Source organism: Pithys albifrons, chromosome 28, assembly GCF_047495875.1.
Source record: "Pithys albifrons albifrons isolate INPA30051 chromosome 28, PitAlb_v1, whole genome shotgun sequence".
NCBI lineage: Eukaryota > Metazoa > Chordata > Aves > Passeriformes > Thamnophilidae > Pithys > Pithys albifrons.
In genome coordinates, this window is record NC_092485.1 from 4882868 (window position 1) to 4998347 (window position 115480).

General features: G+C 55.3%; 3 protein-coding genes and 1 non-coding gene across 10 annotated transcripts; 3 read left to right on the plus strand and 1 right to left on the minus strand.

Annotated features, from left to right (window-relative positions):
• Positions 1-3463: 3463 nt before the first annotated feature.
• CDK18 (cyclin dependent kinase 18) lies at positions 3464-45826 on the minus strand. Of its 2 annotated transcripts, none has more exons than XM_071578833.1 (16): positions 45661-45826; positions 20062-20216; positions 14100-14245; positions 13665-13790; positions 11561-11617; positions 11306-11420; positions 10707-10801; positions 10547-10609; positions 10035-10158; positions 9837-9957; positions 9445-9542; positions 8884-8989; positions 8677-8719; positions 8124-8214; positions 7754-7831; positions 3464-7450 (listed from the first exon to the last, which is right to left on the minus strand). In XM_071578833.1, the coding sequence occupies exons 2-16, from the start codon at positions 20183-20185 to the stop codon at positions 7416-7418; spliced, it is 1422 nt and encodes a 473-aa protein (XP_071434934.1). In that variant the 5' UTR covers positions 20186-20216; positions 45661-45826; the 3' UTR covers positions 3464-7415. The 2 variants fall into 2 exon arrangements, with proteins under 2 accessions (XP_071434934.1, XP_071434935.1); XM_071578834.1 differs by lacking the exon at positions 45661-45826 and adding an exon at positions 39309-39482.
• Positions 45827-52471: 6645 nt separating this feature from the next.
• BLACAT1 (BLACAT1 overlapping LEMD1 locus) lies at positions 52472-87065 on the plus strand. Of its 4 annotated transcripts, none has more exons than XM_071578843.1 (3): positions 52472-52633; positions 80655-80842; positions 81119-87065. In XM_071578843.1, exon 2 carries the CDS (start codon positions 80694-80696, stop codon positions 80793-80795), a length of 102 nt encoding a protein of 33 aa, XP_071434944.1. In that variant the 5' UTR covers positions 52472-52633; positions 80655-80693; the 3' UTR covers positions 80796-80842; positions 81119-87065. The 4 variants fall into 4 exon arrangements, with proteins under 4 accessions (XP_071434944.1, XP_071434945.1, XP_071434946.1 ...); XM_071578844.1 differs by lacking the exon at positions 52472-52633 and adding an exon at positions 58294-58329; XM_071578845.1 differs by lacking the exon at positions 52472-52633 and adding an exon at positions 62494-62772.
• A 3113-nt stretch (positions 87066-90178) lies between these two features.
• TRNAW-CCA (transfer RNA tryptophan (anticodon CCA)) lies at positions 90179-90250 on the plus strand. Its single transcript has one exon. It is a non-coding gene; the product is annotated as a tRNA-Trp (tRNA).
• Positions 90251-101437: 11187 nt separating this feature from the next.
• On the plus strand, positions 101438-114515 carry KLHDC8A (kelch domain containing 8A). Of its 3 annotated transcripts, none has more exons than XM_071578838.1 (7): positions 101438-101770; positions 108408-108474; positions 108982-109374; positions 110584-110748; positions 111879-112094; positions 112444-112545; positions 112728-114514. In XM_071578838.1, exons 3-7 carry the CDS (start codon positions 108999-109001, stop codon positions 112919-112921), a joined length of 1053 nt encoding a protein of 350 aa, XP_071434939.1. In that variant the 5' UTR covers positions 101438-101770; positions 108408-108474; positions 108982-108998; the 3' UTR covers positions 112922-114514. The 3 variants fall into 3 exon arrangements, with proteins under 3 accessions (XP_071434939.1, XP_071434940.1, XP_071434941.1); XM_071578839.1 differs by lacking the exon at positions 101438-101770 and adding an exon at positions 102818-102859 and having other exon boundaries at positions 112728-114515; XM_071578840.1 differs by lacking the exon at positions 101438-101770 and adding an exon at positions 103956-104196 and having other exon boundaries at positions 112728-114515.
• The last annotated feature ends 965 nt before the right edge of the window (positions 114516-115480 follow it).

The window sequence follows — 115480 nt, forward strand, 5'->3', positions numbered from 1 at the left end:
CTGCTCAGCACCTGCACCTGGAGCCATTAAACAATCAAAGAAGCAGCTGAGCTGCCTGGAGGCTGGAGCAGTGTCCTTATCCTGTTTGACTGATGGGAAAACTGAGGGCCAGAGGGAATGAAGCTCTTTGCTCAGGGACAGGGAGTGAGTCAACGGCAAGGGCGGAAATTGGGTTTCATCATTACGTGATGAACCACCTTCCTAAACAGCCTGGATGGCAGGATGGAGGGAGGCTGGGGCACAGCCTGGCAGCCACAGCCTCAGGCTCTCCCTGCCAGGCAAGGACTAGATTTGAGAGGCCACATGACTGCAAAGTGCCTCAGCTTCTCTTCCCCATCCATAAGCAGGGGGGAACGGAGAAAGGATTGTGACAATAAAGGCCTTTCCATCAAAACACTGCTGGGAAAATCATCTCCTGACCCTCTTTGTCCATACATCTCCTTGTTCATGGAGCCAACTTACTTGATGAAACAGCAGATCCTGATCTTCCACACACCAGGTGCTCTGCCCCAAGAAAAGGGCTGACCTCTGCTTCCCCTGGACCACATTCTTGATGTTGATCTTGGTCTTCCCTTTACTGGACAGGAGGCTGGGAGGCCTGGACTCTGCTCTGGCTTCCACTGCTGCATCTCCATCACTGGAGAGCATCAGCTTCCTGGGGCTTCAATTCTCAACTATACAGTGGCTGAGCTTTCCCCACCTTTGCAGGTTCACTAGATGGAAAAAGCAGCATCCAGACACCAGAGGTGACAAACAGTGGTTACAGCCCCTACCCCAGCTACAACACCTGACCTAACTGCCATCCACTGGCTTCCAGGAATACCAGGCTGTTCTATCAGGGATAGCACAAACCATGCAAGATATGCTTGCAAATAAGAACCGAGGCGTAGGCGGGTTAGTCAGCACAAGAACACACAGATCCTTTCTGGTTCCACATACTGAAATCCAGATCCTGGGAGGGAGCTCATCAAAATGCAAGCCACAGGACTGTGAGTGGATGCAAGACCAGAATTAGCTTCACGAGGAGGCACTTTCGGCTGTTTTCCAAACTGAACTCAATGTTGTACTTGCACTGAATTAAACACCCACAGTTTTGCACTTGCTGCAAACTGCAAAGTGAAACCATGAATGAAGGAAGAGCAGAGCAGAGCAGCATTTCTGCAGCCAGCAGCGTGCCTTGGCGTGCTCCAAAACATCCAACACATCTGAGAAACACCTTTCCTGTGCCCTCCAACGTTCCTGGGACAGCAAGAGGCACAGCAGGGATTTTTCACACTGTATCAGTTCAGTTTTCCAACTTCTTTCTCAACTTTATTGTGCTCGGTCCTGCTTCACCCCAGATTGGTTCTCATTTGCTGCTGTGCTGTTGCCATCACTTCTCTTCACCCAGTCTCAACAGAGTGGGGAATTCCAGCTCCAGTTATAGGTTTTCCAAAGGTTTCCTTGGGGTGGAACCTGCTGAGACCCCCCAGTCAGGCTTGGGACAGGAGGTGCCAGGGACAGGCTCCTCCAAGGCTTTTGCCAGTGTTTGGGTTGGCAGCTTGGCCAAGGCCTGGGGCTGAGATATTGCTGAAGTTTTCCCTGTCCCTCTTTTGCCAAAAACCGCAAAGGGCAAATCTGGGCTGACACCCTCAGAAACCACAGGAGTCATCCCAGCAGTGCCAGTATGGTGGGTCCAAGAGCTACAGGAACATTTGGAGATGGGAACTTCGATGCATCCAAAAAAACCAAACAAGCTTGAGCAGATAAATAACTCCGAATCACTGAACCTTACTGAGATAAAACAGGATGCTTCTTACAACACAGGGTGAACTTCCCCATAGGATGGGCCAAATTATTCTTGGCTGCATGAGATGCTCAGTCATGTTCAACTGTTCAGCCCAGCCTGAATGGGCCCAAGAGGGATCTGTTCACCTCATGTACTTGGGGGTCAAGAGTTTCAAAACACAGTGTGATTTGGAAAGCTTGGCTCCACTTCTAGGTCAAACATTAGCCTGAAATGTTGGCCCAGTGATTACAGATCTCGTAGCACTTGTCTGAAAGGAGGAAGTGCTCACCTACATGTTTTCCTGCCACTCAGCTGAAATAAGCCACACACCCACCAGGACCCAGCTGGAATCCGTGTGCTTCCTCCTCCATGGCACTAAACCCATGGCATTAAAACCATGGCACTAAAAACAGGGCACAGGGGGTGGCTGCAATGAAACAACCCACCTGAGCCTCCCCAGAATGCACCAGTAGGATGATGACACCCAAAGAATCTTGGTGAAGGCAGCAGGTATCACACCAGTGATATCACACCTGTGTGGAGCACCCTGGCAAGGCAGGAGGACTCCCCAAGGGGCTCCTCGGGCTCTTTGGGCAGCTGTGAGTGTCTGGAAGGCAGGAGGGGGATGTGGGCTGGGGGTGCTGGGCAGCAATCCCCTGGCACAGCACCGGCAGCTGCGACAGTGCAGGAATGAGAGCAGCAGATGGAGGAACTGGTTTGGCAAACAGGTTGTTACTGGGGATGTGCCCACAGCAGCACTGGGCATGACTCAGGCTGGGTGTGCTGGAGGTGCAGCCCAGGGAGGGGGTGAAGGGCACTATCCCCTTCCCTAAACCAGCTCAGCATCCCCGGGCTCTGCTCCCACAGACCCCACACTGTCCCCCAGCTCTGGCTCTTCCCACAGTCCTGGGAACTGGGGGCTGTGGATTCCCTGCAGAACCCACAGCCAGAGAGCAGGAATATGGAAAGGGGGCTGTGGAGCTGGAGGACTCTGATCCCAGGGGGGTTTTAGCTGCTGGATCTGTGGGCAAAAGGGCTCCCCTGTCCCTTCCCCACTGTGCCCTCTGGTTGTTTTGCAGCCCCGGGCTGGGCATGGCAGCCTTGGGCTTTATTTGCCTGATAGACTTATGGCAATATTGATTTAGGGCCTCAGGACCCAGGCAAGGACCAGAGAAACATTTCCCTGTTACGCACAACTCTCCCAGGTCTTGTGTTTCAACCCCCTGCAAAGGTCAGGGGCTGGGAAAACTCCTTTTGTGCTCATGGGGAGTTTACACAACCAGCCAAAATGTGCCCTGGAAGCAGGAAAGGTGTCCTAGAGCTGCAGGGGAAGCTGTGGGAATGATCCTGTGGGAAGGAACAAGGATGGCATGGAATGGATGGAATGGCACAGCTGCCCTCCCTGAACACCCACCATGGAGCAACTCACACCTGGGATAACCCACATTCCTTCAGTCCTACCCACCCAAAACCCAAACCCAAAGTGGATCCTTCTCCTACCAAAAAAAAAAAAAAGAGAAAAATTATATCCTGTACAAACCCCTCCCATATTCCCACAAAGTTTATTGTCCAATCTTGGCTTTGGGGCATCCACAATACAACTGCAGTATCAGCCTTAGCACAGCCACAAAATAGTCCATGTCACATCTGAAATACAAAAATTGAAATATTCTTATAAAACATCGAGACACAAGATAGATGGATACAATCTTTTATTCTTTTTATATTTTTTGTGCCTTTCCATTTATTCCAGAAAAACTTTCTATAAAAAAGAAAAAAACAACAACAGCATTGCTTCTTTTGGAATAAATCTTTAAAATCATTTCTTTTAAAATGCATCTTCCATTTGTGCAACACTAGTTAAATATATTACTGGTATTCTGCAAATGAATCACACCAGAGAACATTCACAGTTTGTGCATTCTGGCCACTTGCATCCATTTTTCCTGCTGGAGGACGAGGACGATGCTGAGGATGGAAGAGGCAATGAAGGAACCAGAGAGTGGGTTTCGGTGTCTGTGCCCAGACATCACCCTCAGGGACAGCCAAAATCATCCCCTACAAGACTTGAGTGTGCAGAGACAGGGCAGATGTGCAGCACAGCTGGAGCAGCACCATCAGACAGAGCCACAGCCTTTGGCAGGCGAGATCAGGTGAAAAAAAAACCCAAACAAAACATTTGAGAACCCTGGGAAAATGCCCTTTAATTAGTGGGAGTTTGTCCTCGTGTGTGAGGGGGGGAAAAACCCACTTATTTTGTCCTTAGTCTCCAAGACACAATGTAGTTTTGTTATTTAAAATCTTACCATAGATCTGGCAGAGGGTTGGGCCAGGAAAGGCGAGAGCACGTGGGAAAGGAGATGAAATGCAACAGCTCAAGTGTGACTGTTGTCCCAAACACAGACCCTGCTTTGCTCATTACTTACATTCCTTTGCCCAGCTATCAGCTGGAGAACTCAGCTCTTCCTGAGGGCACAGCCAAAGCTCCCACTCTCCATCAGAAATGGTAAAAAAATAGAAAAAACATCCAAGAAACATGTGTGGAAGACAAAGCAACAGTTTCCTTTTGTCAGGACTCCCCCTCTGCCAGGAGTGGCAGCTGCTGCACAACGGGGTCGATGGAGAATCCATAAAGTGAGGAAAAAATGCTGGAGAGCCACAGAAATTCCCAGCATTTTCATTAAAAATCCAACTTGGGAGCTGGCTGATTCCCCAAAGCTCATCCTGCCAGGGATGAGCTGCTGGGGCTGGCGCAGAGGAGGGAGGCACTGCCCTATGGATGGGGCATCCAAGAGATCCTTCTCCTCCTAAATCAGCTTATGGAGACGGGAATGCTGGCTCAGAGAAGGGGGATGTGGCTCTGGGCGCTGATCTCTGCCAACCTGCAGCTCCTTTTCTTTCCAGCTGTGGAGATCAAAGGCTCGGGGCTCTGCCAGCCCGACGGGAGGTCGGACATCAAACCCTGCTCAGCGGGGCACCAAATATTTACCCACTCTATCACCCTCCTCAATGGGCAGCAAATACCCACTAAATCAGCGGAACAAAAGGGGTTATCTTAAATTGGGGCTGTTAGTGGCACTCGGGGCTAAGAATGTCTCCTTCAGGGAGGATTTGTAGGAAAGCTAAAGGCTTGGAAAGAAAAAACAGGAGCTACCAGGCCATTTGTCCTTGCTGTCTGATCCTGGGAATGCCTCCGGGCTACACGGTCACTGCTGAGCCTTTTCCCCAGAGGTTCCTGTAGGTGACTTTTACCTTCAGCAGGAATATCTGTCTTATGGGGGAGAGCTGAAATCAGAGAGATCTGGAGGTCTGGTGTGTTGTCTCCATCCTCCCAGTGGGAATGTGGGAAGGCTCAGCTGGGTATCCAATGCCCCAGGAAGTTTATTCCCGAGGCAATCTCAGTGCACGGGGACGGTAACACCAAGCAAGACAACTGCACAAAGACAGGTCAAACGTGTCCTGAATGGGCTTCCCAAGGGTGACTGGAGGGGATTCCTGCTTTCCTTGGTCTGATCCAGGCTCTGCTCCCCTGGGCACACCAGCTCTCCTCACCCCATCTACCTGAAGGTGCTGCTGCATCCATGAGCTGTCCTGCTGAATTCCTGGGGGGAGCCCTGGGAAGTGCAATCTGCCCCACAGATCCCTGCCATGCCAGGGAAATTCCTTTGTGAAAGCAGAGATGGCAGTGTGAGGGCTCAGCCCGGCTCCAGCTCCCTGGGGACAGTCCCAGCAGCAGGAGCCGGAGTGGGGACCAGCAAAGCCACGAGGCTGAAATGCGTCACTGGGGCTGGTGGCTGTCCATGCTCTTCCCTATCAAATGGAAGCAATTAATGAGCTATTCAGCCTGCTGGAAGCTGGACACAGAGCAAGGAACAGAGCAGGGATGGGCAGACCTCAAACAATGCAGACGTCTGGATGCTTGTCTGGGACAAACCTCAATGAACAGCTTTGCTCGATGGGGAAGCTCCCAGGGAGCACCGAGCACTGGCACGGGGAGGAGACATCCCAGGGGCTCTGGGGAGCTCTGGGGGGATCCACATTTATCCTCCTGCTGCGTGTTTTCCAAGGATCCCAGAAGAAATGACGCAGAGCAAAGCAGAAACCCGCCCTCACTCCCTGCTCCGTGGGGAAACAGCAGCATGGGGAGCTGCCACCCCCAGCAATGCATCCCACTGCACCAGCATGCCCTGCCAGTGCCACTCCCAGGTGACAGCCACACCACTGGCCAAGTCCAGGGTCTCCTGGCCACATCCAGGGGCTGCAGGACTGGTGGGTGAGAGGGTCAGTCATCCAGGGCAGCCAAGGAAATGATAAGAATAATGTACAGTAGAGACTTCTCACAATGCTCACACACTTGCAGTCGTTTCAGGCTGCTTGCAGGCTGTGGGGGAGAGGTGCAGCAAGGCTGCTCTGCCCAGGATGGATCTGGCATCTTCCTGAGGTGTATGGAGGGGCAAACACCCCCAGCCAGCACAGCACACTCACATCTCACACACAGCACTGTCCCCAGCACCGACCTGAGCCAGGGTTGGGACAATCCACACACAGAGGCCAGGCAAGGAGGCTCGAGGGATGGTTTGCTTCTCTCCAGCTCTATTTCTGGTGCCCACAGCTGAGCTGTGGGAGGTTTGGCACCTCTCCCCCTTCCTCTGGGTAGAAATGCACTGAGGTGGGTGTGTGCAAGGCTTTGGTGTGCAGGGACTCGGGCTCTGCCTTGTGGAGTGGGGGCTCAGCCATGGGAGGGGGAGATGTGACCCTGAGACACCATCTGGGCCCCCCATCCTGCCCCCTGGGACGATGGCACAGAGGGTGGTGGCTGTGGGGGGTGAGGAAGGGGCTGCTCCATCAGTGCCTGGGAAGGGCTTGGCACAGCCCCAGGGGACAGCACAGAGTCACTGCTCCCCTGGCCCCACCCCTGCACAGCCCCACCTGCAGGCACCTGCACCCCCTGGGACAGCCCCTGCTCTCAGCTCAGGACATCAAACTGGCTGAATTGGGGCACACAGTGATGGCAAGGAGGGGGGAATGCAGGGGGCAGCAATGGGAAGCTCTCTCCTTCAGCTGCTCTGTCTTTGTCAGGATTCAGGGACCAAAGATGGGGAGAGAAAAAGGGGTTCCTCAGGCAGAAGCAAGGGGGGGCTGCCCTGGTTTCTGTGCTCCAGATGGAGCCTCCCAGTGCCAACCTGGGTCATGTCCATGACTCGTGATGTGGCTGCAAAGTGTCTCCCCAAGAAACTGGAGGTGCAGAGCAGGTGGTCTGAGCAAAGGCAGATGTTCAGAAATGCCTGTCTGGGCCAAACACCACAGCTTTGGAGACACCACCCTGTGCCCACAAAAGCTCCCTGTGCCCAGCCCAGCCCCAGGGCAGGGCCAGCACATGGTCCTGCAGCTCCTCCCTGGAGCACCTGCACAGGGGTGGCAGCTCACATCTGGTGGGGACAACATGAAAACAAGAGGGGGAACAAGGCCACAGGTCCATCAACGGCAGCTCCAGGGGGTTGGGGACAGGCAGGGGACAGCCTGAGGCCAAGGGCACTCCAGCATTGTCCTGCCCCTGTCGGGATTCCTGCGGCGGGGCGGGAGCGTTGCCGTCTCCTTTCTCAGTGCTTCGATCTCCATGGTGACAAGGGGAACACGAGATCCGGGTTTAAAATATACTCTGCCTCCTGTTCTTCCCTCGGGCTGAGGAAGAGAGAGAGGGAGATGGGTCAGGGAGGTCAGACAATGACTGCAGAGCAGCCGACTGCTCTGGGTTGGGAGATTCTGAGCCCTCGGCATTCATGGAGGGGGGACCTGTGCCTCAGGACACAGATGTGACTTTAGTAGCTTGGCAGGTGACAAGCAAGGATGTCCCGGGGTAATTTGTGGACTAAAGAAGGTTATAAGGAGCTTTTTCCTATGTGGGAGCCACTGGGAGTAACTCCAGTGCCAGCACAGTTGGTGGCACCACCTGGGAGAGGCCAGTGGGCTTTTCCCCAGTCCTACCTGACTGCTGGAAGGCTGAGCCTCGGTATCCAGGGTCCTTTTGAAGCTGGATCTCCTTCAGGGAGAAGATGGAGGCATCTAGGCAGGGGGGGCAGAGAGAGGGGTCAGCCCAGCTGGCTGAGACACCAGCAGTCTGCAAACCCGAGAGGGACAGCAGTGCCCACGTGTGGCACCTCCTCAGAGCTCTTTTCTCTCCTCCTCCCCATCCTCCCTAAACTATTTGTTGCTTTCACAGCCACCAAGCTCCCACCCCACCCTCCAGCAGGAGCACCTCTGAGCGAGCAAAGACAAGAGGCACTGGCTGCAAACCACTCCCTGGGGCCACCCAGGAACCCTTCCTGCTTCCCCCGAGGGGACAGGCAGCACTCACTGTCAGGCAGGAGGTGCACCCTCTCTCCCAGGCTCTTGAAGTAGGGGTGCTGCAGGGCTGCCTCTGCTGAGATCCGGCCCTTGGCCCTGTACTGCACAAAGCCCCAGAGAAAGCACATTACAGACAGCCCACACCTGTGCCACGGCGTTCAGTGGGCACAGAGGCCAGATGTGTGCACATCTGGGCACCTCTGCACATCCAGGAGCCCCAGCAGTGTCACCTGCTGGGTGACAGACACAGCGTGGGGGTGTGCAGGCCATTCCCAGTGCCACTTGTGCCAGCCCAGGGCACAGCACACGCTGTGGGAGCACAGGAGTGCACTGACCGTGCTGTGCCTTACGGGTCAGCAGGTTTGTGGCCTCTCCCTTGTGTGGGAGAGGACACAGGGGAAAGGATCCACTGTTCCTGTGGGAGGTGGTTTGGGACAGCTGTGGGGCCACGGCTGATTGTGCAGCCACAGCCTCTGTGGCTCCAGGGCCAGTGGGAGGGCAGGCAGAGCACATACCCTGGAGACAAACCCTTTGCCATCCCCCTGGGCTGCTCTGCCACTCACCAGAAGGAGGTTTGTCAGCAAGTCGATGCCTTCTGAGTCCAGCCTGAGAGAGAGGAAATAAAAACAGGAGAGAGTGCAACAGTCAAAGAATTACACCCAGGGACAGGTGGCACTGCAGCCTCCAGCACCACAAGGGGAAAATGAGACTGGTTTCCCCAGGCTCCCTGTTAACACCCCCCTGGCTTGAGTCCCTGCCCCAGGAGGTACCTTGGGGCGTGATTTATTAACGGCTGTGCTCGGTACTGTGTGAAATGGTAAGCCTTGAACTCCTCGTTGGATGTTATCCCAGGCCAGGTGTCTTCTGTTGGGGTACCTGGGAGGGGAGAGAGGCAAACCTGCCATGGTCATTTGGCACAGCACAAAAAGCCTCCTGAGCGTGGGTCTCCTGCCTCCATGAGTGTGCCCAGTGGGCTGGCACTCCAGCAAGGACCATATCACACCTCTGCCAGCCTGGAGGGGGGCTGTGGGCAGCCAGACCACCCCTGCCCACAGCAGATCATCGCTGCTCAGGCCATGCTACCCCATGCCTGCCCAGCCCACTCACCCCTGGCCCCACTAGTCCCCCCTAGCAAACCCTGCTCATGCCATCCCACCTCTGTCTACCCCTGCCCACCCTCTCGCAGCCTCTCCCACCCCATCCCAGCCACTCCCACCCCATCCCAGCCTGTCGCAGCCCGTCCCGCCGTGCCCATCCCCGGCTCGGCGCCGCTCCCGCAGGCAGGCACTGCCCTCGCGTGGGGACGCGGGCACAGCACAGCCCTCGCTCACCCAGCAGCCTGAAGATGAGGTGCAGCTCCTCCTTCACGGTGGAGCCGGGGAACATGGGCCTGCCCGTCACCATCTCGTAGTGGATGCACCCGACGCCCCTGCAGCGCAGGAGGCACCTGGATTAGGGAGGGGACAACCCCTGCGGACCCCCCACCGCCCCCTGGCCAGGGATGAGGCTCCTGGAGCAGGGAAATGATCTCCAGGAGCTCTGTCCTTTCTATTCACCACTCACCCCCATGGGGACAGCACACTCTGAGGACCTGGAAAACAGCTCTGGGAGAGCCCCCCACCCTCTGGCATAACCAGGACTGGATGGAAATTCCTCCTGGCTGGAAATACCCAACCCTCCATCTCAGAGAGCCCAGGGAGCTCCATTTGGAGCTGTGACTCACCACATGTCGATGGGGGTGGAATATTCCGTGGATCCCAGCAGGACGTCGGGGGGTCGGTACCACAGCGTGACCACCTCGTTGGAATATGTTTTTGTAGGCACTGACTTGGCTCTGGCCAGTCCTGAGGATGGAAGGGATGGGCATCAAGTTGCTGCACCCCCTTCTGATGCTGCATCACCCCTGGAGAGGTTCACCTACCAAAATCAGCCAGTTTGAGCTCCCCCCTCTCGTTGATGAGCAGGTTCTGGGGTTTGAGGTCTCGGTGCAGGATCTTTCTGCCGTGGCAATAAGCCAGACCACGCAGCAGCTGGAACATGAAGATCTACAGGGGGAGAAGGGCTTTGTCTTTAGCAAGGGGATGTGGGCCCTGAAAATGAACCTGCCTCAAGGCATCTCAGCCTCCTGGCCAGGACAGACCCCTCCAGGCTGGCCTGGGGTGGGACATGCTGTGTGTTCAGGCCCATCACAGAGACACAGAACAGGGGGTGAATACAGCCTGATTTACACACACTGATCTTATTGAGGGAGGCAGAGACCAGAGAAATACCAGGGGAGCATCAGAACAGGCTGGAAGAAGTCAAAGCGGAGTAACAAGACTGAACTGAAGGAGGAAGGGGTCTCCAGACACCCCTGGCAATGCCCCTCACTCAGGGTGAGCCCCCCACATGCAGGGAGAGGCAGGGGCAGGGGGTCCCAGGCACAGCCCTTACCTTCACATTGTGCACACTCATCAGGTTCCCACAGTTATCCAGGTACTGCTTGAGGTCGCTGTCCTGCAGCAGGAAACAGGTCAGTCTGTCCTTCCCTTGGCCCCATCACCCACCCACGGGAAGGCACCATCCCCCCTTCCCACAGAGCCCCCAGACCCACCAGGTACTCGAAGACGAGGGTGAGGGAGCGCTCGGTGTGGATGATGTCGTGGAGGGTCACGATGTTGGCGTGTTTCAGGTTCTTCAGCAGTGACACTGCAGGGAGAGGGGAGCAGAGGGAGGGTCAGCAGGACCTGGGACTGACCATGGGTACCACCTGTACCACCCTCCCCAAATCCATCTGGGGCTGACCATGGGCACCACCTGCACCACCCACCCCAAATCCATCTGGGGCTGACCATGGGCACCACCTGTACCAATCACCCCAAATCCATCTGGGGCTGACCATGGGCACCACCTGTACCACCCTCCCCAAATCCACCTGGGGCTGACCATGGGCACCACCTGTACCAATCACCCCAAATCCATCTGGGGCTGACCATGGGCACCACCTGTACCACCCTCCCCAAATCCATCTGGGACTGACCATGGGTACCACCTGTACCACCCACCCCAAATCCATCTGGGGCTGACCATGGGCACCACCTGTACCACCCTCCCCAAATCCACCTGGGACTGACCATGGGTACCACCTGTACCACCCACCCCAAATCCACCTGGACAAGGGTTGGGATGGACAGAAGCCCCTCCCACCCTCACCTTCCCTTATGGCTGTGCAAGGAGCTCCCTCCTCGTGCTCCAGGCGGATTTCCTTGAGGGCCACAAGGTTTTCTGTCAGTTTGCTGCGCCCCTTGAAGACGGTGGCATAGGTGCCCTGGGAGGGGAGAGGGAACAACAAGCCATGGCCTAAACATTTCTGGATATTGAAGAAATTTGGCCACATCTGCCCTTTGCATTTCAAGCCACCATTTGAACTTCATTTAATTCCTTACAGGGGTTTCACAGGGTACTCACCTCCCCCAGTTTGTCCAGTTTAACGTAGGTTTCCAGCTTCCCAAACCCAATATCTGACTGTAAGAGAGAAAGGAAAACATCACTGGGGAGAGGGAGAAAGGAAAACATCACTGGGGAGAGGGAGAAAGGAAAACATCACTGGGGAGAGGGAGAAAGGAAAACATCACTGGGGAGAGGGAGAAAGGAAAATATCACTGGGGAGAGGGAGAAAGGAAAATATCACTGGGGAGAGGGAGAAAGGAAAATATCACTGGGCAGAGGAGAAAGGAAAATATCACTGGGGAGAGGGAGAAGAAAATATCACTGGGGAGAGGGATTTCAGCCTCCAGGGGGGAAGGTCAGGGACACTGGGCAGTGATAGCTCTGGGGTAATCACTCAAGGCAGGTGTTTGCCACGTCAAGTCCATTAATTTCCTAGAGAAGCTGTGCAGGCAATTCATCAGGAAACCTTCCAAACCAACTGACTTGCTTAAGTGGAATGGATGGCACCTGAATGGATGGCACCTGAATGGATGGCACTGCATCCACACCCTTCCCCTGCCACCCCTTGTCCCCTTCCCCACCCACCAGCAGCAGGGGAACAGGAGCTGTGATTGGTAAAATGCCCTTTCTGTGGGAAGATGCTTCCCCACATCTGTGACTGTTCATTCCTCTCTGTGTTGTGTGACAGGGACATTTTCCCATTTGGGACAGCGACTCTTCAATGCATTGCTGAGACCTGTTCTTGTGATAGCAGCACAACCCCTGTAAATCCATGGATTTAGGTGGCACCCACAGACCTCTGAAACTGCAATTCTCTGTGTGGACAGAGACACCTCCTCGGAGACTTTGGATCATGTGTGTGCCAGGGAAAAGGAGGATTCCCAGCAGAACAGGATCCAGGGTACAGGGCAAATAAAATGCTGCCATTTTCCCCCAAAATACAGTTCCCTCGGTGCAATCCCAGGCCAGCAGCTCTGCCTCCAGCCCACCTGGAGAACCCCCAGCCCTGATCCAAGGGCTCATGCCATGCTGCTCACCAGCAGATGGAGCTGGATGGACAGCTGTCAATCAGCAGGCAGGGAAAGGGCCCCTGGGTGGGCTCTGAATGGGCTCCCCCCACACTGTGCCCAGGCAGAACCAGCAGCCCCAGCTCTGGGGTGCTCCTGCCCCCCAGATCTGCCCCTCGGGAGCCCACCAAGCTCTCCCAAACTGGGAAGCCGCTTTCTTGCTCACTCAGGATGGATTTGAACCAGCAAATCCCAGAGTTAACAGTGGGATTTTTACTCCATTTACTCCCCAAACCCTCTGACTGGCCTGGGAAGGGACGTGTCCCAAGCAGGGACATGAAGTGGCTGCTGCAATCCGAGGTGCTGCACAACCCCAGAGCCACATTCCTTATTCATGGAGGGACCATGAATATTAATGCCACAGCCCTCTGGCTGTGTCTATTTTATCGATTAGCCAGCACAGGCAGGTAAATGCAAACTCTCCTGCCCTCCTCCTCCCCCTGAACAGGAATGTTGGATCCAAAAGTGCCTCCTGAGACTTTGCAGTGGTACCAGTCCAGCACTGGGCACTGCTGGGCAGCAGGACAGGGGCCTGCACAGCTCCACACAGGGCAGAGAGTTCCTGCTCCCACTTTATGCTGCTGCTCTGCAGCAAAAGAAACTGAAATGCCAGCACTAATGCAAAGGGTAATTCATTATTTATCCACATTTGCATTTCAACGAGCAGAGGCTCCAGCACTTGCCAAACTGCAGGAGGGTTTCCACCTCCTCCCACTGGGAAGGAGCCAGGCCAAGGGGACAGTCAGGTGTGTGCCCAGGTGAGTGAAGGAATGTGCAGCAGCACAGAGGTGTGAACGGGGAAGGGCTGCAGAGCTCAGTGTCACAGGGTCACTGAGGCTGGAAGATCCATCCAGGATCTCTGAGTCCACCCTGTGCCTGATCCCCACCCTGTCCCCCAGCCCAGAGCACTGAGTGCCACATCCAGTCCTTCCTTTGACTCCAAACCTCCCTGGGCAGCCCCTTCCAATGCCTGGCAGCCCTTTCCATGGAGCAATTCCTCCTGATGTCCCACCTGCCCCTCCCCTGGCACAACCTGAGTGCAGAGTGAGACTTACAAGGGAAGCCCTTCGGGACATCCTGCTGAGGGGCTTGGGGCACTCCGGGCTCTCCATCTGCAGCTTCTGCAGGAACTCGGGGGGCAGGCGGATGTCCATGGGCAGGGAGAGGCGTTTGCTGACATCCTGCAGAGAGGGTGGAGGAATGAAGGGGTGAGGAAGGGAGGACTGCACAGACATTCACAGGGAGGAGCTGTCTAAGCAGAGCTGGTGTGGATGGTGAAGTGATGGGGCAGCAGCTGGGGGACCCTCAGGCAGAGGAAAAGGGAATGGGGGGGGGGGGTGTCCGGGGATGTGCCCAGGGCTTGGGAGGTACATCAGGAGTCACACCGAGTACATCCAAGGGCTCGTGTCTGAGACTGCCAGGTCCCCATGAACCCAAGAGCAGGGAGGTGACACCAGAGGTCCCCATGTCCCCCCTGCAGCAGCACTTGCCTCCACGGAGAAGCGGCGCTGGGCGTTGCTGCGGTAGCGCACCGGCACCGGGGACTGCCCCTCCAGCTCCGGCGGGGACAGCGGGCTGCTGTTGGCACGGAGCTCCCTGCCCAGCTGGCCCAGCTGCAGCTGCCCCTGAGCCAGGTCTGAGGACAGAAAGAAAGCAGAGTGAGCTGCTGGAGGGCTGGCAGAAGTGCCAAGGAACGTAGTTTGAAGGAAAGGGAGTGAGAGCAGCACAGGGATGTGCAGAGATATTCCTGGCCATGGGAATATCTTCTTCCTTCTCCATGTCCAGGAGGCAGAGGGAGCTCCTGCTGGTTTTGCTCCACACCACCCACAGGGCTCTGCTCTCCCAAAGCACCCTGTGCATCCTCCTGCCACAAAAGTCTCTTTGACAGATGGGGAGGGGGATGCAGAGGGGGAACTGCCTCACACCCAAGGCCACCCAGACCTCCTCATCCCACCCCAGGGCTCCTCCCTTCTGCAGCAGCACCACGGGGTTTGGCAAGGGTGAGTATTCACTTGTACTTCCCAGCTTTATGTTCCCAAATGCCACACTGGACAAAACAGCACCTGCACTTCAGGAATGCTGCGGTGCCTGTCTGTGGCTCTGCAAACCTCCAGGCTGGGTTGCTACAAAAGCAGAACAGAAAGAGGGCCCTGTCTCTGTGGAGTTCACAGACACACAGACACAGCTCAGCTGCCCTGGGAACCACCACACCCAACAGGCATCAGGGCACTTTTCTCCAAGGATGTGACTGTTTCTCGGAAGGTGTTTGGGATTAAAGGCTGCAGAGTCACTCATTGCAAAAACAAACCACTCCAGGCTTTCCTGCCCCAACCTGCTGCCCTGAGCCAGGCACGGCCTGAGAAGAAAAGAGCTCTCTTGAAAACCAAAACAGCTGAGAAAAGTAACCCTTCTCTCGGGACTCCAGGTGTGAAGCCTCACTGAGCCCAAGAAACCCTGAAAGGAGCGAGAAATCAGAACAAAATAAGCCATTGAGCTCCTTCTGGTGCCCAGTTTGAGGTTTGCACTTAAAGCTCCTCACTCTCTAATTAACAGCTGGTCGGTAAGAACATTCTGGCACTCACAGACCCAGACAGAGGCACAGCCAAACCCTGATGGGTTCAGTGCAGGTCACCTGGACCCCAGAGAAGTGCATTCCTGTGATTCACATGGATGCTGCTTCCAAGGGGCTGTTCAGGAGCAGGAAACTGGATGTGCTGGGAGGGGGGAGAACCACCTCCCCAAGGCAGGGATGCTTTTCCCTCTGAAAAGGTGTGGGGCCAAGCAGGAAGGACCAGCCCATCCCCTTCTAACTCTGCAGCCACGCTCCAAATTACACCTCGAGGGTCCAAGGGCACTGCCCAAAAGCACCGGTGCGTTCAGGTGCCCCGCAGACATTCCCCCGGAGCAAGGAGGGACATTGCAGGAGGGAAACTCCCCAGGGAGGAGCCGCTGCCCCAGGCTGAGCCCTGCCCACTGCCAAGCCCTCTGCCCGGGCTGCACAGACACAATGCCCCGCTCTGCCCAAAGTGCTCAGGCGCCAGCGATGATCTCATTGCTGAGGACCGGAGAGGGAGGGCTGCTTTTGCCGGGGTGCCAGCAGGGCGGGGGCCTGGCTGCACTCTGCTCCTCTGACGGATGAGAGGTGGCAGGCAAGTGACCTGGCAAAAGCTGTGGGTTTGTGCCATGGTCACTGGGGAACCAGGGAACCTGAGGGGTGCCCTGGGTACACAGCCCACACCGAAGGGATGGGCTCAGCCCGTGCCACTGGGCTTGAGGGGATCTCAAACAGTGCCAGGAGGTTGTGGGCAGACAGGCAAGAACAAGGGACAGTCACCCCTTCTCTGGTCCCTTCCCTTTGCATCCATCTGTTTGCACACAAACAATTAGGAAACATCCTGAATGAACCACTGGTGTGGAAGTGAAGTGGGTCAGTTAAACTAGAGCAAATCTTTTTAACTTGCTTAGTTCCTAAGCAAATTATCTGCAAAAAAAAACCCCAAAGCCATTTAAAATTGGACTGAATGGAGACCAACTAATCCACCTTAAATGATGTTTGGGGTGAATTTGTGCTTATTCCCACAGGTAAAAAAGCCCAGAGCTTGGTAAAAGATGCAGCCTGTCCTGAAAGCTGTAAACCAGCAGCACCATCTCTCTGAACTGATAACCCACCAGCAGATCAGTGCCAATCTCCTCATCTACATGGATGTTAGATGTAAAGTCAGAGGCAAATCAATAACCTGAGTGCACCCAAAGGGGATGCAAAAAGCAGGTAAAAAGACACAGGAGACTTGCAGAGATGAGGGGAAAGGTGTTTGGGCTGCCCTGGGGCCAGAGTGGGCAGGGGGATGTGCCAGCCCAGCACACCCTGGGCTGTCACAAGGTGCACCCAGAGATTCCCTGACCCACAGAGAAGGGCTGGAGCTGCCCCAGGGCTGCAGGACCCCGGTGGGTGCTCCCAGGAGGGAGATGCAAAGCTGTGCAGGGCCTGTTTGATTCTGCTCAGCATCTCCTGTGGATCAGGGGCAGCCCTGGCACTGTGCAGATAATGAGGCTGCCTGGATATCAAAGTGAATTAAAGTGAGAGCCCAGACACAGCGGCTGCCTCCGCCTTTTTCATAAATATATTTAAACACAGCTCTGCCAAAACAAGCTTTGATCTCCCAAGGAAAGGGGCCAGAACCTCCACTGCCTGCCTGACTTATAACTCCTAATTACTTTGCTAAGTGTGAACGCTCCTCTCAAGGCTCTGCCGCACTCAGACCTTGGATTATTCATCCTCCTTCCTCCCCCTCACCGTCACTTCTGTGGGGCCTTGTGCTCCCAAGGCCACATCTGTCCCTGGTTTATGCCAGTGTTTTATGTAGCCCTCAACCTCATCTGGCCTGGGAGCAAAGCCTTGGCACAGGTAGGAGCTGTTGCTGGGTGCCATCAGCTTTTACCAAAGGAAATGGGAGACACCAGGACCTGACACCTCTGAAAAAATGGAGTGTGCATTGTCAGGCTGCACCAAGGTGACATTGCTGGTGATGGGATGTGTCCAGGCTGGAAAAGCAAACAGCTTTCCAGCCTGGGAAAAAAAAAAGAAAAAGTCTATTTATCAGCCTCTGTGAGTGAGGTCATGAGAATTATGGGATGGAGAGGACAGAGCCGGGGATTTCTCACCACACACCCAACACAGGCAGGTTTGTCCCCAGGAGGAGGTCCTGCCTTGTCCCCTTGCATGAGCCAGAGCAGCTCTGCAGATGCTCTTGAGCAACCTGGGCTAGTGGGAGGTGTCCCTGCCCATGGCAGGGGGTTGGAACAAGACCTTTAAGGTGCCTTCCAACCCAAACCAATCTGGGATTCTCTGATTCTTGGGGCACCTCTGGCCCCTGCATCTCCCTCCTGCCCGAGGATGGGCACAGGCATTCACAGCCACCCAGGTGTGGGATGTGCAGACTGCCATACCCTGGGAGTGCTGCTACCCCCGATTTCTGGTGCTGGAGGGAAAGTAAAAACTGTGAGCAATTCCCTGAGGAGCTGCACGAGGTGAGGAAAGAAAAAAGGATGTGCTGATCTGTGCTGTGATTAGCACTTGTCTCCGGAGTGAGTGATCACAGAGTCTGAGCTGTCACTGGTTGTCACCAGGAGAGACAGGATCGCTGCAGGCGGGTCTGGAGCCACGGGGGGTGGCAGAGACTGCCCAGGGGCAGCCCCAGAGATATGACCAGGGAAGGTGAAACCTGCAGTGAAGCTGCTCATGGGCAAGAGAAGCAGCACAGGAGCTACTGCCATGAATTCAGGCTCAGCTGGAGCAGAGTTATTTTTTCCTTCTGCACTTTGATTCTCCATCTGTAAAATGGGTACCAACACCTCAGAGAGAACTGAACTCAGAGCCCTCTCCAGGCCAGGCAGCTCCCAGGAGGTGCAAACCTGACCACAAACCCTCTTGGTGCAGAACCCCCTTCTCTTCGGTGCCCCCTCCAGCTGCCCCCTGTGGAGCCCCCTGGCCCGGGGCTGTGGGTGATGAGTTCCCAGCCAGGAGGTTCAGTGTCGGTCAAGAAATGCCTCAGACAAATGTGCCTGTCAGGGCCCTCCATAAACAACCCAGAGAGGAGATTAAGGGCACTGTGGAGGTGACTCCTCTGGGTTGTTTACAATCCCCACAGGAAACTTAACCACGGGATCTTGGGCAGAAGAGAGCGGGTTCAGGGTGGTGGGTACAGCCTGGGCTGGGAGGGAGAGGGATGGGGTCCAAACTGGGAACTGGGCAAGCAGGGGGTGGGGGGGCACCAGGGAGGGAAAGCTGGGGAGGAGGCCAGGATGTGTTGCAACCATGTGGGGAGGGGGCACTGATCTGTGGGGCTGGCACTGGGACAGCCCAAAGCAGCACAGCAGGAGCTGTGCCCCCAGAGTGCTGTTGGCACATCTGAGCCCCTGATGCTTGCCCAGGTCCAGGCAGGAGGATCACTTGATGTACCTCATCGTGGACTAGGAGTGGTCCAAGCAGGAGGATCTCCTGTACCACATCACAGTCCTGTACAGGACCAGCCTCTACCCTCAGTCCTGCCCCCAGGCTCAGACTTTGCTCTTATTGTCCCTTGGCTACCTCAGGAGCACCCCCAAAAGCCCAGACAGGGACCTGATTCCAAGTGCAGGTGCTGCTTGGACCAGGTTGCCATCCAAGGGCACAAGAAGAGCTTGACCAACACTTCATTAAACAGAGGAAAGGGAAATCACCTCTCTGGTTTGCAGGGCACAGACAGGAGCTCAGGCTCCCACATCCCAGGGCACAGGGTCCCCAGGGAGGGTGACAGCAGGAGCAGCTCTCAACACCCAGGGCTTTCTTAGCCTTGCCCCATTTTATCCCCACAGCTTCTGCACATCTAATTACGGGCTCAAGTCTAATTATAGCCCTCGCTGCTTGCTGGGGTGTGAGGGAGGGGTGTGGGAGCAGGGAGGGAGGCTGGAGGGGATGCTGCTCAGGGCAGCCCGGGTGTCTGCAGAGATAAAGGAGCCTCAGGGGCTGCAGGAGAGAGGAAAGCCGGCTCTAAATTAGGTTACTGCATGTCTCCTTTGGAGCAGGTTGGCTGGCAGAGAGAGGGCCCTCCCCACTGGGGCAGGAGCTGGTGCCAGGCAATGACATCACAGCTCAGCCCCGGCTTGCAGGGGCAGTTTCAGCAATTGTGGCTGCAGGGGGAGGGCAAAAAGAGCTCCAGGTGAGCTGAGGGCAGTGACTCCTGAGGGAGCTGGGCTGTGCCAGGAGGCAGTGATGGCAAGAGGGCATGGCCAGGGGCGGGTCAGCAGCAAATTCACCCCTGGATGAGCCAAGCCTGACTTTAGCAGGCTGAGCTGCTCCCATCCCACTCTGTGCCTCCAGTGCTGCCTCTCCCTGGCTCTGCCCCAGCCCAGCCTGCCCCAGCCTGCACCGAGGGCTGCTCTGTTTGCTCAGGGGATGTGCCCCTGCAGCTCAGGGTGCTGTTAACCCTGCACCTCCCTGGGACCCTCAGAACTGCCTCCCAGGAGAAGGTTGTGGGCCCAGGAGCAAGGGATGGCTCAGTGAGCCCCAGGTGCTGCCCAGAACAGAGAGAACAGCCCCTCTGGCTTGGAGGAAGCATCAGCCTGTGGCCCTGGAGAGGCTCACACCCTGCTCTTGGGCAGGCAGCAGATCCCACGCTCTCCCACTCTCAGCCTTAACCACGGACGTGTCATTCCTCCCCATTCTGTGCAAATACCTTTCCCTCCCATAAGGCTTTCCTCATGCAAGTGTAAATCTCTCTTCAGGTTTAATGACAAGGTGTTATTAATCCTGATGGATAGATGAGGAAAGCAACACAGACAAAGGGGCAAAACTTTCCACACCCCCCACAGAGAGCGGCCTGGGGGCTGGAGACGAGATCCCTGCTGGCAGCACCCACCCCAGATGCTCCTGACCAGCCCCAGCACCACTTCAGGGGCCCGAGGGCTCTTTACCTTCATTCCTCTGGTTGTTGAGCTGGTTGAACTGCTCCGTGAACTCTGTCAGTGACTCCTCAATGGTCTCTGTTCGCGGAACCGAGAGCGAAAACCTCCTCTTGAAGTTCTTCATCTTGTTCATTTTCCCTCGTGGTGTGAGGGATGGCAGAGCCCTGTGGGGAAGGGAGAGCAGGCTCAGAGGGCTGGGCAGCACATGGCATGGCCCCACAGCCCCTGCTCTTTGGGGCTGGCAGCATCCCCACCCAAATCTCCCCATCTGGGCACCTGCAGGGGACCCCTGGGACATCCTCAGCTCTGAGGCACCTCTGAGTCAGAGCAGGTGAGGGAAATTGGGTTCCTCAGTTTATAAGAGCTGGCTGTAGTCAGGAGGTGCAGGGGGCTTTTTTCTGAGCCCAGGACAGGCCTGTGCAATCCAAAGTTGCACCTTATGCATCCTTGGAAACTCCAGGAATGCCTGGAACGGGGAAGAGCAGGGGAGAAATACAAGGAAGGCAAGAAAGGGTAAACAGTGATGGAGAAGACTCAATACCACACTCCTTCCTGTACAAGGAGTCCCCTCTCCCCTGGCACTCTGGGCTCTGCTTTGCCCTTGTGAGAAAGACTTCCTGAGCCAGCAGCAAAATGCTGAGTGGAGCCAGTGTGGGCCGGGGGGATCCCCCAGAGTCACAGCACAGGGAGAAGCTTTGACCTCTCAGTTTGCTCATAAGCTCTTGAGTGACTGAGATCTGATTAAAGCAATAAACCCCTTAAATGAAGAAAACCCTCCAGGGGCACATGGCAAAGTGTGCTGGGGCTGAGCAGGCTGGGGGAGCTCCCTCTGGGCACTGCTTTGGCTCTCCTGCTTTGGTTCTTCCCAGGCTCAGCAGCACGGATGGGATCAGGCTGGAAGTGCTGTCTGGACAGGGTTTGGGGTCCAGCCCCAGCCCCACTGCACTCTGGGGCTGTTCCTCCTGCCCAGCACAGCCCCAGTACAACCCCAGCACAGCCCCAGCACAGCCCCAGCACACAGCCTGCTGTCCTGACAGCCCCCTGCTGTCCTGGAATTGTTTGTGTTGGAAGGGACCTTAAAGCTCATCTCATTCCACCCCTTCCACCAGCCCAGGTTGCTCTAAGCCCTGTCCAGCCTGGCCTTGGACACTTCCAGGGATGGGACATCATTGTCTCACTCCCCACCAGCCACAGCTCTGTCCCTTCCAATCCCAAACTCGAGATTTGGGTCTGCCCCTTTCCCCATCCCAATCCCATGAGTGTAAGGATGCTCCTTTGTCATCTCTAACCTGCCTGGCAGGGGATTTTCCATTAACAGCTCTCGTGCTGCTCTCACCCACCAATCCAATCAGGATCTTAAGGGGCAAATCAACCCTTTGTACCAAACAGGCACCAAAACTACACAGAGAGGTTCCTTCCCACTCAGAGAGGCTCTTTCCAGCACCGACACACACCCCCCACTCCTTCTGCAGCCCTGGAGCAGTCGGTCCCCTCCTCCTGGGTGTCCCTGCTCTCCCCTGGCTGTCCCACTGCCCCCAGCCCCCTCCAGGCTCAGCAGCACAACCAAACGGTGCTCGCATTCCAGACTGATGCGATCAGACCCAGCATCCGGGAGCTGCTGCATCCCCGTCGCCAGGACAACGGGAACACTGGGCTGACATGCCTGCATCTGAAAGCTTAAAAGATTATCCGTCAGCAACACAAACACTCTGTTTGGGTGCCTGCCAGGCTCTGCGGTGAGGCACGGCACCCTGCAGCGGGTGAATCCCCCGAAAATCCCTGGGATTCACCTGAATCCCTGCGACTCACATGCCTCAGCCACCCCCACTCATCTCCCACCTTCAGTGCTGCAAACACCCCAAGTGGAGGCTCAGTCCTGCCAGGAATCAGGGCTGGGGGGGTTGCTGGGGGTGGGAAGGGAGGCTGGAGGCTGCCTGGAGCTGGGAAGGGAGGCAGGAGGATGACAGACACATCCACTTCAGGTTTCAGACACTGAAATGTTTCCTCAGTACTACGACAATAAAGATGTGGCACCAGTGATGCTGCATTAACAAAGTCTCCGTGCTGGTGCTTTCCTCGTGGTCCAAATAAAATCTCCAAGCAGTTGCTTTCGCTTTGGAAGGAAAGGCAGAGCTCAACACTCGCTTTGGAGACCTTTTTCCCAGCCCATGGCTCCAGTCTGACTCCCAGCTGGCCACCTGAGCGAGTTGGAACGAGGGCCCTGCTGGCCTGTGGAAATGCTGCCAGTGTTGCAGGTACCCAAGGAGCTGAATCGACCTGGAGGGCTTTGCTCCTGACACTGCTGAAGTGGCACTGAGGCTCCTGTGCCCGTGTTCTCATGTCAGCCTCACACTGACAGCAAACTCTGCTCCACAACTCCAAATCCTTCCCCCGCTGTGCTTCCTGCAGGAATGGCAGCAGCTACAGCCTGCTAAATATAAACCTGCTCACAGAGGAACTGGGGTGGGGGTAAAAATAGCACTGGGATCACTCCCTGCCTCTCCTGCCTTTCCCGAGCTGCCCATGCCCATTCCATGCCCATTATCCTCATGACTATGGGCACCTGGGGTTGATTCTTCCAGCTACACCTGGACCTCCTTGGCATCTCGTGATGGAGTTCACATTAAGGCATTTGCCAGCTGGAGTTCCTGGGACTGTTCCTGTCCTGAGCCCTCCAGCCCTCCCCGAGAGGAATTCACCCTGTCCCAAGTGGCCATAAGGTGCCAGGTGTCCTAAAACTGGGATTTGCTCCGTTCCTGGAAGCAAAGCATCCACAGTGGCCATACCAGAAGGCTGTAGGAGTAATTAAGGTTAGGCTGGGACAGATAATGAGGGGTCCCTGGGTGTGAGGGGCTTCATCCACTCTCCATCTGAATTCCTCCCGGGAGAAGGAATCCCCTTTAGAGCTGATCGGAGCAGCCCAGCCCTTCCCCCAGCATGGACTTCAAAGGAAGAATTCCCAGCGATTGCCCCTCGGGGTGTTTTTCCCCACCTTTACTGTCCTAAAGGAAGTGAAGGCATTTATTGACTTCCCGAGAGAAAGTGGCGCTCACAAAGCAGTGACATCCCTTGTTTTACAGCCCGGCGGGAGCCGCAGCCGCGCCTGGCACCGAGGGATGGAGGGAGCGGATGGTTCATGCCAGGCACGAACATGACGTGGCATGGTCGGACACGAAGGAGAGGAGCGGTTTAAATCGGCAACGAGGAGTTTAGGCATCAACAGGCAAAAATCAGCCGGGCTGGAGGGTGGCCAAGGAGCAGGGATTAAAGCCAGCAGTGTGAGTGATCTGCATTTACTGTAAGACAGTCGGGGAGTAAATACACGGCGAAAACACTTCAAAGAGCCCAAAGCTGAATGCCACCAGGAAAGCTCCTCGCAGGATCAAGACAAGTTAACGATCCTTTAAACGCTGCATTCAAGGCAGTAACCACACTCACTGTTCCCCAGGGAACTGTTCCCACAGGGCTGGGACTGTCCACGTGAATTTCCCTTGTATTGGTGCACCAAAACCTGCTGGTTCCCTGCCCTGGAGTTCATGGCACGGGTATTTTAGGCACCAGCAGAGTATGGAACAGTCTCCTTTCTCCTCCAGCCTCTTGCAGGGCTTTGGAAGCAAAGCTGCCAAGCACTAACTACTTTATTGCTTTTCACCAATGATAAGTGGCTCCATTTTTCCCTACCATTTTATCAGCCTCCTGCCCCCATTTCCCTGTGGAAAGAGTGGAAAGCTTGGAGGGAAGAGTTTGCTTCTTGTAAGCCTTTTTTTTTTTTAATCCCCAGAGAGATTAACAGTTGTGTTTACAAGGCAAAATGAACAGTCCTATTCAGCAGTTACAGCTCCTGCTTGCAGCTATTAGGGAGCATTGATTCACTCCTGCAAGGATCAGAGAAATGGGGAATTCTGCTCACAGAGCCCTGTTTGCTCAGCAAACGCAGCTCTCATGGAATGCTGCATGAGGCTGAACAAGCAACCCACCCACCCCGCTGGGGCTGTGCCCCTCCTCACATGGCAAGGCATGGAGACACAGCCAGACCCCAGGACAGCTCAGCAGCACTGCCCCTGTGCCAGGCAGCCCTTTCCTGGGCTGTTCTGGCCTGCTGAGGTTCTCCCTCCCAAGCTCCAGCACAGAGGAGGAGCAGGGAAAGGCTGCAGGAGCTGCCAAGAGGTCTGAGCACAGGCGATGGGAGAGATTTCAGCCCCTCTGTGCTGCACATTCCTGTGCAAACAGGAGCTCAGCACAACCCAAATGCCTCCTCCCCTCCGAATTTCCTCTGCAAGGCCATATTCAGGTCCTTAGAAATGTCTGGAAGGGGCCTGGGAGTGACTCGAGGCTGCTCTGGGCAGTCAGAGAGACACAACTCAAACATACACCAGAAAGATGCTGAATGTTCTGTGGCAGCTGGGAATCCTCCCAGGGCAAGGTCAGAGGGGCAGGGAGGGACAGCAGCCCCTGAGCACCAAGGGAACCTCTCCCTGGCCACTCAGCTGCCAGTCTAAAATCCCCCCTGGGGTAACAAGCTCCCAGCCCAGGACAGATGCAGAGCTCAGCCTGAGATGATCAGTCCTGCAGTGAGGACCAGCCTGGCCCTGCAGAGCTGGGGCCACATCCTGCCCAGTGCTGGGGTGAGTCCTGCTCCCTGCCCACCAGGCAGAGCAGTTTGCAGGAATTACTCTCCCCACAAGGTGAGTGATGAGGGGGGAGAGCAAGGCCAGCTCTCCTTCCCCCACATTTGCCTCCCACTGCTCAGCACTCCCATTGCAGGGCCTGACATGTCCCCCTGCCAGGAGGTCAAGATCCTGCAGGGAAAGGAGCACAATCAATTCCTATTAATCTCCAGGAGTCCTGCAGCAAACAGCAAGGCCAGGCAGGGCATGATTCAAAAGGGATCTTGGCATCCCCAGGGAGTCAGTCCATCCTCACACTGCAATTCCTTCTCCTCCCTGCATTCTGCCTTCCATGATTACAATGAATGAAGTGCACCAGGAATGTGATTATGGCAGCCAGGAGATCACTGTCCCTCCCTTAGGAGGACAAAAGATCCTGTGGCAAATGCCTAAGACTGGCTCCCACTCCAGCTCTGACCCCCTTGGAATGCCTTGGCTTCCCCAGGGATAAACCAAGAATGACAGCACTTCCTTCCTCCCAGTTGGTTTGCATTCCCTTCCTCCCTCCCAGTTGCTTTGCATTCCCCTGGGATGTGATGCCCTGCCCAGCACCTGGCACAGCTGTGTTCCCACCCCTCATTTGCAGAATTCCAACTGCTCCTTGGTAAGCTGCTGTTTAGAGACCAGGACACAGGCAAAGCCCCAGGGAGCACACAGAGGTCTCTGAGACAGACACAGGGACAGCATGGGAAGGGTGGATGCTGTGGAAAACCTCCTGCCAGCCCAGCCTTGGGACACTCTGTAGAATCAGAGAATCCCAGAGTGGTTTGGGTTGGAAGGGACCTTAAAGCTCATCCCATTCTACCCCTGGTGGAATCCCATTCCATGCCATGGTTATTGGCATGGTTCCCCTCCATGCCAATAGCCCAGGTTGCTCCAAACCTCATCCAGCCTGGCCTGGGACACTTCCAGAGCTGGGATTGTAACCTGTTCTGGCTGCAGGGGTGGGAGGGGAAGGAGAGCCCTTTGCTGGATGCCCATCTCCACTGCCATTTGTGCCAGTGCTGACAATGAGCCCAGTAAGAGGAGCACACAAAGGAGGTTTGTTCTGCCTTTGTGTGTTCTCCTTTCTCTGTGCCCACAGCCCTGTGTGGTGCAGTCAGCAGCTCTCCCTTGGCTCTTCCCTGCCCAGCTCCTGGTGAGATCAGGGCAGCTCCCAGGAAGGCATTAAAATGACAGTCATTATTCCAGCAGCCTCCAAACACTGGGCACTTATTTCCCTAACCTGAGAGAAGTGTCCAGTGTTCAGCTGGGACAACAATAGACTGGATCCCTCCAGTGTGGCCACCCCAGTGCCAGGGGGAGCTCAGGGCTCTCATTGTCCCTGCCCTCCCAGTGGTGGTGTCAGTGTTCCCATGGTACATTCAGCCTCCTCAGGGAGGAGCAGCCTGGATTCACAGCCACTGTGGAGCAGCAGATTCTCTGCTCCAGCCCACCCACCACTGCTGGTTTGCTCCAGAGGGGCAGGCACTGGGAAATGAGTCTCAGCACAAGCTTTTCCCCTCTGGGACAGACACTCCCTTCCATACCCAATATTGCTACAGCAATTAAGTTATTGAGACTTAATTTAGGGCCACTTGGGAGCTCAGAGCACGTGCCCCACCGTGATCCTACAGCAGTGTGAGAGCATAACCCAAGAGAGCTGGGCTGGCACTGTGGGAGCAGCAGCACTCCCCAGCTCCTGCAGGTGCTCCTGGAGGTGCTGCTGCTGGGCTGTGGGATGTTCAGCATCCTCCTCCATGGCTCCCTGTCACCTCTCAGCCTTTATCACACGTCCCTCCCAGCTCTGTGCACGCTGAGCACAGCGAGGAGCTGCTGCAATACCAAGTAATTACTGAGGAGCAACTCGACCAGCAAAAACCAGCCTGGGCCTTGCTTTTATGACACTCAACTGATCACTCAACAATTAACTAACCCAATCCAGGCTGCACCCCAGGAAGGCTGGCTCCAGCCTGCCTGCTCCTCTCACGAGCCCCTGGAGACCTGATGGCCTGTGCTGGCCTCTCCCAGTGTCACCTCCTGCCATGTCACACCCACAGAGGGTCCTGAATATCCACAGACATCCCACAAAGTGGTCGTGGATCCTGCTGAATGAAAGACACTCCCAGAAAGACAACCCAAGCCCTGCCAGCCCAGCAGTTGGCACTCACCATTCCCAGGTGGCTGGAGGAGGTGCCAGAGAGAAGAAGGTGCCAAACTTCCAATTGCCAAAGAGTCATTCTCAGAAACATAAAGCCTCTTATTTTCTCTCCCAGGAGTGTTTCACCTGTGGCTGAGTCTGTCAGCACCTGCCCTTCCTTTTCTGCTGCATGGCAAGGTGAATTCACTTTATGGGAGAAGATTCCTGGTGCAGGAGAGCCCAATTTCCCCTGAGCCTTTCCCCCAGGAACATTCCCAGCACACCTGCAGCTCCATCCCTCTGGATGAACCTGAGCAACACCCTCACACACAGGTTATGTGGGGTCTGCTGCCTTCCTAACTGCTGTTTTCATTGCTCCTTTTCCTTTTTCCCCCTTTGTTAATTAGAGCTTTCACTCTTTCCCAGCCCACACAGAGCTCCCAGAGCTGCAGGCTCGGCTGTGAGTGCAGACAAGCTCATGGAAAGCCTGGAGTCGCTTCCCTGCAGTGGTCACGAGGAGCCAGGAGGGGTTGTCTGCTCTGTCTTCAGCAGAAAACACTGGAATTTTCCTCCTGTACCCCACGATTTCATCTTGCACTCAAAGCCTCTCTTTCTGGCACGTGAGAACAAGGCTGAGAGGAAGGTGGTGGTGCAAAATGAGCACTAGGGGTAACGAATCCCTCCAGCTGCCAAGTGGGAGCAGCTCCAGGAGCTGCTCTGCCCTGGTGCCCAGGGGTGTGAGCACAGCCCAGCTGGCACTGCAGGCACAGCTGAGCAGAGCATCCCCCAGCCCTGCTGCCTGGGTGCCCTTCCTGAGAGCATTCCTGGGGAGGGGTGTAAAGAGACAGGAATTACATCCTGCACACCCGAGAGCCCCGTGGAATCTGAGAAATGCAGCTACCTCTGGTGCAAGGAGGAGGAGGGGGGGGACAACAGCCAAGGCACAACCAAAGGGCTCTGGAGAGGAGAAATGGAAGCCAGATCCTTGGGAAAAGCCTTCCCAGAGGGATCCTGGTGTCAAAGGATCTTGACAGGATTGAACTGCCTCAGAAAAATGGGAAACAGGTTTTGTATAAACAGAAGCACAACATTTCTCTGGAGCAGCAGCAGCACCAGCACTCGCAGCAATTAAGAGCTCGGCTCCTTGCCATGGATTTTCTAGGAGACTAGAAAGGCTTGCCTTGCTCTGCCCTGACAAAAGGGCTTAGGAAAAGGCTCAAACCTCTGCCTGTTATGCTCTGCAATCCACCTGGATTTCCATGCCCCCCAGCCCTGGCAGTGGGAGGAGGAGCTGGAGAGACTGTACAAACATCTTCACATGGAATTAATGCTTCTCCCTCCCCAACAAGCTCCCAGTTGGGATCCAGGAGCTCCTTGGAGGTGACACTGCTCCTAATCCAGCCTCCCACCACCCTTGGACTGATCTTTCTGCAGCAGGAGGGAAAACATCAAAGGGGATGGTGCTCCTGACCTCCTTGTCCCCATTTCAGCACCTCCCAGCTACAGGTTTCCCCCAGCACGAAGCTCTGGAGCAGCAGTGCCACTGGTTGGCATTAGGCACACAAAGCCCTTTGCAGCAGGGTTCAAATCTGTTTTATTTAAAGCTCTGCACCAGTCACATGGAAGGAAGGCAGTGAGCAAACACTGCGAGGCTCCTTCCCTGCCAAGGATTGCACTAATCGGCTGTTTAATCTTCAACCAGTTGTGCCCCATCCTTGGAGGGCTCTGTGGTTCCCCCTCAGCTGTGAGGGGAAAGCAAACACACAGGCAGGGACTGTGGGGAGCCAATGCTTGAGGAATCAGAGGATTTCCAAGCCCAGCAGAAACTGGAATTTCTTTGGGATCCCTCTCCCCCACAGTGAGGAAAGCAAAGCTGCAACATCTCTTGTCCTGACCCTTCCTCATCATCCTCAGAGCCCCAGGCAAGGTGAGAAGTGCAGGTGGGCACCTGTGTGATCCCTCCTGGCTCTGCTCCCCAGATCCAGAGCCCCACCAGGAGAGAAGGGATTGCCCCTGCTCTTGCTCCAGCTGCTGATCAGGGACTTCTGTCCCACTGAGCTGCAGGAGGAAGGCAGGAGAGTTGAAAGAGCCAAGAGGTGACTGCCAGGGATGCCAGGGGGTAACAGCACCGTTCTGAGGCAGCAGATTTGGCAAGAGGTCCACGTTGCTGCCAAGATGCCAGGCTTTGGGACACCCCTCACCTGAGCATGAACAGCTCCAGGGATGGTTCTCCCTTGTGCTTAAACCATTTTCCTCAAGCCCAGGGCTGTTACAGGAGCCTGTGGGATGCCCAAGGGCCCTGAGAGGGCCTGGGTGGTGAGAGCTGTCCAGGATGCCAGGCTGAGGAGATGCTGCAGGGCATCCTCAGGCTCCTGGCACTGCCTGTTGGGGACAGTCCCCTCCCTGAAATGCTCCCTCCACCACAGCCAAGCACCACCAGGACATCTTCATGTTAAACCACACATGGCCATGGCTGGATGCAGAACAGAGAGATCCCGGGTGCAACATGTACAAGCAGATTAAACATGCCCCAGTGCCTGCAAACCTCTGCCCACTTCCCCATGGAGGGCAACATTTCCTGCATATCTGGGAGCTCGGTGAGCACACACTGTTTAGATAAACCTTGTTCCTTGTTAAACTGTAAATAACATCTGGCTCACCAAGCCAAACCAAGCCCCAGCTGAGTGTCCTCAAAGCTGCTGTGTCAGTCCTGGCAATGGCAGACAGGTCAAGTGCATTGGGGGGGGGCTAAAATAATGATTTCTTTTTTAAGATGATTTTTCCACTTCACTCCCAACTCACCTCCCCCCTGTAGTTTAAAAACTCTCCCAACCTTCACTGAATGCTGGTGGAGTCTCCCACAGCTCCAGAGTCCTTGACAAGCAAGACTGGTTTCTGCAGGAGCCTTGGAAACAGGGGGAGATAACAGAGCCCAGAGGGAGATAAACAGAGTGGAAGAGAGAACTCTCCCTGCAAAACACGTGCCTGGGCTCCCAAGTCCTTGGACACTGTTAGGAAGAGAGAGGTGCTGGGCTGAGCACGTGCTGACCTGTGGCCTGCAGTCTGCTGTGCTTTTGTGAGGCATCAGAAGCATAAAATAAAGGAAATAAATTAAAATATAGTGCTTCCCCCCCCCCCCTCAGTCAAAACACAGAGTTATTTCCACGTGGTTTTCACAGGAGTCAAGGAGACTCCAAGCTCCAAAATGAGATGAAAAGGGATGACACCGAGCAGGGCTGTTCAAAGCTCACTTGGGTGTATTCAATTCTCCTCTCCTGCCTCACCAGCTGATAAATTGCTGCTTCACAGGAAATGCTCGAGATAAGGAGGGATTATAATCCTGAGGCTCACAGAGAGAGCTCTGGCCTGTGCTCACACACAGAGCAGCAGTGCCCCCCTGTCCCCCTGCACCAGCTCTTTCTTATCTGCTGGAGCACTGCTGGGCTTGGTTGTACACACTGCAGCTGAGTGTGCTTGCCATGCTATGATAGTGCAATTAGTTGCACAATTAATCGTTAATGAGAAGGGATTGAAGGGGATTAAGTACTTAAACAGAACACATGCTGCTCACGGTGATTTATAAAAGTACTCCTTCTCCCCCAGATATTGTGCCATGTTTTCCTGGAATTAAAGTGACTCAACTGGACCTTTTCTCTGCACCTTCTGCACTGAGGAAAGAACTGTTTCCATCTCTGTGTGGCTGCACTGGAGTCTGAGGGGATCCAGCAGCACCATGGGCACCTCTGGGCATTCCAGGTTTGGCTCCCTGGGGACAGGCCATCAGCAGGAGTGATGGGAGAGATCCTGCTGCTCCTGCTCCTTCCAGGGGCTCTGGGAGTCCTTGCTAAAGCAGGAGGATGTGGAAGGGAGGGATGTGAGGGAGGTGTGGGGGTGTTGTGCTGGTTTGTTGATGGAGGGGGCACTCTGTGGACACAGAGACACTCTGGCATTTTAATTTGGATGAGACACGAAACCATCTCTGGCTATAAGCAAAAAGAGCAGTAAACCCACCAGTTGTGCCTCCTCCTCAGACTCCCCAGGCACACAGCGTTGTTTGTCTGGCCCCCACACACCAATTTACATTGCAAATGGTGTTTCCAAATTCCTGCCTAAACCCCAGGAAGTCAGGAGGCTGCCCAGGTGCTGCCACACCATGCACAGCCTTTTAGGGACCCTCCCAAAGGGCTGGGACAGCTCTGAGGTGCCTGCTCAGCACAAGGAGACCCACAGCAGAACTTTCCAGCCTTGACTCAAACACCAAACCAGCAGCAAAACAAGCCCCTTGGCTGCTTGGCTGAGCAGCACATCCCTCAGGGGCTTCTTGCCTCGACCACACGAGCCCACAGTGGCCCTGCAGAGGTTTCCTCTACACTGGGCAGCAGTTCAGGATCCAGCTCTTCCTCAAACAAGAAAATATTCCATCTGATGGACTCAGGCACTGTGCAAGTTCTTGCCCTGCTCTGTCTGAGGTGGCTGTGAGGGGTGGCACAGGCTCTGCACTGTCCCCAGGTCCCATGGACCCCCCAAAACAAGCAGTATCCTCAGCACATCCACCCCAGAGGGCCATGGGGACCAACTCCATTGCATCCCATCCCATCCCAAATGGGCCATGGGACTGAATCCATGGCATCCCATCCCAGTGGGACATGGGACTGAATCCATGGCATCCCATCCCAGTGGGACATGGGACTGAATCCATGGCATCCCATCCCAGTGGGACATGGGACTGAATCCATGACATCCCATCCCAGTGGGACATGGGACTGAATCCATGACATCCCATCCCAGTGGGACATGGAACTGAATCCATGGCATCCCATCCCAGTGGGACATGGGACTGAACCCATGACATCCCATCCCAGTGGGACATGGGACAGAACCCTGACATCCCACCCCAGTGGGACATGGGGACCAACTCCATCACATCCCACACAGAGGGTCCCACAGTACCACTGGCAAAGCTGCTTCCTGTCTGTGCCAAACCTGCTCCTGGGATTAACAGTGGCTTTCAGTCCCAGCTGCTAATTCCCCTCCTCTGGGCAGTGCCATGCCCAGGAAATACCCAGGATCAATGCCTGCTCTGTAGGGAGGCTTGGGAATGCTCAGCCCTGGCTGTGGTGACCTCCAGGCAGGATGGGGAGCGCTGTCAGACAAGCACAGGGATCCTCCTCACAGCCACACTCTGGGATGTGGCTGCTCCCTGCTCAGGACCAACACTGGCCCTTCAGTGCCCGAACTGCAAACACGAAAAGCAAACAGTGTGCAGAGAATTCCAGGCACAGGGAGGCTCCTTGTGCCCTGTGAGAGGGGCAGGGCTCAGCCAGACACCAACAGGGGCAAACCCAACGGGACACAGAAGGGAGGGCTGGGATTTGAGACACACAGCTCGTTCCCACTGCCCGTACTTCCTGTATCCTGTGGCACAGTAATTAGTTAATAATTACAAGCTGCTCAGCCCACAGGAGTATCTGCAGCAGGAGGAGAGATCTGAGCTCCAGCCTGGATGCAGATTTTCCACGTTGCTTTGCCTTGCACTGAAATCACTGCTGGGAGCAGAGCACGGAGAGCAGTTGCTGGGAAGGTTGTTATGCCCAAGGAACTTGGGAACAGCTCCTTGCCCTTCTGTGGTCACTGCTCCTCCAAGGAAAGGCAGGCAGGTCACTAATTAGCTGCACTCCAGCCCAGTCAGAGTTGGGGTGTTTCCCCCCCTTGCAACAGAGACAGGAAAATCAGAAATCTGGAGATGGGATGGGGTTCATCTGAAGTCAAATAGCAAGTCAGTGGCACAGCCAGGAAAAGGATCTTACCTTAAACCCTTGAATCCCACCTCCAAAACCTGGATCCTGCCTCCAAGCTCTAGATCCTTCCTCTGCCCTGGATCCCACCTCCAAGCCCTGGATCCTTCCTCTGTCCTGGATCCCACCTCCAAGCCCTGGATCCTGCCTCCAAGCCCTGGATCCTGCCTCCAAGCCCTGGATCCTGCATCCAAGTCCTAGATCCTTCCTCTGCTCTGGATCCCACCTCCAAGCCCTGGATCCTTCCTCTGCCCTGGATCCTTCCTCTGCCCTGGATCCCACTTCCAAGCCCTGGATCCTTCCTCTGCCCTGGATCCCACCTCCAAGCCCTGGATCCTTCCTCTGCCCTGGATCCCACCTCCAAGCCCTGGATCCTTCCTCTGCCCTGGATCCCACCTCCAAACCCCTCCTGCAGCACCATTTCCTTTGCTCTGTTGTTTATGGGTCACTGCAGCACAGATCTACTGGAGCAGGACTTGGATCTCACATTCTGGGATCTCTTGAAGGTCCCTGCACATCCCTGGCTGCATCTTTGGGTATCCACAGACCAGCATTTGCTCCAGCACAGCCTTGGAACAGAAGCTGCCAGTCTAAAAGGTTTTCCAGCAAATAATTCAAGTCACAGAAGGCTCAAATCCAAGCTCCAGGTGATATTCCACACTGGAATACAGAAAAAAGCCCAAACTGATGGATTTATATGCGTGTGCATGTTCCCAAGTGCAGAATTGAGGCTCCTGTTCACAAACCTTGCCAGATTTAGCAACTAAAAAAAGATGTGGCTTCGAGAGTGGGAATTGCTGGGATGAACTGGAGTGAGGGAAAAGCGAGGGCTGGGGGGGTTGGTTTGAGGATAAATCCAAACTGGAATGAGGAATCCCAAGCCCTGAGTGACCAGCATATTAACACAGCAAATAATTAAATAGGCTGAGTACAAACAAACTATTTCAACCAAAATAGAGAACTAGCAGAAATAAATGGAATGTTGGGAATGTTTGACTTTTTCAGAGGTTTCAGTGCTTATGGTTGGCTTCAACAGCCTCTCCTTTTTAATTGATTCAATTAAACAGCAGCAGCATCCCATGAAACTGGTCAAATCCATCTCCTGCCCCACTCCACAGTCCCTGGCTGGGAAAATTTGGGTTGTTTTATAGGAAACAGTGGAGCATTTCAGAGACTGGGGGAGAAAGAGAGGGAGGGGGAGAGAGGGCTCATGTGGAATCCTCAGTAATAAAAACGTTACTGCAAGAGCAAAGGGAAAGGGTGCCCAAAACCCAAACAAAACTCATGTCAGCCCAGAGCACAGAGGGAGAGGGGCTGGTTAATACAGGCCAACACATCAGAGAGAGGTTTAGACCTCTGGTTTGAGATCCATCAGTGAAGGGACTTTTTAACATGAGGAATATTCTCCTTGTTTCAGTTTTCCATCTGATAAATTATAATGGCAGAACTCAAAGGTGGTGTGAAGGTGGATTGTTTGGGTGTAATTAATCAAATTAGTAAGTAACAAAATAAAAAAATAACAAAACAATTGGATTGAATGCATCATTAATTGGAGGGTCTTCACTGACACTGCCCTTCCTTTGAGGTACACACAGAATCTTCCCCTTCCCAGACACTAAGGAAAGGGCATAAATCCAACAACACTAAATCCAGGGCTCCATCCTGTTTGCTTCCTCCTCTCTGCATCCCAGCAGCAGCTCTGCTGATCCCCACGCCCCTGCAGTGCTGGCAGAGGTGACAGGTTAGTCACTGACAGCTCTGGGTTAAAAATTTGCCACTCAAATGATGTATAATCTTTGCCATGGCAGTGCCTGCTGGCCCCGGGGATGGAGGGTTTGCTGTGGAAAAGACACGTGAGGAATTGTCCCTGCTGCAAAATGCCCCTGATTTAAACCCCCAAGGGAAGACAAGAGGGAAGCAAACACAGGTCAGCCCAAGGCTGGCTGTGCCCAGCTGAGTTCTCTGGAATGCTCCACCTGAGCTGTTGCAGACCCGGCTCCTGAAAGGCAATGGGAGCATCAATCCTTGGAAACAGCAGCTCAAACAGTGTGAGAGTTGTTTATCCTCCCAGTACCCTGGTGTGGCTGGGGATGGTACCTGATGGAAGCACAGAAAAGCCACAAACAAACCCAGAAGAGCTGGTGCTGGCAGGGGGTCATAGAATCAACTGGGTTGGAAAAGACCTCCGGGATCATCAAGTCCAACCTTTGATCCAACCCCACTGTGATCACCAGCCCAGGGAACGGAGTGATCACAGTGGGGTTGGATCAAGACATGGTGGATTCTCCCTCAGTGCCACATCCACAGAATCATAGAATAGATTGAGTTGGAAAAGACCTCTGAGATCATCAAGTCCAACCCTTGGGCCAACTCCAGTCCCTTTACCAGATCATGGCATGTCCAAGCTCAGTTTAAAAACCTCCAGGGATGGTGAATCCACCCCCTCTCTGGGCAGCCCATTCCAATCCCTGAGCACTCTCTCTGCAAAGAAGTTTTTCCTGATCTTCAACTTCAATTTCCCCTGGCAGAGCTTGAGCCCATCGTGCCCCCTTGTCCTATTGCTGAGTCCTGAGAGAAGAGACCAACCCCCACCTGGCCAGAACTTCCCTTCAGGCAGTTCCAGACAGTGCTGAGGTCACCTCTGAGCCTCCTCTTCTCCAGGCTGAACACCCCCAGCTCCCTCAGCCTCTCCCCACAGCACTTGTGCTCCAGTCCCTTCTCCAGCCTCGTTGCTCTTCTCAGTTGGGTTGGAAAAGACCTCCCAGATCATCAAGTCCAACCCTTGATCCAACCCCACTGTGATCACCAGATCATGGCACTCAGTGCCACGTCCAGTGTCTCCTCCAGGGATGGGGAATCCACCCCCTCTCCGGGCAGCCCATTCCAATGCCTGAGCACTCTCTCTGCAAAGAATTTTTTTCTGATCTCCAACTTCAATTTCCCCTGGCAGAGCTTGAGCCCATCGTGCCCCCTTGTCCTATTGCTGAGTGCCTGGGAGAAGAGACCAACCCCCACCTGGCCAGAACTTCCCTTCAGGGAGTTCCAGACAGGGATGAGATCCAAGTGCCCCAAAGGCTGGAGCATCCCGAGCTGCATTCCCGCGGGTCCTGCGATCCACACTGTGCCTTCAGACAGGGCAGAGCTCTCCCCAAGCGCAGCTGCTGCTCAGGTGCGAAAGGGAACGCCGGGATTTTGGGCAGGGATCAGCCCAGTGGGCAGGAACGCTGCGCCGGGAGAGATGTGGATATTTCCCAGCGGGAATGTGGCGTGCCTGCAAAAATCCAGCCTTAATAATTGTGGCGGCTTGGAGCTCATCCCCGCGGCAGCGAGGAAAGCCAGAGGGCAAGAGGATACGGGGCTCGAGTCTGGAGACACGGCTGGAATGAGGCGAAGGAGGGAGGTAAAGAAAGGACGGGACAGATGCGAGGTGGTGGCAGCGGCGACAGGAGCGCGACAGGAGCCCCGACAGCTCCCCCGGCTCCCCCGCTCTGCTCTCTCTGCCTCGGAAATAATTGCCCAGCAGTTTCTTTTGCAGCCGAGACAAAGATACCAGCCGAGATTGGGAGCGACTGAGCAAACAAGCCGCGGATGAGCAGCACTGGCTGCAGGCAAAATGCTACCTGAAAAGAAACCCTGATTAGAAATGTAAAGAGAGAGCAAAAGATGCTCCGGCTGATTAGGGATCGACTCTGCAAAGTTAATTGTTCACCAGATTGTAATCTGGGCTTTTGCATCTACATTAATCAACAGGTTGCCTTTTGCTATCAGTTTTCCCTTTGCAAACAGCAGAAACAAGTGAATTTAGAGAAGAGCAAACCCAGCAGGTCAAACCTCTGCGTGGATGGAGTTTGCTGAAAGCAATCAAAGGGCCTTTTTTAAATAGAGACCTTTTATTGTTTTCCTACCTGTAAAAAAGTAAGCCAAGACCAGGCCAGAAAGCAGAGCTGACCTTTCCGGGTGTCAGGACACGAATTCCACCGAGCAGAACTCACTCCAGGCTGGGCTGGGATCTCCTCTGAACTGGCCCCAGAGCCAAGACCCCAGTCCTGTTGCCTGGAGAAGCTGCTTTAACTTTGCCTCAATTTCCCTGAGCATGGAAGGAGAATTTGGGAGGTTCTTATTGAGTATAAACCCTCTTGGAAACTCTTACTATTATTGGACATGACTCCAAACACACATCCCAGATTCCTTTTTTTTTTCTGGAGATTCTCAAACCTCCTGGCCTAAACCTCAGGTCTGTATGGAAGCCAGAGGAATGTCCCAGGGTTTACAAGGATTGACCAAACATTCATTTCTCTGCAGAAGGCCAGAGCAATGGGATGGTCTCAGTGGAAACTGCAACGTGGATATTTTAATGCATTCCTGGTACATGGGAAGTACAGACACAGGTTTGTGTGGGACCAGGTGACAGGGTGCAGGACACAGAGAGAACAGAGGGATCTCATGGATTTGGGAGATCAAAACTCAGCTCCCTGTGCTCCCACAGGCTCCTTGTAATACCTTGGCCATTTCCCTTCTCTATTTTACCACATGCAAAATGCAGCTGCCTCCCTCTACCTTGTCTGGATCCAGTGCCAGCAACAGAAGGCAAAACCTGTCCCCTCCAGCCCCTGTGCCTGGGGCTGTCCCCTGACAAACACACCAGTGACACTGGCAATGAATGCACATGAAAGGCAGCAGATAAAAGCAGATAAAGCTGAAGATTTAGAGCAGCTCGTTTGGAAGGCACTAAAAAAAATCAGCCAAGCGCATCCAGCTGCATTTCAGTCACCTGTAACCCCCGAGTATGTGACACCAGCACTTGGCTCTGTCACTGGCAAAGCCTGTCTGAAGGGTCCATTCAGGGGCCACAAAGAGCTTGTTCAGTGAAAGGGGCCTGCACGCATTGAGAGGAGGATTTTAGTGCTTCAACACCCGTCCCTGCCAGCAGCCCAGAGCCCCACAGAGCTCAGGGAGCAAACCTCGCACAACAAAGCAAGGTCAAGTGTCAGGAGATGGGGGGACTCAGCCAGGGGGATACGGTGCTGACGTGTCCAAGGTCAGGCAGAATCCCTGGCAAGGCCATGGACACATCTCCAGAGTCCTGTTTAGTTACAGATTTTTCTCTCTTTCCCTCTATCTAAGTAGGATAAGAGAGGGGGAACTCCCAGCTAATGCTGGCAAGGTTGTTCCACTACTCATTTATTAACTGCTCTCATTTAGACTTGGTACCAATATTTTCCAGTGTGGGTGAGCAAACCTGAGTACTTGGAAACAAATCTGCAAGACCTGCCACCAAAAGTGGTCCTGTCTGGAGAATGGACACCAAAACTTGCTCAGAACTTGCTCAGGAGTCTAAAAATCACTGAACTGTGAGCTGGGTGCCTCACAGCTACACACAGAAATGAAGTTTCATGCATGAGGTGCCAGCTGGGGAACCAAGTGCCCTCCTATTCCTGCCTCTGTTCCTCCTGTGCATCTGCTCTTTGGTCGACTCCCATGGATGTATCTCCTTCAGGGAGCAGAGGATGCTCCACACTCCAAATGCACTTGGAGATCTCAGTGTGCCCCCACTGATGTGCTCCTGCTGGCACAACCTGACCAGCTCTCTGATGGTAAACTGTTTGCACCAAGGGAATCTTTTCAGGCTCATGGGAACTGGTTTTCATGAACTCTCCCCAGGTGGGGTGACCCAGATGCCCTGTCAAAGCCTCCTGAGGCTGGGAAACAAGACTCAGCTTGCATTTATCACGTTTCAGTGTGTGATCTGCACATGCTGCAGATCTCTGTGCTGCCCCATTACCACTGAGGAGGAAATGAATCCTGTTTCCTTGCAGGGTCCTGTCCAAAGGCACTTGCCCTTTCACTAATCTCATCCAGAGGTTTTAACTTTCTGCCTGATGCTTGTTCCAAGCTCTTCCCCTTCAGGCACCTTCTCCAACCCTGACACACACATCACATCACACTGTTCATGTGCTTGATGCACAGCACAAAACCCAACGCCAGCAGCCCCAGGCCTGACCCTGATGTTTCTTCTTTTCAGAGCTAATGCCACTATTGTGCCAACACGCTCATTCCAGGTTGTTTTCACGGAGAGATGAGCCAGTCTATCAAAGCCTGACCTTTCAGGAGGCAGGGCTGGCACGGCAGGGAGAGAGCAGCTCTCAACGGGCTGTCTTGTCTGGGGGTGGGGAGGGGGACAGGCGTTCTGGGGCAAGTTCTCCCACATCCCCAGGAACTTGTCAGAGCAACAGGCGTGTTGGGGAGATGCTGCTGATTCCGACAGCCCCAAAAAACCGCAGCGCAAGGGGAATGCCTGGCAGGGCTCCTGCCCGAGCCGGGGAACCAGCACACACCCCCGGGGTGTCACCCACCCCCCGGGGACCCGCACACTGGAAGGGTCCCCCAGGACCTTCCCAGCGGGACCGATGCCAGGGCTGTGTGCCAAAGCTGGTAATGAGCGAAGCGTCGACCAGGGCTCTCTAAACCAGGTTTAGGACCAAAACACGCGCAGGAATCTCCTGCAGCAGGGCACAGACAGGTATAAATCCTGGCTGCGCTCGGTATCGAGCTGAACTCTTCCTCCCTCCCCTCCAACTTCAGCTCTTCCTTCCCACCAGTCCCAAAGGCAGCGGCGCTGCGGGGGCGGGCAGGGACCCCCAGTCGGGTCCCCCAGCCCGCCGCGGGGTCACTCACCGGCCGCCGAGCAGGTCGCTGTCCCTCCTGCCGTGTCCCTTCCTCCTTCCTGCCCCCGGCACGGCGGGGCCGGAGAGCGGCGGGGGCGGCGCTGCGGGAGCCGCACCGGGAGCGGGCCGGGAGCGGAGCGGGAGCGGAGCGGGAGCGCTGCCGATGCCGGAGCTGGAGCAGGAGGCGGATCAGAAGCGATGTTGGAGCAGCAGAGGGTTGGAGCGCTGCCGGTACCGGATCAGAAGCGGTGCTGGAGCAGCAGAGGGTTGGAGCGGTGCCGGTGGCGGATCAGCCGCGGTGCCGGAGCAGGAGGGAGTTGAAGCGGTGCCGGAGCCGGTGCGGGCGCGGTGTGGGACCCGGCGCGGTGCGGGAGCGCTGCCGGCGCTCGGCTCGGCTCGGCTCGGAGCGGCGCTGGCTCCTCCCCGCCCAGCCCCGGGATAAGGAGCCCGCTCGGCCCCGGGAGCGCTGCGGGCAGGAGCCGCACACGGACACACGGACAGCGGACACACGGACAGGCGGACACACAAACACAAACCCCCCGAGCGCAGCCTCGCACCCAGGTCAGGAGAGTTCCCTCTTGGAGCTCTTCCTACTCGTCCTTGGGGCTCTGGGCTGATGTGCCTGAGCGGGGGCAGCCCGTGAAACCCGGACCTGCGGGGGTTTCACCTCTGTCACTCTGCCCGTGGGGTTATGCATTTAGCAGCAGCTTCACCATCCATTCCAGCTACTTGTTGTCTTATATTTAAACATGCTCAGTTTGCCAGAAATAGAGCAGCCATGGAAATAAATCAGCCTGACTGGAGGTGCCAACATTGTCTGTCTCAAACTAATTAATTTCTTATATCTCCAGCTATATTAGTCCTTGCCTTCCCTCTACAGACCAGCCGGTCTGTCAGCAGAGTTTCTGTAATTAGTGGGTATTGTGCCTAAATCTGAGGGATGTGCAGGAGGTTCACTGTGGTGGGGGAAGGTAGAGAGATGCCAGCAGGACCCCTGGGCAGGGAAGGAACAAAATCCATCTGGAAAGTGGGAATGCAGAGGGCACAGCAGAGCTGGTGAGGGGGAGGAAAAGAGCCACAAGTTCTCTGCGGGAAAATCCTACTGGAGGGACTCTATAGGGTCTTCTTTCCAGGTGTCTGTGATTCTACAAGGAAAACTGTCCAAAAGACAAAAATTTGGGCTTTCTGCTGCTGACAGAACTCCTTTTTCCCTTTTGCTTTTGGAACGTGGGAGTCTCGGTGGACTTGCTGACTCTCATTTCCTATATTAGAACCATCAAACGCTGGGAGACACTTCGAGGAACAGGGAAGTGGTTCACAGATGGTGTGGCAGAAGCATAAAAGCTGAACCCCCACTGAGGAAAGGGATGTTTTACCAGGATCCATTTTGTTTGTTCACTTTAGCCTGTCCCATGGCAACACCCAGCCAAGACCTGAGGCCCTCGGTAATGCTTTGTCTGCTCTGTGAGTGGGGTAAAACATTCAACATCAGCTCTTCAGTCAAGCCCCTTGATGGGTATGTGAGCTGAGCACACAGCTCGGGGAGGAGCAGCAGAGGGGCAGAGCCAGAGGGGTGATGTGCAGCTGCCTCTGGGCCCGTGGGGACGCCTGCCCTCCTCTCACCCCTGGTCAATGAGTACCTGGTCATGTGGGCTGCACACTCAGCTCAGGGTGAGTTGGCCCTCAAGCTCCGTTCGTGCCCCTGGCTGCAGAATTGGGCAGCTTTGCTGCAGCCCAGTGTCCAGCCAGGCTCTCTATTTAAAGCAGAGATGTCACCCCAGGGAGGGGGAGATGTCTCGGACACTTACGTGCCTTTCCCAGCACAGCACACAACAACTGCTGCCACACCCCCAGACCACAGCTCTGACCCTCTATTTGGAACCAGAAATCAAGGGAGATCCCCACAAAAACTCTGGCAAATAAGGAAAAGAAACCCCCAAAGTGGAGCTGGACAGAGAAAGAAGCTCAATGAGAAAACGACAATGCGAAGGGCAAGAATGTTACAAGCAATTAGTGGAGAGGGACATGAGCTCAGTGGTTGTGTCACACGAGCTGCTTATTGGTGCATAACATTCCTCCTAAATATAAATTACAATAATCAACATGCCAGGGATTGCTGTAAGCCTGACAGGGATGGCTGTGGAGGAGGATGTGGAGAGGGAAAGCACCCAGCTGGTGCAGCCAGCAGGGATCCCTGGCTGTGCTGTTCAAAGGCTGGAGGGGAGGGGAGGCATCAGGGGGTGATGGATGTTCCCCAGCATGTGGGACAGGAACACAGCACAGCTGCCTGGCAGACTGATGTGGGACCAACGAGACCCTGAAGGTTTCATGGGGCTGGGGCTGCTCCAACGGTAACAGCCCAAAGCAAAGTGTCCCTTAACGTGTGCCCTGTGAAGGGCTGAGGCTGCTGGTGTTGAACTTGGCACCCACCTGAGATGTCTCTGCAATCCCAGCAGTGTATTTGCAAGGCAGAGCCTCGGGGCATTTTCCAAACATGCCAGTGTAATGGCTGAGCAAAAGGCAGACAAAAGTGCTTGGGGTTTGTGTGAGTTTTTCTAAAATGACTTTGGACTCTGGGGCTGGTTTTTTCCCCTTTGTGTTGTGGCAGTGGAATCAGCCTCACAGAGACCACGGGGCAATCAAGTGGGAAAATGGGCTCGTAGCTGGGAGCGTTTCATAAAAATCCTGAGTCTGTGGTTGGGAGTGTTTCATAAAAAAGTGGATCTGGCTGGGAAACTACAAGACTTTGTGTAGCTCCACGTCTGTGATCACCTCAGCTCCTGCTGCTCAGCAAATCCTTCTCCTCCTCCCGGTGTATTCCACACGAGGAATAGTTATGCAATTCCTAGTGTGTCCCTTGCCTGGGGCAGCCAGAGGAGTGCTGGGTTTCATCCCACAGCTGTTCTCCCTTTGGATATAAATTGCATCCTTTGAAGATCCACGGGCTGTGGTTCCTCCCGCTGTCACCCTCCTGCAAACAGCACCTCTGCCCAGCTGGGTGGGGATGGAGAGGGCAGAGAGGGGGGAGGTGGGAAGGACAGAAGGCTGCAGCAGGCAGGGAGGCCTGACACACACCTGGATGCTCCTGTCTTTATCCCAAGGGGAATGGCTGCCACATCCAGGCAGGTTTGTGACGCACATAACCCCCAGTGATGGCTCTGGGCTGTTCCTGCCCTTGGCACAGTCTCAGGATTCCCTCTGGGTAGCAGCAATCCTGTTCCTGCTGCACACCAGATCACTCACTCTCTTTCCCCCCTCTGAAAAGCCACTCCCAGACAAACACCAGCCTGAGCTGCCGAGATGAGCTCCTGCCCCAAGCCAGGGGAAAGTGGGACCTGTGTGTTCCATGGGCTGCAGGTGGGAGCGACTGCCAGGAGCAACAGGGAACGCTGCAGCATCCTGAGCAGCATTCCAATCACAGAGCCCAGGGCTTTGCTGGGGCTGCTCCTCTCCAGAACCTTCCCTGTCAGCAAACAGCACTGCAGGGCTGTGAGAGGGACCGTGGGATGCTGAGGAGCCAGCACAGCCTTGGGGACACAGGGAGGGCAGTCCCAGCCCCAGTTTCACATCATGAAGGCAAACACAGGGTGCAAGACTCAGCTGGGCACCTCTTGCCCGTGTCCAAACCAGTCCAGAGGCTGGGATATGGGAATGCTGCATGGACTGGGATGGAGCTGGAGCCCAGGCAGTGCCTGCCTTGTAAAACTGTGCCTGCCCCAGGCGTGGCTCCTGGCCAGACACATTAAATCCTCTGCTTCTCCCTCACATGGTGAGGCCCCGGTGGGGACACTCCATCCAGTGCTGGGAGCTGGCCTTGGGAGAGAGGAGGGAGAGAGCCCAGGGCAGCCTGGGGAGGGGGGACAGCCAGAGAGCTCCAAACCTGCCTTAGGGGGAGCCCAAGGCAGTTCAGGCTGAGCAGAGGTGACAGCAGTGGAAGGGAACAGCCCACCCTCTGTCACAGCCATGCAAAGTGCTCGTTGGTATAAGAACACCCAATTTTGGGTGTAAGAACACCTAATTTTTACTCTAAGCTGCTCACCCCCATTTAATCCTCATCCCCAGAGTAGGGAGCAAAGCCCACCACTTGTCCACAGCACATGCAGAGAGGCAGGAACTCACCTACAGAATCCCCAGCCTGGAGGGAAGGTGTCAAACACACTCAGCAGTGACACAGCAGGCCCAGTAAGAACCAGTCAAGAAAGATACAACCTCCTACCAGTGCTGTGCCCAGCAGGCATCCCTGTCTGCCTGGAGAGAGGGCCAGAGCTCCAGTCTGCAGCCCAGCACTCTCACATACGAGTCCTGGCAATCCCAGCAAATGGGAGGTGAATTAAACCCGACAGCTCAGACTGAAGCATCAGAGGAGTGGCAGCGACATGAATGTGCCTGACTTCTCCAGGCAGGCAGGGCAGCTCCAGGGGGGTTTCACCTGGTTCCCTTCTGCAGCTCCCCAGCCTCACCCCCTGGCACCCCAGCAGTGGCTGAGCTGCAGAGCCCTCCCCAGCCCCAGCAGCTCAGGGGCACGTTTTCTCCCCTGCCAAACTCACATGGCCATGCATGTGTGCTGCTCCGAGGCCAGCAGCTCCCTGGAGGTCTGCAGGGAATATTTTACAGTCACTGCATCCAGGCAGCAGTTCCCTTCCCTTCCCCACTGCCCTGACATTCAATAGGCACCGAGTCATGGAAAGAAAATGTGTTCAATGCCTCCCTGGCCTGGCCCTCTCTGCCTTGTGCACGGGCAGGCATGTGGAAATCATTGCCCAGTGCTGCATTTTGGCAGCACTCACAGGGCTGCAGTTTAGAGCTGGCTGCTAAGTCGAGGAAAACTGGCAAATGGGCCCCATGCTCCACTGCCCAGCCTGGCACGGCAGGATCTGCTCCTGCCGAGGGCTGGAAGTGCCAAACTGCCCCACTGGTGTCACTGGGAGGGTGGGTGGTGCTGCTGGGTCCTGCCCTGTGCCTGTGCATGGGGCTAACAGGGGCTGTGGACCACCCTTATTTAACAACAGCCCCCCCAGTTCCAGCCCTGGTGGGCATTGCAACTCCACAGAGTGAGAACATGCAAATCATAAAATCACAGAATGGTTTGGGTTGGAAGGGACCTTAAAAATGTTCTTGTTCCACCCCCTGCCATGGGCAGGGACACCTTCCACAGCCCAGGTTGCTCCAAGCCCTGTCCAACCTGGCCTTGGACACTTCCAGGGACACTTTCAGGGATGGGGCAGCTTCTGGGTACCCTGTGCCAGGGCCTGCCCACCCTCACAGGGAAAAATTCCTTCCTGATATCCAATCCAAACTATTCTCTGTCAGTTTGAAGCCATTCCCCCTTGTCCTGTCCCTCCAAAAATGGGCAAAAGGAATATTGTTATTCCCATTTTACAGGCAAGTGAATTGAGGAGCAGGAAAATGGAGACAAGTTCAGATCTCCTGGTTAACACAGTCTTGTCCCAGAGCTGAGGGACTTCCTCAGGCTCTGCAAATCTCCATCAACATTCCTAACTGAGCCCAGATTTCTGCAGGCTGCTGTTGTCCCACACAGGAATTGGATCCCTGTGAGCCCAAATCAGCCTGAGAGCACACTCAGTGTGAGTCACTGTGTGACCTGAGACACTCCATTCCCTGTGACACAAAGTCACCGTCCCCAGGGTGGCCACAGCCCTGCTGACCATGGCAACCACGGGGCCAATTGCAGACCCCAGAATCCAGCAGCATCTCCTCCTAATTTTGTCCATGGAGCATCACCATAACAACAGCTCCACCAATCCACACCAGAGATTCAGACACTTAGCAACCAGGAGCTGCCAAATTGCAAAACAAAGTGAAAAATATGCCCAAAGTATTTCCTCCACCATCCTACTGTGGCTGGCAGAGCTCCAGCCCTGATGGGCAAGGCCAGAAAAACGCACAGAGTACGACAGATACCCAAACTTCTCCCCCAGGAAGCAGCTCTGGAGCCAAAGCATCCTTTGCCCTGCCTGTGGCACCACTGGAAGGAGAGTTTGGCCTTTGGTTTTGGCTTTTCAGCACAGCAAGGAGAGGAAGGCTCAGTGCAAAGCTAGTGCTGGCACTCAGCACCCTGCCAGCACTGAGTGCCACCCAGCCAGGGCACCTGCAGTGCCTGAGCAGGATGGCTCTGCCTGAAGGTCTCCAGGTGTTTAGCAGCTGTTTCTCAGGGGTTAAATCGCCTCAGCCCAGGGCACAGTTCAGTTCAAAAGGAGCCGCCGCCGCCAGCCCCAAAGGAGTTTGCTCCTGGGAGCGGACCTTGTCCCTTGTCACCTTTGTGAAGCAAGTGAGGGGAGGAGATAAGTTGTTTTTTCAGAGAACAATCCATCTCCCTCCCACTGACTCACTGACAAACTTACCGTCCCCAGGCAGTTCTCGGGGTGAGCTGGAGGCTGAACACTCAGTCCTGGCTGCAGCAAAGGGCTGAGGAAGTGCCCCAGGGGCTCCAAGCTGTTCCTCAGGGGATCCAGGAGCACCAGGGTTAAAGCTCTGGGGGGAAATTGTGCCTGAGCAAACCCAGCAGATGCTTCTCCCTGCCAGTGTGCACCAGACACAGCAGCAAAGTGGCTGGTGCTTTCCTGCTGACAGAAAGTGGGAGTCCCTGCTGGGACTGGCACCAGCTGTGTGGAAATACCCATGGCCACAACATCCCAGGGGCTTTTCCAGTCCAAACCAGTCACACCCCAGTTAGCAGGATGCAATCCTGTGGCCTAGGCAGTGCAGGAGGCCTGGCTGGAGGAAAAGGACTTTTCTGAGCCTTTGGCCACAGGGATACATGGATGGGTGGATGGAGCAGGAGGAGCCATGGCAGGGCTGGCAATATTCACCAAGAACAGCTTGGGTGGCACCAGAAAAAGGGACTCCCTCACTGCTGGCTCTGACAGCCTCAGGATGGTAAGCCAGGATTTGCTGCTTGCCTCACAGTCTGTTAGCTATTTTCAGCCCAAATGAGGAATCCAGCCCAGCTCTGGCTTCCCAAAACATTGATTCAGGCATAAACTTCAGTGGGCATTAGAGGGATGATAAATGTGAGAGCCTTTCCAAAAAAGGGAGCTAAGAACAGGCTGGCACTGCAGTGCTAGACACATGCACAGAGCAAAGCAGCCCTGAGAGGGCAGGAATGCCAGGGATGTGCCCAAGGAAGATGCTTGGCTTAGCTGGGAGTGCAGTGGGTGCAGTCCCACCCTCACACATGTGCTGGTGCCTGTGCCAGCCTGGCTCGTGGTGTCTGGGAGCCTCTCCAGCCCACAGAGTCTGTCGAGGTTGCTGGAGCTGATGTTCACCCCACTCTGCCTCCTATCCAGTCTGACATCCCCCACCTCTGCTGTCACAATTAGGGAACTGGAGCAGATGGCAGCAGAGTGAGCTGAAAACAGCAGAATCTCCTCCCCAGCTGCCGCTCGCTGTGTGCGAGTCCTTCCCTCTGAGGCAAGCTGGGCTGACAGCTCCTGTGAGCACAGGGGAGGCTGCTGGGGCTGGGGGCAGCAACACCAGCCCCCAAAGACTCTCAGCTGGGGGCTGGGGCTTGGGGGAAGTTGCCAGGAGCACCGTGGGCACAGGGGGTGACCCACAGCATGGTCAGAGATCAGACACTGGTGGCACCGCAGGGACCCCCTGGGCTCCCCTTTCCCTGCTGCCCCCGAGGGGCTGTGGGAGCTCCTGAGCTCCTGAAGGTCTGTGCACCTCGGTGTCAGCTCCTGTTTCCATCCCAGCAGACTTCAGGGAAACCTGCACTGGAATAAAACACTGCTCTGCTTTTCCCCCTCCCCAGTAAACACTCCTTGCTGCTCTGTGCTGCTTCTCCCAGGGCACAAACAGAACTGGCTGGTGCAGGCAGGGCAGACAAGGACCTTGCCCCCTCCCTCCCTGCCAGCAAACATCGTGTGTCAGCAGCAAAGGGCAGAGAGAAATTCTTGGAGGTAAGACCTGGCAAGGCCTCGCAGGACTGGCTGCATCCCAGGGCAAACCCTTGGAATTCCAGGGACAGCACAGGTCCTGCTGTGCAGGGCAGGGCAGAGGGGTTTTCAGGGGGCCCAGAACTGCTGCTGAGGCATCTGCCAAGGAGAAAACCACCAGTGCCCAGTGGGCAGCTCCCTGCAAGGCAGTCTCTGGGGAGAACCTCCAGCAGAAGCCTCTTCCCTGCTGAATGTTCCTATTAGTTCATTAGTGCTGTGATGCCCCAGTCAATAAATGCTCTAAAGGCATGTTGGGTTTTTCCTGCTCAGCCCTTCAAACCTGCTGTCCTGACAGTCTGAGCCCTCTTCCCTGCCAGGCTGCAGAGGAACTTTCCTGCTTTCTGGCTGGAAGAGCCTCAAGATTCCTTCTGAGAGATGCTGAGTGCTCGGGGGACACTCCACTGCTCTCAGCCTGGTCCTGCCCTCGGCTGGTCCAGTTCCCTGAGAGCTGAACCCCCACAGCACAGTGAAAGCCTTGGGAGCCAGAGCTCCTCAGCTCAGCATCCCACCCACAGCACCCCAGGAAGGCTCCAGGGCTGTGGATGTCACCCAAGGGCTCCAGGGCTGTTGATGCTCTGCCTGTTACTGCAGGGCAATGCTGCCTTTGCACTGATTTCTAGCTCTGGGGTAAAGCATGAGGTTGTTCCCTTCCTGTGTACCAAATAACTTGACCAGAAGCTTTTCCAAATCCCAAAGCTCAGGAAAACAGGTCTGGAGGCTCCTCCAGTCGTGGTGCCTCACACAAAGCAGAGGCTCTGCCCCAGAGCAGGATGCCCTGGGACTGGAGGCTGCACTTGGCCATTTCAGCCCTTCCATCCAGGCAGGGACCACCCCTCCCATTCAGGCAGGGACCATCCCTCCCATTCAGGCAGGGACCATCCCTCACATCCAGGCAGGGACCACCCTCCCATGCAGGCAGAGACCACCCCTCCCATTCAGGCAGGGACCACCCTCCCATCCAGGCAGAGACCACCCCTCCCATCCAGGCAGGGACCACCCTCCCATCCAGGCAGAGACCACCTCTCCCATCCAGGCAGGGACCACCTCTCCCATGCAGGCAGAGACCACCTCTCCCATCCAGGCAGGGACCATCCCTCCCATGCAGGCAGAGACCACCCTCCCCAGGCTCCAGCAGCACCCAAGGGGCCTCAGAGCAGGACTTCAAAGGGTTCCACACCTCCTGTGCCAGGTGGAGTGGGTTGGAAGGGGTGGATGGGGTGGCACACGTGTGACCCCAGCAGGGCACAGAGCCAGTGCAGCCCCTGGGAGGATTCAGAGATCAGAGCACCCCCAGTGCTGAGCTGTGCCCTCCCCTCCCCTGGGCCTTGGAGGCATCCAGCACTGCCCCACCATCTGCCAGCACTGGCATTCCTGCAGCCCAGCCACTGATGCCACTAGTTTCGACTAAGTAAGGCAGTTCCAGGAAAAAAAATTACATTGGAATACAGGTTTAAGACAGGACTGTTCTGGATAAATCTGCTCTCTTGTTGTCTCACAGATTTAATCAATTAGCACTACAGAAGAGATCTGCAGATGCTGAGCCTGACTCTCCTTGTGCTCATGCTGCTTCCAGTCAGAAATAAAGTGCATAAAGATGAAAATACCAGTTCTGTTGCCCAGCACAGAACCTTCACTCGCTGGGGTTAGAGCTCCTCAAAAGCCCCTTGGGAATAAGCAACTTATTTATAGCTGTTTACTGACTAAACACACACAAGGGAAGGGGAAATGTCAAGGCAGTTCTGCAAACTGAGCTGGGCCCTGCATTCAGTCTGTGCCACCCCCAGGGATGTTGGACCTGCTCAGGAGTTGGGCATGGGGCAGAGCCAGCCAGGGAAGGTGGGACCTCCCTGGAAAATGCTGCTGCTCCTGGGAACCCCCACCCCAAAACCTCTGGAAGCCCAGCACCTCCTGAGTGTGGGATCAGCAGTCACAGCAATGCAGTCCCCATTTATCTGCCTGTATAGACTCTCCTCCCTGGTTTTTAACATTTTTAATGCCTCCACACCAGGAGATAACAAGGAAATGTCCAACTCAGAGGTCACACACAGAGAAGAGGTGAAGGGACTCATCCAAGGCCGGTGGGAATGTGTTTCCAGAGCACTGAATGGACCCCAACACAAAGGAGGCAAATCCCAGGGCTGTTCCACTGCTGCCAAGTCCTGTATCCCTCCCAGGCCTCCCCTAGGGAATATTCCAGGGAAATGTGTGCTGCCAGCACAGGCACTGAGGTCCTGCAGGAGAGCAGAGCACCCTCACCAAGGGTGAGGACCACAAGGAATGATATCACAGGGGCTTTGTCCCCCTCCTGCTTTGGGCCAGACTCATGATGGTGGTTGGGAAAAGCCCCAGTTGGCATCTCCCATGAGCTGAGACACCCTCCAGGCTGGGTGGAGCCTGGATCCAGCAGCGTGCCAGTGATCCCTGCCCTGCTGGGAGGGCTGGGCAGGATGGAGCAGTGGCAGCTCCTCAGGATGGGTAAGGCCCAGCTGATCAGCCCTGACTCAGCACCACCTGCAATCTGTGCCGTGTGGGGCATGAGGAACGAGGGCTGGCTCTGTGCCAAGGGGCAAACCCTGCTCCTGGCTGGTCCCTGCCCACTGCCAAGCCCACAGGAAGCACAGATGCTGCCAAGCAGGCACAGGCAGGTCCTGCCAGGCTCACAGCCCGAGGCTCTGGTTGGTCTTGCTGGCTGTGAGCAGCAGGACATGGTCCAGGATGGGCACCTGGGTACCTGTGTTGGTCCTCTTGTGAAAGGGGCTGCCCAGACCTGCCACAATCCCAGTGTCCAGGAGTTCTGTCCACAGGAGGAAAAAGAGGAGACCCATCATCTAAAGCTGTGTCAGGGAGGGGTGGGCTGGATGTCAGGAAAAGGTCCTTCCCCCAGAGGGTGGTGGGCACTGACCAGGCTCCCCAGGGCAGTGGGCACGGCCCTGAGGCTGCCAGAGCTCCAGGAGGGTTTGTACAACACCCTCAAGGACAGGGTGGGATTGTTGGGGTGTCTGTGCAGGGCCAGGAGTTGGGCTGTGGATGATCCTCGTGGGTCCTGCTTAGGATATTCTACAGTTTTAAGATCTCTCTGGGATGTTTGGGCTCAACATCTGGGGCCCAGAAGTGACACAAAATCACACTGGGCAGTCCCCCTGCACAGAGCAGGCCTGGGGGTCCAGAGCAGCCTCTGCTCCTGCATTCCTGCTCTGGGGAGCAGGACACAAGACATTTTTCCCTGGGTAACAGTTAACATCATGGATAATTGCAGGAGCCTTTTCCTGGAGAAGGGGCTTTTCCCCTTGTGATCTGTGTCCCTCTTGATCCCTTGCCAGCTCTTTCCTCCACCCCTCGGCTCCTCGGCTGTCCTGGACCCCCCTCCAGGCACAGGCAGGTTGTCCCCAGGTTCCGAAAGGGATCGCAGAGTTTTTGGAAAATGCTTCCACCTTGTGGTCCTCTGGAGAAACGACTGCCTGGGAAATGCCGGGCTGCTCCTTTGAAACGGAGAGAGACACGAACCCCACTCCTGCCACCCTTTCTGCTCGCTCTGCTGCCAGGCTGAACTGGGTGCCAGTGCCTCTGCTCAGCCCTGGCACTGCCCGGGTGCTGCTGCATCCTGACCCGCCCCACAAGAGCAGCATCAGAAATCCCTGTTTCTCAGCAGTTCTGCATGTTCTTGGGGGTTTGTCTCTTGCCAGCAGGTCTTTAACTGCAGCCAGCAGTGTCCCAGATCCAGAGGCTGCCGAAATCTTCATCCTGTGCATCAAATAGCAAAGTCTTTGGTTCCCACACAGATAATGGGATGGTTTTGCAGACTTGGAATAAAATAAATAGAAGGAATTCCCTGATGCCATCTGCTGTCCCAAGGATCACCCCTCTGCCCAAACAGAGGTGAATGGCTGTTTGCTGGGCATGAGGAAGACTCAGCTTCGTTTTGGAACAGTGGCAGAGTAAAGTGAATATGTTTTTAATAGTTTTTGCTTTTATTAAAGAACAAAGTCCGAGAGGATGGCAAATCAATTTGCCATGCTCCTTATATGCCAAACGTACCAGGATTGTTCCCTCTAATGCCAGGGAGGGGAGCAGAGTGCCATGGCAAGGCTGCAGTGGGATGGCAGAGCGGGATCAGAGGTGGGAAGTGCCCACACGTCCTCGCTGAGGCAGCAGCTGCTTCTCCACAGCCAGGAAAGGGGCTCCCTGATCCTGTGAAGCCCCTGCACAGAAGTGACATCCCTGCTGTCACAGCCAACACAACACACACAGCAGAAACCCTTCAGAAGACACAAGCAGGCTGCTCGTTGCCCATTTGTGCTCACACAATCCCCGACCCAGCCTCGGCTTGAACAGCCTGCAGAGTGAAAGCTATTCCCGTGAGGAAATGGGAATTAATGCAGAAGAGTGAACAAACCTGCAAGCACAATATGTGGTTGGAAATGGTGGTACCCAAGAGACTCAGCGTGGCTCTGGGAATCACACAGGGAGCTGTCGAAGGGCTGGGCCAATTTCTCATGTTATTTTGCACAGAAACTGCTTTTGATTGCAGTGCAATCTTTCCCAGCAGGACCCGAGGGACACTCAGCGACTCCACTTGTGCTTGCAGAGAGCCTGGGAGAGCAGCCCTGCACAAAAGCTGGAGAGTCCCGTTGCCCCTGGTTTAAACATTCAGCAATTTCACTTGGCAAGATCAATCCTGCACGGGGCCGACAGGTAACAGTTAGGCAGGGTTTGAAAAGGGGTTATAGCCGAGCTGGTTTTCCCAGGAACACAACGCCGGGAGAGGCAGCTTGAAAGGCAGGACACAGCCCCTGCTCTCCTGGCTGGGGCTCAGCCGGAGAGCTCCCCGTTAATGAGAAGGAAGTCGGGAGCGGTGGGATCGGGAAGCGCTTTGTTCAGCCCATACGGCCAGTTGGCACGAAAGGACCTACCGGGGGTTAATCAAAGGCCTGCTAAAGCGCCATGAGAAACCTGCCAGTCGCCATACGAGCCGCCGTCCCGAGGAAATTAAAAAGCAGGCACCATATGCCGCGCAGCCCCGGGAGGGAGCGCCGCGTCGGGAGCGGCGTCCGCATCTGCCCGGGGCAGGTGCGCTCCGGCCGGGGGGGCATCGCTCCTGCCCCGCCTTCCCGGCCCCGAACCGAGGGGAACCGAGGGGAAGGATGACACATGTTCAGCCCAGCCCAGTGGCAGAGCAGCCGGAGAGGCAGAGCCAATGGCTGCTTTTCATGCTCAGTGAGTCCGTCCACCTCCACCCCCACCTCGAGTCCTTAAGTTGCAGCTTTTAACTACCTCGGTGTTCAAAGCAAACGTGATGCTCAGCGTGAACAGAAGGAAGAGCCTGCTGACAGGTAGACAGCATGGACACTGATCCCGGCAGGGCCGGCTGCTGAGAGAGGTACGTGCTTTCCAAGGCAGGGATCCGAAAGCAATCACGTTTGGGATGCAAACTCGGAGCAGACTTTCATTTTCCAGCAGGGGGAATATGGAAATCTGGCTCCCCCGAAGTGATTCATCCCCCCTTCCCACCGCCGCCGCCTCCCTTCCCCTGCGTCCTGCCCCCGTCCCTCCCAGCACACACTTTGCTGCCGCCTCTCCATCCCGGTGCCTCCGTCTTGGGGGTCCTGGTGCTCCCCAGTAAAATCGGGAGCGGGACCCGGGGAGATGGTGGTCCCCGCAGGATGGGTGGGCTCGGGACCTCGGGCACGGTCGGGTTGGCTCATGCCAGAGGCTGAGCAGGGATCCCGGCTGGTCAGAACCATCCCTGGGGAGCCGGCACTGCCCTGCTCGGCTCTCGGGCGCTCGGGGGGCAGCCGGGGGCTCTCCCGAACCGGTGGGTTCCCCTGGCAAGTGTCAGTGCCCGGCGCTCCCGGCGGAGGAAGGGAAGGGGAGGGGGAAACACTGAAAAAGAACCGTGGCAGAGTTAAGCTCCCCTCTGCAAGGGCTTTATGCTCAAAGACCACCCTGACCCAGCACCGTGTTAATCCTACCCATATTCCCTTCCCTGAACTGGTCTGGGAGAGGGAAGGAGAGGCCTGGCTGAGGGATGTCTCTTCCAGACACTATTGCTGTGTTGAGGGAGACCTTCTTGGGCTGGAGTGTATCCAACCTTCTGCTTGGCTGTTGCTGCAGAGGGTCCCCGACACGGCCGGGAGGCACCTCCGGGGAGGTGACACTGGTGTGACAAACCCCCTTGTCTGGTGGCAGAGGAAAGTGACTTCTCTGGCTCTGCCGTGTGGGAGGTGTTCAGGACTTGCTGCTCCCGGGATTTCTGTGTGATTCGTTCTCACGTTTATAAACACAGAGCTGTTTTCTCAGGCACATGAAGGAAAATTAAAAAGGGGGGAGTTGTGGGGATCCTCCAGCAAGGCTAGAAGGATCTGCCTGTCTCCTGGGCACCTTGGAAGAACTTTTATGTTCTTGAGAAGAGAGGAGCCGTTGTGTGCATTGCCTGAACTCGGTTTTGCCCTGCCCCATCCCGGGGATGGACGCGGGACAGGGTGCTGAGCCAGGGCTGCTCTCAGCATCCCCATTTCCCATTTCCACCCTCCCTGCTGTTGGAGCCGATTCCTGCGTCTGTGCCGGTATAAATATTGTCTAACAACTCCTTCCTGGCGAAGATGCCATCAGGTGGCGCTTGGGAATAGGCAGCATCGCTGTGGGAGTCTGGAGAGGGAACACTTGTTGCTGTGAGCAGTACATCGACAGGGCACGGGGCATCCTGAGGCCCTGGGAGCTGCACGTGGCACAGGAACAGGGAGATGGGGCCACCAGAGCCACTCTGAGCTGCACATTTCGTGGGCACATGGAGATGTGCCACCTGGAGGCTCTGGTCATCCAAACTCACACCTTGGAGGTGACACAGAAAGGGAGGAAAGACTTCCAGTGTGCACTGGGAGGGATGGGCACAGCAGTCATAGCAGTGGAGATGGGAGGATAAGCAAGAAAAGCTTTTTGTCTCAGATTTGCCACTGAAAAGCTCCATTTTAATGACAGACTGATTCAGATATAGGCATGTCTGGTGTGTGACTTCAGCCCTGTCACCTCCCTGGCTTTGCTTGAGCCAGTGGCTCCATGCACACAGTGTGACACAGGTCTCTGAGAGAGGCTGCTCAGGGGAGCAGTTTCTGTGCAGTCTGGAGAGCTCTTGTACTCTCAGGAGCACTTTGATGGTCAGTCAGATGGATTCAGTGCAGAGCAGAGTGTTCCTCTTCTGTCTCATAAACCTGCTGCTCCTGTGCAGGACTGACCCAACCCTGTAATGCCCAGGACCAAACCAGCCTGGACCAGCCTGAAGGGCTAATTAGAGCCAGGCTTAGGGCACCAGGGCACGAAGTTCACCATGAGGGTCCACACTTAGCAAGGTCCCCTGCAAAGCCCCCCAGGCCAGGAATGGCTGTGGGTACACACAGTGAGCTGTCCAAACTCACCTGTTCCATTCCAAACCCCACCTCCATCGGCCCCGGGGCTCGGGACCATCTCTTTAGGGAGCTGCTCATCACTTCCAGGGTCAGAGAAGGTTCAGCACCCGCCCAGGGCCGACACGGCCCAGAGCCCAGCCCAGCCCTCCTTTCCCTCAAGGATAACCCTCCCACCGACTTCAAAGCCAAGGCAGCTTGAGAGGACAAAGGAGCATTGTAACTACTTGTGCTTGGGGACACTGTACACAAGTTATTTTCGGAGATCCCAAATCCAGGAGCATTTTTGCAGCACATCTTAAAGTGTACAGAGAGCAGACCAAGCTGAGGAAGGAAAGAGCTGCTCAAACTAAAGTAAGAGCATCCACTTCGGGGTTTGCATCCAGACTCACTCAACTAGATCCAACTCAGCTTCCACATGGAGACAACAAACACAGGTGCAATCCCCGCTCAGAGGCAACACAAGGAACAGGGACCTGGGCACAGGAGGCTTCAGCAGCAGCTGCACCAGCACCTCTCGGTGCCCTGGGTGTGGTGCACAGCGCGGGATGAGGCGCCTGGCTCAGCTCCCGCGACTCTCCCTCCTCCCCGTCGTGCCAGGAGGCTCATCCCAGGGGTGGCAGCGGCTGCGGCGTCGCCAGGATTCTCTGTGGAGTCGGTGGTGGCAGCAGCAGCCCCGGCTCCAGCGCAAGGGAGCACGTCCCTTGTTAATCAGCATTTAATTAAAGGACATGCTGACATTTGGAAATCAGAAACAAGTCTCCTGTGTGGGCTGCCTCTCTCTGCCGCTCGCCTCTTCTCTGAATCACTCCCTGACATTTTGCCAGATTAGGATGTGACTCTCTCCCTCACTCTCCCTCTCTCTCTCTCTCTCTCTCTCCTTCCTTATAAAAATAAATTGAAAAGGAGACACAAAGCCACCGCTGCTCCAGAGGGAGAGGACAGAGGGGACGGGATCTTGCTGGGGAAAAGCTCCCGTTATTTCTGGTCCTGCAAAGACCCTGCTGTAGGGCCCGTGTCCTCAGGCAGGTGCCACAGGGATGCTGAGGCAGGCAGGGGGTACTCACTGTGCTGGCCTGGGGGCAGCTGGTTCTCCCTCTCCAAAACCACTCTGAGAGCCGTGCAGGCATCTCAGGTCTCACACCAGCCCTGGCGATGGGGCCGAAGGAACCACAGGCAGGAGGTGTGAACGCTGGGCAGGAAAACAGGGAGTTCCGGCAGCAGCTGGACCCTTGGAGACCCCCGGGTGGGGCGGGAGGGAAGGACAGGGCTGGAAGGACCCCTGGAATGGCCCCTCCGTGTAACCAGCATGTCCCCCCGTGAATCCCTCGCTGTCCCCTCACTGTAACCAGCGTGTCCCCCCATGAATCCCCCGCTGTCCACTCACTGTAACCAGCGTGTCCCCCCGTGAATCCCTCACTGTCCCCTCACTGTAACCAGCGTGTCCCCTCGTGAATCCCTCACTGTCCCCTCCGTGTAACCAGCGTGTCCCCCCGTGAATCCCTCACTGTCCCCTCACTGTAACCAGCGTGTCCCCCCGTGAATCCCCCGCTGTCCCCTCTCTGTAACCAGCGTGTCCCCCCGTGAATCCCTCAGTGTACCCCCAGTGTACCCCCAGTGTATCCCCCCGTGTCCCCCCATTCACCCCGCGTGTGTCCCACCCTCCGGCGGTGCAGCTGAACGGGGGGTCCCCCGGCTCGTTCCTCCGCCCATCCCATCCCCGCGGGGTCCCGCAGCGCTGCCCCCGCCGCCTCCCGCACCTTCTGCCGCGCTGAAACGGGGCCAGCGAGTCTGTTTGTCTGCTCGCCCATTGCCGAGCTGGGAAATGCAAACAGCAGCGAGGGCCGGGGGAGGGGGGACTGGGGAGAACCCTCACCGTTCGCTTCCCCTCGGCTGCTCATTTCAACCTTCTTTCAAGCAGAAATTACTCACATTAATCAGGAGCGGGAATGTGTTCGCAGCCCTGCAGATTTGGCAGCGCGGAATCAAATTCCATCAGTAGCAGCAGGAGGACGGGAGCCTGTATCTGCTGTGCGCAGCCTAATAGAGCCATTGCCGGGGGAAATTGGATCCGAGAGCTCCCCTAAATTAATCTACCCTTTAAAAAATGCCAGGAGATCTACATGACAAACGAGCGTTTGCTACAGAAACAGATGCAAACACCCAGCACATCCCATCAGGCGGGAGCTGCCCCGGGGCCGCATCTGCAGGGGAGAGGGACACAAAAGCCTCCCAGAACTGGGTCCCTGGACCTGCAATTTGGGTCGGGAGAGCTGCTGGGACAGCAGGGAGGAGCAAAACTCTAACTGATCATTTATTAAAGGCGAACAGCAGCGAGGAGGTTGAGAAAGGGAGGTTAAGGAAGGGAAGTTAAGGAAGGGAGGTGGTGTTGTCCCATATCTGGGTTCTTTCACTCAGTGTGCAAAAAGCTGACCCACACATAAGGTTGAGGTATTTTATTTATTTACAAGGTTGAGGTATTTTATTTATTTAGAGTTTTTACAGAAAGGGGTGCTCCCAAACCCTCTAATAATCATAGAATGGTTTGGGTGGAAAGGGACCTTAAAGCTCATTTCATCCCACATGGGCAGGAACACCTTGCACTAGACCAGGGTGCTCCAAGCCTTGTCCAACCTGGTCTTGGACACTCCCAGGGTTGGGGCAGCCACAGCTTCTCTGGACAACCTGTGCCAGGGCTTTCCCTCCCTCACAGGAAGTATATATCTTCTATATCTAACCTAAATTTCCCTTCTTTCAGTTTGAACCCATTACCCCTTGTCCTGTTGTTCCAGTTCCTGATGAACAGCCCCTCTCCAGCTTCCTTCAGATCCTGGAAGGTGGTGTGAGGTCTCCACAGAACCTTCTCTTTTCCAGGCTGTGCAGCCCCAACTCTCTCAGCCTGTCTGTATATTGAGCCCTTCTCCTGCTCCTCTCAGCCAGGATTGGTGCCAGGAGCTCAGAGCTGTTCCCATCCTCTGCTGGCACGTGCAGAGGTGCCATGGGACAACCAGGAGAAGCCAAGAGAGGCAGAGCCAGGGCCGTGGGGCAGCAGCAGGTGCTGCTCCCACCACCCCCCTCACCATGGCAGGGGGCAGACAGGGCAGGTGGGGGTTGCTGGGTGCCAGCTCTGCCTGGGCCGGGCGCAGGTGCCGCAGCTGCCTCAGCTCGCTCTGCTGTAATAGAGCTGCTCTGCTGCTGCTGCTCCAAGGTGATTGCTACTTTATTGGCTTATTTTTAGTCGTGTGGCCGCCTTGGGAGCAAGATGGATGGGTCTTGTCTTGCCTTGTGAGAGACTTTTGTTGCAGCAGGAGCCCGGGCACGAGGCAGGAGCGAATGCTCCGAGAGCTGCCTTGGAAACAGGGCGGGTGAAGCTCTGCAGGGCAGAGAGGAGCTCACCAGCCCCCCATTCCTGCCCTGGGAAGGGTCTGGAGGATGGGCATGGAGGGGCTGTGCCAGGTGTGAGGCCAGTGTGTGGGCAGTTACCTCCAACTAGGCACCCCCTAATTGTGCTTCCTTACAGCATCCCCTGTAAAATCCCAAGCCCCATGTGGTGGTCGGGGTCTCCCACTCCAGGGGAGCAGTCAGACTGCTGGAATGCTGCTGAGCCCATCTCCAGGTGATCCCTGAGGCAGAGGGGAAGTGTCTTGCCCTGTGTGTGAGCTCTAGGTCGCTGTGGGTGAGTTGGGTTTGCAATCTGAGTGGGGTTGTGTGATTGCAGCAGGGAAAATAAGCCTTTCCCAGGTGATTTTTACTCCCTGATGTTCTTCTGATGGGGGTCGTTGCAGGGGGTTTGTTCTGTTGCCCACAGAAAATACGCAGCTGAGTGTCAGGATTTTATGGCAATGGGAAAGCAAAATATCTGGGGAGCTGGATGAGGAGAGGGTGAAATCATTTATGAAACTGAGTGTGTGTGGACAGTGTGTGGCAATAATTGGGTGTCTCTGTGCCCTCCCAGTGCCCTGGGGACCTGTGTTGCCCAGGGAGCACAGCCTGAGCACCCAAGGTGCCAGGTGTGTCCCAGTGCCCACCCGGGCCCCACAGCAGCTCCTGGTGTGGTGGGAGCTGTGGCCAGAGAGGCCACAGGGAATATTGATTGGTTTTCCAGTGTAACCTGACAGAGCCTATTCTGCTGATGTAATGAAGATGGATGATCCCATCCTCTCGCCGTGGTGCTTTAGGGAAAGGGAAAATTATTTGCTGCATCCTGGAGGGATGTGTCACAGTCCTCCCTGCCTGGCTCCTGGACCTCAGCTCATTTCCACCACTCTTGCTGGTTTTCTCTGCTTTCCATCCTTGTGGTTCTCTGCCTTCCCACGTCCCAGCACTGCACTGTCTGCCCCCACCACATGGATCTGGTGCTCAGGCCTGGGGGCAGCTGAGCCTGCCCTGGATCATCGGGGTGCAGATCTCGCTGCTGGGATGAGCTGGGAGAGGACTTGTTGTAGATGGAATTTCTTTCCCCATGATGGAAATCTCTCCCACTGGGGCTCAGCACAGCCCCATCACAGAGCCATGATCCACCTCTCCCTCCTCCTCTGCCTTTGCTCCATGTCTCCTGTTCTCCCTTTGCTTCCCCCACCAGTGTCCATGTGTGGCCTCCTGTCAGCCCAGCAGCCCTGAGCATCCCAGCTGCCAGCCCAGCTTGCTCCAAACACATCCCACCTCCCATACACGGGGAGATCTCCCACTGGGGAGGCAGTTCCTGAGCCCAGAGCCCCATCTCTGGACCTGTTAAATGTCAAGTGCAGCTCCCTGAGGTTGATGAGCTCCTTTCACAGCCTGACCTGAGTGGTTGGGAAAGTGCAGCCTGACCAGCAATGATGAATCCACCTCTGCTGTAACACCAGGCTCACATGGCAGAAGGCACTTATGTACACTCATAAAAGTGATTTAAAATTGGTCAGGAGTTTAAAAAAAAATCAAGCTCACCTACTCTCGGGGCTGTATTTCTCTTGTAGTCTTTACCCTTTAGGATTCATGTTTTCAGGCTTTTCTCAAGAAACAACACAGTGGGAAATGCTAAAGTGTTTTTATATCAGAGCTGAGAATCCTCCAGAATCACGGGACTGTGGGAATAAAAAGAAATACCAACTTCTGGAATGCACGAGGTGTGATCTCCAGAGCTGCCAGCACCTCTGCAAAGGATCCACTGCATCTTCAGGAGTCTGAGAAGTCTCATTGCTGCCCTCCATCAGATCCAAACCCCAGTGCTTCCCAGCCCTGGCATTCCAGGGATCCTCTGGTCTGACCCAATGCCCAGCAGGTTCCCCACTTCCAGCTGAGCTCCATCCTGGGTAAACACCCAGTTGTGGAGCAAAGATTCCCAGGGGTGCAGAGACTCAGTGATAACACAACCCTCTGAATTTTCAAACTCAGAGCCTGTTAAGGCTGTTTTAGGGTGGGATCTCTGACATTCCCATCAATGTCTTGTGCTCCATCCAGTCAAGTTCTTTGAGGGGCTGAATAAATTCTTGTAAAACCAAGGGGAATAATCCAGTAGCAAATATATGGCATATTTTCAGCCTCTTGAGTCCACTTGGACATTCATGGCAGAGAAACTACACTTTTTTTTTTCTCAGCTCAAGGAACTAATTTCATAATTAGTTCAACTCCACCTGGTTTCAGTGTTAGGGAGGAGAGGGAACCACAGTGTCCCATAATTTAAAAGGAAATACTCCAGAAATAAGGCATTCCAGGTGCCTGCCTGTCACAGGATGAACACAACAATGAACATTTTGGTGGTCTGGGTGACACCTTTGTGGTGAGGTGATTTTGGGGAAGAGCTTTGGAGGATCCAGGGCTGGCAAATCCCTGGTTGCCAAGAGCACATCCTTGTGTTCCACAGCCACCTCTTCCTCCTGCTCCCAGCTGACAACTTCAGCCAAACATCTGGCAAAGTTGTGGAGCACTGGTGAAGGGAATGTGCTGCCTGTGGCAGGCCAGGCTGACAGTTCCTGTGAGATCAACCCCGCCAGCACCATTCCTTGGTGAGAGCTCTCTCACAAAGGCAAGGAATGGAAGCAAATCTTACATGACACATTTATTTTTGTCATCTATTTATTAGCTCAGAGCAAACGTCCTGCTGCGCTGCATTATGGGGATTATGCAAATGAGGGACATCAAGACAATTAAAAAAAAGCCCAAGTGAGCACAATGTCAGAGCGGAGCAGATGCTGAGAGACGGCACAGCCCTCCCTGACCGCTCCTGGCCTGCCTGGACTCCCCGCTCCACATCCAGCATATCAGCCCATCCAAACACTCCCTGTGTCAACAACCCAGACAAGCAGCTCATTAAGCCCAGCAGTTAATGAGCTGCCCAACACATCTCCCAGGGTGTTGCCCTCATCTGTTGTCCCAACCCTGCTCGGGGGAGGGATGTGCGGGATGGCCCCTGCTCCAAACTCATCCCATCACAGCTCTCATCTACATCACTGCAGCCAAAATGAATAGTGAGAATGTGGATTTATGGGGTCGCTGAGGGGGCTGCCCACAGGGCAGAGAGCAGGGAGGGGCCTTGCCCCCCAAAAGGACCTCCTGTCCCGCCAAGGGAGAGCAGCCCAGTGCCAGGTGAGGTAATGCCATTCTCATGCTCGGCCGGGCGCTGCCACGGGAGGAAGATCTGGCTCCCAAGCCTGGCTAAATCCCCACTGAATCACCCGTTGTTACACTGACAGCTCGGGATTTAGGAGAGCTAAAGTCGATGGATAGCAATGAGCTGGGAGGGAAAAAAAAAAAAAAGGTCCCAAATCCGACTTGTCTTGGCTTTGCCAAGCCCCAGAGGACTCGGGATGTGTGGTTGGATTTAATCCTGTCTGAACCCCTCTAGTTGGAGACAGAGGTGGAGGGAGAGCTTAAGGCAGCTGAAGTGCACGTCGAGAACTGCTCCCAAGGACAGCTCCTGCCCCGGCAGCTCCTGGAAGGGGAAAAACGCCGTTTCCCAAAAGGCTGTGGAAGATCACAGACAGGCTGACGTTCGGAGACAGCGAAAGATGCAGGGAACAGCCAGGGAAACACGCTTCCGTCCTCACTCCGCTAATTACACTCATTAGGGAAGGAACGCTGCCTCCGATGTTGATCTCCACCAGCTATTTTTAACTCCCTCCCCTGCTGAAAGCGCACACCGGAGACCTCGGCTGGGGAGGGTTTTTTTTTTTGCTGGAAACGGGGATTTCTCCTCCCAGGTCAGAGGCTCTTTTGTGTCTGCTTGGCTGGGAGACGGGGCCGAAGACAAAGCGGGAAGGGAGAGAGAGGAGAGAACCGGGGCGAGCCGGGGAGAGTGGGGAGAGCCGGGAGAGGTGGGGAGAGCGGGCAGAGCCGGGGAGAGCCGGGGTGAGCCGGGGAGAGCGGGGGACAGGCAGGAGAGCCGGGGACAGCCGGGACAGCCGGGGAGAGCCGGGAGAGCCAACATCCCTGCCCCAGGCGGGGATCAGGATGCGCGGAGCGGGGAGCTGGCGGGGTTGCAGAGGAGTGCGGGATGCAGAGCAGTGCGGGATGCAGAGCAGTGCGGCGATCCGCGGGGATGCAGAGCAGTGCGGGGATGAAGAGCAGTGCGGGGATGCAGAGCAGTGCGGGGATGAAGAGCAGTGCGGGGTTGCAGAGCAGTGCGGGGATGCAGAGCAGTGCGGGGTTGCAGAGCAGTGCGGGGATGCAGAGCAGTGCCGGGAGCAGTGCGGGGATGCAGAGCAGTGCGGGGAGCAGTGCGGGGTTGCAGAACACTGCGCGGCTGCGATGGGGAGAGCGGCGGGAGGTAATTTATGCACAACCTCAGCCCGGGGTTGCGGGCGGCCGTCCCCAGCCGGCGTGGGAGGGAGGGAGAGAGGGAGGGAGGCCTCTCCCCATCGCCCCTTCACCCGCCTCCTCCCGCCCCGCAGCCACACACAGCCACACAATCCCCTTACAATTAGGAAGACACCTATTCAGCACCGCTCTGGCATCGCTGGGCTTTTGTTCCTTCCCTTCTCCGCTGGCAAAGCTCTCGCCCTTCCCTCCGCTCGGCTCTGAGCAGCGCTCGGCGGTTCCTTAAGTTGCTTTTCTTAACCTCCACTAAAGAACCTTCGGAGTCCCGCGGCTGAGGCTGCAGGAGGAGAGAGAAGGGGGGTAAAAAAGGAGGAAAAAAAAAGTAAGACGGCGTTTTTCTCTTTCTTTCTTTGTCTGGAGCCTTGCCTGGAGGAGTTGTGTGTGTGAGGGTGAGCGGGGACTCTGGCTGCACGCTCGGCGTAGCATGGGATCGGCGAGGAGCACATGCAAACCACCCGCAGGCACCTGAATCCCTCCGCTCTCGGGAGTGTTACCTGCACAGCATCCCCGGGGATGCCAGTCTGGGAGCATCCCAAAGCAACCCCAGCCCTTTAGCTGTTCGTAGTGGATGTTGAAAATGTGTTCGTGTATGGGAGTGTAGAGGTTTAAGTCTGTTTGCAGCGTTGTAGCTGACGGGTGGCATTGCCTTGCTGTGGTTCTGTTCTTGTGGATGTAGCTGATGAGCTGGAAAAATTTAAATTCTATTTAAGTGAGAATAATCACCAACTCGCCTAAATTCGTCTCTGTGTGGACGTTTGTGAAGGTGTGTGTGTGTATATTCACGTGTATTCACATTACTTATGTTGACACAGAATTATATGCAACACATGTTAACATACCTACCAGCTTAATTACACGTGAGCTCATTAACTGTTGGGTTTCAGTGTCGGAATGAGTGTTCCTGTGTATGTATATATTTTTGTGCAATGATATATGATACCAGATATATAAAATTTAACATTTATGGTAAGTTTTTTGTCTTGCCATGCGAAGTGGGGGCTGGAGGACTGGGCTCTGTGTGTGTGCAAACACTTTGGCGTTGTTTATAGTGAGTGTAAAATCCATGGACCGGCCCCTGTCTGCAGGCAAAGAGAAACTCTGCCTGGTGCAGAAGTGCATTTGGATTTCTCAAGGGCAAAGAGCAGATTTGTTGGTGCCTGTGCCTTGCTGAATGTCCCTGGATGCTGCGAGGGAGCAGGAGGAGGTGCCGGTGTGGTCGGCAGAGCTGGGTGTGCTGCTGGAACTGCAGTCGAGCAATCCCTCCTCTGGCTGCAAACTTGCAGCTCCAGCGCTGGCATTGGGCACTTGGAGAGGGAGGCTCTCCGGGTCTCTCCGATGAGGTAATCCCAAAGAAAGATAAGGGAAGTGGTGCATGTTTTAACCTGAGCGGTGATGTCAGCGAAGGGAAAGGAGACTAATGAGTCGGAGGTGTAGGAATTGCCTGGATTTTGGTGTCGCCTGGTTCCTGTGGTTATTCCAGGGCACTGACACCGAAGGGACCAGGCTGAGGGTGTCCTGAGGGCTGGGCGGGTCTGGGCAGCCCAAACGGGTCCCAATGGGTTTTGCAGTGACTTCAGCCCTCTGTGTGTGTGTGTGTGAGTGTGTGAGAGAGGGGAGTGTGTGTGTGTGTGTGTGTGTGTGTGTGTGTGTGTGTGTGTGAGAGGGGGGAGAGTGTGTGTGTGTGTGTGTGTGTGTGTGTGTGTGTGTGTATGTGAGTGTGTGCACTCTGTATGTGTGTGTGTGTGTGTGTGAGAGAGAGAGAGAGAGGGGGGTGTGTGAGTGTGTGTGAGTGTGTGTGTGAGGGGTGTGTGTGTGTGTGAGGGGTGTGTGTGTGTGTGTGTGAGTGTGTGTGTGAGTGTGTGTGTGTGTGTGTGTGAGTGTGTGTGTGAGGGGTGTGTGTGTGTGTGTGAGAGAGAGAGAGAGAGGGGTGTGTGTGTGTGTGTGTGTGTGTGTGTGAGTGTGTGTGTGTGTGTGTGTGTGAGGGGGGTGTGTGTGTGTGTGTGTGAGAGGTGTGTGTGTGTGTGCACTCTGTATGTGAGTGTGTGAGTGTGTGTGTGTGCACTCTGTGTGTGTCTCTGTGTGTGTCTCTGTGTGTGTCTCTGTGTGTGTGTCAGTGTGTGTGTCAGTGTGTGTGTGAGGGGTGTGTGTGTGTGTGCACTCTGTATGTGAGTGTGTGAGTGTGTGTGTGTGTGCACCAGTGCCTGCTGCACTCACGTGTCTGGACTGCAATAGCCTGTTAAGGAGAAGGAGAATTTTCCTCCAGCAGAAGCCTCAGTGACAGTGAGGAGAGGGGAAGGTGCCAGAGCCTCCAGACCACCACCCAAGGAGCGGGCTGGGGGTGCCCAGAGGGACTCAAGGGATGTCCCCTCCCGTTTTTTTGCAGACATCTGTGTGTCCCCAGGGAGTGATGGCAGACCTTCAGCAGCAGGGCTGGGTGGGACCAGGGCTGGGATGGCTCCAGGCAAGGAGAGCAGGCTCAGGTACAGGCGTGGGACACCTTCACACTGCTTAAAGATCTCCCCATGGGGCTGGTCTTCCCTGCAGGTGTGGCTGTCCCTTGGAGGGCAGCAGTGGGACCCTGGTGCCCTGCCCAGCAGGGTGAGAGCAATGGAGGAAACATCTCCAAAGAGGAAGAGAGACACTTTTCTCCAGCAGACTTTCTCCTTGTGTGTCTGGGTGTCACATTGTCAGCAGAACATGATAAACTGCTGGTTACAGGGAGCAACCAAACACAAATATCTCACGTCTGCCTCACCTTGGACCTGACACCCAGGATGCATCCATGATGCTCCCACTTCTCCAGCTGTACAACCTGCCTCTAGGATGCCACTCTTCCCTCTCCAGGGGCTAATCCACATGTCTCTTATGCCATTTCCACATTTCCTACAGTGTCCCTGCCCACTGCCTGTTGCACTGACAGGACAGCCCAGAGCCAGGGCCAGCCTGGGTTTGGTGGTCAGCATCTTCCCTCTGGTCAGCAGGACCACAGCAGACCCTGTAAAGCCCAGTCAAGAGCCAGCTTGGCCTCTCAGTGCCAAGACAGGACCCCCCAAACTCCAGGAGGGGGTGAAAAGCTGCGTGAGGCTTAACCACCCTCTGCCTCACACAGGTGCACAAGGGCAGCTCCCACGTGGGTGAGACCATCAACCCACCCTGTTTCCATCCCAGTCATCCCAGCTCTGCTGATCCTCTCTAGCCTGCAATGGGGAACATGAGGAGACACATGGGGAGGGTCCCCTCAGCCCCAGAGCTGCCACCTCTCCCTGCCCCACTGGCCTCCCTCGTGCATCCAGGGGGCAGTTCCCAGTGGGAAGCACAGCAGTGCCCCATGGTGCAGCCAGATGGGTTGCACAGGACAGACTGGATGGAGTGTCTGCCAGGAACCCTGTGTTGATGTGCAGGTTGAGCTGGGGGGGCTCTGGGGGTCAGTGGAGCTGCTGGGCCAGTACAGGGGTCACAGTCTAGTCCTCGGTGGGTACAGGGGGTTAGACCCTCTTCAAGCTCAGTGTCAAGCCATGGTGTGAGTTCCAGATGAGCACTGGCAGCTGTCCCTGCTCCTGTCCCAGGAGAGAGCCAGTTCTGGGGCTGTTTGAGCTCGTGCATGTGATGGTGAAGTCACACGCAAAGGGGTTTGGGATGTGCTCTGTGAGGGATGGGAAAGGCACCTTAGCAGGGCCACTTCCCCCAGCACAGCCTGTCATGGTGGGCTCAGCCCCAGCTGATGATGGTGGGAGATGAGCTGATCTCTTTCTTCCCAAGCTTGTGCCCAGGGTGATGTCTCTGACATCACTGGACTCACCTCAGACAGGTCTGAGCCCACAGAAGTGTCTCCCCAGGGGAGCTGAAGTGGCCACTTGTGCAGAGCTGATGCTCATCCTGCCTTTGCTTTCTGCCTCTGGTCAAGGGACCCCCAACCCTCACAAGGCTCTTCCCTCACCTTCCCCCTCTAATTCCTCCACCTTTTTGTTCCCTCTGCTCTGGTTGTTTCTGGTCACTGAATCCTTCAGACCATCTTTCTCCATTCCCAAGCCCAGGTTGCTGGACATCCAAGGGGAGCAGTGCTTGCCCTCCTCTCCTCACCCTCCTCCTCTGACCCTGCCTGTCAGCCCATGGAGTCCTCCATCCCTGTGGAGCTGGACCACTGAGCCTCCATCCCTGCTGGAGGCAGAACATCAAGCCCCATCCCTGCAGAGCCAGGCCATCCCTCACCAGCCCTGTGGCTGCTCCAGCAAATCGAGACAAATTCCCCCCTGGCTCCTGCGGCGTCTCCTGCCTCCCAGGCCAGCCTTAATTACAGCTGGGGCTGCGGGAGCTGAGATATCTGTGCCCAGGAATGTGCTAAAAGGCCCGGGAGGATCTTGTTAGCAGTGCCTTACCTGCATTCCTGAGCTGCACTTGCCCTCTCCTAATGGGCTCTGTGGCAAATTGATGGCGAGTGTGCAGGAACAGATCTGGGTCATTATCTCAGCCCTTCCCTCGCTGCTCTCTCATCCCTCCACCTTGAAATGAATCCAAGGGAACCAGTGATGCTCTGCAGTGTGCAGTGGGGCTGAGCACAGGGCTTTGGGGTTCAGCAGGATCATATGGCTGTGACTCAGGACACACAGATCATGATCTTGGGGTCCTGGGGACCCTCCAAGGGTCTCTTGGTGCAGGTCTCTGCTGAGAATTGGTTTGTTGGTTTGGAGATCACAGAGGTCAAACCCAAATGAATTTATTCTGAATTTTTTCAGCAAGCTGAGGATAAAACATCATTTAGGGTTGGAGAATATTTTGTTTCATCCAGAGAAAAACCTTTCATTGCATTTCCAGTCACCTAAAAAAAGTAATGTTGGTAAGAAGGAAGGAGAGCTGGAAGTGGCATGCTGTTCCAGATGGAAAAGTGGGAAGGAAAGGTTGCAGCTTCTCAGAGCTGGTTTTGTACCTAAAGCTGACTGCTACAAACGAGCTGGATCTGCAAAATATTCCCCTGGGCTCAAAGTGGTCCCAGTGAGAACATTTCTGCTTGTTAGAGCAGCCTCAGGCACCCATGGAAGAGCCAGGCCTGAGGGAGCCTGGTTTGGGGGCAGCCTCTTCCCCCCTGAGTACCTCACCAGCCCCAGTTTCCATACCCAAGTCCCTGAGCTGGGGAAAGCCAGACCCTGGAATGTCCACTGGAAGGGGAAACACATCTCCTGGGCTGCCAGGGTGTCAGGAAACAGTGTCTGTGCTCCTGGAGAGGGGTGGGTGAGCATCCCTGTGGGAAAAAAGCAAAGTGCTAAAGTAGCCAGAAATGAAAGGATTCATTTTCCCTCCTTAAAACAAATCCTACTGGATTCTGTGCTTTGGCAGGAGCATGTGATGTGTACCTGCAAAATGAAGATGATTTTGGCCCTTGCTGTGGGTTTTCCAGGGCTGCTGGTGCTTCCTGGAGAAGGAGCTGGGCTCTGGCTGGGCTCTCCCTGCCTGTGCTGCTGCCAGGGCTGTGCTGGCTGCAAACGTGGATTTATGGAGCACATCTCCCTGGAAAGCCTCAGTAAAGGTGCTGGAGACAGTGTGGTCTCATCTTCAGCTCTGGGGAGCCAAGGGAAGCAGGTTGGTGCTGCTCTCCTGAGCGTTATGGATGTGCTGAGGGGTCTGGGGGGTTGCTCAGCTTACCTGGCCTCCCCTTTTTACAGCCTGGAAGATTTATAGAGCATTCTGGAAAGATTTGGGTTACAACTGTGTTGTTAAAGCAGCTATCAGGAGAAAATCAGGTGATGAGAAAGCTGATTAAAATCCATAAATAACCCCAGTGTCACCCTATCCATGGGACATACAAGTGACAACGTGCCCCTTCAGCTGTACAGAGCACCAATCCAGCAAATGCTCTGGAGCCTCCTTTTTCCCTGGTAGATGTTTCTATAAAGCCAAGAAGTCCAACCATAATGACTTGGAGAACAAGGTAAAGGCTGGGAAATGACATTGTTACAATGACAAATATTCTCTGAATCCCCAATTCATGATCCTGGGCGCCTTATAAATGTGATTAGTAGATCTAATCTTGCTGTGCTGGAGCCAGTTGTCAAGACAGCTTGAAAATGGATCGTTGCCCAACTCTGACTTCAACTGGCCCCCAAGTTCTAATAGTTCATGTTTAAAAACTAACCAGGGTTGGGGCCCCTGCCCTGGGGCATGAGCCAGTCTGGGGCTGAGGAGGGGGAACTGCAGGTGATCCCCTAAAAGAAAGGCTGATGCCACCTTCTTGGGATGCAGCTCGTATGGCTCTCCGTGTAAAAAAATCCTCTAGGTGTTCCCAGCTAGCTCTGTGTGTGTTCTGGAGTAGCCATCCATCTGTCTGTCCATCTGTCCAGCTCTCCTTTCCATCTCAGTTCTTGGGGTTTATTATTTCCCTCCACCTCGCAGAGGGGAGGGAGCAGCCCTGGACAGTCTCTGCACGTGTCTCGGCTCTCCCCACACCTGAGACATGGACAGGGAGCTGGGGAAGGAGGGAATGAGCCCCAGGAGAAGGTGAAGCAGCACTAAGAGCCCCTGGCTCCAGGGAGGTTTCCTCTTGTGCTCTAATTTTGGGTACCCTCATTTTGGACACTGCCATGTGGGCACCCCAGGGGTCTGGCTGCTCCAAAGGTGATTCCCACACGTGCCCCCCTGGGTGCCATGGGACCTGCCAGGCACTGGGGTTTCTGTAAATGCACTGGAAAGGCAGGAGAGGAAGATTTCCAAAGTGCTTTTGGGTATCTGGGGTGGTTCCAGCCAGGTTGTCAGAACATCCCAGTGTCCCCCAGGACTGGCAAAACCAGGATAAGCCCCCAGTGCCCCTGGCTCCCCAGGGAGTGAGGCTGTTACTTTGCTGATGGCAGCGAGGCCCTTTTTAAGGCATCAGTCCCAGTGCTGGGAGTCTCTAAGGTGCGTTTGATGCCTCTACCCAGCATTTCCCGAGGCATCCCGGTGGGAATGGAGTTTCAGAACAAGCTTGTGCTGTTTGAGCTTTGGCATTTTTGGGGCAGCCTGGCTGGTTGAAGGCTGTGAGGACATCGTGAGAGAGTCCCCAAACTCACCCCCGCCTTCCCAACCTGCCCAAAGAGCCCCCACCTCCCCCAAAGCAGCGCCTGGGACGAACAGCACGGGGGAGGCTTTGAGCGTATCCAAGATACAGCGGATTTGGGCACCCTGTCAAATGTTCTCATTGTCTGACCCTTGTCCAGACGCCAGTAAAACCCTTTGGGAAATTCCCCCTCCACCCAGAGCACCGGCTTTAATTACAGGAGAGGAATGTGAGGCGCAGAGCGCTGCTCCTCCTGCCTCCACGCTCGGCTGAGCGCTGGGAGCCCGCACAGATCCCGAGTTTGGGGTCTGCGAGGATGGAGGGGTTGGGGATGGAGAGGAGATGTAGGAGAGAGGGAAGGACAGGAGTGGAGGTGGGCACCGGGTTCCTGATGCTGGTGGGACACTTCTCAACTGCAGGGGCTCGTCCCCCCCCCCGTCCCGCTCTGGCAGCAGTGCCCGAGCAGCAGGACATGAGTAATATACATCCCACTGGGGGAGTTAGATCAAAGGCACTGGAGTAGATACAAGAGGTTTCTGCTTCACAGACCAGAGAGGCTGCAGTTCAATAGCGCCTTTGTTACCGGCTCTCCGGAGCCGGGGATGGAGAAATACCTGACCCCCCGCTCCCTCCCTCCTCCTTCCCTCCCTCCCTCCCTCCTTTCCTCCCTCCCTCCCGCCGCTCCCGGCCCCTCGGTGCACAACCATCTCAAGTATGTGCCCGAGAGAGGCTCGGCGGGCCCGGGGTGCTGGGGTGGCAGCCAGCGAGGGAAGGGTCGGGGCGTCACAACTGAGACCCCCGAACCAGCCAGGGCTCAGAGCGATGGGAGTGACCACCCCGGGCAGCGCGGGGCACCCGCTCCCCTGAGCATCCCTGAGCATCCCTGAGCATCCCTGCGCTGCCCGGGCTCTGCTGGCAGGGACCAGGGGAGGAGAGGACGGTGCGGGCACTGCCATCCCAAGCCCAGGGATGGCTGGCACGGGGCCTTTCCCGCGGAGAGGATGCCGCGCTGCCAAAGGTGAGGTCAGCCGTGCTCGGCCGGCGGCTCCGGGCTGTCCTCGGGTCCCTGCGGTGTGGAGTGGGGACGGTGGCTCTTGGATGGGCACGTGCCCTCCTGTTCCCGTGCTGGGGAGAGCAGCCTGGCACTGGAGCTGCCCTGTGTTGGGTAGGGCCTGGGGAAGGGTTTGAGTGCCACAGGGCCCTATCCCAAAGAGCCATTGTGGCAGGTTTCCCCCTGGAATGTGCGATGTGCAGTGAAATTGGGTCTGAGCCTTAGTGCCCTCCAGGACAGAGGGGTGAGGCAGTGCTGGACCCTGAGGGGCTCCTGGGCCGGCACCCCCAGACCTGGGGTTATCCCAGGAGATCTTCCCAGAGCAATGGTTGCTCCCAAGGATGTATTGCCAGGATAAATGATGCTCCATATTGGGATTCCTGTGGGGCCCCGTCCTGTGGAGGGGCTGGAGGGAAACGTGGTTGTGTCACAGATGGGGTACATGGTGGCTTCTCTTCCTCACCATTCATATCAGAGAATTAAATGAGGAAAGACCTCGGAAAAAAACTCAGTCCGAGCCACCACTGTGCTCCAGGAGTTTGGTTTGCAGGTCAACGTCGTGTTCACTGCTATTACAAACCACAGCTGGCAAAATCCTCCCCACTGCCAAGCCTGGCTGCTGTGTAGTTTTAGGAACATTGGATTTCCCAAAGATCCTTGTGAGGGCAACAAGAAAGGGAGTTTCCTCCCCTGGGCAGCCGAGCTGACCTCATCAGCTCCCGGCAATTAGCAGTCACTGCTCCTGGCAGGGGGGGGCAATAAAGGCCGAGGCCGGTGCTTTCCCAGGACAACCTGGGCAGTTTTGGTGCCACCCAAGGAGCTTCCCCAGGTGCGGGGAGGTACAGAGGCTTTTCTGTAGAAGAATGTCTGTGCCCAGCTCTCGGAGGAGCTGCTGGAGTGGCCGCGGCTGTGAAACGCATCCCCTTGTCCTGAGATGCCGCTTTTGTGGGTACGGAGGGACAGAAACTCGGCGGAGGGCGCGGGGGGAGCGGCGGGGAGGGAGGTGAGCGGGGGGAGGCTCCGCAGCCAGACCTTTCTTTAGCCCTTTGTCTCAGCCGACAAAGGCGGGTCTGTTGGATGCACCTCGGCTGAGCATCCGCTGCCTCTGCAGCCTCAGCCAGGTGAGCTGTGCGGGCAGCGGGGCCGCGGGGAGGGGTTTGGCTCCCTGTTCTGCTGCTGAGCCGCTCCGTGGCCCAAAGGATCAGATTTTCCCAACAGCTGCAGGGCAGGGGATGGCTACACCCCAGGGTGAGTGTTCCTACCCTCTTGCTTCCAAGAGGGATTTATCCCATGGGATTCCCTTGCTGAGAAGCACGTTACTCCTCGGAAAGGGACACTTGATCTGCTGGTGGGAATTTGTGCTGCTCCATTGGCAACCAGGTCGATTATCTGGTTAATACCTCAAGGTTTATCAGGTTTACTGTGATCCTGAAAGCAGCACAGGAAGATGTGCTGGGGAATAGCAAGTACTGACAGAGATGAGGTGTAGCTGTGGCCAGGGAGAGGGAAAACAAACCATTCCACTGCTGCTCCGTGGTCATCCTGCCACTGACTGAGGCTCTGGCATGGTGTCCTTTAAGCATCACCCCTGCTGCAGGAGGCTGCTGTCCCTGCAGCCACAGCTCATTACGGCATCCGGAGCACAAAGGCGGAGCACAGGGGCCTCCTCCCGGGGTCAGGCTCCTGCTGAGGGGGCAGACATGCCAGGTCTGGATCTCTCTTTCCTGACCTGTGGGTAACCCAGGAGAAGCCACCCCGTGATGCCACGGTGCTGAGGGGTGTTTGGGGTGGGAACTTACCCTGGTTTTGGGGGTCCTCCTGCAGGGAGGGAGTGGGTTGTGCTCCCACCTGGTCGCAGGGAGGGAAGACAACTTAGAAGCGTCACTTCTTTACCTCCTCTTTCCCTTTTCCCTTTCCTTTTCCCAAAGACTGCTGGCTTATCCTGGGTAAGCCCTCTGCTGTGGTCTATGGCTTTTTATTCCTATGTGATTGCTTTCCCTAACTCATGTAGGGCGAAAAGCCATGGGCTACACAGAGGAGGGACTGCACCTTCCAGCACCTCCGCCCAGCCACGGATCCTGAGCCCCCCTGAATCCCTCAGATTTCCTTGGGAACAAACCACAAGTGAAAGGGGGCATTGAAGCCTTACAGGGCCTTAGTGAGACGGATGGGGCAGGGGGTGGGGACACAAAGGGGGCTGGGGTGGTGGGGGGCACGGCCTTTCAGGCACCGCCGGCCCATTCAGCGCTGGCCAAGGGGCTGTGAGGGCGAGGGGGGCGGCTTTGCATTGGCAGGAGCTGTTCTCACACTGTTCAAAGCATCCCACCTGCACCCCGTGGAACAAAAGCCTCAGGCAGAGGCCAAGGGCACTTCCAAGGGCTGGAGCCGCTGCCCAACCTGGCACAGAACCCATTCCTGCACATCCCATCACCACAGACATTATTCTTGCAGGTTCCATCACCACAGACCCCATTCCTGCACATCCCATCACTGCAGATCCCATCACCACCAACCCTATTCTTGCACATCCCATCCCCACAGACCCCATTCCTGTAGGTTCCATCCTCACAGACCCCATTCCTGCAGGTTCCATCCTCACAGACCCCATTCCTGCAGGTTCCATCCTCACAGACCCCATTTCTGCAGGTTCCATCACCACAGACCCCATTCCTGCAGGTTTCATCACCACAGACCCCATTCCTGCAGGTTCCATCCTCACAGACCCCATTTCTGCAGGTTCCATCATCACAGACCCCATTTCTGCAGGTTCCATCCTCACAGACCCCATTTCTGCAGGTTCCATCACCACAGACCCCATTCCTGCAGGTTCCATCACCACAGACCCCATTCCTGCAGGTTCCATCCTCACAGACCCCATTTCTGCACATCCCATCACTGCAGATCCCATCTCTGCTGATCCCATCACCACAGGCATTATTCTTGCAGATCCCATCCCCACAGACCCCATTCCTGCACATCCCATCACCACAGACCCCACTGCCCCAAGCCCCACCACCCCAGACCCCACCAGTGCAGCCTCCTCCACCTCCACAACCACCTGCCCAGTTCTGGGGGGTTCCAAACCACTTTGCCAAGCAGGAAACGAGCAATTCCTCCATTCTTTTTTTTTTCTTTTCTCACTTCCTAAGCTTTGAGTCATTAGGTGTCAGGCTTAAAAGTTTATTTCACCAGCCTGGAATGCATCTTTAAAAATAATAGTCATTGAAAAGGACTGAAAGCTGAGATTCAGCTGTAATCCCATGACTCAGGGAGGTGTGGAAGGAAGAAAATCATGAAATCCCATGAGCCCCAACAATGAAAGCATGAGAGCTGGCAAGACTGTGCCACATAAATCATCAAAACTAAACACCATCAGTCAAAATGAAAGGAATTAAGCCAATCTTGCCAGACAGTTTTAATTATTTTTTAATGAGGATTTGCTCATTCAGAAAATTCCCCCATGACAATGCCTGCCCTGAGCCATTCACGCCAGGCAGGGGGGACACGCATGGCTTGGCCCCACCACCCCCACTGGGCTGGGGAGCACCGAGTGAGGGTGCCAAGGAGGGGACAGCAGGGCAAGCCAGCCAAAAATCCACCAGGAGTCCCATTTTTGCCATTTTTGTTGCAACTCAAAGTGTTGCAGTGGGGAAATAATGACCAAAATCCTTTCTGGATGGTCCTCGCAGTCACCAAAATTATTCATAGAATTGTTTGGTTGGAGGGACCTTAAACATCATCTTGTTCCACCCCCTGCCATGGGCAGGGACAATTCCCACTAGATCAGGTTGCTCCAAGCCTTGTCCAACCTGCCCTTGAGCACTTCCAGGGCTGAGGAAGCCACAAACACAAGCCCCTGTTAAGGTTTCGGTGGCTGTCAGGCAAAGCAGCTCCGAGCAGGATTATTGGCAGCCTGTCTGCCCTCTGCCAGTGAGACCCTCCACCCCTGGGAGCTGCTCTCACCACCTTTCATGCTATTGATTTTTCCTTTAGCAAGGCAGGCATGAAGCAGAGGGGAACAGAGGGAGCACAACCCGCTGTGCTTCCCAGTGAGCAGCTGGGCCGGGAGGAATCGGAGTGGGCACCTTGGCCGGGCTGTCTGGTGGTCAGGAGCCAGGGCTGGGCACTTTGTGCCAAATCTCTCGCCCTTGTTTGCCAGCCCCAGTGCCCCCAGGCACTGCACAGGGGCTTTAGCAGAGAGATTTGCCCTGTGGTTTTCAGTCTGCTCCATCCTCAGGGACGCCTGAGCGGGGCCTGTGGGAAGCACACACGGGACAAGCGTTGCCATGAAAGCCCTGCTGGGCAGAAGGCACTGCCAGGGACCCCTGGAAAAGGGCCAGTGTGAAGAGGAGATGCTGCCAGCACCAGGTGAGCTCTCAGCCTGTCTGGCATCCACCTCCCAGCAGCAGGTCCAGTCACCTTTCAATTAGCACAGCTCTGATTGCTGCCCACGTCCAGGGCTGGGCACTGCCAACCCCCTCGGCTGCCCTGGGTTGTAAAACATTCATGGCATTAAATAAAACACTGGACCAGTTGGAATGCTGAGAGCATCTCTGAGAATTGAGGCACAGCTATTTTTAAAAAGGCAGCCATCAAAATCCCAATTCATCCCCTCACTGGTCTGAAGAAACGAGCTCGAGGAGCCCCTCAGAGGCACTCCTGGGCAGTTCCATGCCCAGAAACACCTGGCAAAGGCAAATGCTGGAGCAGCCAGACCCCTCCAGCATTCCTTGGTCCTTCCCGAGCTCCCAGGAGTGGATGTGCAGAGCAGGACAAGCTGCTAATTAGAGATAATAACTGCCATTAATGACTGAGGCATCCGCTGTCCAGGCTTCTCCCCGAGCTGGGTGTGGAGCTCCCGTATCCCGACGCTGGGAGAGGCTCAGGCTTGTCCTGTGCTGCCCTGCAGGGAGGGCAATCGCAGCCTCGTGCCCTGACACAGCCCCCGTGCTGCCCAATCAGCCCCTGCTCAGCCCTCGGGGCAGCAGCTGAAATTCTGACTTTAGGCAAGGGAAGCCCCAGAGCACCAGCTCCCAAATCCTGCCAGGCCCTGGGATGGGTTTGCCTTCCTGCAGCCCTGATGATGCTCTGAGAGGGCACCACCTTCCTCCTGGGTCACCCAGCCCCCGTGGGTGCCAGTTCTAGGAGATAACTGGGGGAAAGTGTGCCAATCATTAAGATTTTAATTACAGCCAGATGATAATGAACTTAAAAATTGCATTTTTTAATCAAAGCTGTGGCAGCACCCAGCCCCAGGAGGGTTGGTGCACTCTGGGGCTGCAGCTCTGGGACTCTCCACAGAGGGAATGATGCTCAGCAGGACCTTGGGGGATTTTAAAGCTCATCCTTGGCTCAGGATGCCCAGAGAAAAAACAGGGCACTAAACCCCCCCACATCCTCAACAGGCAGACCCAGCCCAGGCCTGGATGTGATACCAGCACTGGGGATTTGCATCAGAGGGTTCAGTTGCTTGAGTGCTGGTCCCACATGAAATCCAGGTCAGTCATCTTTTGGGAAAAGCTCCCCCCCTTCCCTGCCCGGGGGCTGGAGGAGGTTTACACAGACAATTCACCAACGGGACAAAAAGAGACAAATCCAGGCCTTGCCGGGAATTATTTATTCAGCTCTGCCCTGGGCAGGGAATTACAGATGCACCAGTTGTGCCACTGAGCACCTTCCTCCTCTGTCTGCTTGGAAATGGGTTATTTAGTAACTGGTGAGGCCACCGGTGCTGAGTCAGCCCACAGCTAATGAACACCCTGGCTGCCCATTTGAAATTTATTGCACCTATTAATTACAACCATTAGCTGCAGCCAGTGAAATTTTTATAATGAGGACCCTTGTGACTTTGCCTTCCTAGCAGCAAATTAACTGTGTGGGGGGAAGAATCAATGGGATCAGCAGACTTTACAGAAGCGATGTTTTAATTAGTGATCCTCTGCAAACATGCCAAGCAACATCTTCTCCCTTCATTATCTCTCCTTAAAGGGATGGTGCTTCTTTTCACGTTGGTTTTAGCCCGGCCTCAGCTCCTCTGGTGTTGGGTTTCTAATGCACTGCTGCTCATTATAGAAGCTGCTTTGAAGTTGGGTTTATCTTAGGACTGGTTGTAAGCAGAGAGAGGTCCGAGGTTTGTGGGGGAAAATAAAAAGCAACCCCAGGAAATAATGAGTTTGTCAGCTTGGCTGGCAAACAGCTGAATTGGGTGGGTTCTGTGGCTGGGAGGAGGGTGGGAAAGGGGTTGTGTCCACACAGGGACAGGCTGCCCCAGCAATGAGCTCTGGGATGCAGGACTTGAGCCTTGGATGCTTAAAAATGAAAGGAACAAACTCCCAGACAAAGCTGTGGAGCATCCACAGCACCCAGGACTTCCAGGCTTCAGAGGAAACCCCTTGCAAGTCCCAGCTGTGTCTCTGGGGACTCTTCCAAGGGTGTCTGCTCAGTGGATTTTAGAAAACCAGGCTGGTGATCTCCAAATCATCAGCCACTCCTAGAAATCTTGGCTGTGGATGTGTATGTGGATGGACTGGCCATGATGAAAGGCAAATAAAATGAAATTTCGGGGAACTTTTCTACATTTTATTACAAATTATTTAATTCCATTCGGTTCCCTGCAAAAATACAGGAGCAATTTCCATTGCAAATGATCTCATTTCCCAGGGAAAAAGCCCGACACGCTGGCGGCAAAAGCAGCTTTGAAATTCAGGGTTTCAGATGCAAAACTTGTTGTTTTTTCCAAAGTCTCTAAAAGTTAATTCAACAGCGTCTCCCAGAAATAGCAAAGCTGAGGCAGAGCAAGAAAATGAGCTGAAAGGAAAGGTCTTGGTGCCTGAGCATCCCACCCCTGGGCCTGGTGGCACCTGCCAGCACCTTCCTGTCCCTGCAGCAAGGCTGTGCTGAGTCCTGCCTGCCCCCCCTGCCTGCACTCCTGGCTCTCCCTGCCTGCTCCCCTGGTTCTCCCTTCCTGCATCCCTGTCTGCTCCCCTGCCTCTCCCTGCCTGCCCCTCTGCCTGCTCCCCTGGCTCTCCCTTGCCTGCACCCCTGCCTGCTCCCCTGGCTCTCCCTGCCTGCTCCCCTGGCTCTCCCTTGCCTGCACCCCTGCCTGCACTCCTGGCTCTCCCTGCCTGCTCCCCTGGTTCTCCCTTCCTGCACCCCTGTCTGCTCCCCTGGCTCTCCCTGCCTGCACTCCTGGCTCTCCCTGCCTGCCCCCCTGCCTGCCCCCCTGCCTGCCCCCCTGCCTGCCCCCCTGCCTGCTCCCCTGGCTCTCCCTGCCTGCTCCCCTGGCTCTCCTTGCCTGCACTCCTGGCTCTCCCTGCCTGCTCCCCTGGCTCTCCCTGCCTGCTCCCCTGGCTCTCCTTGCCTGCACTCCTGGCTCTCCCTGCCTGCTCCCCTGGCTCTCCCTGCCTGTCCCCCTGCCTGCACTCCTGCCTCTCCCTGCCTGCTCCCCTGCCTGCTTCCTTGGCTCTCCCTGCCTGCTCCCCTGGCTCTCCCTGCCTGCACTCCTGCCTCTCCCTGCCTGCTCCCCTGCCTGCTTCCCTGCCTCTCCCTGCCTGCACTCCTGCCTCTCCCTGCCTGCTTCCCTGCCTCTCCCTGCCTGCACTCCTGGCTCTCCCTGCCTGCCCCCCTGCCTGCTCCCCTGCCTGCTCCTCTGGCTCCCCCTGCCCAGGACCTTCCCTCCCAAGCTGCTCCTGCTGTCAGCCTGGTGCCAAGAGCTGCCCAGCGAATCCCAGGGAAACAGGAATCTCCAGGCTAAGGAATCGACTCTGTCCAGCTGGTTTAGAAAGACATTTTTTAGGGCTCAGGGAAAGTGCCATTATTAAAGTGAGCATGCTGATTGCAGACAGCTCCCAATTCATCACTGTGACAGTGACAAACACGGCCTGGGGTTATGCAGTTGACTAAAGAGAATTCTCCAGCTTTACATTTTTAATGCTCTTCGCATTTTCTCTGCTGCAGCCGAGTTTTATCCAAAAGGATCTTCTCCCTTGAATGGAAAGGGCAGCACGGGGCTGTGGAGCATGCCCAGCCCTTGCAAATCAGCCAGGGCTTCTGTCATCGCTGCCCAAGCCAGTTCATTTACTTTTTAATTATTCCTTGCTCCTTCAGGATCCTTTTTCTACCTTTTCAAGAAGAACAGGAGCGTCGGCCTCAGCTGGGCTGGCTCCATTCTCCAGGGCTCATTCATCATTGTCCTCTGCCTGAATGGGAGGCAGAGGGTCAGCCTGAAAAGCCTCCGTGGTACAAGCTCCTCTAAATGTATCAATAGGTCCCTAATGGACGTTGGGGTCCCAGCCAGACCCCCCAGGCTCTTGGGGTGGCTTTGTGTCTGCAAGGGGGGACAGCCAGGATGGGCACAGGGAGATTTAGGGGGGCACAGGGAGCTTTGGGGGGGCACAGGGCACCCATGGGGACCACCGAGGGCTGCTCAGCCCAGGCTGCCTGGGAGGTCTGGGGTTTGCCTGGCTCATATGGGGAGTGCTGAGGAGCAGGAATGGTGCTGTGGGGATGGTGGGAGCCCTGCCACAGTGGGAGTCCTGCCACGGTGGGAGCCCTGCCACAGTGGGAGCCCTGCCACAGTGGGAGCCCTGCCACGGTGGGAGTCCTGCCATGGTGGGAGCTTTACCAATCCTGGGACAGGCGGTGCTGGCTCAGCCCCGTGTGCCAAAGTGGGTTTCTGCCCCCCAGGCTCCCCCTCCCCATCGCCCCTCCCCTGCCCTGCTCCAGCTGGAGCTGTGCAAAGCCGGGAGGGCTCAGGGGTGGGAGGTGAGCGGCCCCAACCCCCCTGCACCAGCCGTTCCCTCCAAAATCCCATTCTCAGGCTGGCAACAAAAAGCAGCAGCACAAAGAGACGCCGGGACCTGCCGCTATGCTGGGAAGCCATTCAGAACGGGAGGCTCATTAAAGAGCCTGTTGTCATTATTTGTGAGCTCCAGAGGTAGCCTGATTTAATTTGGGAGCTCGCAGACAGGTACCCAGATGGCTGGGGACGGGGGGCAGCGGCTGAAGGGAATTAAGTGGGATGTTTCTCTCTTTGTGCTGCAGCTGGGCCCCTTGGAGAGGGGGAGAGTGGAAGGGCAGGGATGTGGCATCACCCCCTGCACCATCACGGCTGGTGGGGGGTGTGTAGGGATGGGGGGCACGGCCCCACCTGCTCTGGCTTTTTTCCCCGTGGTGAATTCCTCTCCCAGCTGTCCCTGCTGGGAATTAGGGCCGCTCCAAACTCCATCGGGTGAGTCTCTGCTCTCCACAGGGTGCAGGTGGCACAGCCCTGGTGGTGAGGATGTGCCTTGCTGGGCAGTGCAGGGCCAGGCTCGGTTCTCTCTGAGCTCCAGCACTGCCTCCTCTGGGCAAAATCAGGGCTTGGTCCTCTGCAAACTGTACAAAAGCTTATCCAGAGAAGCTGGGGCTGCCCCATCCCTGGAAGTGTCCAAGGCCAGCTTGGATGGGGCTTGGAAAAACCTGGGCTAGTGGAAGGTGTCCCCATGGCATGGAGTGGAACGAGATGGGCATTAAGATCCCTCCCAACCCACACCAGTCTGGGATTCTGTGTTTCTATGAAAAGCTAAAAATTAAAGTGGGGAGCAAACGAAGGTCTCACTTCAGACAGAATTTCTGCAAGGATTTGTTATTTATTTAAACCCTCCTGCCTTTCATTTGCATAATTACATTTTGCAGCTGTTGGGCCATAATGTGGGCTGTGCTTTGGGGCATTATTTCATCTGTTGAAAATGGACACAAAGGGAGGGAACCCGGAGCTCAGCTGAGGCTCTTTGTGCCGGACCCGCCGGTGCTGTCCCCGTGCCAGGGCTCTCCCAGGGCTCCCTCACCTCCCAGCCCTCCATATGCAGCAGAGCTGCAAGCTGTCCCCTGCTCTGTGCTGATTGTTCCCTGCTTTTGAGCAGAGGGGCTGGGGGACAGTTTTAATCTCCTTGCCTTTGGCTGGGTGGGGAGTTTGGGAGAGTGTGGCTGGAGGCCTTGGGGAGGGCAGGAAGGAAGGAGGGAGGGGTGACATGTGCAATGGTACAGGGTGCAGGTTCCAGTTCTGTGCTTTTGGGGTCTGCTCTACATCCTCCATCCTGCCTGGGCACCCCCAAGAGCTGCTCTGACTCCTCTCCCTGTCCCCATCCAGGTCTCCCGGGGTGCTCCTGAGCCTCTCCTGCTCCAGGTGATGCCCCAGTTCACCTTTGCTTGCTTCTGTGGGCTCCATGGCTTCTGCAAGATGAAGAGGAAGAAAGAAGAGGCCAGTGCAGAGCAGGAGACGGCCGTGTGAGGAGCAGACCCTGCCGAGCTGCCTCAGGAGCCCAGCCCGTGCCCTTGGTATGCTGGGACTGCCCCCCGGGGGCACTTTCGGTGCCTCCTTTCCCCCTCCCCAGCAGCATCACCTCTGCCTGCCCTGCTCGGGGTGTCCCTGGGGGCTGGGGGGGGCTCAGGGGCCGAGCTGGTGTGTCTGGGGTGGTGCTTGGCAGGGGAAGGGGAGAGGGCTCAGCGACTGCCCATCGACAGCACCAGGGGCTGGGGGAGCACAGGGAGAGCTGTTCATCTCCTCCAACGTGTTTCTACTGCACATTCTCTCCTTTTCTCTCCCCTTCCCAGACTCTGGAGTGGCCAGGGCAGAGCCAAAGCACAGGAATGACCTTGCTGGGAGGCAGAAGCAGATGCTGTGGGTGTCATCCAGGTGCTGCAGCAAACCTGCCTGGACACCGAGCCTGGACCCCAACAGCTGAGCACTCAGTGTCAGAGGGACCCTGAATCCCAGCGGGACAGAGATTCCCCTCCTGGACCAGCCAACCTGCTCTTGCTCCAGCAAATCTCACCAGACAGACCTGGGAGGGTTTCAAAAGCCGGGGCCAGACCCTGGAGTCACAGAGCTGGACAGGGTTGGCCCCTGGCTGGTAAGTTGTCCTGCTGGTGAAGGACTGGCTGAACATGAAAGAAAGGAGCTGGTTTGGGGTTTATTTTTCCTTTTAAAGTCTCAAGCAATTGTCTGTGACTCTAAGAAGCCATGCCCTGTGCCTCTGCCCTCCTGCTCCCATGGATGCAGCACTCAGAGCGTTTTGGAGGCTCCAGACACACCGACCCTGCTTGGATGCCACTCCCTGTGTGACCAGTGTGGACCAGGAGCCCCCAGACCCTGGGCAGGGGGGACACCTCAGTGTGTGACCCCACCCCCTGCACACCCAAGCCATGAGGCTCAGCGGGAGGTTGTTCTTTGTTGGTGAACGGGACCAAATTCCTGAGCTTTGGCCAGCTGAGGTTCATTCCAGGGCCAGGTTCTCCAGAGCAGAAATCCTGAAATTCTTCCATACTGCCCTCCCCACCTCCATATGGAGACCCTCTGAGCCTGGGGCCAAAAGCAGTGCCCAGGACTGTTGGCAGGAGCTGCTCTTCTCCAAGATTAGTCCTGTTCCTGCCACCACCCTTCCCATGGTGGCTGTCCCCAGGATCCCCCTCTGCCCCACACTCTGTCCCTCTGTCCTTCCCACCCTCTGCTAAAGCCATACAGGAGCTCCCTGCATGCTGTGCCTTCCCCAGGGGTCTCAGGCAGACATTCGCACTGGGAATGTCCAAACAGCCCCAGGCTCTGCACATGGGAGAGCTGGGGAGTGTTGGTGACCAGGGTCTCCCAGGGTTTGGGTCTTGGTGCCAGGGGTTCCCCATCCCTGCACACACACAGGGTTTGGGTCTCAGTGCCCAGTTCCCTGGGCATTCCAGATCCCATTCAGGAACCAGCAACTCCCATTTTCAAGATGTGCTGGAGAGCAGCAGGGCAGCCCCTGGAAAGGGCAAATGCTCAGGGGCAGGTGCTGGTTGGCACAGGGGGGTATTGACTTTGTCACCCCCGAGGAGCCCCCACTGTGGGCGACAAACACAGCTGGAGAACAAATCCTTCCCTTTTCCAGGGTTTTCCCAGCGCTCCCAGACCAGCCCCACACTCTGCCAACAGAGCTGTCTGTGCCACTGACAGCTCCCTTTGGAGCAGATTTGTTGGCTCAACCAACATCCAGGACCAACACGGTTGTTATTTTATTTTCTTATCCAAAGGATTTAGCACAAAAACCCGAGCTTGGCCAGGAGTGCCAATAACACAAGGTGCAGTGAAAAGCTTTAAATCCTCCCTGCTGGGTGCCTGTTTTCTGGGAAGCAGCTGCCTGGGGTGGGATGTGCCGTTAGGAGCCAGTTGGGAGGTGGCACCCAGAGGGATGGGCACGGGGACACTCACTGTGTGTCACACCCGGGGTTGGGCAGCTCAGGACACTTTGGTTTTGCCCCTCTTTAATCCCAGGTGATGTGAGCTGTGGGGTCTGGTGGTGCAGCCCCCCAGCAGTGCTCCCAGATGGGTATTTCCCAGCTGGACTCCAGGTTTGGGCATGGAAGGGGGCACACAGTCTATGTGAGGGACCAGCCAGTGCAGCTTCCCTGTCATTTGTCACCAGCGAGCCCAGCAGATTCCAGCCTGGTTCGTGCGGATGCTCCCATGTTTTGGCTTGGCTGGGGGACAAGAGGGGGGCCCTGCAGACAATCTGAGCAGGTACCACCCTGTGAGTGCAGCGTGGAGAGCTGGGGCTGCTCAGGCAGCAGGGCAGCTCCAGGGAGAGCACCCACAGCAGAGCTTTGGGCAAAATTCATGGGAAGCTTCGCTCAGATGGGCTTTACAGGAACTAAATTATTACTGGGAGTGAGGAAGGGTGTCCCAGTTCATTGCTGTGTAACCTGTGCTGCTGAACCTCCTGATCCACAGAGCCAGGATGGTGTGGCAGTTAAAAGATGGGCAGCTATGGAGATTCTGTGGCACTGGAGCAGCACTGGAGAGCAGGCTGGTGCTTTACAGGGCCTCCCAGTTCTCCCAGTTATGCTGGGAGTTCCCCAGGCTGGGCTGGGATGAGCTGGGAGCTCTGCTGGGCTCAGGCTGTGCATATGTATGATCACAGAACCACGGAATGGTTTGAGTCGGAAGGGACCTGAAAGATCATCGAGTTCCAAACCCCCTGAACATGCTGTGAACACACAGCCAACATGCTATGCACATGCCATGCACATGCTATGCACACACAGCCCACATGCTGTGCACATGCCATGAACATGCTATGCACACACAGCCCACACGCTGTGCACATGCCATGCACATGCTGAGCACACACAGCCCACATGCTATGCACATGCCATGCACATGCTATGCACACACAGCCCACATGCTGTGCACACACAGCCCACATGCCATGCACATGCTGAGCACACACCACACTGTGTGCTGTGTGTCTGCGTGTCTGCAGCAGCTCTGAGCCTGCTCAGGTTTTCCCTGTGTCTCCAATATTCCTGTCTCCAGTGAGGGCTTCCCAGGCCTGATGTTTAATGAATGTAAAACGCAGACAGGCAGACACTCGCCCACACCCATTGTATGTGCATTTGAAAACACAAAAAATGAACCAAGAGCGGTGTGAATGTTCAAGCACTCGAGCTACAGTTATTTTTAAAGAGAATTTCCCACCTTCCTGGATGGATGTAGCTCTCAAAGCAACAATATGTTTTCCACCATGTCTCCGAGCAAAATGGTTTGCTCCTGGATTGACCTCCATTGTGTTCATAAATGGCTTGTGGTGCTTTTTGATTCCCCTGTCATAATGACTTGACCTCCAGATTTATGGCTGAAGGTCTTTTCATCTGCACGTTGTTTCCCACCAGACTGCAGCCCGATGCTTTTCTGGAGCAGATCTGCCCAGAGCTGAGCCCCCCTGAGCCCCTCAAGCCCCCCCATCCTCCACTGACAAATCTGCACTGGGCAACAGCAAAGGGATGGGATTTTTTCCTCTCTTTCCTGTGGCAGCGTTTTAATAGGGCAGCGTCTGCTGGAGCCTGCGAGGGCTGCGACGTGACAGCTCTTGTCACAGAACACTCTCTCCCTGTCTCTTCCTCTCTCCCCCACATTTGCACAACCCCTGGCATTTTTATAAACTCAGTTTGATTATTTTTTAGGATTTCCTCTTGCTCCCCTGCCTTTGCCTCTCCCAGCCCACTTTCACTTCTCCACCCCAGAATCCCCTGGACCTGAGCGATGCTGGAGTAGATAAATCTTGCTAATGTCAGAGGCAATGAGCTGCAGTTGTCCATCCAGTAGTTTCCAAGTGCTTTTCCAAGGTTTTTCCATGCTCTGGAGGGAGGATGGAAGGTGCAGGGACCCTCTGGGCTGAGCTGAGGCTGCAGAACCACTCCTGTTCCTGGCTGTTCCTCGGCAGCCTTGGGAAGGGGTGCAGGAAGATGTGAGGTGCAGCTTGTGCTCTCCATCACTGATCCAGCTCCGTGTACAGCTGGAATTTCTGCAAATCCCTGTTACCTCACACCATGGGTTCCCAGGGTTTATGGAGAGAGCCTCCTCCTCCATCCCTCCTCAGGAAGAGGAGAGCTGTGCTCCCAAAGATGCATTTGTTCCCAGCAGCAATAATCCTCCTTTAATCCTATTACCCCAAGGAAAGCATCCAGCTTCCCTTGGAGAGGATGGTGGGATGCACAGAGGAGGGGGCCCCTCTCCCCATGGGCTGCAGCTGGAGCCTCTCCTGGCTGGGTCCCCACCGGGATTTTGGGGGTCCCACAGCTCGTGCCCTTCCCATGCACCCCGAGCTTTCCCTGCAGTGCCAGAGGTCTGCAGTGATGGCAGTGCCACCCCTGGGATGGGGCAGAACATCCTCTGGAATGAGGAGCTGCCTGAATAAAGGGTTGGGGTCTGGAGATGGTGCTGGAGTGTTGGGGAAAAATCAGTTTTAATGACCCAAATAAGCAGAGCGTGGCCTCAGGCTCTGCCCAGACAGGCAGTGTGGCCCCCCAGTGAATATTGGGCATCCTTGGGAACAAGGGAGGGAAGGGAAGAGCCTGCAGGTGTTTATTTGCATGGCAACAGCCAGATTGGGGACCAAAAACTGGCAGATGGGCTTGGATGGAGGGGTCCTGGTGCTGGAATTGTCCTGGTGAATGAGGGGTCCTGGTGACAGAGGGGTCCTGGTGATGGAGAGATCCTGGTGAATGAGGGATCCTGGTGATGGAGAGATCCTGGTGATGGAGAGATCCTGGTGATGGAGAGATCCTGGTGATGGAGAGATCCTGGTGAATGAGGGATCCTGGTGAAGGAGGGATCCTGGTGAAGGAGGGATCCTGGTGACAAAGGGATCCTGGTGACAAACGGATCCTGGTGATGGAGGGGTCCTGGTGACAGAGGGATCCTGGTAGTGGAGTTGTCCTGGTAGTGGAGTTGTCCTGGTGCTGGAGGGGTCCAGGCAGCACAGGGGTCCTGCCAGGGGAGCAGGATCTGGTGTGAGAGGCAGGAATGTTTGTGCAGTGAGCTGGAAGGGCACATGCACCAGCTGTGGGAGGCAAGCCAAGGAAAAACTGCAGCTTGAACTCTTCATCTGGTAACACATTCTTAAAGGTTTTGCTGGAGATGTGAAAAAGGAGCAGAAAATAACCCTGAAGAGCCTGAGGCAGACACTCCACAGCAGGGCAGATTCCCACCCAAGCAATGGACTCACAACAAGCTCTGTTTGCTGCAGGCAGGGCAATTTCTGCTTCCTGGGGGGTAGCCAAGAGAAAACCAATTTTAATTTTTTTTCCCCAGAAGTCACCTGTCCAAAGCCACCCTTTTCCCTTCCCATGGACAGGATTTTCTTCCAGGTGCATGACATGGACTCGATGCTCCCAGCCCATTCCCACCTCCCTGAGCACGTGTCTTCCTGTAGCTCAAAACTATCTGTGGCTGCCCCAAACCAGCACATTTTCTGGATGTTATTCTAAGGACAAAGCACAGGCAGTTTTGGGCAGCTCCAGGTGGGCACGGGGGAAGCTCATGTTGGTTTGGGAAAATGCTGACCGTGTTCTGTTCCTATTTTTGCACATCAGCAGAGCCTCCTGAATTCAAGGTTTGCAGCCCTGGTGAGTCCTTGGGGAGGACCTTCAGATTTAGCTTTGGGCCAAAAAAAGAGAAAGGGAAGCTGATGAAAGCCAAAGTGTATTTCTTGAATGTAACTTTATTTTTGCACAAGGATTTGTGGTGACCACAGGACTCTGGTGCACTTGTGGAGTTTCATATTTGGGGTTAATCTCTGCTCTGGAGTTCATTACAAGTGTAAAGATATGGGTCAAGTTGGACCCTTGTTTTATGCCAGTGTAAATCCAGAGAGAGAATCTGATACTGAGATGTCTGCAGAAATGTTAATGAGACAGAAATGAGGTTGGACTGGACTCCAACACTCAGATTTCTCCTTTTTCTCCAGATTTTTCCTATGCAAAAGCACCTGAACAACCAGCACAAGCAGGCAAAGGCAGCTGATCCTGGCTCAACAAAGCCCTGCTTAAATCTCAGTGTTTGCTTTGGGATTTTGCTCCAGCCAATAAATTTTCCTGATTCCAGCCTAATAAACCTGTATTGATCCCTGACAAAGAGGGAAAGGCACAGAACAACCCTTGAAACATCTCCCTGATGCTCCTACCAGGGAGCAAAGCATTAAATCTCTTTGTATTGTCCTTTTTTATGCCACTGTCTGGATTTCATCAGGAAGGGACCGAAAACAGAACTGTGTGTGTGGAAAATAAATGTGGCATTGTAAATAAACACACAGAGGTCTCTACACACAGAGCAGAGCACTTCCTGCAGGAATTCCTATGCTAGAGGAATAAAGAAAATAAATAAATAAATAAATATTTATAAGAATTTTTTAGAGTATGGATTTTATAGTCATTTGGACATCTGGGGGTTTGCTGTGGGATGAACTTCCTCCTTTTCTCAGCTGGTTCTTCAAAGCACCCCAAAATACACCTTTCAAAGGCCCTGAAGAGGATATTCCTGGTGTTTGGAAGTGGGATTGATGTGGGGAAGAGCACAGGGGTATTAAGGCATAAATCAGCACCACAACAATGCCTGTAATTGCTGGAATAGCAGGAAGACTCCCAGCCGAAGGCTCTTGAAGTCAGATGGAAAACCCCCACATTTATTTGAGTAATTTTTGGGCTACATCTTAATGAGCATCTCTGGCTGGGATTCAGCTGGAGGGGAGGGAGCAGCGTTTTCCTGGAGGATTTTCCTGCCCCACCAGGACGATTCTCCCGGGATATTCCCTGCAGCAGGATTTGGCCCATGGGGGCATTCCTGGGGGAACAGGGGAGGGATGCAGGAACATCCACATCCTCGGGGCACGCCAGGGGAGGGACCAGGAAAACTCCGGAGCGGAGACGATGGAGACGGACCCCTCTCGGTGCTTCCCGGGTATCCCGGAGCTGTAAATACACCGAGCCCGGCGGTTTGGGCTGTAACGTGTGTGATTTACAAGGCCGTGCTGTAAATTAGAGATGCACATCGTGGCTGCGGTTTGAGAGCCGCCTATTGATCCGTCTCCTCCTGGCTGATATTCCAGGCTGGGCGGACAGCGCTGCTCCCGGGAGCGGGGGGTTTGTACCGCTCCATCTGCGCTTGGAGCCGGCGCTTCCCCAGCCCCACTGGCCGGGAAGCAGCTGGAATAAAGTGGATTTACGAGAGCCCTCCGAGATGGGATTTATTCTGCGTGTGCTGGGCTGGGAGCAGGAGGGTTTGGTGGGGCTGTGGTGGGAGATGGGAAAGGTGGAATTCCCGAATCCTATTCCCACCAATCCAGCTGTGTGCGGCTGCAAAGCCTCCCATTTACACACGCACACAGAGAGTGCAAAGCAGAAGCTGCAGTGAAAACAAGTGATTATATAAAACATATGAATATATAAATTTATTTATTTGTTTGTTTGTTTGTTTGTTTATTTATTAATTAATTATATCCAGGGTGACCATGGATAGGAACAAGGTGACACTCATAGGGACAGTCAGAGTCGTGTGAAGTTTCACAGAATCGTGGAATGACCTCAAAGCCCACCCAGTGCCACCCCCTGCCATGGGCAGGGACTCCTCCCACCAGCCCAGGGTGCTCCAAGCCCTGTCCAACCTGTCCGTGGACACTTCCAGGGGATGGGGCAGCCACAGTTTCTCTGTCCAACCTGTGCCAGGACCTGCCCACCCTCCCAGGGAAGGATTTTTTCCTAATAGCCAATCTAAAACTCCTGTCAGTTTGAAGCCATTCCCCCTTGTCCTGTCAGTCCATGCCCATGTCAGAATTCCCTCTCCGCGCTGCTTGCGGGCCCTTTCTCTGACAGAACCGGGGCAGCAAAGGCCGATTGGCGCAGCCACCCCCGGGCCGGGGCTGAGCTCGGCCGAGACCGCCCCAACTCATCGCATGTCACGGCCCCTTTAAATGCGGCGGGACAAACCACAGCGGGGCAGGAGGGGGGGATCGCTCCTCGGGCGGGACGGGCGCGCGGGTGGGCGCGCCCAGGTGGTGCCGGGACACCCCTCGGGGGGGCGTGGTACGGCCCAGGCGCGTGGCCAGAGGGGCGGGACAGCCCCGGGATACGGAGATTCCCGGGACACGGAGATTCCCGGGATGCGGAGATTCCCGGGACACGTGGGTTCCCGGGACACGGAGATTCCTGGGACACGGAGATTCCTGGCATCCGCGGATTCCCGGGAGCCGGAGGTTCCCGGGATGCGGAGAGTCCCATGACACGCATATTCCCGGGACACAGAGATTCCAGGGACTCGGAGATTCCCGGGACGCGGAGATTCCCGAGACACGGGGATTCCCAGGACACGCATATTCCCGGGACACAGATTCCCGGGACGCGCAGATTCCCAGGACACGCGGATTCCCGGGATGCAGAGATTCCTGGGACATGCGGATTCCCGGGAGCCTGAGGAGAGCTCTCCCGCGGAGAGTCCCAGGACACGCGGCTTCCCCGGTACATGCATATTCCCGGTAAACGCATGTTCACCGGGACATGCGGAGATTCCCGGGACTCGCATATTCCCGGGACACGGAGATTCCCGGGACACGGGGATTCCCGGACCCAGAGATTCCCGGGAGACGGAGATTCCCGGGATACGCGGATTCCCGAACCCAGAGATTCCCGGGAGACGCGGATTCCCGGGAGCCGCAGGTTCCCGACACACAGAGATTCCCGGGACACGGGTATTCCCGGACCCAGAGATTCCCGGGAGACGGAGATTCCCGGGACACGCGGATTCCCGGACCCAGAGATTCCTGGGAGACGCGGATTCCCGGGACACGGGGATTCCCGGCACACAGAGATTCCCGGGACACGCGGATTCCCGTACCCAGAGATTCCCGGGAAACGCGGATTCCCGGGACACGGGGATTCCCGGCACACAGAGATTCCCGGGACACGCGGATTCCCGTACCCAGAGATTCCCGGGACACGGGGATTCCCGGACCCAGAGATTCCCGAGAGACGGAGATTCCCGGGACACGCGGATTCCCGGACCCAGAGATTCCCGGGAGACGCGGATTCCCGGGACACGGGGATTCCCGGCACACAGAGATTCCCGGACACGGAGATTCCCGGGACACGCGCAGGTTCCCACGAGCCGCCGGTTCCCGACACACAGAGATTCCCGGGACACGGGGATTCCCGGCACACAGAGATTCCCGGGACACGGGGATTCCCGGCACACAGAGATTCCCGGGACACGGAGATTCCCGGGACACGCGCAGGTTCCCACGGGCCGCCGGTTCCCGGTGCCGGGCGCGGGGTGCCCGCAGGCTCTTGGCGCAGGCGCGGAGGGGGCGCTGCCGGGACCTCGTGGCGCAACGGTAGCGCGTCTGACTCCAGATCAGAAGGCTGCGTGTTCGAATCACGTCGGGGTCACGGAGCCCCCCGCGGGGCTGAGTCTTTTTCACCGCGCGCCGCAGGTTTTGGGGGCCCCCCGAGGGGTGGGGGACACGTGGGGGGGCACTGGGAGCGGAGGGAGGTGCCGGTGCCATGAGGGCATTAATTTTTAGCCTGGTGTCTGTGAGCCCCCCGAGCTGTCACATCATCCAGGGAATGGGTTCATACTGAGAATAGGTTTAGTTTGGGTATTTAGGAAGGAATTCCTCCCTGGGAGGGTGGGCAGACCCTGGCACAGGTTGGGCAGAGAAGTTGTGGCTGCCCCAGCCCTGGAAGTGTCCAAGGCCAGGCTGGACAGGGCTTGGAGCAATCTGGGCTGGTGGGAGGTGTCCCTGCCCATGGCAGAGGGTGGGACAAGGTGGTCTTCAACATCCCCTTCCAAGCCAAACCATTCCACCATTCTTGGAGCTGGCAGACCCTCCGGAAGGTTTGCAGGTGCAGTGGTAGCCCCAGCTCCTCCTGCACCAACAGGAGCTGCAGGTCACAGGGGAGGAGAATCACTTGTGGACCAAACAGGGCATCGAGTTGTCTTTGTCCCTTTGGGTAACATTAAAAGCACATCCTGTTCTTAAAACACAGGGGAGAGATTAGTGACATAAAGTAACTCCAGGGGCCAGGGGAAAACAGTGGAAAGGACTTAAATCCTGTTGTTTGGGGTACAAAGGAAGAGACTTGGGATGAAAACAAAAGGGGATGACAGAACTATTCCAGTATCATCTTTTTCCAAGTGCAGGTGTGAAGTGACACCCAAGTGCAGTGCAGGAAAATGGGGCTGGATGGAGTCATTTCTCGGTGAGTTCAGCTGTGTAGATTCCACTGGGAACTCCTCCATCCTCACACACACAGCTGTGACCTCAGCCTGCCCTGGAAATGCCGGGGGTGTTTGGTCCCAGGGGATGTGGAGCTCCGTGTGTGACCCAAGACAAAGCACCTGCTGGGATCCTCTCAGTGATGTAAGAAACATTTTGGGAATGTTTTTGTCCTCAGGTGCTTGTGTTGTACAGACTCAGAGGGAGCTTCGGCAACAGGATTTGAGAGGGAGAACAAAACTGAGCAGCAGTAACCCCAGCAGGGCTGGAGCCAGCACTGGGTGGTGTTTGTCTCCTGTGGTGCTGAGGGAGGGAAGTGGGGCCAGGATTTTTGCCAAGGAACTGCAGCAGTAGCTGAGTTAAACCTACCTGGAGTGAAATACAGAATCAGAATGGTTTGGGTTGGAGGGACCTTAAAGCTCATCCCGTGTCACCCCCTGCCATGGGAAGGGACACCTCCCACTATCCCAGGTTGCTCCAAGCCCTGTCCAACCTGGCCTTGGACACTTCCAGAGATGGGGCAGCCACAGCTTCTCTGCCCAACCTGTGCCAGAGCCTGCCCACCCTCCCAGGGAAGGATTTCTTCCTAATATCCAACCTAAACCTCCTCTCTGTCGGTTTGAAGCCATTCCCCTTGTCCTGTCGCTCCAGGGTCCTGGAAATAATCCCTCTCCATCCTTCCTGTACCTCACTCAGGCACTGAAACACCACAATTAGGTCACCCCAAAGCTTCTCTTCTCCAGGCTGGACAATCCCAACTCTCCCAGCCTTTCCTCCCAGCAGAGCTGCTCCATCCCAGTGATCATCCTGGTGCCTCCTCTGGACTGGCTCCAACAGCTCCATCCCAGTGATCATTCTGGTGCCTCCTCTGGACTGGCTCCAACAGCTCCATCCCATTGTCCTGGTGCCTCCTCTGGACTGGCTCCAACAGCTCCATCCCATTGTCCTGGTGCCTCCTCTGGACTGGCTCCAACAGCTCCATCCCAGTGATCATCCTGGTGCCTCCTCTGGACTGGCTCCAACAGCTCCATCCCATTGTCCTGGTGCCTCCTCTGGACTGGCTCCAACAGCCCCATGTCCTCCCTGTGCTGGGACCTGGAGCTGGAGGCAGCCCAGTCCCCCAGTGCTCCAAACATCACTTTTCCCAGCCTTTGCAACCTCAGAAGTGTCTCTTTGCTTTACCTCAGCCCTGCACGGTGTTATTTTAACCTCTTTTCCATTTGGAAGGAACAATAAAGGCCCAGTCTGGTCTGCAAGAGGGATAAACATCTAAGTGGTCATTAACTGGAGCTGCTTTAACCTGTTCAGCAGGTGATGGGTCGTGCACACCTGAGTTCCTGAAGTCTTGATCTCTTCCCATTAACTGGCTTTTGTCTTGACTGGCTTTTCCTTTGAACTTCATTGCTTTCTAACAGCACAAAGGAGTGACGCTTTGAGCTTCTGTCGCCACAAAGATTAGGATGAAAAATAGCACCAGACTAAAAGAAACAGAAATTGAGTCTTTATTGCCCTGTGCTGCCTTCAGTGATAACAATTCTAATTAAGGAAAAACGGGGTGGGTAAAAAATAACCTCCTGTCTGGAAATACCCACAGTGATGTGAAATGTGTAATATTAAAGCTGTTTGGAAGGTGACAGCAGGGAATGTTTGAAGCTCCCTCTGGAAGCTTCAGTAAATAAATATATATTTAGCACTGGGAGCTGCAGTGGCCTTGTAGGTAGTGATGATGTCATTAAGGTCTAAATATTTAGATATTCACACCAGGCAGATGGTGGGATTTTGGGGTTGTCCTCTGCAGAGCCAGGAGTTGGATTTGATGGTCCTTGTGGGTTCCTTCCCACTCAGGATATTCCATGTTTGTATTTTGTGAAAGGATGAGCCAGTGGGACAGACCTGGCTGTGGAAATCAAATGTACACTGCGTATTGTGTATTATTTTTCTTTAGTCTTCCCAGAGTGAAATTAATATGAATTAATACAAAGGTTGGACTTGGTGATCTTGGAGGTCTTTTCCAACCCTGGTGATTCCATGAATAGAAAGAAGGTAAACATTAAAAGCTAAAAAATAATATTAAATATAAATATGGATTCTTCTGGGATCTCCTGGCTCCATGTGGCCTGTTCCCACCGTGATCTGTGGGGGGCAGTGCCCACCTTCCTTCCTTCCTTCCTTCCTTCCTTCCTTCCTTCCTTCCTTCCTTCCTTCCTTCCTTCCTTCCTTCCTTCCTTCCTTCCTTCCTTCCTTCCTTCCTTCCTTCCTTCCTTCCTTCCTTCCTTCCTTCCTTCCTTCCTTCCTTCCTTCCTTCCTTCCTTCCTTCCTTCCTTCCTTCCTTCCTTCCTTCCTTCCTTCCTTCCTTCCTTCCTTCCTTCCTTCCTTCCTTCCTTCCTTCCTTCCTTCCTTCCTTCCTTCCTTCCTTCCTTCCTTCCTTCCTTCCTTCCTTCCTTCCTTCCTTCCTTCCTTCCTTCCTTCCTTCCTTCCTTCCTTCCTTCCTTCCTTCCTTCCTTCCTTCCTTCCTTCCTTCCTTCCCTCCTTCCCTCCCTCCCTCCCTCCCTCCCTCCCTCCCTCCTTCCCTCCCTCCCTCCCTCCCTCCCTCCCTCCCTCCCTCCCTCCCTTCCTTCCTCCCAGAGCTTCTCCTCTGGGATGTGGCATCACCTTCCAGCCTCTCCTGGGCTGCTCCTGAGGCTTCCCTGGGATTTCCTGAGAATCCCAGGGGAAAATGGCCAGTCTTTGCAGAGGCCCCAAGGAAGGGAATGCCGATGGCAAAGGGGCTCTGTTTGTATAAAATCTCACTTTCTAAAGTCTCTTCAGCTGAGTATTTGCTTGTGCTGCTTGTCTGTGCCTGGGACTTGGTGTCCTGGGAGGCAGAACCTCCCAAGCCACACAGAACACGTGGATGTCACCCAGGCAATTCCATTTTATCCTGTCCCAGCTGCTTTACTTTGCAGCACAGACTGTTGGTCCAGAAAAAATCCAGAAATAAAAGCATTAAAAGCAGATCAGGGGGAGCAAAAGGGCTGTGGGTCTGGGCAGGTTTGCTCCTCCAGACACACACAGGGTGTGAGCTCAGCAGTGGTTTGTTCTATTCCCCCCTGCCCCTGGTGGAGGTGGCAAATGTTCTAATCAAAATCAGGTCACCAGAGAGCAAGGCACGAAGGAGCAGCTGTTGCATCCAGTCATGCACAATATTCCTGTGCCAGAAATGATTCATTTGGCCTGGGTAATATATATGGAAATGTGCTGCAGGAGCATTGCTGGGAATAACCTTTTGTGTTCAGCCAGCCCTGACAAAGCTGAGCTTGGCTTTGGGTCCTTGACGTGCCTTTTGCTGGTTTGGATGTGTCAAATAAACCTCAGTAATCTCCCCTGGAGTTGGGGAGCATTGCTGGGCTCTGCTTAAGTCTGTATATCTTTGCTTCTTTTAGCTGACATGGCTGAGTGCAACACCCTCAGCACTGGAAACATCAACTAAATGAAGGCTCTGGCAGGGAGTTGTGTGGAAGGAGAATAAAATCCTGCTGCAGGAGCACTCTGGATGAACAGATAAAGGAGGAGGAACAAAGGGAATGAAGTAGGTGGACCGTTGCAGAGGTCTTACAATATTCTGAAAAAAAAAAAAGTCAGAGCTGAAAGGGATTTTTACTCTTTTTACTCAAGTAGAACATTCTGTGTTTTAATCTCCAAAAGGCTTTTGGGGAGTTCCTCAGTACTAAAAGCTGGTTTGCCCCCACCTTTTCTTTATTGTCATGTCCTTTGAAGTTCTCTTCAAAGATGAAGCCCAGTTCCCATTTATTCTGCAGCCTGTAATGAATATCCAGCTTTGTTTAAGCAATTAGCTTGGTGAGGTGATTTCTGGTGCTGTTGGAAAAAAAAAGTTCCCAAATCCTGAGTGGTTTAGGCATGTTTTGAAAAAACACGGAGCCAACAGCTGTGCAGTGGCCTAATCTGAGAGAGGAGCAGCTGTCACAACAAAAGCAGAGCTGCTTCAAACACGGCTCCTTTGTGGGGTGATTGGAAATGATGGCAAGGAAAAGATTATTTCCTGCTTCTCCTGCGTGGGGCTGGAGCAGGGAGTGTTTGATGTGAGCCCCAGCAGATGAATGGGGCTCTTCAGGACTTCTTTGCTGGAGTTTGGAGGCTCAAACAGTGCAGGTTCAGATATGTTTGGCTGCTTTGCTGCTGGCTTTGTCTCCAGCCCTCGGAGTCTCTGCAATCAGCTGGTTGAGGTGCCTGCCTGGCCCTCGGGGGATGGCAAATCACTCCCCCTGTAAGCACAGAGTGCTGGGGGAAGGCACAGCAGAGTCATCAAGGAATGGCCCTTGGAAAGGTGGCCTGAGCTGGGGCTTTTTAAAGGATCACATTATGCAACCTGGGAGAGATATTTCAGGTTAATTCCCTCGTATTTTAAGGCCTTTTCCCTGCTTTTTTCCTCATTCAGACAGAAGTGCTGGAGTAAGTTTTGAAACAAAAGACTTCAAAGTGGCAGCAGCCTGTGCCTCTGGCTGTGCTGAAGTCAGTAATCTACTCGAGCATGAATATTTTATGTCTCTACAGCTAAATGAAGGAAATTACAAGTTGATATAAACTGATGTTCTTTGTATTAGCTCATGACAAATGCAGCAATTACCCCCAATCAGTTAATTATGGCATCCTTCTGTGGCCTGCCTGCCACTTCCACAGCTTCCTTTTGTCAGAGGGGCGAGTTAAACCCACAGTTCTTTTGTGCTGCTTCTCTGGAGAAGGATTTTGTTTATGCTGTTGGAAATTACATCAACTTTAGCACCACAGAGACAGCCCCCGGTGTTCCCTCAGCCCCTCCTGCTGCTCTCCCTGTGGTTTGTGCTCTTCCCACCTGGAGGTGTCCGAGACCTTTGGAGCTCTCCCTTTGTCTGACTCACAGGACAGCAGTTCAAAAACCTGTTTCAGGAGTGCATTAAAGGGAGACAGGAACAATGAGGGGGGTGGAGGTCTCTGCAGTGATGGAGCAGCTTCAGGTGGGTTGTGCTCGTGGGTGGCCTCGTTAGAATTTACTGCTGGGCTGCTGAAAGCAGAACAGTCTCCACAGACTCCTGAGTGTCTTTCAGCTCTGAGCTCCTTTGAAAAGCAGCTTTGTGAAAATGCACTCCCATTCTTCTGAGCTCTGCACGGGCAGAAGGGGAGCCCTGGGAGACTTGGCTCCTGCTGCTGGTAGAGAATCATGAAAGTGGGTTTTTGCCTTGCAAGGGAACTCATGGATCAGAAGGGGCCCTGACCTGTGCTCCTGGTTCAGCTCAAAGCCACCCAGGCAAGTGTTCTGCTGGTGCTGTCAGTGCTCCAGCAGCAGATCCCAGATGAGCCCCACGTGCCATTCCTGCTCATTCCTCACCTGCTGCATCCCCAACTTTCCCTGGGAACAGGAGGTGTCCAGTGGGAGCTGAGCAGCGCTGGGTTATCCAAGAGCACCTCATGACAGGACAAAGGGAGTGGTTTTAAACCAAACGAGAGGAGATTCAGGTGTTTGGAAGGAATTCTTCCCAGTGATGGACTGGGATGGAATTCCCAGAGAAGCTGTGGCTGCCCCAACCCTGGAAGTGTCCAAGGCCAGGCTGGACAGGGCTTGGAACAACCTGGGACAGTGGAAGGTGTCCCTGAGCTGGGGGTGACTGGGATGAGCTTTAAGGTCCTTCCAACCCAAACCATTCCATGATTCCACGATCCCTCTGTGCCAGTTGCAAAAAAACTTGGGACTTGGGTCAGTCTCAAAAGACTGTTCTAACCTCTTTCTTTCCCTGAACTGTCTCACTTCTCACTCTTTGCCCTCCCCACTTTTCCCAGCTTTGCTCAGTTCCCACCTTGGAAGTGTGGATGGGATTACTGATGGACTGACATCCCGTTACCACCCACCCACCTCCTCAAGTGTTTTATTTTCTTTTTTTTTCCTTTTCAAAGCGCAAAATGCTTCAACCTTTAAACCCCAGAGAAAAGGAAAACAACTTTCTCTTCTATTTAAATGAACAATTTTGAGGTGGATTAGGAGTGAATTCACCAAACTCCATTAGAACATTATTTTTGATAGAAAATCAGAATTCTACACTGACTGTTTTTTTCCCACAGCCCTTTCAAATCCAGTCTTTACACAGCCTGTCTCTTATCACTGCCTGGCCCATGAATGATTAACCTCTGAGGCTGGAGGACAAAATGCTGCTGTTCAAAGGTCCTTCCCTGGCTCAGCCCCTCCTGCAGCTCTTTCCCAGAGCACTTTGGCCCCTGCTCTGGGGTGGCTTGTCCTGTTGGGCTGCTCAGGAAGGCAGAGGGAGCTCAGGGGAGAGGCAGGTTGTGATCCCAGCAAACTGCTCTGTGTGGGCTCAGCTGCTCCTCCTGGGAGCAAACAGCTTTTTGCCAGTTGTGGAAACAAGGACTTGTGCTTTATTTTTACAAAAACACACAAAGGCAGATGCCACAGCGAGGCAGCTTCAAGCCCGTTCCTGCTGCTGCTGAGTGGAGCTGATTTGGAATTTTCCTGTGCACGAGGGTGGGTTTTTAGAGTGGTTTTTATTCCCCAGCAACTGCCTTTTCCAAGTGGCTGCCTGTCTGCAGTGATGTCTCTGTGTGTTTGTCACATGGGCACACACAGCTGGTGGACTTCTCCCCGTGGGGTGGAGATGCTGATGGAGAGATCCCCGAGCTCTTGGCTGCTGTCTGCTCACATTAAGGTGACTGTCTGCACTGTAACCAGCTCAGGGCCCTGCAGGAGGGAGAATTAATTAATTAACTAGTTAATTAACTGTCAGCTTGCCAAATCTCTGGAAGAAATGACAGGGGAGGATGGATGGTGTCTCCAGTGCCCTGCATTGCTCTCACTGCTGGTGCCAAAGCATCATCTCTGCCTGCTGGCACAGAGAGAGGTGCCTGGGCAGGTCATGTTTTTCCTCTTTATCTGCAACATCCTCATCTCTTCTAAAAGAAAAGCCTCTGACTGGGCTTCTGGGGGTGATTTTTGCTGCTTTCCCCCTGTTTTGCTCCCTCCTGGCCTGCTCAGTGCAGCTCAGCACACCTTGCCCAGGCAGAAGTGGGTTGGTGCTCCTGGCATTGAGATGGCTCAGCCTGAAGTGAGGTGAGAAAGAGGTAAATCAAACGTTGCTGTTGGGCTTATTTGTGTAATTTGCAGGAATTCCTGCAACCCTCCTGCTGTTCCCATGGAAACAGATGTGGAATTGCAGGAAAGTGCTATAGGTTTTCAGGACTATTAATTTTTCCCCTTTAACATTGACACCTCCTTTATCATTTCTAAGCAGCCTGGAAAAAATTCTTCTGCTTTTTGAGACACAAATCTGGAGTGTGAGCTCCATCATTCCCAGACAGACAGTTATTTTCCAGCCTGTTGGGTCTGACTCATCCACCAGGCAGGTTGGAACACCTGGGGTTTATGGCCAGGCTGCTTTTGGCACATTTAAACTCACTCTCTTCCCCTGCTTTCTCATTTCTCTTTCTCTCTCAGATGTTGGCTGGTGCAGGCTGTTCATCCCTGAAGGTGAGGCTGCATCTGTCCATCCATCCATCCATCCATCCATCCATCCATCCATCCATCCATCCCTGAATCCATCCCTCCATCCCATCCCTCCATCCCTCCATCCATCCCTCCCTCTCTCCATCCCTCCCTCTATCCATCCATCCATCCATCCATCCATCCATCCATCCATCCATCCATCCCTCCATCCCTCCATCTCTCCATCCATGCCTCCATCATTCCATCCATCCATCCATCCATCCATCCATCCATCCATCCATCCATCCATCTATCCATCCATCCATGTCTCCATCATTCCATCCATCCATCCATCCATCCATCCATCCATCCATCCATCCATCCTTCCATCCCTCCATCCATCCTTTCTTCCTTCCTTCCTTCCATCCATCCATCCATCCATCCATCCATCCATCCATCCATCCATCCATCCATCCATCCCTCCATCCCTCCATCCATCCCTCCATCCATCCATCCATCCATCCATCCATCCATCCCTCCATCCATCCCTCCATCCATCCATCCATCCAGGAAATTATGGTGACCAGGGAAAGGTCATCAGGGCATTGGGGTTTTTTTACTTATTTTATTTTCAAATGTGCAAATTAAATGATATAAAGATGGAAGAGGATTTGTGTTATTAAGTTATTAGTATCAGATATATGGGCCTGTGAGGATGAGGATGATCAGGAGTTCTGCCTGGGCTCTGGGCTGTGTCCCACCATCTCTGCTCCCTGGTTTATCCTAATCCATCCCGTTTTTCCTGCCAGGCAGAGGCCCTGGATGAGCTGAGGACTCCCCTGCCCGGGTGCTGTGCCCACAGGGTGGGGAGCCCAACCCAGCAGGGAAACAGCCAGACAAAAGGGAGGAGGGAAAACCAAAGGAGATGAAAAGGATGCAGCAAAACCCCAAAACCAACCAAAAAAAAAAGCACAAAAATATAAATCTCACTCAGCCAGGGGCCAAAGGCAGTGCCCTGAGCCAAGGCCCTGCTTGGAGCTCAGCCCCCAGAGCAGGAGCTCCAAAATGCCTTCCAACACTGCCCTGCTGTTGGGCTTCACTGGGGGTGTGTAAACCTCAGTTTAGGAGCAGTTTTAGGATGGAAACTGCTCTGCAATGTGATTCCAACCTGTGCCAGCCCCTTGGCCTCCCCAGCCACAGAGGGCACCCAGTGCCAGGCAGCTTTGGGCTGGTGCCCAGCACAGGAGCCCCGTGGTGGAACAAGGGGCTGGAGAGGAGCTGCCAGTCCTGGGGCTGCAGCATCAGCTCATCCCAGAATATTGAGGTTGGAAAAGACCTCCAGGATCAGCGAGCCCAACCTGTGACTGATCCCCATCTTGTCAACCAGCCCAGAGCTCTGAGTGCCACATCCAGTCATTCCTTGGACACCTGGCAACCCTTTCCATGAAGAAATTCCTCCTGAAAATGCCACCAGTCTGTGTCCTGCAGCCCCCCCTGCCCTTCCCCAGCCCTGCCCACTCCCAGGAGACTGGGCTTTCTACACTCAGCTCTTCAGTGGTTAAAGAAAACCTTTTATAATGGGATTTTATAAAACTTGTGGATTGCAAGCAGGAGCTCAGAGCTTTTGTTCAGAGCTCCTGGGCTCATCTGTAACCAGTCTGCTAAATAATAACAACAACTAACAAACACTGAGTGCCCAGTAATGTCAGACTGCCAATAGCCCAACTGTTAAAATCCAGTTTGATGGGACCTTCTAAAATTTCTTCAGGAGTGAATGTCTTTGTAATGAAGATCTTCATGTTCGATTGGCCCCGTGCTGGAGGGTTTTATTTAAATCCAAATTGAATCCTCCCACTGGAGAGCTAACAGCAGATTAAAATAGCTGCCAGGGGATGGGAATTTGCTTTATGGAGAGTCATTGCATTCAACTTCTTGTTGATTTCCTCATTTTTCTTGTTTTATGACTAGAGAGGCTTTGAAAGAGTTGCCTGTCTCGAGCACCAGGAACAAACCTGGCCTGGGTCACTGTGGGGCTGAACTGGGGGGCAACACCCAGGGGCTGAGCTTGAGTGCCCCTCCAGCCACCTCTGGCACTGCCACTGGGCCAGGGAAGTGGCCACTGGAGAGCTGAGTCCCTCTGATGTGGGAACAAGACTTCTCCATCTCTGGAAGTTGTAGGTTTAAGGAATTCTGCTGCTCTGTGGGTACCAAGCCGTGCTCAGAGCTCTGTGCTGGTGGGCAGAATTCCCTGGGGGTGCCAAGGGCATTCAGAGCTCCAGAACTTCTTCAGGACGTTCCTGAAGGACTACAAACCTCTGCTGGGCTGAACTACAGATGGATCTCTGTGGAGGAGCTGGGAAGTTTGATGGAAGGTGCATAGAAAGGATCTTTTCCTCTTTTGGCTCTTGCTTAGAAATGACTTTTTGCAAATTTATTCTGCGACACTTTTGGGAGAAGAACACGCTTTGAACATGTTTTTGGAGAAGCAGGTCAGGGAAGTGAAAGCTTGGGATGAGTGGCAGGCTGGGAAATGGGCCCAAGGGTCCTGCATCCCACCAGTGCTTCTGTCCCTCCGAGCTCCTCGTGGGGTGCCTGGAGCTGGAGCTGCAGGTTTGGGGCTTGGCTTTGGGCCCTTGTTTTCCCCACGTTGGGTGCCCGTGGGGTGGGTGGCACATCCCTGGCATGGGCTGTCCCTCCCTGAGCCCTGGGGTCCATCCACTGGCAGCCAGGCTGGGCAGACCCCCCTGCCCCTTGCCCAGGCAGGGATGCCCGGGGGTCTGTGCCCCCTCTCGGGGGCAGCTCCAGCCCTGCAGCTCCCGCTCCCCCCTTCCTGCCCGCCCTTCTCCTTCTCCCTCTCCCAGGAGTTGTGTTCGTGCTGGCAGCAGGGCGGGCGGGGGGAGAGCCGAGCCGTCCTTGCAGATCATCCTGTGCCAGAAAAGCCATAAAAGGCTTAACTATGGACTGGTAACGGCGCTGCTGCTCCGAGGGGGGGAACACCCTCCCCAGCGCCCGTCCTCCATCCTCCCCGGGGGAAGGAGCGTCGCTGCCGCTGCATTTACGGGCATTTTTCCCCTCCCACGCGGCATTCGCAGCCGCTGCCGCCGCTCCATCTCCTGGCTGGGCGGAGAGCCGCGAGGATGAGGATGAGGATGCTCCGAGGGGCTTCGGGGGGATGAAGGTGCGGAGAGTTCCTGGCCACGCTCGCCCCGGATCGCGGCTCCCCGAGCTGTGAGTACCTTGCTCTGCCCCGGGAGGGAGGGAGGGAATTTCGGGAGGTCACTGGGTTATTTGGGAGCGGATGCTCTGGAGGGGAACAGCTCCCTCGCTAAGCTCAATGAGCAACCAGATCAAAGCTTGGAGTTTGTGTTCCCCCCCTCAAAAAAGCGGGTTAAAAAGGATGATTTTCCCTTTACTTTGTGCAAGAAGGGTGGGTTTACCCTTTCTTTTTAAAATTTTTTAATTCCTCCCAGTAGCCCCAATTCCCATATTTTCAGTCCTTCTCCTCCCAGTAGCCCCAATTCCCATATTTTCAGTCCTTCTCCTCCCAGTAGCCCCAAATCCCATATTTTCAGTCTTTCCCCCAGTAACCCCAATTCCCATATTTTCAGTCCTTCTCCTCCCAGTAATCCCAAATCCCAAATTTTCAGCCCTTCTCCCGGGGCAGGCCCTGGCAGGGACGTGGCTGTGCCGTGACCTCCCCCCAGCTGTGACCTGGTCCAAGCTCTTTCCATTCCCCCCACAAGGAGGAATACACAAAATTCAGAGGATCAGGAGCTTTGCAAACACAACCAGAGAGGCTGCAGGGCTTGGGAAAGACCTTCGGTGTTTGACTCGTGCAGAAGAGCAGCTGTTTGTGCAGAGGCAGCGCTTGGGGGCGAGGGGAGGGATGCAGGATGTTGCTGGGAGTTGGGTGGGCAAGGGCTTGGTCTTGCAGGTGGATTTTGATTAAATTGTAACTCTTGAGTTAAGCTGTGAGCAAATCTGAGCTTGTTCTGATGATTCTTCACCACACACAGGAAAAAAAAAAAGGCTGTTCTGGGCTCTTTGTGCAGGAAAAAGGAAACAGTTTCTCTCCCTGTCCCGTAAAGGCTCCTGAAATCCTGGTGGGGAATATTCCCTTCCCCAACCTCCCTGCTCCTGTCGGCAGCTGCAGGAAATCGCCTGTGGCACGATGAGGGTGGAAATGACCTCAGGGGACAGGGCTGGGGGAAGGGGTGAAGTGAGGGGGAGGTCACATCGGTGCCAGCCCCCGAACTGCTCCTCCCTGTGCCCGCAGAGATGCTCGGGAGCGGGAGAGCGAATCGAGCTGCTTGTCTCGTGAGTGCTGCTGCTTTTGCTTTGCTCAATTAATTCTCTTCTAATGGTTTTCCTCCTCGCTTTTGCCTTTTTTTTCCTGCCAGCTGGGCGATCTGCAGGGAAAGGCAGGGAACTAGTGGATTTGTTGTTGTTGTTGTTGTTATTTTTCTGGGTAACTGTTACTATGGCAAGGAAAGTTGATTCAGAGAGGTCAGAAATACCTGGAAATTTCATGCATGTTGTGTTTAAAGCCTCAGCTGCCAAGGTTTGAGCCAGGGAGAAGGAAAAGCACCAGAGCCTCTGGTTTTCAGAGGGTTTCAAGCCTTTTCTGCTTGAAGGGAGGATTTATTTGCAAACTCAGACTTGGCATTACATGGAATTGTGGGCTGGGACTGGATAATAGTCAGGGCTTATAGAAAAGCTGCCTGTGCCTTGTGGTGTCACCAGAAAAGGTGCTGGGTTGGGTCACAGCACCTCTGCAGGTGACCCCAGGGATGTTGGGGTGGCAGCTCAGGCTGCTCCTGTGCCGGGGGTTCCAAAGGTGCCAGGCTTTTCCCAAGGTCCTGGTGCCACTCAGAGCCATGAATGAGTGCTGGGGGTTGGACAGATCTGTGTCTGGGGGTGCTGAGCTCTCTGGGCTGTTGTACTGTGGGGTTTGGGGTGCTGGGCTGCTCTGGAAAGAGGTTTGGTGGCAGAGAAATGAGCTTTACCCCTGGGGGTGTGGGACGATGAGGATGAGGAGGAGGAGGAGGAGGAGGAGGAGGATGAGGAGGAGGAGGAGGAGGAGGAGGATGAGGAGGATGAGGATGAGGAGGAGGAGGAGGAGAAGGAGGACGAGGAGGAGGATGAGGAGGAGGAGGAGGAGGAGGAGGAGGAGGAGGAGAAGGAGGACGAGGAGGAGGATGAGGAGGAGGAGGAGGAGGAGGAGGAGGAGGAGGATGAGGAGAAGGATGAGGAGGAGGAGGAGGAGGAGGAGGAGGAGGAGGAGGAGGAGGAGGAGGAGGAGGAGGAGAAAAGGAGGAGGAGGAGGGATTTCTGGTTCCCTTCTGGGTGCTGGGCAGGGGGTAAATGTGGATTTGGAGCTCCCTGGGCACTGTGCCCCTGTGGACATGGTGTTTCCTGTCTCTGCTGCCTTAAGGAGTCATTTCTTCACAGCAAAGGCCCCTCCACCCCAGGCTGGTGTTTGGCTGGCAGTGCACAGGGAGGGGTTCCACCCCCACATTTCTCTGATTCCAGGAGGAAAAGCAGCTCACTGCAATTACTGGGATTATTGGGAAGGTTTAAGTGCTGCTCCCACGCCTGAAACTTTTTCCATGTGTTCTTTGGGATGCTTCTTGTCCTGCTGACTTCCAGCACAGGTGAGAACAGCACAGAGAATCTGCCACTGGGTGTCCTCTCCTTTCCCATCACTTACTGTTTAGTTCTCGATAAATCTCTGATTCTCCCCAGTCTGGGAGGTGATACCAGGGAAGATCCAGGTTGTTGCCCTCAGGTTTTTGAGTCCCACCTCCACCTGCAGGTTCCCTGTGGGGGGAATGAGCTCTGAGCCCCCCAGGAGAACAGGAATGGTGGTCCCAGGACAACCTGCCTGAGCTGTGCTTGGTGTCCTGGTCCTTGTGGGCCCCTCAGAGCAGGTGAGGGGTGTTGAGGAGCAGAAGGCACTTCCCAGGGGCTGGTCCCTTCTCCAAACTGTGCATTGGATCCTGTGCCTGGAACAGCTCCAGGAAAGCCCCCAAGTGTTGCTGTAAGTGGAATGGCACTGGCAAGAGAGGCAGGAGCAGCAGGGGGAGCTGGGCTGGGCCTGACCCTCCTTTTGGGCACTGGGTGAAATTCCTGGAGATCCCCCGTCCATGTCCCCCCTCCTGGCCTTGTACCAGGGCTGCTCCTTGGGACAGAAAGAGTTCCCTGCCCTGAATCCCGTCCTTGGAGCTGCTTTCCTGGAGCCTGTGCTGTGTCATCTCTGCTGCTCCGGATCTGATGGAGCACAGGCAGCCAAGAGGGAGCTGGAAGGGAGCTGCTCCCTCCCACCTGGCACTGGGGAGCAGGAGCTGGGATTTCTGCTCAGGTTTCTGTGCTATTTCCAGTGGGTTGTCCCTGTTCCTGCCTCTGTGGAGATGCCTGTCCCTGGAGCAGTGGGAATTGTTGCTGGAAGTTGTTGGGTGGTGCTGGATGTCTGTTTGCAGCCCCTTTACTCTTGGCACTGCCCTGTGCTTACCTGGGGAGAGCCTTTTTCCTGAAGCAGAAGTTTCCCTGATGGGTTTCTCTGTCCCCCTGGAGATTGGCTGTGTCTGTTCTAACCTGCTCCTGCTGACAAGGAGCACATGGAGGGTTGGAGTTGCCAGATGGGATGTTCTGAACCCATTCCCTGATGGGGCTCTCATGGCTCTCCTGGGTTTGGTTCTCTGTGCCCCCAGAGCCCTCTCAGTGGGTTCTGGGGGCTCCCCTGCCCGCCCATGCTCCATATCCACCTGGAAGAGACCCTGGAGGGTTTGCAGGTGCTTGTTGAGCCCTTAAAGCAGAGACTTTTGTCCTGCAGGGGCAAAGGTTGGGGGCTGGAGTGGCCTCAGCCTCGTCCCTGCCTCCTCCTCTGATAGAAAAGCAATTCCCCTTCATTTGGATTTCAAAATGTCAAGGCTTCCAATTAGTTTGGTGTAATTAAGTGGCAATTCCTGTTCCTGGGAGAGGCACATCCTGGCAGCTCCCAGCACAGCTCTGGCATCGCTGCCAGGGACATCCAGGTGATTTTGGAGAGCTGGAGACCGAGGACGTGGGCACAGTGTTTCAGCTGACCTGGAGGTTCCTTAAATAGCTGCAGGAGAAGAGGAGCACCTTTATTTCTGTGCCAAGGCAGCTGAATTCAGGCAGAGCTTTGCGTGGCAGCTGCTGGGGGGGCTCTGGAGCTGCTGGTGGCCCTTCTGGGACCACACCTGGGCTGCATTTCCAGGTCTTTGCTCTGCTTGTTCCCATGAACACGCTGCCCAACCCCAGAGAAATCCTCAGCCACCTCCAAGAGCTTTGAGTCACTCTCTGTGAGCTGATGTGTCGAAGAAGAATTTTTAGGCTATTTCAGACAATTATTCTCAAGCTTTGGATAGTCTTATCATGACAGCAGAGAAATTGCCTGGCACCAGCCACGGTCTGTGTCTGTCAGATGTTGGAGTGATGCTGATTGTGTCTCATCCCAGCACTTTAGAGTTGAAGGAATTGAGGCACAGGGCAGGAAAAGAATTTCTGGATGCAGATCCAGTCATGCTCCTGGAAACAGGAGCTGCTCTGCTTTGCTGATCTCCTGGCCTGTGCTGAATTTGTCCATGGAAGTGCATGAATATTCACCTGGAAAGAAATCAATTATTCAGGAGAGCAGTGGCCCAGAGCTGCTGGAACTGCCAAGGCACAAATCCTGGAGCTGATCCCTTTGCTGTGAGATGCTCCCAGGGAGGGCAGAGCAGCACCTGAGATCCAGGCTGGGCTCTGCCCCTTCCTCCTCGGGTTCTGGGAACATGGGAAGTGTGGCCTGATGTGCTGCTGCTGCTTTTGGTTGTTGTTTTGTGTCCCTTTGTCCTGTGGAGGTGGGATGTGCCCACCCTGGGTCCTGCTGCTGGAGAGTGACAGCCCAAAGAGGATTTTTCACTTTATTAACCACATTCTTTATGCAATAAATGGTGTTTAGTGCCCTACTGACATTTAGTTGGGAGATGAAGTTAAAATAACCAGCCCTGCTTGCACTGATTGGTTTTTGTGCCAGCTCAGACTTGGATGGGAAGGGATTTTGTGGCATCTCAGTCCAGTCATGAGACCTGTTTCACTGGTGCTTTAAATTTCCTTCATGGAATCAAGAATTCCAGAGTGATCTGGGTGGGAAGGGACCTCAAAGATCATCACCCTGCCATGGGCAAGGAGAACTTCACTGGACCAGATTGCTCCAAACCCTGCCCACCCTGGCCTTGAACGCTTCCAGGGATGTGTTCTGGCAGCCCTGCTCTAATTCCCACTTTCAGAGGACATGCAGGAGCTGAAATAACCATGGCAACTGCTCTCCCCTGCAGGCTGAGCCCCAGGGTGGGGAGCTTGCAGGGATGTTTTATTTTACCTGTCTGAGGTCCCAGGGCCACCTCTGTTTCCTGAGGGATACAGCAGCCATGGATTTCTAGCAGCAATAATGTGGCATTCCCTGAGTGTGCCACACAGGATGGGGGTCCAGCAGCAGCCTCTGCCTCTGCTCTGTCTGCAGGGGCTTCTCTCAGCCCATGGAGCCTCCTTGGCCCATGGTGGGATGCCCAGCATGGATCAGGAGCATCCTGAGTTGAGACTGGAGGTGGCTGTTGCTAAGCTACAGCTGTGGCTGCTCTGGCTGGCAGGGCTGGGCCAGCTCTGGCAGCTCTGGCAGCTCTGGCAGGGGTGACCTGACCTGCTCCTGGGTCAGGGGGTTCTGCTCATCCCCCTTTTTCACTCTCTGCTCCAGATGGAGCAGCAGGAAACAAGGCTGAGTCTCCTTTTTGGGAGAGGGGAGTCCATCTCCTTGAGAAACCCAAGGGGTGTCACACTTTATTTGTGCTCAGATATCTGAGATAGGAGAGAGCAAACTGGATTTTTGCATCCCATCCCACCCCAAATCCACACCGGGCTGAGGGGCTGGGCCTGGGCTGGGTGTCAGCCAGGAGGAAAGGACACGGATCCAGGAGAGCCCCTCTGCTCCAGGGGCAACCAACCCGTGTCCTGCAGCAAAGCAGAGCAGCCAGCCCCCCTCTGCTGCCAGGGAGGGTCTTCTCAGGGGCTTAGTGGGACCTCAGCCATGGGGAAAAGCCTCAGGGGTTTGTGCATGGGGAGAAGAGGGAGTGATGCTGTCCCAGACCAGAGCGGGCTGAGCCAGGAGCGTCCCTTTGTTGGGCTTGTTTTGGCAGCTCCTCACTCTGCCCTTCAGTCCTGTCTCCAAATGTCTGGGCAGGCAGCACGTGCTGGGAGAGGCTGCTGTGCCTGCAAGGGCACAGAGGAGTCTGGCTGTGGTTGTTAAATAAACCCAATTACACAGTGAAGGTGGAGTCGTTCAGAGCAGAACAGGCTTCACTCCACGCTGGGCGAGCGAGCGAGCGCTGCCTTTGTTCCTCCCTGTTTGCCCTCTCTCTGTCCTCCTGCGCTAATTAAGCTCATCTGCATCATGTTTAATGACGTTGAGAGAGAGGAGATGAAAATAAAGACCGTGGGTTTCCAGCCAGAGCTTGTGCCTCTCCCCCAGGGACCCCTCCCAGCTGCCCAGCGTGTGGCACAGCCCTGGGCTGGGAGTGGGAGTTACTGGGGGGTCACCTCGGGGGCTGTGTGGGGATGAACAGGAGGAGGAATCAACGGGGTCAGAGGAGGAGGAGGCAAGGAAAAGTTCCCCAGGAGGCAGGAAAACAGCCAGGGGAGTGAGCAGAGCTTGGAGCCTCCTCGGTTTGAATGTCACCTGGGGGCGGAGATGCTCAGGAAGAGGAGAACAAATAACAAACTGACTCCAACCTTCTCACCTCATTTTTCTCTTTTTTTTTTTCATTTTTGTTTTTTCCCCACCTCTTTTGTTTTGTTTTATTTTTAGGATCAGTCTCTGCATGAGCTTCTGAGGCAGGTCTGGATCTGCAGGATTAATGGAGATGCAGTGAAAGGTACTGCTCTGGGGGGTGGCAGAGGGGACTGTGGGGAGGGAGGGAGGGGTGCTCTGCCCCCTGCTCTGCTCCTGCTGCTCCAGCCCCTTCCCCAGCTCCATTCCCTTCTCTGAACTCACTCCAGCTCCTTCATGTCCTTCTAGAAAAGCCAGGGGAAAATAAAAGACACAGGGAGAGCAAACACCATCCTGTCCTGGCAGCCGGGAGGGTAGAGAGGGGTAGGTCGGTCTCTGCTCCAGGGAACAGGGACAGGAGGAGAGGGAACAGCCTCAAGGTGTGCCAGGGGAGTTCAGGTTGGACATCAGGAGGAATTTCTCCATGGAAAGGGTTGGAAGGGCTTTCCCAGGGAGGTTTGGAGTCCCCACCCCTGCAGGTGCCCAAGGAATGACTGGCTGTGGCACTCAGAGCTCTGGGTGGGCATCAGGCACAGGTTGGACTCGATGACCCTGGAGGTGTTTTCCAGCCTCAGTGATCCCGTGTTTCTGCGACCCTCTGCCCTCTCTGCAGTGTAACCACCCCTCACCATGGAGCTGGCCAGCACCAAGGACTTCCAGTGGAAGAGCCTGGCACCTCTGCCGAGCCGCAGGGTCTACTGCACCCTGGTGGAGGCCGGGGGACAGGTCTTTGCCACCGGCGGCTGCGACGACAACGGAGTCCCCGTGGACTCCTTCGAGGTCTATTCCCCCGAGGCTGACCAGTGGACATCGCTGCCCCCCATGCCCACGGCCAGGGCTGGCGTGGCCGTCACCACCCTGGGCAAGAGGATCATGGTGGTGGGAGGGGTCGGGGTGAACCAGATGCCGCTGAAGGTGGTGGAGATGTACAACGTTGATGAGGGCAAGTGGAAGAAGAGGAGCTCACTGAGAGAGGCCGCCATGGGCATCTCCATGACAGCAAAAGGCAAGGGGGCACCTGCCAGGACCACCTGTGGGGTGGGGAGGGTTGGCATCGGTTGGTTGGTCAAAAGTTGGGCTTGGTGACCTTGGGGGTCTTTTCCAACCCAGCTGGTTTGGTGATTCTGTGCTCAGTTGGGGCATCAGGCACAAAAGGTTTCTGGGTGATGCACAGGGTTACCTTGTCCATCTCCAAAACCTTTGGCATCTGTTGACAAGGTGGGGATCAGTCAAAGGCTGGACTTGATGATCTTTCCAACCTCATTTATTCTGTGATCAGTTGGGGCATCAGGCACAAAAGCTTTCTGGGTGATGGCACAAGGTTACCTTGTTCTTCTCCAAAACCCCTTCTGTGCTTCTAGAAGTTGAACCTTGTGTTTGTCACCTCCCACCTGCTAAAGATGTTCTGTGGGAGGCCAAAAGCAGATAAACCTGGGCTTGCTCTGTGCTGCCAGCCCTGGAGCCACAAGGACCATGACAGGGGGTATTTTGGACAGGTCCAGGGTCTCAAATCCAACTCCCTCAGGGGTTTGAGCAGATTCTGGCCCTTGAGTGCTGCAGGTGATGGAAAAATAGGAATGGTGCTGCTGGCTGAGTGCAGCCAGGCTGAGAGGACCTGCCCGAGATCTGGAGCTGGGGGGGAGTTCTCAGAGCCACAAATAACTTTGGTTTGGAGAGACAGCTGTGATGCAAACCCAGAAGCAGCCAGGAGAGAGTTGCCTTCATGGCCATGGGCTCAAAAATGGTATGAGAAGGGAGAGCTGGTCCTGGAGGGGGCTCCTGCACAGTCCAGCTCTGAAAGCTTAACCCCTGTTTTAAATGCCCCTGAGGCTCTGCCTTATCAGCCCACCTCATTTTTCAGTTTCTGAGGCCATCTGTGGAGCATTGACCTCCTCTGGTGTGCTCTGGAGAGCCCGGGGTGGGAGCTGAGCTCCAAGGTCAGCCCTGCCCGGAATTACAGAGCTGAGCTCCTTTGAAAGTGCCTGCTTTGTTTGCCCAAGTGGCTTTGAAAGCTGCCGTCAAGGAATGTTTAAAACTCATGTTTACCATCCTGGAGATGATTTTTCTGTCTGAGTTTAAGCTCTCCTGGCTGATAAGGCTGGGTCACTCTGGGGTGAGAGGCCAGGTGTGTTTTTGCAGGGAGGGATTTCTGGGGCTTTTCTATGATAATTTTGTGGGGTTTTTTATGTTTTGTTTTCCTTCTTGCCTTGTCCAGACTACAGAGTGTATGCAGCTGGTGGGATGGGCTCTGACCTGCGGCCACACAACTTCCTGCAGCACTATGACATGCTCAAGGACATCTGGGTGTCCCTGGCAGCCATGCCCACACCTCGCTACGCTGCCACGTCCTTCCTGAGGGGCACCAAGATCTACGTGCTGGGTAAGGACCAGCCCTGCCTCCTCCTCCTGCTCCTCCTCCTCCTCCTCCTCCTCCTCCTCCTCCTCCTCCTCCTCAGACAGCAGCTCCTTTGATCTGAGCACTGGGAACCTCCCTGGAAGGGGCTTTTGGGGGTGTCCTTCTCCATCCTTCCCTGGTTTCTCATGCACTCAGAGACACTGTGGGGTTTTGAGGTGGGTGTGGGTTCACAGCCCCTCCAACACCCTGAGAACCCACAGGTGGGTGGGTGGGCTCCCCTGGCCCCCTCCCCACACTGCTGGAAGATGAGGGTACTCTGGTCTTTGCCTGCTCAGTTTGCAGCCCTGTGGTTGTGCTGAAACCCCTTGGACTCAACTAATGCTCAAAATACTTCAATAAATAAATAGTTCTATGCATTTTGTATCAGCAGCAGCTTCACAAAGGGACTGCCTCTGGCAGAGGGAAGACCTGTGTGGCTGGGAAATGCTGGACCAAACCCTTTGCAGGGGATGATTCTCATTAGTTTTGCCTGATGGAAACTAAGGCAGAGGAACGTTGCTGTCAGCTCGTGGACAAGCAGCACATCAGATCAAAACACAGAAGTCCTGATTTCTCAAACGGCCAGACAGCCCTGGTTTGCTTCAGGGGTGACCAGAAAAGAGTCTTTGATCTATTTTGCACTTTGCTTGCTGCTGGCAAACAGTTTGTGAGCCCAGGAGTGAGCTCAGGCTCTGCCTTCAAAGGCATCTGAGCTGAGAATAGCTGTGTGTGTGGCTGGTGGGTGCAGGGATAATGTGGATCTTTGGCAGGGGGAGCAGCAGCTGCTCCTGCTCTCGTGCTCTCAGAACCTTGGCAGCAAGGCCAGGGCTTGCTGGATCTGAGCTCATCTGAATTGCAAAGGCTCCCCCAGCCTGATCCCTGCTCTGCTGTGAATTTGTCTTGATTAAACCAGTGCATATTAAACACCTTCCTGTGCCAGGGGCTGGGGGGGACGCACCGGGGGATGAAGCGTTTTCATGGCATGGACCTCCAGCTAAAGGGGCACAAAGGTGACACATTCCCTGCTTTGTGCAGGTGACAGGAGCCCCCCTGGCCCAGGAGGCTGCTGGGGGCCCTGCTCTGAGCCCAGCTGGCCCTTTCCTTCCCTCTCCCAGGTGGAAGGCAGTCCAAGTACGCCGTCAACGCCTTCGAGGTCTTTGACACGGACACCAGGGCGTGGACCAAGTTTCCCAACATCCCCAACAAAAGGGCCTTCTCCAGCTTTGTGCCCACAGAGGACAGGCTGTTCAGCCTCGGGGGGCTGCGCCAGGGACGGCTCTACAGGCAGCCCAAGTTCATGAGGACCGTGGACATGTTTGACATGGAGCAAGGTGGGGCTGTGCCAGAGGGGCAGGGTGGGGGCACTCAGGGCTGGGCTCGGGGCTCTGCATGGGCACAGCTTGGTGGTCTCCTCTGCTGAGTCTTGGTGGTGCTTGAGCCCAGTCTAGAGGAAAACAGGCAGTCAGGATTAACAAGTGAAAAGGGAAGACCATGGTCCAGAGGCAGCTGAATTCAACAGCTCCCTCCTGACCTGCTGAGGAGGAACCTGACCCATTTCATGGGGTGTTATTGCCCCAGGGTGCAGCAGCAAAACTGCACTCCCACAGGCAAAGGGTCAGAGAGGCAGCTGGTTTTCCAGGAGTGGATGCTCCATAACAGCCAGTGTGTCCTGTCCCCCAGGTGGCTGGATGAAGATGGAGCGCTCCTGCTACCTGAAGAAGAGGCGAGCAGACTTCGTGGCTGGGTACCTGAGAGGCAGAGTTGTGGTGGCTGGGGGACTAGGTGAGAAACTGGGCCTGGTGGGAACACTCAAAGCAACTGTGGGTCTTGTGTTGTCATTGCAAAGCTCCTGGTGCTGGCAGGTTGGAGGGAGCAGGGAAAACAAACCCCATCAGGGAACAGGGTACTGAGGGATGCTGGATGGTTATTCCCAGGTAACTCAGTGCCTCAATTTGTGCTTCCAGGAAATCAGCCCACCGTGCTGGAGTCAGCAGAGGCCTTCCACCCCGAGAAGAACAAGTGGGAGAGCCTTCCCCCCATGCCCACGCCGCGCTGCGCCTGCTCCAGCATCGTGGTGCGGGACTGCCTGCTGGCAGTGGGGGGCGTGAGCCAGGGCCTGAGCACGGCCGTGGAGGCCCTTTGCCTCTTGGATTCCTAGTGCATCCCCCTCTGGATCCTGCCTGGAGCAGGACCCTGCCCTTGCTGGCCCCAGCAGTGGTGCTGCTGGTGGTGCTGGTGGTGCTGGCAGCTTCTGGTGCCAGGTGGGCACCACCCAGCCGTGCTGGGAACTTGGCACTGGGCCCTGGAGCTGCTGAGCCAGGGCTGCTGCTCCTCTGCTGGGCACTGCTCTTGTATCCCCATGGAGGGACCCCCACTTTGGCCAGGGGTCCCCCCCAGTCACCTTCAGAGCTCTGTGGGGAAATCCAGTTGAAGGAACTGCTCTTGGTGCTGGTGCCGTGTTTCCTGCCCACAGGAAGGACCTTGGAGATCCGGGCATGGGAATTGTCTCCCTGCAGCCATCCTGACCCACTACAAAAGGTTTGGAAGTGGTAGGACTATCCAGACAGGTCACTGGTGTCTCAGGGAGTACTGTTGTGGTCTTGCCCTCTTTGAGCATCCTGTTTTTCCCTGCACAGATCCCCTTGGCTTGCAACAAGGGAAGCTCCAAACCTGCAGCCGGATCAGGGGATGGTTCCTTTGCCTTCATAGCAAGGCTTTTCCTGCAAACCTGTAGCATTTTCCTGTCCCTTTGGCAGAGGCTGGAGCCAGGGGCTGCCAGTGCTCCCTGGAGGATGAATGCCCAAGGGACTGGCCAGAGGGAAGATCCCTTTGGCACAGGATCTCCCTTTGCTGGGTTTCATGTGGAGGTCACCACAAGTTACAACGTTCCTGTTTTTAGCTACTTTAAAGATTTTGGGTCTTCTGTTCAGCCCTGAGAGAAAGGAGCAAAACTGAGCTGTGCCTCTGGTTCTGGCACACTCTCACCCCGGGGACAGGCAGTGGGTTTGGTGAAGCCAAAATAACCAGGCACCCTTCCTTTGGTTTCACTCTTCCCAGGCAGTTTTTGGGATCCAAATGTAGCTTGGAGCTGTTGCATCATTAAAAATTCTTTGGAAAAGCCCTGGGAGAAGCCCCTTCTGTGCTCCTGGGCTGTGTCAGGGATATGATTGTGTGAAAATGTGGGAGAGGGACTGAAATCAGGGAGAGTGGGGTCGGTGCAGGCTGGGATCATGGAATCACAGCATGGTTTGGGTTGGGAGGGACTTGGTGGGCAGGGACACTAACCCGGGTTGCTCCAGCTGGCCCTGGGCACTTCCAGGGATGGGCAGTGACGCCGATTCCTTTCCAAGACATCACTTCCCTCCTTTAGCGCGGTCCCTGGGCTGCGGGGCGAGGGGTCCCGGTGTCCCCCCCCGGTGTCACGGTGTCCCCCCGGTGTCACACGGAGGTGGCGGCCCCGGTGTCCCCCCGGTGTCACACGGAGGTGGCGGCCCCGGTGTCACACGCAGGTGGTGGCCCCGCTGCCTCCGCGGAGCACCGAGGACACCGTGCGGCGGCCGCGGGCACGGCGGGGCCGGGGGGACAGCGGGGACCGGGCTCGCTCCTGCCGCTTCCCGGCGGCTCCTGCTCCCTCTCCGCTCCGGGCTGGATCCGCCGCGTCCCGAGAGCCGCAGCTGCGATGGCAGAAAAAGGCACCATCGCTGCCCTCCCAACCCGCCCGTGATGCGCATCCCACCTGCCCGGCTGTGCCCGCAGGAGTGGCAGTGCCTGTCACGGCGACACTGAAATAGCAAATAGCTGAGGGCAGGATGGAGCTCTGGCCCTGGCACAGGGCACAGCTCTGGGATGGAGGGGCTGCCCCTGGCACAGGGCACAGCTCTGGGATGGAGGGGCTGCCCCTGGCACAGGGCACAGCTCTGGGATGGAGGAGCTGCCCCTGGCACAGGGCACAGGTCTGGGCTGGAGGAGCTGCCCCTGGCACAGGGCACAGGCCGGGTGTTTCTGTCTGACCACATCCCCAGATGACTCAAGGACTTCTGGGTCTGGCAGAGCTGAGGGAAGGTGCTAAGAGCACCACTCTGCATGTACAGCCCTGGGTTGCTGCTTCCTGACCCCAGAATGCTCATAAATCACCCCTTTGAATTACAAAAATTCAGGAAGATGGAGGAGGCTTGGAGGGAAAGAGGAGCCTTCTCCTCTAGAGCAAACCCCACATCTCCCAGCACAGCAAATCTGTCTCAGCTACCTCTGCACAAGGTCTGGCTGTTAATGAGTTTTCCTTTGTCCTTAAGGAACCTTTCCCACACACAGCACAGCCTGATGCTCCTCTGCTCGTGGCTTCTCATTAGCCCCAAGCCCTGCTCAGCTCAGCTCGGCTGTGCTGGCCTTGGCTCCGGGCTCGAGGCTGCTGTGCTTTGTTAAGCTGGAGAAAGGGGAGGAGGAATCTGCTGCCTTGTCTGGCTGCAGCACAGCTGGAGGCTGATCCTTTGCTTTCTCTCTCCAGAAAGGCTGGAGAGAGTGACAGACAAAGCAGTGTCATGGGAATAAACCTGCTGTAAGACTTAATGAAGAGATGACAGGGCTGGGGGTGACAGTCACTAATCAAAGCTGGGGATGTGCTGAGCATTCAGAGAGGGAGAAAAGAGGAGCTCTGAGTCCCCATGGAGAGCAAAGCAGATCCAGGTCAGCTGCCTTTTTAGTGAAACCCCAGCTTTCA

Excerpts from the sequence above, each read along its gene's own strand:
- CDK18 (XM_071578833.1), bottom strand. The coding sequence starts at position 20,185 with ATGAACAAGATGAAGAACTTCAAGAGGAGGTTTTCGCTCTCGGTTCCG. Across the intron at positions 10,159-10,546 it reads TGAGTGTGCACAATGTGAAG|ATCTTCATGTTCCAGCTGCT; the intron begins GTAAGGGCTGTG and ends CTCCCCCTGTAG. Across the intron at positions 8,215-8,676 it reads TGCTGACAAACCTCCTTCTG|TACAGGGCCAAGGGCCGGAT; the intron begins GTGAGTGGCAGA and ends GGCTTTGTGCAG.
- KLHDC8A (XM_071578838.1), top strand. The coding sequence starts at position 108,999 with ATGGAGCTGGCCAGCACCAAGGACTTCCAGTGGAAGAGCCTGGCACCT. Across the intron at positions 109,375-110,583 it reads CATCTCCATGACAGCAAAAG|ACTACAGAGTGTATGCAGCT; the intron begins GCAAGGGGGCAC and ends TGCCTTGTCCAG. Across the intron at positions 112,095-112,443 it reads CATGTTTGACATGGAGCAAG|GTGGCTGGATGAAGATGGAG; the intron begins GTGGGGCTGTGC and ends CCTGTCCCCCAG.